Below are 108,752 nucleotides of genomic sequence, written 5' to 3'. Positions count from 1 at the left end.
GAATATGAAAAGTATGCCAGCTAGAAATATATACCACATTAGAGTCCTATTCAAGCAGTGGTCATGAAAGACAGAAGTGAAGTTAAATCTTTGCATTAAACAAAAATTTGGGTGACACATCTGGCTGTCCATCTGGTAGGAAAGATGAGTACCCAGAGATATAAATCTAAATTGACTCATGGTCAGAGGTAAATGGGTTAGGTGACTGGTCAAGAACTCAAAAAGAACAAAATTAGAAAGTCAGTGAGAAAGATATTTGGGTGAGAGGTATGTGTAGGGCTTATTCAGAATGGACACAGATTGTGAAGAAGTTCATTCCCATGTAAATAACCACAATTGATAACCCCAGTTGAGGAGGAGACTCTCAATAAACCAGGTAGACAAAATATGTGCTATAGGCATCAGGAAGCCTCTTTTTCCAGACACTGTGATGTTTGCTCAATGGACCAATACAGAGTGGCCACATAACTGAAAAGGATCCCATGCATGTAATCAACAATGTTGTCTTCTACTACCAAGGATGACCTGGCACTAATGAGTGCCCAATCTGCCAAATACCATGGCCAAATCTGAGTCCTCTATGAGATACCAATTCTGGGAGGGACAGTTGTTTAGCTTGGTGGCAGATTAATTACATTGACACTTCTCCATATTGAAGAGGACAACACTAGGATTTAATAAGGTAGACTCTTAATCCAATAATGAATTTGACTTCCTGCCCACAGATCTTCTGCAGTACCATTATCCATAGACCCATGGACTCATAGCAAGCTGTATCCATCTCTCTTGTATTCAATCTACCATTTCTCTGCACTGATCATCTCTTTAGAGCTACCTCAGACTGTCATAGACAATCCTCTCTCACAAGTTTTGGACAATTATTTAGACTAACTATTACGACACTGATTTAATGCAGGCCTGATATTACCTTTTCTCATACCCTCATTATATGCTCCTCATCGCTGGCCTGTGACTTACCAATTGCCAATGAAATGTGACATTTTCCTCTGTGTGTATGCATGTATAATACCAAAGTGTAGTAAAGATAATACTCTGTAGAGCAAACTTTTTACCAATGCTAGAATAAAGCTGTAGATAGGTTTTCTCCCTTACAAAAAAAAGTTACTTTTTTCAAAATAATTCTGATCTCACTAACTTGAAATTTATTGATCTATTGTTTTCCTGTTTTGCCTCATCAAAGCATTTTTTATCTAGACTTTACTAGTCTGATACGTCCCCAAATAGCAAAATGGTTATTTAAAAAAAAATTTAATGTAAAAGTTTCATCCTTATCTAGCCAGACACTGATTTTGTTTGTTTGGTATTTATTTGTTTTGTTTCATTTTTATCTTACTATAATATAAAATATATGAGGGTAGGAAGTATGTTTGTCTTGTTTACTTTTATGTTCCTAGTACTCTGCACACAAATGATTACTACAGGGTAAGTGCACAATAAATATTTGTTCAAAGAATGGAATAAAACAGCCACCTTTATTTACCTTGCAGCACACAGAATTTTAGCCAGCAATTAATATGTCTATGCATTTTCATTTATCAAAACATCCTGTGTGGTTTTAGACAGCTATACCTGAGTAAATTTTGGCTATTTTTGGATTTCCTTTTGGTCTTTGGTACATTGTGCTAGGAGAAATATCCACGGCTGAAAATATCCTCCATTTTCTTTTTGCTCTTTTCTGGGTAACATCACATGAAAACATTTGAGGAGATGGAAGGTGAAGATGGCTATATGAAGCTGAATTGCAAGAATCATTTCAAATCCAGGCAGAAATCTAAAGGTAGGAATACTGTTTCTCCTCACTCAGACTCCAATTTAAAATTGGATTATTCTCATAGGAAGACAGTTATATTTAAACACTTTTAAAGTGTTAAAGTTAACTATGCTCTGGGATTTTTAAAAATGTTATCTGAGATAGGTTATTTAGATTCATGTAAACATCAAATAAAAAAACAAACAGTATTTTTGCAGCCATGTGGCATGAGAAATGCTAATAGGATAATGTATAATCTCCTCAATGCTGTAGCATAAGAATGAAAAGGTAACTTTCAAGTAAAAGGTCAAAGTTAGCATTTTTGTAACAGAAATTATTCCTCCTACAAAAAACATAAGATTCTTGGAAGCAATTATTTGAGTATGGTATCATATAAAGAAGCCTGTCGTACTCGGAAGATAACGATCTAGTGCTAATGGTAGGAGTAGCAGTGGTCCTCCTACCATCAGCACAGGATTTTACCGTTTAAAAAGCATTTTCATTTACAAATATTGTATTTTTTAAATTGTCTAAAAAGAGCCATGGGATTGGCAAAAGTGTCTATTTGGAATGAGAGAAGAGAAAAATAAAACATTAATCTAAGTCCCCCCACCCAGACCTTTTATATCTACTATAGACAAGTTTAATAAACAAGATACCAAGATTCCAATGTTTAAATTCAGTTGGTCTAAAACAAATTTTTAAAATAATTCTGTTGAAATAGTCAAGCTCTAAGCTGGGATGACATAAGCCAGAAATATAGAACTGCTGGTAAAAACTGCAGTTCTGTCATATGTACTCGGTGAATATCCTTATGTACTATTCTGATTTTCATCTAGTGAATTCAAGATTTTTGTTTTTTCAGAAACATGATACTTTTATCATCATCTAAAAGCTCAGGTCTTTTTCATGACCTAAATATCAGGATACAAACACTTCCTTGTTCATCAGTAACTTATTTTGATGTAGTAAAAACTAGGGCCATTGGAGTTAAATTGGACTTTTAATCTCACAGACTAACTGTATGGCCTTGGGCAAAATATTTTGTTTCTTAATGTCAATACTTTTATTTATAATAAAGCAAATCTATCTTGTAATTTTTTATGTGGATGTTAAACTAAATTACTATTTTTATCTTAAATTTATAAACCACCTTGTAAAAGACAGGTAAGTAAAAAATATATAAAATTTGAGTGTAGGTACATAAACATCCATTTAAATAATAAGTGAAATAAGGATTGCACTAACACGATAAATTAGGCCTGCATTTAAGCAAACATTACGTTACTATAAGTATATTTTCTTGTGCCATAAATTTGTTTCTAAGCTTGTTTGTAATTGATGAGTAAGGGTAACACAACCAGTTATTTGACTTGCATTGTAAGACAATTACACCTATTGTTTAAGATGACTATAATTAATCTTGTTACTAAATCCAGAAAGAAAAGATTTCCCTTCACAAAGTATATAGAAATAATACAATTAGTGTTCTTGCAGTAGTGATAAGCAGTTTCATAGAGCACTTCCTTAATATTGCCCCAGGGATGCCAATGGCATCTAGTCAAGCATTTCTGGAGTGGGCCAATGCAATGCATTCCGGGTAATCAGTTCTCTGGTTATCTGGCTTGATATAGTATGTACAGTGTGGCTTAGATAAAATAATATTAATCTTTAATTTATAGCTATGATATTATTTGGCAATGAGTTTAAAATTTCCCTACCTGGCAAGTATGGAACCAGTTAATTGCATATGCCTAGAATTGGTCTTCCCTCATAACTTGCAGAGATGTATTTTGAGGATTTTCAGCTATGTAGAGGTCTTTCTACTTTTGCTGGAATAAAGAAACCTCCACAAGCAAGAAAAAAATAATAGAAACTTACTTTGGATTTATTTTGTAATACAGACAATAGGGCAGTGAATTTCAAAAGTTTTACTATGTTCAGCACAGTACATTACTGTGTACTATAGCTATAAAGAGTTACTCTAAGTCCATAAATATCAATTGAAATAAAACATCTAAATATTACCCAGATTTGAGAAATAGCACTCTTTTATTGTGACTTACAACATGAATTATTTATGAAATGTACATCCGCGGTTATGGATTTCGGTGCTTGTTTATTTATAAACTAGCAAAAACTGGGGAATAATTTTCTGAGTATCAAATTACCCGATTTATTTTTGGCCATTAGCAAGGCAAATTGGCTACAGTGCTTCTACATTGAGAAAATGCTTCTATCATTTATGCATGTAAAAATATATCTGTCTTTATTTTGCTTGTAGAAAGAGTGTATATATCTAATTCAAAAGTGCTAATATGTGGACAAATATAGCTAAAATTAAAAGAGAATAATAACATATATATCCCTGCCTCTGGAGGCGCCCCATTTATTCCTCTTTAAAGACACCATTTCTGCCAACGCTGATCCAAAGAGTACTATAGCAAAAATTCTATGTAAGCGGTATGAACTGGAGATCGATGCTGCTTCAGCTGACACTGATTCCTGTGCAAAAAGTCAAAGCCAGGGAAATATAATGTATCATATGTAAAAGTGAGATAGCATGTGAATACTCCCAGTATAGTGATTGGTACGTAATTGAACTTCAATAACGTTCCTTTCTTTCATTTATTTCTAACAGTGAATCATTAAAATAAAGAACATACGTGACATAGATGCACTTGGCATTGGAGAATCCAAATATAAAATAAAAACAATTCCATTTACAATAGCATTATATATATACATCATATATGACATATAATTCTATTTTTCTATATGTAATACATATGGGATCTATAGAACATATATATTATTATATATTATTTGATATATGTTTTATATACAATATAAAACATATATTTATATTATATATATGTTATATATAGACTATAAATTATATATTTACATTATACTTTAAATATTAATATATAATACATATACCACTATACATTATAAATTATATATCTATATATAATATAGAGAGAATTTAATAAATCATTTTACATTATCAAAAACATCACCAAATAATTAACAAAGCAAGACAGAAAAATGTTTATAAAATGAATAATCACAAGAGTTCTAAAACTCAATGAAAACCATTTCAACATTTCAGATTTCTCCTTGTATACACATTATTATTGTATTATGCTAATATTTGGATGCATTGGGATTCTTATTTTCATGCTGACGGTGATTGGCCTGAACTTTTGGGGTGAGTACGGAGTTTATTTATTTTTGCACTTTTGAAAGATAAATTGATCTTTAATTCTTCTTAATATTAAGATCAGCTCCACATTCTAATCCAAAAATGGTAAATTAAACTTTCTAACCATATAAGTCATATTACAAAATTATTTAAAACTTAAGAAAAAATAAGAAACACTCAAATGTAAAACTAGTATTTATTCTGCACCCTTTCTTTTGAATAACCTCCACTAAAAGGTTGATTTGTTAATTTTTTTTAACAATTAGTGATATATTTTACAGCATACGTGTTCATTGGTATCACTAAGAGATAATAATTTAAATGTATAAATACGCTAGCTGAAAAAAAAAGACCTATTTGAAAACCATTTTAGATGGACTTTACCTTTTTTTTTCTGAAGTGGTGTTTAATATGTGTATTCTGTACTCATTCTTCTTGGAATAACTAGACAAATTCTTGGTTTCTATAATTTGCTGTTCTGCTGAAACTGATTCTAAAAACCGTAGGACTAAAATGGGTGTTGTCATATATAATATTGACATGGAAACATAAACTCTGGGGGCCTTTGAGATGAGATATCTAAATATAGATGAACCCTAAAGCAACTTGTCTAAGGGAGACAAAGAAGTAAAGGGTCTATTTTGGGGGAGCAATTATATTTGTTTTTTGTTTTTTCTAATACAATAGAAAATGTCATAATTTTCTAAGAGCAAATAAATGTTCTACTTTAGGTGATTCTTCTGTACTTTGCACAGCATTTTGGTAGGGAAACTGTGAATCAATCATATCCCCCAGATGGGTTAAATAAACCCTTATATTGAAGTCAGTTATTGATAATATGAAATTCACCACCTTGTTAACATTTAATATTAGATGACTAATACTAGTTTTCATGAGTTGATCTAAGTAAGCATCATTTAACCAGTAATTCTTGAGATAGATGATAGACAGACAGATAGATAGATAGATAGATAGATAGATAGATAGATACATACATACATACATACATACATACATACATACATACCATACATACATACATAGATAAATCTTCATCATATTTCAGGACACAATCGGTAAAGATGCAATCCTAAAAGTTTACATAAAAAATTAGTTAGAGAACCATGTGATTTCACTGATATGTGGGATATAAAACTGAAAACAACGGAGGAACAAGGCAAACAAATAAATAAAAACTCAGACACAGATAATAGTTTAGTGGTCACCAGAGGGTAAGAGAGGAGGCGGATGGTAGATGGAGGGAAACGAGGTCAAATATATGGTGACAGAAGGACCATTGACTCTGGGTGGTGAACATACAATGTAATATATAGATGGCGTATTACAGAATTGTACACTTGAAACCCAAGTAATATTACTAACCATTGTCACCCCAATAAATTTTAATTAAAAAAAAATAGTTTTCTCCCAAAGCAAAGAGAAACAAATTGACATCCGATTTTTAAATGTATATAAAAATATACCTTTTGTTGTAATGCCTTCAACGTTCTGAACTTGATTTTAATGTAAGTTTAAAACAAGTGTAATTAAGCAAAATAATTTTTCCATGTATTTTTGGAAACAAATAAAGGAGGGGACACTGATATTATAATGAAGTTAGGCCAAGACTATAATGAAAAGACACTGTAGGTTATCAGCTGTTCTGTGTTCCTGGAAAGCAATTAATTCAGTCTACATAAAAACAATCTATAAATATTGCAACTAAGAAGCTGAAGAAACTTGATATTGTGAAAAAAATCTTTGGTTTTTTTTGGAGGGGAGGTTGCTTGGAACAAGAAAAAATGACATCAATTAAAAATCTTAGTGGAAAAAAGAAAATAATATGCAAAAAAGTAATAGGTATGAGGTTTAAGAATACATACAATATTTAGAATTGTGATTAGCACTTAAAGGAATAAAAATAGATATGATAAAAAGTGGTTAATTCTGAGGAAGGAGAGGAGTAGAAGCCAAGTAGAAGGGAGATATTTTGAATTTTTATTTGTATGTCTTTATTTTGTGCTAGTATTTTTATTCTCATATACCTAGATCGCTATTCATTTTTATATGTTACTCATTATATTTTTTCTTTGCACTGAGTACAGATAAAAAAATGGATTTCTCACAGAATGTAAATATCAGCAGTCTAGCAGGTAATGTTCTTTTCTGTCTGTAATGTGTTATTCTATGTTTGAATCAAGAAATTTCACATGAATTTAGGCAAATTAAATATTAGTTAAACTTTCAAATGGGGATATAATAACTACATCACAAAACATTTGGTGTAGATTAAACCAGATGTGATGGCTAACTTTATGTATCAGCTTGACTAGGCCATGCGTGCATGGTCCCTTGATATTTCGGCAAACACTAGTCTAGATGTTGCTGTGCAAGTACTTTTTAGATGAGATTAGCATCGAAGTCAGTAGATTTGAGTAAAGCAGATTATCTTCCATAATGTGACTGGACCTCATCCAATTAGTTGAAGGCCTTAAGAGAAAAAACACTGAGGTTCCTCAAAGGAAGAGGGAATTCATTCTTCAGACTCCAAACTTGAGCCTCAGCATCAGCTCTTCCCTGGGTCTCCAGCCTGCTGTCCTACTCTGCACATTTTGGACTTTCCAGCCCCAATAATTACATGAGCTCATTCCTTGAAATTCTCTCTCTCTCTCTCTCTCTCTCTCTCTCTCTCCTATTTCCCTGACAAATACACCAATTAATATAGTATGGAAACAGTATGATGCAGTGGTTGACAACATGGGCTGTAGAGCCAAACTAAGTGAGTTGGAATTTCACCTCTGATATTTATCTTTTTTATGACTTTCAGAAAATTATACAAATTTATGTTACTCAATTTCTCATCTGTAAATTGGGGGTGATAATAACATCTACTGCATAAAGTTTTATTTTATTATATTCTTAGATTTTTATTATGAAAACTAGAAATAAAACTAGGTACCTTTCAAACCAGGTCAAAAATTGTTAATACATAATCAATATTATTTCATCTATATCTCCACTATCAACACTCTTCCAAACTAAATTATATTAAACCAATTACCAGATATCATGCCATTTAATATTTAAATATTTCAGTACGTGATTCTTACAGTTAAGGGCTGCTTTTGCTTAACACAATCATAACATCATTGTAACTCCTGTGTTAGTTTTCTTTTGACGTTTAACAGATTACCACACATTTAGCAGTTTAAACTAACAATATTTAATATCCAACCTCCATTAGTTGGGAGGCTGGGCTCAGCCTAACGAAGTCTTCTGTTCAGGGTCTCACAGGATATAGTTTAGGTGTTGGCCAGACCACACACCTTTCTGGAGCTGAGATTGCTCCTGCAAGCTCATGTGATTGTTGATATAATTCAGTTACTTGTGGTTGTAGGAATTAGGTCACTGCTTTCTTGCTGGCTTTCATCCAGGGTTGCTCTAAACTCCTAAAGGGTCCCTGCATTTCCTTGCCTTTTGTTATTTTCATACAGCCTCTGAAGACATGGAAGCTTAATTTCTCAACGACAATAAGAGTTCTCTCTGCCTTCACGAAAGGCCCAGTCCCCTTTTTAAGGTCTTGTGCCTGATTACCCTGTTTCCCTGAAAATAAGACCTAGCCAGAACATCAGCTCTAATGCATCTTTTGGAGCAAAAATTAATATAAGACCCAGTCTTATATTGTATTATGTTAGATAAGACTGGGTCTTATAGTAAAATAAGACCGGGTCTTATACTAATTTTTGCTCCAAAAGATGCATTAGAGCTGATGGTCCGGCTAGGTCTTATTTTCGGAAAAACACGGTAAGTCAGGCCCACTTGGGATAATCTCTCTTTTCATTAACTCAAAATCAACTGACTGGGCACTCTTCTGTTGTCTTCAAAAGGCCTTCATCCTGCCATATCATCTAACTTAACCAGGGAAGCGATATACCATTGTATTCGCAGGTATGACAACACTCACGAAGAGGGAATTAAACAGGTCACGTACACTAGGGGGCAGGAATCCTGTGGGCCCGTTTAGAATTTATTTAGAATAATTCCTAACAAAATTAGCAATAACTTCTTAATATTATTTGTTATCTAGTCAGCATTAAAATGCCTTTTCCCCCCACTTTGATTTGTTAGAATCAGAATCAGAAGAAAGATCATAATTGAATTTGGTTAAAATGTCTCAATATCTCTTGAGTCTCTTAATCTTTAGATCCTCTTTACTTCATTTTATTTTTCCTTTGCCGTTTATTTTTTGGAAAAAAATGGGTCATGATTTTGTATAATTTCCATACTCTGGATTTTTCTTTTTATATTTCCATCAGGTCATTTAACATATTCCACTATTTTATAAAGTTATTTTGTTAACTCAATATATGGTATGTGCTTAGAAAGCTGCCTGGCCCCCAGTAGTGGCTATATATGTTTGTTGTTATTATTATGTAAAGCATCTGAGACAGGAATTGATATAAAGTATTGTTAAATAAATGTTTTTCTCCATTCTCATCCCCATATTTCTTCTTCTTATAGAAGACAGCACTTGAAGTTGAGTTAACTATAACAACTCTTTGGACAATCAGTGTCTACATTTTGTATTATGTTTTGATATTTTAACATATTACACTGATCATTTGGACTATTTTTAATGTGTTTTGCAGCTCTAAACTATACTTTATTGACCAGTCTACCAATATCCACCTAATGGAATCACTTGGTCCAAATGATTCCTTCTCATTAATAATAGTGAATAAATAGCCCCTTTCAAATTATAAATTGGAAGGTATATTTGAGGTCACTTAATACCTTTTATTCCATAACTATGTACTTGTACAGCTGGGATTAGAATCCAGTTCTCCTGAGTCTTCAAATATTTTTTTGCAAAATTGTAACTATCTAGGATTGGCAACTCTTGACCTGGTACAAAGTATACTGATAAGGTAAGGATATATATATGAATTTTATATTTTTTAAATTAGTCCATGATAATCTTCGCTATCGGTTGATGTTACTCCCCCTCTCCCACCATCTTAGCTGGACATATTAATTCAATTTCTTAAATTGAATTTAACAAAATTTTAGGCTCATAGACAACAGAGGAAAATATTAACAATGAAAATTATGACATGCTCTAACTTATGGATATTTAATTCAATTATTCAATGATCAACAATTAGACACTATAATCAAAGTTCTACATTGATGGGAAATTCAAAGATGAAAATGACAGTCACTTCAAGAACCTTCCAGTCAGGTAAAAGACATGGAGATGTTCACAAATGACAAGGACATAGACAATTCATCCTTTGTTAAATGATACCTACGTATTATGAGTCCTAGAGGTGGCAGAAATTATGAGTGTGGTTAAAAGCTTCGTTTTTGAAGTGGAAATACGATTGAACATTAAAAGATAAGTATTATTAAGAGGATGAAAAAGTAAGAGAAGCCTATTCAAGGCTAAGGGAACAGTGTGAATGAAAAACACAGGAGGATGAACGTGTCCAATGCAATGAGGTAAGCATTGGTAGTGGTAAGTAATCTCACAGAAATGAAGTGCTGGTTGTAAAAACAACCTCCAGAAAAAGGAGTCAGAATCAGATAGTGGAGGGATTTAGCAACAGGCTTTCATTATTTTTCAGTTAGTAATAAACAGTTAAGAAAAATTATATATCTGTTTCTTCTAATTATGGGGGTCAGAACTCACTCCAACCCATCACCCAAAACCTTTCCCCCATTCTGGGAAATACACAGATTCATGAATTAATCTCATTCTTGTTCTGCTAATAAAGCTGCCTTTTAATCGTGAAAAGCGAGTTGGTAAAAATCTATTTTCCAGTCAATTACATTTGATACTACTCACATTTTATCTTTAACTGTAGGGTTTAATTAAATTTTTTCTTACATTTTCTTTCAGGAAGTAAGTGTATGTGCCCAAATGACTGGCTATTGAACCAAGGGAAGTGTTACAAGTTTTCAACTTCTTCTAAAACTTGGAATGAGAGTCAGCGTGATTGCACAAAACTCCAGGCACATTTGCCAGTGATTAACAATTCTAAGGAGCTGGTGAGGGATCAAAAATAAGATCTAAGTGCTCAAGGAAGAACTGCTAGGTGCAGTTCTAGGAAGCGTGGGTGGTTTATAGTCATTGCTTTTGAACATTAATTAGCCATAATATAATTGCTATTGTTTATGATAAAAAACATATTATTTATTAAAGAAATGATTATTTACCATTTCATCAATGCCTGGCACAGTGCCTTACTCTATAATAGGCATTGACATTTTTTTTTCTCAAAAAATGAATGAATGAATACACAATTTCCTCCTTAGGAATTCATACAGAAGAGTTTAAAACCTGGATGTCCTGGTTGGATTGGATTATATATTATATCCCCAGAAAAACAATGGCAGTGGATAAATGAACATGCTTTTGTGGAACAAAACATGTAAGCAGTTATTTGAGGCAGAGGGATGATGTAGTGATGTTTTATTTATAGAAAAGTGTTTTTAATTAAGCTTCCTTGATGTCCAAGTCTTTTTATCTTTCTTCCTTCTTTTCTCCTTTCTTTTAAATTTTTTTTTATCTTCATTTTTCTTCTCTTTTTCTTCTGTTCTTTCTCCTTTTCTGTTTTGCTTCCTTTCCTTTTTCTTTTTTAACATTCAGTAATGCTGACAAATGGAGTTAGAAAGTATTCAGTATGGTGTCTGGAAATTACTGTCAAAAAATGATAATTAAAAATTTTTAAGCTGACTTGGATCTCATTTAAAATAATTTAAAGCAACTATTTTCTATATAGTAAATTCAAAGATAAGAGTCACTTATACGTAAAAGCATCTGGAATATATAAAAACATCTCTTGAGGTGAAATCAAAAATTGTGAATTTATGAGTAAAGTTTTGCCCTTAGAAAATTCTCCCAATTATTTTGATATCAATTTCTTCATCTGTACAAAAAGAACAATGAAACTTTATTCACAATGTTCTTGTATGAACAACATAAGGTAAGGCATGTAAGAGTGCTTTAAAATTTTTAAGTGTCACATACATTTACACATTCTCCTTTGGGCTCTCATATTCTTTACACGTTATACTCCCATAGCACCTGAGATGTGGCAAGTTTGGAACAAAGACCATGGAGTGATAGTTACTTTCAGTCTGGATATTTATGTGTTGCGTCCTGCACAACACAAGCAGTGGGGAAAGCGAGGGAGGCGGCAAGGGCTAAATTCTATTATAGAAATAAAGAGACAAGAGACACTGAATGCAAAGAAACCACAGAGGACCAAGGGACTCACAGCCTCAAGGGACTGGAGCCCCGAATCGGGTCGTCGTGGGTATTTATTGTTTTTTTACAATAGGCATCACATGATTCTGGGCAGGGTCTGCAAAACTCTCACACCACTGATACAATTAGCATATTTCCAATACCCAATCATATTGTCCCAAAGCAACCTGTGCATGCTGTCCCCACATGATCAAGGTGCGGTGTGTACAACCCCTGGGGGAGTAGGTTTCTCAGAGCAATTACCTCATGAGCTAAGCTGGAAGCGAGATAAGTTCGCTCAGTTAACGTTCCTTAGCACAATAGGGTGCCGGACATCAGAAGCATGCGTCAGCATCTTCCAGAAAGCATTGGAGGAGGGGCATCCCTCCTAGTTTCACATTAACTCATGGGGGTCCCTGGGGTCCCGTCTGGCTTAAGTCGTCCCTCCCTTGAGGAAACTTACTCGTCTTTGACCGCAGACCCAGCATACTGGGACCAAGAGAGGAAACCTATAAACTCAACCCCTAAGAGGGACAACCCCGCAACCCTCTTTCCTTAAGGAAAGGATGGTAGGGACAAACGGTTAGGGTGCTGTGTGACAACATTTATGTACTCTTAGGTACTTCTATTCTCCATTTACCATCATCTTTCATGAATATAAACTAATGTATAAAGTAGTATTCATTTTTGGAACTATTTTGACATGTTTGACAAAAATTAGTAAGAAATGCTTGGGCTCTTTTATTTTATTTGGAAACCAACATATTGTTAGGGAAACATATTTCTTTTTAAAAGCTTTCCTTTAATTATTTAAGAAAAATGATGCGCAGAGGGTTATAGTAGTGTTTGTTTTTTATGTTTTAAACAGTAATCAGTAACTAGAAAGAATAATTAAAAAATAGCTTTCTCCAAAAATATTTTATCCCCACATTTTCCTATCCCTATCATACCATTGAAGTTAAATGAGGAATTTAATAGTCAGCTAAGTGGTTTTTACTTTAACTTTAAAAAGAAATTAATTTTTTCCTAGTAGGTTACTGCTTTGTAACTCCCATTGGTATAACATATTGATCGTCCACGCATTCTTTACCAAAACTTCCATTTTAACATCTAATTACCTTTTAAAGAAAATTATTTGTTCTGCTATGTGGAAAATGAATAGATGGAAAGTGAAACTGAAACTGAAGTTCAGTTAGAAGGCAATGACCAGAGATAAGGGGAGGTATCAGTAGTATGAACTAGAAGAGAATGAATATAAGGATTTATCTGGGGATAGAATACCCAGGACTTGGTGAGCTACGCAAGGTGAGGAATGAGAGGGAAGGAAGAGACAGGATGCTTCCAGTCTTCAGGCTTGAGCTTCTATGGTGATGTTACTCAAATAAGAGTGGCATCACAATGGGGAGGGCTTGGAGGGCAAGCAAATCAAGAGTGCCCAAATACAATCATTGGCAATAATAGAAGCGTCCATTCGAAAACTGCAACATTTGATTGCTGAGGAAAATTTATAGAAGTTTCGCTAGAGAAATCTTTAATAAATACAACTATTATTTTAAGATAAATTCTCTAAAGTCTGTCCTTTGTCTCCTAGTTTTTCAGTAATTGGACCAACTAACATCATGAGCTGTGCTGTCACAACAGGAAATCAAGTGTATTCTGAAGATTGTCACTCCAAATTTAATGGCATTTGTCAGAGAGATGTTGTCTGAACAAGAAAAGCAAATCTGCATTTAAATAAAGAAGTGGAAGAAATGTGTATGGATGTTAACAATGCATATCTATTTTTTAGAGGAATACAAATTTGTTTCTTTTTTATTCAAATATAAAAATTTCAGATATTCTATACAGAAATAAGACTTCAAAATGAGAAGATATAATAATTTATTTTTAAACAAGAAAACATAACTTCCTATTGTTTTAATGTCTGAAAAATAATTATATTTAATCTTCTAAGCCTGCCTGTTCTCTATGTGCATCCTATTCCTTGGGTTCTAATTCCTGAGCATTTGGTGAATAGGCCAGGCATGTAGATATAGATATGCCATTTTTTCCTTTGTGGTGGGCCTTTACACCAAGTTAATTGTTTTCAATTTTTATCAAAAAGAAATCAAACTTTCAACTATAATAACCTATTCAGGTATTGTAAGCATAGGGTGTCTATTTGAATATATAATCTTGTTTTTAATGTAATTCCTCAATTTATTATCTTTTAATAAAATTTATTTTAAACATTACTATATTGAGAATGGTCCTACACCCTTAGTTTTCTAACTGAAATTCTATAAAAAGTTTCTTATTTTCCTCTCATTTATTCAAAACATTCATATTTCAAAATAAATGAAACAGTCTGTGTCCACTTGTGAGGTAGTTATTTCACTTCTTCAAGAAATTGTGTGTAGTTCATTCTAAACCATCTGGAATTTATATCCTACTAACTGTGAATCTAAGAAAAATAAAGATAAATTATTCTAAATTGCTAAGCAATGAACAAAATTAACTTGTAACTAGGAGGCAACAATAAAAGTAAAACCTATATTATGAATCAACTAAAACTTAAATTGAGCCAAAATTTAAAATACCTCTGTGCAATACACAACGGCATCTAAAATTCATCATTTTCAAGTTTTCTTGGTTACAACATGATGCACAGATATGAAATGCCCATACTTGATTACATGCTGATATTTTCCAGGATTACTAAAAGTCATTTGCATTCACATATACTGCCAGGTAGAACATTTATAGGTGGGGCTCACAAAAATCTCCCTATTATTTGTCAGAAAGTTTCATCTGCAGCTAATTAAGGAAGTAAGCCTCCTCCGTTAAAGATATAGGAGAAGGATTTGTTTGTATGTTTTTGCCCTGTAACCTAGATACTCTCTTTCTCCAGCTTCTCTATCCTGTTAAGTTTCTATTTCTTCACTTCCACTGATACTCATTCCTTGTACTCATAGATTACGGTTACCAAGCAGGAAAGTAAACTCAAGCTAATGTAACAAAGGCAGTATTGATATGATTTTTCAAATGCTCTGCAGAATTTGAATTTTATGTACTCAATTTAGAGATGTGCCGTAAGTCCTTCTTACTGTCCTTACTTGTAAAATTAAAATTTTTTCAAAAATCTAGTGTTTGATCACTTATTTTTGCATGTATCAGGTTAGTTCCTCCCCCACTTTTGTTAGAACAACCACCATTTATTTTATTTTATTTTATTTTTACATTTATTTTTTCAATTACAGTTCACATAAAATGTGATATTAGTTTCAGGTGTACAACATAGTGATTAAACATCTTTTTTTTTTTTTTTTTTTTTTAAGATTTTATTGGGGAAGAGGAACAGGACTTTATTGGGGAACAGTGTGTACTTCCAGGCCTTTTTCTTTTTCCCAAGTCAAGTTGTTGTCCTTTCAATCTTAGTTGTGGAGGGTGCCATTCAGCTTCAAGTTGTTGTCCTTTCAGTCTTAGTTGTGGAGGGTGCAGCTCAGCTCCAGGTCCAGTTGCCGTTACTAGTTGCATGGGGCATAGCCCACCATCCCTTGCGGGAGTGGAACTGGCAACCTTGTAATTGAGAGGATGCTCTCCAACCAACTAAGCCATCTGGGAGGCAGCTCAGCTCAAGGTGCCATGTTCAATCTTAGTTGCAGGGGGCAGAGCCCACCATCCCTTGTGGGACTCGAGGCGTTGAACCGGCAACCTTGTGGCTGAGAGCCCACTGGCCCATGTGGGAATCGAACTAGCAGCCTTCAGAGTTAGGAGCATGGAGCTCCAACTGCCTGAGCCACTGGGCCGGCCCTAGACATCTTTATACCTTACAAAATTCCCACCCTCCCAATAAGTCTAGGATACACACATCTGACATCATACATAGTTACTACAATATTAGTGACTATTACTGACACTGTATTTTATACCCCCATAACTATATTTATAACTGGCAATTTGTACTTTATCCCTTTCACCTTTTTCACCAGTCCCCCCAACTCCCCACCCATCCAGTGTCCTTCAATTTGTTCTCTGTATCTATGAATTTCTTTTTTGTTGGTTCATTTATTTTGTTTTTTAGATTCCACATATAAGTGAATTCATGTGATATGTCTTTCTCTGTCTGACTTATTTCACTTAGAATAATATTGTCTAGGTCCATCCATATTGTCCCAAATAGTAAGATTTCATTCCTTTTAATGGCCAAGTAATATTCTATTAAATATATGTACCACTCTTCTTTATGAATTCATCTATTGATGGACACTTAGGTTGGTTTCATATCTTGGCTATTGTAAATAATGCTACAATGAACATAGGGGTACATATATCTTTTTGAATTAGAGTTTTGGATTTTTTCGGATAAATACCCAGAAATGGAATTTCTGGGTCATATGGTAGTAATTTTAATGTATAATTCTGATCATTTATCAGTGACTATTTTTTACAGAGTTAGGGTCCTCCTGGTGGGCTTTCCCTTATTTTAAGGATATTGTTGAAGTAAATGCCTATTCATAAGTAATTCTCTTATTACTGTAAGTCAAAGTCACTATGGTTACTATTTTATAATATTTACACATATAGAGTACATATACTTCTCTAATTTTTAAGCTATAAGTCTTGGCTTGCCTATCAACATAGATCCATTTAAATTTGCTTGTTATAACCATCATTACAGTTACAGGCCATCTAATGATTTATTGCTACTTTCTTTAGAACTATTTAATAGAAGTTTCCTGACTTCTACTCATAATAAGCAGTTAGGTATCTTGAATTGATGTGGTTTTGCCTATAATCATTCATTCATCAATTTTTAGTTCCTTTTTAAATTCTTTTAAAACTCTGCATTCCATACTGTGAGAAGTGAAAAGCGACTTTTTCCTACTTACTCCTTTGCTTGATCTTTGAAGTTTGATTGTCATTTTTCAGGTTTTTGCTCTATTAAAATCTAGGTTTGCTGCAAATCCACTTGATATCAACTAACCCCCTGGAACTAGAGACTCCATCAGCATTCAGAAAAGCAAAGGATCCATCCCCGCTAATTTCAAACCTGAAAAGGAAAACAAAATCAGTTTGGAAGCCACTAATAGGTGTAATCAAAAATAAAATTAAGAATAGAGTGATTTGAAACATTTTATACAAAACACTGAGCTCCATACTCACCCATCAATCACCATATGCTACACAAAAATATCTGGCACATTAAAAGAATATATGGCTGAATGTAGGTATTTAATTATTTAGTTATTAATAGTGTAATCTGTAAACTTATTTACAATAGGTAGAAAAACATATATACATATGTATGTGTATATACATGGATAAGTCAATGATATAGCTATATCTCTGTATTTATCTACATTTACCTGTATCTATTTCTATCTATCATCTATCTGTCAATCTATCTATCTACCGAGAGAGAGAGAGAAAAAGAGAGAGGTGCTAAATCCAAAGATCTCTGGAATTTTTTTAAAAAGCAGTTTCCTTGCATACTTTTAGCTAATGTTCCTTTTTGAAAATAAGTAACAAGATTTACATTCATTTGGTACTTTTGAAACATATTGAAATACAAACCAGAGACTAATTATAATATTGTCTTTATTAATTTGCTTTGTTGACTAAATTTTCCCTTTTTTTGTAATAAATATAATTTGTCCTATCATACATATTTCAATATTTGTTTAATTGGTTCCCTTTTTTTAATCTAGCCCTTAATGAAATATGATGGCAGGAGTACATGGGTAACAAAAAAAAGTAGTATAGTTCTTATAGCTAAAATGGTATATAAATGAAGAAACGACATTCACTCAAGAAATGGTTACATAAAGCAATAATATTGTTTATGATGGACATTTGGAAAGTTAAAGGCAACAATATGGACTCTATTTAAAGAAGAAAGATCTTGTATAAATTTAACTAGTTGGAAAATGATTCAAGTAATATATGTGCTTTGGCTTGGAATTTGCAGAATAGTTGAATTTAAATTAGCAGCAGGAGGGTTGATCAGCTATAGCTTTACAGTGAAAGTAAAATAAAATAGGAAACAAACATAAAAATGAAAAATTGCACTTTCCTATTCTATTGGAAACTCACCAAGCATTAAATGTTGTGCCGTTTGTCCATTTCCAAGACTCTCCTGGTTTTCTGCTCAACCCAATCCAGTACATTTTTGTCTCCGTGTGCTTCTTCAAAAATTCCTTTCACAAAAAGCAGGGCATTATCTATTACTTAATAATTTAGAGCACATTGCTGAACATGCTTCTCACCTCAGCTAGCTTTTAAGATTTAATTCCTGATTTGCATGGCTAATGCTTCTATAGTGACAAACACACAGATATTTAGTTTTACCAGAAAGATTTTCACTTTGCTCTTTTACTTCTTAAATGTCACTAAGGAGTAGAGGGACTCTCATCAAGTCATAGAAACTCTCTGAGCTGCCTTGACTTGAATTATCTTTAAAGGTAACTTCTATTTATGTCTCAAATGGGAAATTAATGAGAAAAATATATTTGATGTCCCTTCCTTCTATTTCTAATGCATAAACTATCAGTATGTTTTACTCACAGAGTGAATAAAAAAGACTATAAACTGATGTGATGTTATATGGATGACAAAATCAAGAGCTAAGCAGTTTTTATAGGAACTAATACATCATGTTCCTTAAAGGTGCCAGAGAACTAATGCTTATATTTTGTTTTGTGTGTTGGTTCACTCTCAAAAATCATAGAAGAGGGATTTTAATGGAAAGTATAAATACTGTTAAAATACAGTAAAACTCAGTGATACACTACTTTGGCTAGATACCAGAATAAGAATCCCATTGCCGTTGTGAGTTTCCTCATAGAATCAGAAACCAAACTAACTTCTGAATATGATTTACTGCAATAGAAGTTATTGAATGATGGGTTTAGTCTCTCCTCTATCGGTTCCTCACCATTAGACCACAGACCTATTAGTCAACTTTTCTTCACAAACTTCTTCCCTCACACTGTGCCCCTGGAGTTCAAGTCCCTATTTCTTTGCCCTCTTTCACTTTTTCCGTTCATTGTCTCACTTACTTCTTACAGCATAGATTTTCCTGACATCCTCATCTCTAAATTCCAAGAGGGGTATCTTTTGTTTGTTAGTTTGTTTCAATTTTCCAAGGCTATTCTTGAGAAGATGCAAATGTAAAGAATCAAAAACTATTTAGTAATCTAAGCATTGAACAAAACATTTAGCTGTATAAACAATATTCATTGTGATTAAGGACATAGCATCATCACTAGCTAACTTACTTGTGTTCGAATCCAGTTCAACAAGTATGATAATGACTGTGTTACATAACATCTCTGTGCTTCACTTTCCTCACCTTTAAAATAGGGATATCTGAATATTTACTTCATAGGTATTGGTTGAAAATTACATGTTTTTATAGTTACAGTGCTTAAAACATTGTGTGGCATACATTATCATTGAATACTAATTTTTGTTATTTTTATTATTTCTTTGTATAAACTTAAGCTCTGAAATGATTGAAAACTTTCTCGTTTTCTTACCATATCCTCTTGTGTATCAATGTGAGCAAGTTCTGATCCCTGTGAACTGCAAACTCTTTCACTGGCTGTCCAATTCCTGGTATCATCAGAAAAATAGAAACACTTCTCTCTTACTCCAATCCATTCTCCTGAACATTGCATAGTTTTGGGATATTTTGAAAATTTTACAACTAATACTGAAAAAAAAAAAGAATTGATCAAATAAAAAATAAATTAAAATGTATTTCTACTCATTCTAGTGAATCAATTTTATTTTTCACTCCCATGGCTTGAGGCCTGTGAAATTAACTTCACTAATGGGATTATGGTTGAATTTAATTCCCTGCTTACAAGGAGGAACTCTTGATTGAGTAGTTTGCACTGGCTATTCCTGGCTTCTGTTTTGAGAAATAGGACTGCTAGCCTCTCATGGTCTATACTGACATACTACCAAAAACAATGCTTAAAATTTAGCAATCGAGAAAGAAGCGTAGAGACCTGAATATCATTTAGGCCTCAAGGTTAGGGTGAGAAATGAAGGCTTACCTTTACTGGGAAGAGAAACGAGAAGGTCATAGACAAGATAGGACATTCAAGTTAGGGAAGTGAAACACACTATAAATGACAACAAATCCTTGAAATATAAGATTTAGTGGAACATTTGTTCTACTTCACCAGTAGTCAGTGCCAAAGGAGCTGGAATAATGATCAATGCAGTTCTACTTGTATGTGTATTGTTTTGAGAATTTACTGTTTCAGGGTTTTAGTTGGGTGCTGGGTAATCAGAATAAAGTAAAGTCCCTGTGCTCCAAATGTTTGAATCAGTTAATGTAACTAGTAAATGTTCAATGTAGGCCAACTCTAAAGCCTTCTCTCCTCACTCTGCTATGATATTATATATATGTATATGTAAATATATATATATATATCTATATATATATATATAGATATAGTTTTTTTGGTAATACTCAGAGTGTATTCAGGCTACTATAGATGAGTAATAAACTATATTGTGTTTCAACACATTTTTAAATCAATTAATTAATGAATGTAAAGACTTCTTATAGAAACACTTCTCTACAATATTTAAATTCCAAGTGTTTAACTATCAATAATGTTGACCACCTAGGACCATATGATGAGGTTGTAAACAAGAATATTCAGTACTCTTGCAAATGACAAAGAAAACAAGAATCAAGAGTGTAAAGTGCTACTTTAATTTAAGTGCTACCTTAAGTGTTAAATTAAGCAAAACATGCATATGGACAATCAAGTACTGAAGAATATTAGGCCCTAGCTCAGGAATTAAAATTTACCTTTGAATTCTTTTCACAAGATGAACCCATAATACACAGAAGAAAAATTAACATCTTCTTTTTTACAAATCTACTCCAACAGAGAAAATCTTGCAACATATTACTTATGCTATTATTTCATTTTTTTTCTTTCAACAAAATATGATAGAATAAATATTTCATAGAACAACTATTAGTAATATTTCTTACTCTTGATCCAAAATAAATTAAAGATATACTGCAATTATAGAGGGAGTGTTGCATGTAAAATATCAAGAATTAGACAAGAGTCTCAATTCTGGCTCTGGAACTCATTATTTGTGAGAGGCAACTTACTCACTTTGGCTCCTATTTCTTTGTATGTAAATGGTTTCATAATTATACATGTTTCATAGTCTTGTGAGAATTAAATATAAATATTAAATATAGGGTATTTAACATTCACTCTTTAACTCACACAAAGTACTCTCAGTTATAAAAATAGTTATTGCTGTTGCTATCTGGTGGTTGTCTGAGAATTTACAATTATATTACTCAAAGATCAAGAACTACTATAAAGTTGAGAAGATGACTGCATTGTGGTACTTAAGAGTATTTTTGAGAAAAGCAAGGAGTATGGTAAAACCTGCTGAGATGGTAGGAACCTGAGGACAATCTCTATACACCCTTTTATTACTCCAGAACTGAGATTCTGGATTAAGCTTAAGTTATAAAATTTTGGGCCAAGTGAGCATAAAGAACTATAGAAAGTTTATGAATTAAGCACTCACCGATTAGTATAATATTAAGCGGGATGAATACAATATGAGACATCATCAAGCATTTTTTCAACTGGTGAACTACAAAATAAACAAATGTTTATAATTAAATTTCCAGAGAAACCCTTATTGGATACTTATTATTCATTTATTCTTTTTTCCATAATAATCAGTCAAGAAACTCTCATTAAAAGCATATATATCTTAAAGTAAAAGAGGATATAATTGAGATAGGACAGGGCAGGGCCTCCAAGAAAAACCACTAACTTCCAGTGGAAGACAAAGGACCAGTAACTCAAGATGAGACAAGGAAACCGGCCAAGATGGCTAAAGATGTCCCTCCAAGTAACCTCCAGCCACATTATATGGTCATTGTAATATATCTCCATGCTAAATGACACACCCACAAGCTCCAGAACACCTCTGGAGGGCACCATTTAGGGACAAAAAAGGAGTGTATCCTTGATTCTTGGAAAAGCCCACTCATTTCCTGAAATTAATAGAACATTCCTCTCCTTCATTTCCATGTAAAATACCTACCAAATGAAAATTACGGAGGGAGGAAAGGCAAGGTCAACTCCAGCGGTGGAAATAGTGAATGGGGGACTGTAATCAAGAGAGTATAAGGGTCATTGAAAGAGCTGTGATCAGAAAAATGGCCATAACAAACAGACAAATTTACAAAAAATCAAAGACAGGGAAGAAAGGAAGATCATAAGGTCATATGAGAGAACTGAAGAGTAAGAAATCACTTTCATTATTTTGTAAGCAATAGGGTTAAAAAGTTTAATGCATTTGAGCAAGAGCATGTCACAATAAAAGCAGTAATTTGTGGTGAACAGAATGAATTAGAGAGGAGAGGGGACTTGGTACTCACCACAGTAATAATTCTATTAATGATTATCTTATCTGACACATTAGTAAAGCAGGGCCTGGTAGAGGCCTCTTCACATCCCCAGCCTCACCACTACTTGACCTACTTATAGGGTAACAACAGATCATCCCCCTGCGGCTTGAGCTAGGAATGTCCCCTGTCCCACCCAGTTCCCTGTTTCAGAAAATCACCCTGAAACTTATGATTAATACCCTTAGGCTTATTGATCACAATCTCTACAGTCTAGCATTCTTTCTAGGCTACTTCCGTCATTATTCCTGTCTTGCTGACTTCACCATAAAATTTCGTGACCAGAGGGAAGACTCCATGCAGATACCTGGAATCTTCACGTAGCCTCTGGAGGAACACCCAGATTTTCCCTTAAAAACCCCAAGCCAGTCTGAGAATGTTAAGGCAGTTTTTGGAGGTGTTAACCCTCTGCCTTAACCACGGTGCTCTGAAATAAATAAGCATTTATTATTTGATACCCAACTCCTGTGTCTATTGGCTGAGTGGAACACGCTGAACGAACCCAGGACTTGTCTTCTGGTTTTCATTTCTGGCGATTCGATAGGGATGGTCTCGGGATTCCTCTGGTAATTCTTTCGGCTTGTGGGTCTCCAGGGCTGCCTGGGACTGGGTGGATTCCTTGACACAGGACCAACCTCTGGAAGCAGCTGCCGAGCAATTTTGTTTACCAAGGTGGGATCTATGCCAGGGCCCGCCCATGACAGACACCTTTTCTGCCCAATTGGGATAAAGCGTTTGCTCTGTTTCCTGCCTCTTAGTTACTGGTTCCAGAAGTGGGGTGACCCTGGTGTGCACAGGATTTTTCACTCACCATCTGGGGCTCCTCTTTGAGGGCCATTTAGGGGTCATACTGACCCATTGGCACCAAAAGGTGAGATTTCAATGTCTAGCAAGGCATAATACCCCCACCAGTAAGGGGCTTTGGTTGCAAGCTTGCTTTGGTTCTGGAAGCACGCTTGTGGTTGGCACTGTGAAAGCCATCACGCTTGGTTTAGGCCTTTGGGCACTGGGTGGTCTTAGGGCCACATTTGGTTTTTGGTATTTGCCTACTGGCCGATTGTCTGACAGTCGATGGACCACGTATATGGAGTAAGATGATGTCGCATGCCAATTTGGTGCTTGGCTAGGTTCAGTTTTGGTTTTGGTATTTGGATCAAAAGTTAGGTTTTTCTGGTTTTGTCTGATTCAGGGAACACTTGGATTTGTGTGTGTGTGTGTGTCATGTGCAGCTATATTTGTTCAAGCTCAAAAGTGGGATCTAAGGGTTTAATGCCGGCCAGGAGCCCATTGGACAAAGTATTAGGACATTGGCAAAACTATGGCTATAAGCCATTGACCAAAAGGAGATTAATGTTCTATTACAGTACTGCTTGGCCCATGTATATATTAGATTCTGGAGGTTGCTGGTCGCTCAATATTTCATTGCAACTGGAATTGTTCTGTTAGAGGTCTGGGAAATAAAATTTCTTTATATAAGCCTTTATGATAGACTCTAAAGAGAGGGGAACTAAACTGACAGTTCAGAAAAAAAAAGGGACTGCAGCCATCTCCTAACCCACTTATAACCAGGGATGCCTGAGGCTGAGGTAACTGAAGGAAAAAAAAGATATACTTTTAAAACCAACAACTAATTCTCAAGCCAGACTCTCCAACCCTTGTCGCAGCCTCTTTGAAATTGTAGGGGCAATTGTAAGATCTTAGGACCTCTCTGCAATTGTTAATAATTTTGTTTATATGTATATGATCTTTGATATCTGCGCTTGTCTGTGTTTTATATATAATGTAGTGTTTTTGCCTCTGGATGGCATTACCAGATTATAGTTGATTAGCTTAAAGAAAAAAAAATTAAGCGCTTATATAAATTTAAATAATAAAAAACTGAAGTGCTTTTCAGGATCACGTGATCTAAGAAAATATTAAATAGATATATATTTTTAAGGTTATTAACATCAAATATGGTATTTTTGTTTTACCTGGGTTTACAAAAATAAATTGATGTTATCTCTGTCACAAAATTTGTCAAAAAAATAGCTTGGGTAATAATTACCTTTGAAATCTCATAGAGCTAAAAACTGATAAAGTGTTAACTAATATAAGGTTTTAGATAAAACTTTTCAGTAATAATTATATAGTGTGGATGCTTGGACGTTTTTTCCCTGCTTCTGTTGGTAACTTAAGATTTCAATTTTACTAAGTTGTGCTAAATGATAAAAATTATTAAGTATCTAGGTGTTTCAAAATAACAAAATGCTGAAATATTAATTATTGGATGAGTCTGAGTTCACTTACTTTTTGGTTTCTTGTCACAGGAAATCTGAAAGATAACTTAAGATCTATCAGTAAACGTGTTTTGTACTTTTAAAAAATATATAATTTTAAAAATTGGTAGATATATTGTTAACAAAAACCTATACTTCTAAAGGTTGTTAAATGTGTTTTTGGATTTGCTAATAGAAATATTGGATACTTGCTTTTAGTTTCAGTAAAAATTAAGGTTCTGAAGGTTATGGATTCTAATTAGTATGAAAGGAAATGATGTGTATTTTCAAGGAAGGCATAAGGTATGGAAATACATTTTTGAAGGAATTGAAAGAAAGTAGTTTGTCCTAAGGATGGTTATTTCTGAATGAGTGAGAGGAGACAACCTAAGAGGGACTAGGAAAGTTGTAGAAGGTCTGTGAAGGAAAATCTTGAAAGAATTTTATATATGGTTAAGCTAAATGTGATTAAGTAAGTTAAATATCAAAAATAAGCTGGTACAAAATTAGTTAAGTTTTCTCTCTCTGCTAAAGAAAACAAAGTTTGTTAGACTATTGGTCTGCTACTGATATTATAAAACAGTTTTCTGTCTGAAAAACAAAGATTATATGTGCCATCAAAATAATTTTCTATGTTTTATACTGTCTTGATTAGATCTTTAGCTACTCAAGAAAATAAATCTAAAAACTAAATTGTACTAATACGGTATTTATGTAAATGTCTGTATTTTAGGACTGCTAAGAGTTCACGTGTCCTCGGTGTTAGATATAGGCCAGTGTACGGAAGCTTATTTTCCCTAACCTTGGCAAGGTATTACAATGGTTCTGGCCCACTGTTATCTCCTGACAAAAATGCTCAGATCCTAAAAGAAGGCCAGGGGATTTGCTTAAATGTCCTTTGCAACTAAGACAGGAAAAAAAAGGAAAGAAAGGAACAGTGAGACTAGATGAGGCCAGAGACAGGCCAGATTTTGGCTGCAGTTAATAGACAGGCCAAGGTCAGCGCCACCTCAGGGCCACCCCAGCAGCCCCAGCAGAAAAGGAACCTGCTTTAGATGTGGAAGCCCAGGCTGCTGGGGCTCCCTGTGCAAACTAAAGGGCACACTGGAAGAGGGATTGTCCCCTTTTCTGAAGGGGGCGGGGACCAATTCCTTCTCTGCAAATGGCTGCAATTGATGGATGGACCTAAAGGCCGAGTCAGAGGCCATGCTCATCACAGGAGAGGGACTAAGGGTGACCCTTGATGTGGTAGGTAAGGCTGTTAATTCCTTGATTGATATGGGAGCCATTTATTCTGTCTTGACTGCTCAATCTGGACCTGTTTCCCCTGAGACCTGCTCAGTTGTTTGGATAAATAAAGCCCCTAAGTTTGGGCTCATACTCAAGCCTGCTCCTTACCATTGGCCTGTACCTTAGAGAAAATGTAAAACTGGCTTTAAAAGTGTTCTGGAAATGTTTTGTCAGGAGACCTCTAAGCCCTGGGTCTAACTGCGGCTCATTACTCTGGATTCTAACCTCAATTCTGCTATGTCCTATGGTGTTAACCTGGAGGAGGTTCAGCAGGCACTTAGAAAATATGGGAAACTGGCACCTCCCCCAGGCCGACCCCTCTATACATTATATCCCGAGAAAGCAAGGAGACCAAGTACTCCTAGAACCCTGGAGGGGGAGGGGGTCTCTCACAAACCAGCAGTTTTTCTGAGCACCCCAACTATTGTTGGGCTTCAGAGAGTCAGTGGCTGGGTCCACTTCCCTCAAATCAAATTTATTTCATTTAAGTCTTCACAGGACTCCCTCAGAAGGAAAAGTGTCACTCCTATTTCTGTGAGCCAACTGAAGACCTGAAGCTCCTCTTCAAACAGAACTGCTGGAGCTGCTCACTATTGTCTCTCTGCCTGTGCCCCACCTGGGATGCCCATTAAATGCCTTTTGTCTCTCCTCTTCCCCGGCTCCTCTAGGGAGAATAAGCTAATATAAGAGCTAGGTTCAGTAGCCTCTCTGACTGCTGGATTTGCCTCCTCTCTGCTGTAAACAAACAGCAAAGAACTCTGGTGCCTATAGGCAGGGACTACACCTACTCTCAGCAGGAAGTAGCAAGAGTGGTCGTCACCTGTATCCCTGGATGTAAAATTTGTCTTAATATAGTTATTTCATTTCCTCTCTAATCTAACCTTACTGATTTTATAGAAATAAAACGAACATAAGACATGGGGGGATTGAAACAGGACCCAGTTGGGACCCCCACAAAAGAGGCCTTGCAATGTCCCTGGCTTGCCTCTCTCTGCCCTAGAGCTTAACAATTGATCAACACCCTCCCTGTGGTTTGAGCTTGGAATGTCTCCTGTCCCAGTCCCCTGCTTTAGATAATTACCCTGAAACTTATGCTTGCTTACTGATCACAATACCCATGCTTATGATCACAATACACATGCTTACTGATCACAATACTCATGATTACTGATCACAATACCCATGATTACTGATCACAATAATGATGCTTACTGATCACAATCTCTATGGCCTGTCATCACTGCTTCTGCATTGATGACCACGCTGGAGAGCCACATCGTCTGAGGGAAGGCTCCATGCAGACCCTCAGAACCATCACGTGGCCACTGGAGCAATGGCTAGATTTTCCTTAACTATCCCAAACTGGGCTGAGAATGTTAAGGCAGTTTTTGGAGCTGTTAACCCGCTGCCTTCTCAGACCACCGGTGCTCTGATAATAAACGTTTATTCTAGGACCCAACTCCTGTGTCAGTCTATTGGCTGAGCAGCATAGGCAGCACATGCCCCTAACTTAGTTGGCCTTCAGTTTCAATATTGTATATTATATGTCAACTGTAATTTTTAAAAATTCAAATGATTGTTTTAAAAAAAAGGAACGTTTTGAAGACAGACTCGCACATAAGCAGAATGCCACACAACATGATGACGACCATCTACAAGCCAAGGAGAGAGGCCTGGACCAGATCCTTTCCTTACAGCCCTCACAAAGAACCAACCTTACCAACACCTTAGCTTCAGACTTTTGGCCCGTGATACAGTAAGTATCTGATGTTTAAGCCACCTAGTTTGCTGTACCTTGTTACGGCAATCCTAGTAAATTAAACCACCAAAGCCTTTATAAGGTTAGGTAAAAAAATATTTTTGCCTCTGAGTCTCACTCTCATAGACGCCAAGCTGCCATGCAGTTGCAATGCTGTGTAGAAGCCGAAGCCAGACCTCCTGCATGGCCTCTCTGGCCAGCCCGGCACCTCAAATGAGATCTGTACTCAGGCCATTGCCAGCATCTCAGTCACCAGCAACAGCTCTACCATCTGTTGTTGGCTCACCTGCTACCGCGCCTCGGGAGCCAGGTTTGATGGCCCAGATGGCAACCACTGCAGCTGGTGTAGCTGTGGGCTCTGCTGTTGGCCATACATTAAGTCATGCCATCACTGGGGGCTACAGTGGAGGAAGTAATCCTGAGCCTGCAAGGCCTGACATCACTTACCAGGAGCCTCGGAACCCAGCGGCATACCAGCAGCAGCAACAGTTTGGCCCATGCCACTATGAGATGAAACAATTTTTGGAGTGTGCCCAGAATCAGAGTGACCTTAAGCTTTGTGACGGTTTCAGCGAGGTGCTGAAACAGTGCAGATTTGCAAATGTAACAAAGAAGTTTAAATTGAAAACATGGAAACTCATCTCTCATGACCAAATTAATTTGGTATAAAAATATAGTTGCTAGTGAAAGTGTAAAGTATAAAACCACCAATTAAACCTCTCCCCTAGCATTAATAGCTTCCTTGCTTCAGAATTGCAATGGTCAGGTTGTTTGTACTGGGTGTTCATTGAGACGGTATTGAGTTTGGAGTTGAGCAAATGTTTGTGTGGCCTCTTTACACCTGCTTTTGTGATGTTATTTTTTTTTTTAAGATCAGTTAGAATAAAGGGATTTTCTTCCAAGAAAGAACATATTTTCAGAAAATATACAATGCCAAATTTATAATGAGCAAAAAGAAATAATTTAAATAAATATTATAGGTACTGAAATGGTAATTAAAATAGAGTGAACACAGCAAACCTTCAAGGAACAGCTAATTCTTATATTATACATCATGTTCCAGAAAAGAGAAAAAAGAGAGTGTGTCATGTGGGGTCTCTGGTCCTGCTCCCCACATAAGAACGCAGCACATGGTGAGGCCAAAAAGGAACACAAATGGAGCCATAGATATGGGAATCATACCACTATATTCTCGCTGGTGGCATCCGCCTCTCTGCAATCCGCTCTTGCCAGCCAGCCACCATCTTCTTGCTAACCCCCATTCTTTCTCCTTCCCTCTGCTAGCATAGCCACAGCAGTTATATTAATGGCCAATGGCTCACTGGTTACAGCTGACGGCCAACTAGCCACAGCTGATGGCCATGCAATCCCAGTTGATGGCCATTTACTACCTGAGCCAGCACCTGTCTATGTGAGGCCGAGAGCCTGGAAACAGGAGGAGCAGCTGCCGGAGAGCTGGACCCCCGTGGAGGGGTGGGAGGACGTGGACGGTTCTCCCACCGGCACAGGAAAAGCCATGCAGCTGCTGGAGAGATGGAGCCCCATGGAGAGGTGGAAAGATGTGGATGGTTCCCCAACCAGCACAGGCCGGAGAAAGCAAAGGTCGTTGCGGCCCTGTGGGCTGGGAAGTTCTTGCTCAGGCAGCCCGGATGCGGGACTTGTCCCAGGAGGAAAGGCTTGCTGAGTCCTCCGTGGGAGATGAGGGTGAGGTCAAGGTCATCCCTCACCCCCAGGACAGCCCTGGTGAATGACTATGGACTATGGGGAATTGCCTTCCATCCCTAATTTAGTGGACAGCTTGACTGTTTAGGAACATACCACCATGTAGTGGAACTGGGGGATATTTGCTTTTGTGTCTTGACTACCCGCCATTGAGAATATGTAAGCACCTTGATTGTGAGTCGCTGTTGTTCCAGCAGGGTACCCTGAGAGGCCAGAGAGAGTGGCAGTGCCCTGAGAGCCCTGGCTGAGTCCAGGAAGTCTGGCTGAGCCCTGAAGATGCCCTGGCTGTGCCCAGGAAGTCAGGCTGTTTCCAGAGAGAGTGGCAGTGCCCTGAGAAACACTGGCTGTGTCCGGGAAGACAGGTGGTACCCTAAGAAGTCCAGGAAGTCTGGCCGTGCCCAGAAGCACTGGTGGTGCCCTGAGAAACCCTGGCTGTGCCCAGAGAGCCTGGCTATGTCCAGGATATTGCATTCACCTCCAGGCTCCTCGCACAGGGCCCCTCACGGAAGACGTTTGTCGCATAGATTGTGAGGCGAGAGCCTGTAGGGGTGGAGTGTGGGGGCAGAGCCTCAGAAAGTAGTTTCCAGGCTCTCGGCCTCACATAGACAGGTGCTGGCTCAGGTAGTAAATGGCCATCAACTGTGATTGCATGGCCATCAGCTGTGGCTAGTTGGCCGTCAGCTGTAACCAGTGAGCCATTGGCCACTAATATAACTGCTGTGGCTATGCTAGCAGAGAGAAGGAGAAAGAATGGGGGTTAGCAAGAAGATGGTGGCTGGCTGGCAAGAGTGGATTGCAGAGAGGCGGATGCCGCCAGCGAGAATATAGTGGTATGACTCCCCTACCTATGGCTCCGTGGGTGTTCCTTTTTGGCCTCACCATATCCTGCGTTCTCTTGTGGGGAGCGGGACCAGAGACCCCGCCGGGTCCCCCGCCTGACAAATGGCGCAGCGAGCAGGGTCTCATGCATGACACTACCCTCGGGCTGTACAGGTTGAGACAGAAAGCAATCTTGGTTATGTAATGGGGCAAAACTGTGGTAAACAACTTTTTTCCTGTAAAAGTATATTTAATCGGTATGTAATGCACATACCATAAAATTCACCACAAATGTCTTCATACACACAAACCTATGCCCTCTCTTGCAGATATAATGCTCTACATATTCTCCCAAATCTTTTATTACTTTACGTAATCTTGTTTTTTCTTTCTTTCTGTTTTGTTTTTGTAAAGGAAGATAGTTTATTAGAGGCAGAAGAAGAGGTTGCAGCTCCCGATCGGGAGGGGCTACCTGAAACTGGGAAGCCCCTGTTTTTTATTTCTTTTCTCTTTATTCTCAGTCACCCAGTGACACTTTCGTGTCTTGTGTATCCAGCTGCCATGCCATACCTGTTATCATCAGGTAGCTCTGGGATGGTCATGGCAAATGTGGTCATTAATCCACATCAGTAGGAGAGAACTAGAAAGTAACTTAGATACATCACTCACAAAATGCATTGAGTTCTCTGTCAAAATGAATGTCAATGCACAAACAAGACAGATTTATATATGATACAGCTAGAAACAGTGAGGAAAGGCTCACATTTGTTTAGATCCAAGATAAAAATAGACAGACTTGTTAGTTCAGGAAAGTGAATGGAAAAATGACTCATCCATAAGAAGAGTACACTGAAATCAGCAAAATATTTTTGTCCTCAGACAAGACAAAAATTTTATGTAACATATTCAATGGTACTCATGGAAAGTAGTATTCATATTATAACAGCACTCCATGCTGTACTTTGGTATTCTTATTTCTCATTTTTATAGAAAACTCATATCCAAATCATAAATAATAATTATATATACACATATTCAGTCTGTATAGATTCAAATGCTTGAGAAAGTTGCCTAAACTCTCTGTTGCTCAGTTTTCTCTTCTATAAAATTGAGAGCAAAATTGTACTTCCCTTGTAGGAATGTTACAATAATCAAATGAGATACTGCATGAAGAATGTTTAGAATGATGATGCCTGGCATTTATGTCAAATATGTATGTATGTATGTATGTATGTATGTATGTATGTATGTATGTATCTATCTATCTATCTATCTATCTATCGTCAATCTTCTACACACACACACACACACACACACAATCAGGTACATTTTTATCACTTTAAAATCTGCTTATAAATTACAGCATATATATGAGCTAAAATAGAACTATATATTCCTTGAGATCATTTTGTGTGTGAAGCTGTACTATGTTTTAAAAATTCTACATCTTTAAGTCATTCATTATTTAGATCATTGATCCACTTTCATGGTTAGAGTCAGTAGTTCTCTCTGGATGCCCAATTATGACCACGCAAAATTTGTGCATACCTCTTGCTTGCTGTGCAGAGTCAGCCTTATGTTCATTTCTGTAAAATTGAGGACCTTATAAATAGGGAATAGTGAACACTCCCTAAGTTTTGCTGAATCATTTTAAAGGCTTGGATACCTTCAGTATGGTTGGTCCTATGCCATGTGGACTTTTGGAATCCGATGATCTGATTCTAGTCTTGGGTCTACAATTTGATAGTTTTATGAACTTCTGGAAAGTTACAGGAACAATCTTTATCCAATATTCTTTATTGCTCTTGTAGAAACACATAACTTTCCCATTCTGTTTGGAATGCTATTAAATGAGATGACCTAAAAAGTATACTGGGCACAGAAAGGGCATTGTATGTATTCAGTGAACTTTAGAAACTTTTCTCCCCTGATACACTTTCTTACAATCTTGTACACACATCTATCTATAAACCACCTCACAATTACTGGGGTGTGTGTGTGTGTGTGTGTGTGTGTGTGTGTGTGTGTGTGTTGTTTCTTGTTTTTCCCCAAGCCTGACAAAGGCAGTCAAATATTCATATTGTATTCCTAGGGCCTGGTGGCCTGTCAGAATGGTGTGAATTACTTGGTTACACTTCAAAATTTTGGGTTATTTGGTCCACTTCAATTTCTGGGGTAACATCAAACCAGCAACTCCCCATTCTGGGGAAAATGGTCATGGAATGTCCAGCAACAAAGATGTTCAGCCTATTTTCTACATTCCAGATTCTCAGTAAGCGTTGACTTAATACATGTATCCAAACTTCTTTGTAAGTACGTTACCTTTTCTTCAATAATACACACACATTTTTGTTTTTACCTGTATCTGTTGAATTTAAACATGTTTAACCTATTTGTGGCCCTTTTGGCTGACTTTGTAGGTATTTTGTTCTGTGCTTTATTATTGGTTAATAAATAACCTGATGCAGTGGTATCTGGGGTGGGCTCATTATTGGAATAGACGTATACCAACCTTTTACCAAAATGCACCAGGAGGGAGACTGCAGTTGATTTATAGGGCATCTAAAAGACTGGTAATTTGTTTTGCTTTATTTTCTGTTTTTGAAAATTTTGTTTCAAAATAGTTGTCAATGAAATAAAATGTTTAAAATAAAATAAAATGTTTAAAATAAAATAAAATTAAAATGAAGACTGAAGTCATGTTGTTGTTCTTAGTTTTTCTGGTGGTTACTACAGTATTTATAAGCAATGTGCTTGTATTATCCTTTATAGATATTACCTGTTAAATTCCTTATTGATAACTGAGGATGAGTAGAAAACACCAGCCCTTCTCCTTATCCAAATCCATATACATTTATATGTATTTTCCAGTGGTCACCTCTATAATTTTAAATAGTACACACTTATTGCTTGTTCTGTATAAGAAGTGTATCTTAATTTCCTGCTTTATATAAAGAAAATATTAGAATAACACATTTCCCTTCATCACTCCTATGCTCTTTTTATATATTTTAAAAATTTGTGGTTATGAAGTTATATATGTTCAAGTAAGATAGAATAGAAAATTATGTTAGCTTGAATTATAATCATGACTACTGAAACACAGGAGATGTGAGCCGCAATTTGTTTTCTGTCCTCAGGCTCTATAAATGTTAGAGAAAGAGATATATAATTATATATATATTTGGGCATATATATATGTTCACATATGAGTGTATATATCTTTATTATACAAATGTTAACGTACCATGCACATTATTCTGTACCTTTTTTTTTGACAATATAGCTTAAAGCTTTTCGAAGGTAGTTTTTGGGGGTGTTAACCCCACTGCCTTCTCAGACCATTGGTGCTCTAATAATAAATGCTTATTCTATGACCCCACCAAAAAAAATATTTTCATATAACTCATATCTAAGAGCTACAAGCTATTCTGTATGGATAAAACATATGTAACTGTCCATTTGGTAGATATTTTCGTTGTTTCTCAACATTTTAAGCACAAATTCATATACACTTATATTGCACACACATATACAAGTGTATCTAAGAGGTGAACTCTTAGCAGTGAAATGGCTGAGTCTAAGAACATATGCACTTTATATTTTGATAGGTCTAGTTAAATTGCTTTCTAAATATTTATACCAATTAGAACTCTCACCAAAAATGTGACATCATATTAATTTAATAAAATTTTTTTTCTACTTTTTTATTAACTTTCATGGAAATTTGTGTTAGCATGTCGGACTGGATGGTATTGAGGTGGTACAAGTGTATGTTACAATCTGATTTTAGTTTGCTTTAAGCTTAGTGGCTTATAAAAACACTGTCGGTGGACCATTTTTTTTCATTTTTTATTTTAAGGCTGTTTTCAAATAGCTTTCCTTTCCCAGGACAATCCTTACTGATTTCAAAAGAGATCCTGACTAACAATCAGCAACATTTGGTCAGTGATCTACAACTTACAAAGCAGTTTTATGTATGTAATTATATTTACATTACAAAGTTACATTTATACAACAAATATTTGTAATGTACTGATGACAAAATTAAATTTCAGGAAAATCAAATGGTTGGCCTATGTTCATTATATAAGCTAAATATAGTCATGTTGGGATTTAAATCCATATGTTCTGACAGCTCTTTCTCATTCCTTCTCTTTCTATTTGCCTTCTGGTATACTTCACCTTTTTCTCCTTTATTAAAACCCCAGGAATACTGTTTAAAATCAGCTACTTCTCTAAACAGATATAATTTTTACATTGAACAAACACTATTTGAGTGATGCAATATGAAGCTTGTTTAATATTGTCTCCTATTCTCTGTTTAAACGTTACCACAGGCCCCGAGATAAAAAAAACTTTTTTTTACTTTTAAAAAAACTTTTTACTTTTCCATAACTTTTATTTTTACTCTTGAGCAACACATGAATGCACATGGAGAGGTCTGTAGTACAACATGTAAAGGACTAAGAAATGATATGGATCCACTCCCAAGTCTACTCTTTATATAGCATTCAAATAAAACAAATTCTAAACCATATAAAGGATTGTAAGTTACAATTTCCCCATAATTAATTTTTCAATACTCTAAAAATCATGTTTATTAAATAGAATTTATATATGATAACATTCACCAATTTTTAGTGTGCAGTTTGGTAAGTTTTAACAAATGTATGCAATCATGCAAACGCCAGCACAACTGTGACTTAAAGCATTTTTATTGCCCCTCAACATCCTTTGTTTCCTTTTGTAGTCACTATCTTCCTTGACCTTAGCCCTTGGTAAGCATTCATTTGCTTTATGTCAATAGAGTTTTGCCTCTCCTATAATTTCATATAAATGGGATCATATAGTATGTAGTGTTTGTATCTGGCTTATTTCACTTATTATAATGCTCTTGAGATTCATCCAAATTGTATAGATAAGTAGTTCATTGTTTTTCTTTCTGAGTAGTAGTCTCATTGTGTGTTTATCTCACAAATTATCTACCAATCAGCAGATGATAGACTTTTGTTTCCTGTGTTTGAATGAAGCTGCTATGCACATTTCATAACAAATCTTTTTAATGGGCATGCTTTATTTATCTTGGATAAATATTTTCAGAAATGGGATTACTACTCTACAAGGTAAGTGTGTGTTTAGTTTCATAGAACAACTGTCACTCTTCCAAAATGGGTGTATGATTTTGAGTTCCCACCAGCAATGTATGAAAGTTTTAGATGCTCCACTACTCAGCAACACTTTTATTGTTAGACTTTCTTTTTTAGCTATTCTAGTGGAGGTGTATTGGTCACTCATATAGTTTTAGTTTACATTCCTCTAATGACTGATTGTGTTGGGCATCCTTTAATGTACGTCTGTGTCACTTAGACATCTTCTTTGATGACATGTTCGTTCAATATTTTGCTAATTTTTCATTGGATTATAGGTATATTATTGAGATGTAAGAGTTCTTTATGTATTTGATACAAATCCCTCATATTATATGTTTTCCAAATGTTGTCTCGCAGCCTATGGCTTAACTTTTCATTTTCATGAAGTTTAGAATGGTGAAAGTATTTCATTTTCATAAAGCCAAATTTACCCTTTTTCCTTCCATATCTCTTTGTTCTTTTACATTTATAGTGTCTAACATGTGCTGGATATTGTTCTGGATGCGTGAGATATTTCCATGAAGAAAACGGACAGAAGACCCTGTCCTCATGGATTTTCTATTCTAGAAAGATTAAAATCTCAGTTTAGTTTCTTGGCTTCTTAGATATGTATGCAAATAAAGATAAAAATCATTTAAATTTCATCAGTCAACTTAAAACATATGTCTGATGGGAAGGAAAATGTATCTATATGAATTTATAATACATAAAAAGTTATCTTTTCATTAATTTATTTCTTTTTTTTGATGTTTATGCTTCAATTAAGTTTATGATTATTGACTGTTAAGGTATAATTTACATATAATGCCATGCATTCATTTAAAGTACACAGTGACCGTTGTACAACATGGGATTAGGACACTGACCTCAGCACAGTTAAAAAATATCTGTGTATAATTTTTGACTCTCTCAAAACTTAACAGTCCTTCATATCCATGGGTTTCTCATCTATTGATTGTATCAACTGCAGATGGGAAACAGTATTTTAATCTGTGGTTGGGAATCAGTAAATGCAGAGGGCTGACTGTACTAACATCTTGCTATTGACTAGAAGCCTCACCGATAACATAAACAACAAACACATATTTTATATGTTATATACATTGTATGCTATATTCTTACAGTAAAGTAAGCTAGAGAAAAGAAAATATTATGAAGAAAATTATAAGGAAGAGAAAATACATTCACTGTATTTATTGAAAAAAATCCATGTTTAAGTGGACCCACACAGTTCAAACCTGTGTTGTTCAGTGTCAACTGTAGTTTAGTGAGTTTTGATAAAGGTGTATATCCATGTCACCACTACTACAATATACATACAGAAGGTTTTTATCACCACACAAGATTCTTCACCACTTTCCAGTCAACTCTCTTCACACCTCAGCCTCTCAACAACCATTGACCTACCTGCCTTTTGTCATTATAGATTTTTCTTTTCTAGGCAAGTAAATGTAACAGTATATATTCTTTTGATTTTGGTTTCTTTCACACTACTTAGTAATTTGAAGAATTATTAATGTTGCATGTATTTGTAGTTTGGTTCTTATTGTTGAATGGTATGCCACTATATATATAGAAATGCCATAATTTGTTCACCCATTTACTTGCTGACAGACATTTGGGTTGTACCCAGTTCGGAGATATTATGAATAAAGTTGCTATGAACATTTGTATGCAAGTCTCTGTGTGGACAGATAGTTTTATTTCTTTTGGGTAAACACCTAGAAGAGGAATGGTTAGATCATATGAGAGGTGTATGTGCAACTGTTAAAGAAACTGCAGAGCCGTGCTGTTTTCCACAGCAGTTGAACCATTTCACATTCCGCCCCACAGCAAAGTTTAACAGTTCCAATTGCTTCACATCCTTGCCAACATTTGGCATAGTCAGTCTTTCTAATAGCTCTCAAACTGCTATTCTTATAGATATAAAGTGGGCACTTATTACAGTTAAATTTTTAATTTTCCTGACGAATGATGAGGTAATCATCTTTACATGTCCTTATTGGCTACTCAAATTTCTTACTTGAAGTGTCAGTTGGAATCTTTTTGTGCTTTTAAATAAGTCATCTGCTAATAAAGATGGAAGATTTCTTCACATATTTTATATACAAGTTCTTTGTTATGTAAGTGCTATGAATATTTTCTCACCGTCTATGGCTTGCCTTTTCTTTTTTTTTTTCAGAATATATTTATTTATTTATTTTTTATGTAACTTAGATTTTTTTTTATTAGTTTCAGGTACACAAGGCAAAGTAATACTTAGACGTTTATCATTTCTATCCTTCACACTGTGTGAACCCCCCTCTCCCCATCTGCTATCCCTCTGACATCGCCCAGAGCTATTACATTTCCACTGTCTCTATTCCTAATACTGTACTCTGCTTCTTGTAAGTGTATACATACATATGTATACATACATACACACACACACACACACACATATATATTTATAATTATACTTGGCATTCATTATTGTTTAGCTTCAGGTGTACACTGCAGTGATCCATTAATTTATTTATTGTATGGGAAAACTCTTTCTCTAAGGACAAACACCTTTCCTGCTGCATATGTATTTTCTTGCATCATCACAATTGGCACTACTTATGCCCTTCTTAAAAATAAAGGCACAATTTCCACTTCCTTCAATAGTGAACCTGAAACAAAACAGAGATTATTTACTGAACCTCATGAAAAATAACGAAGCACAGTCTAAAATATATATAGTGTGAACTTTGTTGACTGTGTTTCAAAAGGTGCAATGTGGAAGGAATAGAGCAAGTGAAATAAGCTGCTTCTCTCCTCTTATCAGTCTTCAGACTTTACTTCAGGATTCTGGTGGTGGGAAGAAATGAACACTAGGGAACTTTACTGCCTTAAACAAAGACAATCCTGGAACTTTATGCTGTTTTATAATGTAGTAAACATTGTAAATAATTTTGTGAAGGATTCGATTCTTTATACTTTAGAATAAAGAAATAATAAATCGATTTATTTAGCCATTTAAAGATTATATAGAGGGAGAGTGTAACTGGTATTCCTTTGACCACCCATCACACATTAAATAAATGGTCTATCTTAAGGCTGAAATAGATGTTCACTTATCCCCTCTGAAACCATCACCATAGTGAAATAAGTATTTTTTATTTGATTGACTATAATACACATAAATAATTCTAAATAAAATATCTACAAATAATTTCTAAATCCCTATTTTAAGTCATATATAAACATGAAACTGAATAGTCAAAATGAAGGAAAGAAAAACAGAATGGTGAGTCATGATGAATTTCTGGTTATATGGTAATTAAAATGCTTTCAGCACTTCCTTTTTGGGGATCTGTGTAGTACAGGTGTACACTTTTTTAACTTCTAGTGTACCTTCAAAGCTTTATCTTGCTTGTTTTCAAAATATATGTGTATTTCTGTGCCTATGCATTCCCTAGCACCAACTGAGAATTCACCAACTCTCATGGGCCTCCAAAATTTGTATGTTGAAGACCTAATCTCTAACAGCTCAGAATGTAACTGTATTAGAAGATGAAGTGTTTACAAAGGTTATTAAGTTAAATGATATCTTTAGAGTGGGCCCTAATCCAATATGACTGGTATCCTTACAAGAAAATTAGACATAGGCATGTGCAGAAGGAAGACCTATGTGAAGACACAGAGGGAAAAGATGGCCATCTTCAAGCCTAGAAGAGAGGCCTTAGAAGAAATCAACCCTACTGTCCCCTTGATCTGGGACTTCTAATCTTCTATTCTCCAGAAATGTTGTTTAAGGCATCTAGTCTGTGGTATTTGTTACAGTATCCTTAATAAACCAATACATCAACTTTAAGCAACTTACAGCTCTTTTACTTTTCCCTCATCTTTTTTTTAAAAAGTGGAACTATATATAATATAATGTTAAGCTGCCAATATTTTCTCTCAAAAAAAAAATAACATAAGTAGTAGGTTTTGTAGTCAGAAATTTTATGTCATACTTTTCCTTACATTCTTCAAAGTTGAAAATGTAATTACTAACTAAATTATTATTCTCAAATCACTGTGTGTGTGTATTTTAACCCCAGATTGGATATAAGTACAATGGTGACATAAGTTTCTCTAAATTTATTCTGTTTTATAATTTAATAAATATCAAAGAACATTTTGCTACTCTCTTTATGCCATATAGTTCATATAACATCTAGCACAGAAAGCCACAGTATGACGGTGCCTACCTTATCGTAAACGTTCCATAAAATGTAAGCTAGTGGCCCCCTCTATGGGGCACTCAATATCCTTCCTATTTCTTTCTCCTCCCTAAAGTTGGAGAAAATCTTAAATGTTTCAAGAACAAAAATGGAGTCTAAGAGTAAAATCTTATGTATCATACCCTTGTATCAAGCCAAGGAGCCTAGAAAAGTTCTAGAATTTTAAATAAAGGCCAAGAGGAGCAAACATTTTCTCTTTCTCACTTATTCTCTTCCATTTCAAGCCTCCAGTTGATGGGGTAAGTGTAGGCTTGAGTATATTTTCTAAGTATATTTCCCGAGTCAGTGAGAGTCCAAACCAACAACAGACAAAAGGCAAAGTCCCAAGTGGAAAGAGGCAAGGATTAAATTACTTAGACTTTAGTTTCGGATAAGAATACTACTTGTGGCTCACATGTGGTATATAGTTCAACTCACCATATAGAAGTAAATATTGGTCTTTGATGCCAAACCCTTACTAAAGACCATTTGTCTGAAGTTTCCCTTTGACATCCATTTGTTGAGGGTCTTTTAGGGGAATGATGTGGAGGAAACTATAGAAGGAGCTCATTATAGACTCAGAAACCTTACCATGCTTAATACATTTAATAACAAGTAAATGTCTTTGAGGCTTACCAGTTACTTAATGCATCTCCATTTGCCCACATCCAGTGTTTGCTTGCATTTTGCTTTTTCAGTCCAATCCAATAGGAAGAAGCCCCCAGATAGTGGGTCAAAATTTCCTTTTACAAAATACAGAGTGCTAGAATGAATCTCTCCTTGTTTTCTCATTCTCACTACCTCCAAAGCTATGGTCCTTCTTTGCTCCCATTATTCTTTTGCTAGGGTTATTGCAACAGCTTCGTAATATGACACTATGCTTGTATATTTGACACTCAGTAGCCCATCAGAGCAAGGAAAATGATTCTTTTAAAACTTAAGTCAGACCATGTCACACTTTTGTTCATAATTCTGCAATATCTCCCTATTTTACTTGGAGGAAAAACTGGTCTTTACAATAACCTACAAGATCTTAATGACCCACATCCCTCACTCACTCTCTCATTCTAGAGACACTGATTGGTTGCCTGTTTTCTGTTCCTTGAATAATCCAGGCATATACCTACCTTAAGTTCTGTGCTGCAGCAGTTTCCTCTTCCTGGGAAGTTTATCCCCCAGATTCCCTTGACTAACTGCCTCATCTATTTTACATTTTTGCTCAAGTGTCATCATCTCAGTGAGAAAAGACTATCTTACTGTAGCCTACCCACTTGGAAAACTCACAATACTCCTTAATTTATATATATATGCATATTTACTGACTTCTGATATACTATATAATTATTTACATATTTATTTTGATTATTTTTTATTCCTTGTCTCTTCCTTTAGGATGTAAACTAAATAAAGGCAAAGATCTTTGTTTTGTTGAATGATGTATCATACCCTTGAATTATACCTGTCATGCAGTAACTCAGTAAATTAAATGAGATTTATATTGCAAAGGAGAAATCTAACCACTTCATTCTGGAAGGTGAATATGACCAGAGATCCATGATAGGCCATACAGTTGGCCTGGCCATCTCTCCAAGTTTTTTCAAGTTCAAATCGAAAGAAGCATTTATTGTGGATTCGGTTCCAGCCTTGTGGACATATTGTTGCATCCCCAGTGCATGTCTTTTCTTTAAAGATCCTTGGACTTATAACTAAAATTAAACACAGTGATAGAGAGAGAGAAAAAAAAAAAGAACAAACTGTAAAAGAAAGAAAGAGTTTAACCTACAGGGCAAAAGATTCTCATATATTTCAGATTGAAATAATTGTATTTTCTTCAGATCAATACCCAGAAGTAGCTGTTCCAATTTGCAATCCCACCAACAGGGCACGAGGGTTCCCTTTTCTCCACATCCACCAGGACTTCTTGTTGATTTATTGATGATAGTCATTCTGACAGGTGTAAGGTGATATTTCATTGTGGTTTTAATTTTCATTTCTGTTATTATTAATGACATTGAGTATCTTTTTATATGTTGATTGGCCATCTGTATGTCCACTTTGGAGAAATGTCTATGCAGGTCCTCTGCCCATTTTTTAATTGGATTGCGTTTTTGGTGTTTAGTTGTATGAATTCTTTATAAATTTTGAATATTAATTTCCTATTGGTATTCAAAGAAATCTAAAACACTAGTTCAAAAAGATATACACACCCCTATGTTCACTGCAGCATTATATATATATATATATATATATATATATATATATATATATATATATATACTTGCCCATAAAAAAGAATGAAATCTTACCATTTACGACAACATGGATAGACCTAGAGGGTATTATGCTAATGAAATAACTCAGGCTGAGAAAGACAAATACCGTATGATCTCATTTATATGTGGAGTCTAAAGAACTAAATAAATGAAGAAGCAAAACAGAAACAGACTCAGGTATAGAGAACAAACTGATGGTCACCGGATAGAAAGGGGGTTGGGGGGGCTGGGTGAAAATTGGGAAGGGATTAAGAAGTACAAATTGATAGTTACAAACTAGCCACAGGGATGTAAAGTACAGGATAAGAAATATAGCCAATAATATTGTGGTAACTATGTATAGTGCCAGGTGGGTACTACACTAATTGGGAGATTACTTTGTAATTGGTATAAATGTCTAACCACTATGCTGTACATCTGAAATTAATATAAAATAATATTGAATGTCAATTGCAATTGAAAAATAAAAATAATAAAAAAGGAAAAATGTATTTTATTTCTATATTCAGTTCAAATGATTTAACTTTAAACATCAAGTCAGAAAAATTAAAGATCAAGAATGGAGTATGAAAGAAATCAGCTTTGAAGAATTCAGATATATGAATAATATAAGATAGCAATAACAAACTAATAAGCAAACTTCTAGGAACTCAATTAAACTTCTCTAGCCATTTTTCCCTCTCAGTTTCTTTCTACTACTGTCATTTTCTTTCCTGTAATTTACTATGGCATCTGGGACATGTCTCAAGGTAAACAAATCAATTCTTTATATTCATAACCTCAGAGGACTGGCTCCCTATTGCTGACTTAACTGAAACTAGATTGTATTTCAAGAACAGCATTTCCCCAGAAGTTGAAATTATTCCTTTGTCCTTAAAAACAAACAATGGAAGGCAAAACAAAAAAAAAAAAAGAAAAAGAAAAAAGCTGAAATTTTACTAGCTTTTTAGTCTCCACCTTACTGAAACTAGATAAATACAGTTACTTGTTAAGGTATAACCCTGACAAAAACAAGGTTTACTAAAAGGACACTTCCTACCCTCAGCTGAAATAAATGACTGTTTCATAGTCAAGCCTATGAGTGGGAAGATCCCAAATGGGACAATAAATCATCAGTGTGGAAAAATTCCACTCTGTCAAATGGAAAAATTATTTAAAAGTATCAATTTCAAAATGATTTTAAAATATCAAATTCAAATAAACAGCCAGCACAAAAATCATGTGTTTGGTTCAGAACTTGAGTCACCAGAAAGCCAAGTTTTTTCATTGATTGATTAATTGATCGATTCATTTATTCATTCAATAACTACCAGTTGAGTTTTTATTATGTGCCAGACACTTTTGTAACTCTAGGAATACAACAGTGTATATAACATACAAAATCTTTGCTCTATGGGACTTTCATGTCTAGTAACTTACATGTGGGGAGCCATGGTTACAGCTAACTCCGAGCCTTAATAGAATGGCTCGGTTTATGCTTAACCTGTTTCCTCCCCTGAGGCATTGTCTCTGCCTGCACCTGGGGGATGCTTACAAGCTACTGAGGAATGTGGGAGCGGCCAGTTCCTGGACACAGAAGACTGATGGCTATCAGGGTAATTGATAGGATAATTACTTTTGGGAGTTTCAGTGATTTTGTATCCTCTACGTAAAAGTTAAAAATTTACATTTGCTAAGGTAATGCATATTTTCTTTGTTAAGTTGCACGTACTCAAACTGCATATATTGGTGAAGAAGAATAAACTCGGGGCTTCAGCATCACTGAAGACCTGCAGCATTAGCATTTGTGTGAGTGTCTTTTATTTCATTCCCACTCCCCCATTTAGGTTCTGATCGACTTGTGGCCGGCTGGCTCGCCACACTTACATAGTCATAAAATATATCAAAGTGAAGGGGATTGGGATTGTTGGTGGAGTTTTAATTTTAATGCAGTAGTCTGGATGGGGTTCAATGAGAAGGTGATATGTACTACAGGCTTGAAGTAGACAAGCTGGTAAGGCATAAATAAGCACATACAGGGGAATATCTTCCCTAGCAAAGATAAGAGATAATGTAAGGACCAAGGTGAATGTTCCTGGCTTGTTCACAAAATAGTAAGGAGGCCTGTATGACTGGAGAAGACTTGAGTGAAGGAGCAAGAGTAGGAGATGAGATCACAAAAGTAATTGCATGACCATATCCAATAGATCCATTGGATCTATTGACAGAATTTTGGCCTTACTCAAAGTGAAAGAAATTAAAATTTCAGTATTTTTAACAGATGTGATTTGTTTTAAAAATGTGTTTAAAAACATACTTTAGAACTGTATTGTCAAGTATGGTAACCACAAGCCACATGTGACTGTTGAGCACTTGAAATATGGCTAGTTCAAATCCAGATGTCCTATAAATATAAACAATATACTGAACATCTAAAACTGTGTACAAAAAAAGTAAAAATCTCACTAATAAACTTTACATTGTTATATGGTGAAATAATATATTGACTGTACTGGGTTAAATAAAAATACAATTAAGACTATTTTCATGAGTTTCTTTTTATTTTTTAAATGTGGTTTCTAAAATATAAATGACATGTGGGTAACATTATATTTTCACTGGACAATGTTGCTCTAGCAGATCTAGGGTAGAAGAGGGAAGAAAGTTTAAAAGGGAGAGTATGTTGGCTAAGAACCGGGTGGTAATATTAGAGGTAATGAAAAGTATTCAAATTCTAGTTATATTTTGAAAGACAAGCAGAATGTTCTGAGTATATTTGTGGCATAAAAGGTGGGGGGGGAGTAAAAACATGACCACAATTTTTTTGGCTTGAAAATTGGAAAGAGAAATTTGCTATTTCCTGAGATGAGGAAGACCACAGGTAGAAGAGGTCATGGGAAAGAGATAAAGATTTCAGCTTGGACAACATTAAATTTGAGATATTTATTTGACAGTCAAATAAGTAGACTTAAAATTTTGGAATTCAGGGAAGAGACTCAGGCTGGAGTCTCTTTTGGATGTCATCAGTGTTTATGTGACATTTAGAGGTGTAAGTCTGGCTCAGATGGCCAAGGACAAGGGTAGATAAAGAAGGAAACTATTCAGGGATTGAGCCATTATTTCATGTTCATATCATCATCACCTAGTACTTCCCTGAAGTTTGGTGGATATTTATTGGGGGGATAAAAAAGATCAATCTAGAAGGCAAAACAAGTGACTAAATTTGAAGAGAAATTAGATGTTCTTGCTGAAGAACACTTTCTGTTCCAAGTGTTCGGTGTACAACAAGGAAAGCCTGGTTTTTGGTATCAGACCAGATCAGTAATAATACCATCAATATGTTTTAGCAGAAATTGTTCACTTACGTTTTCTAGGAAATCCTAACACTGCCCAAAGAAGCAAGGCGATGCCTCCACAAAGCATACTTGAGGCAATTAGCATTTTCTTTGTTACTACACCTAGGGAAAACACATGTCATTGTTTATCTTCTACAGAAAACAAGCAACCAAACAAAAAACCCAAGTAATATGTATCTTTTTCTCTAGCTTCTATATGTTCTACTGGTCACCCAGTAATTAATACATTAGGAGGATGAGAAAGGGTACTAAGATCTAAATTTTTCGCAGCAGCAGTCTCAAAGTACTTTGGCTCCACTTTTTGGAGCCATTTCTGAGAACTATGTTCTCTGCCCTACTTCCAGAACAGAAAACCAAATCTACTCCTGTGACTTTGGGACTTATTAATAAAATTCTGCCTTTACCAAGCCGTGGGTTGGGGGAGGGGTTGTATTTAAGGACCAGATTATGGATTATATATATATATATATATATATATATATATATATATATATATATATATATAATTTGTTTGTTTGTTTTTTAAATGCTGAGGATGCAAGCTGGGATCAAGAAACGATGCCAGGATAATAACACGGGTCTTAGTTCTTGTATCCAAGGCCAAGCTCTGTTTCTGCCCTTACCTGGCTCCTTGGCTTCCTGCTCCACGGCCTCAGTCCCATCCCAGTTCTCAGTCCCTGCACTATCCATCTCCTATGCGCTCACAGAAAAGCTCATCTGTGGTCACAGCTACTGGGATAATCCTGAGGATGAATTGCGAATTGCTAATTATATTGGGTGCACAGTGCAGGAAACCAGTGCACCAGTTTTCTAGGAGGACGGTGTCACAAGACTGAAGTGGGAACAGGGCAACAATCTATCATCCTCTGCTCAGTGCCACAATTTGTGCCAGATCCTCCACCCTGGTCCCCGCCCCTCCCACAGGCAGCGCATGTCAACTGCCTTTTCCTCTGTTGTTTTTTTAAGAGGCTGGGCCAGTAACGGCTACCAAGCAATCAACAACCAGTCCTCTAGCCCCAGTGGCTACGGCTGCGTGGCCCAGGATTGGTTGGAGGACAGTCTGGACTCTGAGAATTCAATCTCTGATTGGCTCCTTACATTTCATCTGCTAACTACTCAAAGCAGAGAATGGACAGGCCCATACTTTCCATTTTTGGCGCCTTTATGTAGTCTCCTTAAAACTGCAAATCTGAGACAATTTTTTACAGCGTATGGGTTGTTGGCCTGTATACCATGCATTCATACTCTCCAGCACCACAAAATGACTCTGCCCATTGCCCCCCACTTTTTTTAAATAATTTTTTTCTCTTTTTCTTAATGTATGAGTTCTAAGTTTATTTGTGAACTGCTTAGGGATATTTGGGGAAGCAAACCCATTATTTTTACACCTTTCCACAGTATTTGAATATAACCTTGTTTCATATACATGGAGTCCTCAGTTTGCACAGTAGAACTGGATCATAAAAATGACCCTGCAGGTTGGAAACATGCCATATTGTTTTACAATTAAAGGGGAAAACTATGATTGTTCCTTGAACTTAAATTATTTTTTGTCAAAATTGAAAACTCTCTTACTCTCCCTTACAAATGTATAGGGAATAAAAATAAAAAAAATCAGTAAAACTAATAATTTTTTAGAACACTGTAATTTAAAAGATTAGAAAAATTGAGAATTCAAGTGCTTTGTTTTATTTTGTAAAAAATAATCTCATCAAGAGTACTTTGAACAGGGTGCCTTCTTCTTGTATAACTTACAATATTGAGCAAGCATCTCTTCTTTGCTGTCTAAAACTTTCACAGTTCTAAATTTGATCGTTTTGCATTGGAAATGTCATAAAATATCTTTGAGAATTCCATTAATGTATTTTTTGGGGGGAGGAGATATAACTTCTCTGGGATATCTCCATCCTTTTCATCACAACCATTTTCCTTATTTTTGTGGATTTTGTTCACTAAATTCCTCTGGCTGCGTATCTAGAGTCTCTCCAAAAGTGAAAGTATCAATATCCCCATTTCAAAAGAGGGAAAAGAGACCAATTCCCTCTTTTGATTATCAATTTTTTGGTAAAATATTATGTAAAATATCACTGTGAGACAAAGAGGTAACACAACTTTACACTTAACTATATGTGTTAAGCGTTAACAGATGCACATTAATCAATCACTGACAGACTTAGAAGGAAGTGATGTGATTAGTTATTGATCATAATGTATTTCTGTTATATATGTAGTGATTTGTAGGCTGAAAAACTAACAGTGAAGTTTGTACTTCATACAATTACAGGAAGTGTACTGTAAATATATGTAAACATACTGTAAAACTGAAAATTTGAAACATAATTGGAGGGTAGTGTTATTTAATTAAATCATGGTAAATAAAATTTGTGCATATCGAATGATACAAAACAATGCACAGTCATCCCTTACATATCACTCATTCTCTTGCAAATGTGTATATATATATATATATATATATATATATATATATATATGTATATGTATGCATATATACCTTATTCTACACATATGTTATGGACTAATTGTTTGCCCCAAAATTCATTTGTTGAAACCCTAACCCTAATGTGATGGTATGAGGAAGTGAGGCCTTCCTCTAATCCAGGGGTGTCCAAACTTTTTTCAATGTTTTTTACCAAGGGCCATATGCGGTAAAATACACAAACAGCCGGACCACTCACTCGAGGTGAAGTACGTATTGCCTCACCTGGTTTATTTAAGTAAACTAAATATATTTTTGGAATTTGCTGCGGGCCAATTAACAATGGATTGCGGACCGCAGTTGGCCCGCGGGCCACAGTTTGGACACCCCTGGTTTAGATGAACTTATGAAGATAGAGCCCCCATGCACTACACTGAGTATTCAGATATCTGGGTTGGTTTTTTCCTTTCCAAAAATCATCTATATAGCCTCACCTTAAGAACATCTATTTTGATAAAAGGAAAGAGAACAGTAGGACATGAATACAGGTAAATGTTCAACTGTGATGCCAGGCTATTGCTAGAGTATTTTCTCTGTGTAAGGAAATACTGAAGTTGTTTATTATAATAATGATGAATGTGTGGATTAGACCAGACAAGAAAACATCTGAAGTCAGTCAAGCAGATAATGGGGGGAAAAAGAGTTGAGTGGCATAGCCTTTTACCCCAGCTTTTTTGAGATATAATGGACAAATAAAAAGTGTATATACTTAAAGCATACAACTTGATGTTTTGATATATATATAATATATATATATATATATATATATATATATATATATATATATATATATATAATATATACATATATATCTGAATAATCACTACAATCAATAATATATCAATCACCTTACATAGATACTATTTTATTTTATTCTACTGTGTTCTATTTTTTTTTTTTTTTTGTGGTGAGAGCATTTAAGATTTACTCTTTTAGCAAATTTCAAGTATACAATGTGGTTTTGTCAACTATACTCACCTTACCATACATTAGATCTCAGGAACTTATTTATCTCGAGTAACTACAAGTTTGTACCCTTTGACCAACATCTCCCCATCTCCTCCTCCCCCTCATCCCGGGTAAGCATTGTTTTACTCTGCTTCTATGAGTCAGACAATTTTAGATTCCACATATAAATGAGATGATACAGTCCCTATCTTTATGTAAATGGATACACAATATAAACAAGAGCAAATTTGGAATAGAAGAACACAAAGTGGTAGGAGAGAAGTAAAAGTGTAGGGTTTCTGTATATAATTGAAGTTAAAATTGATATCTATTATTAAATCCAATCAATCACTATAGATAAAACCAGCCTGTAACCCACAGAAGGGAATATGTACAACACGTACAGCCCACCCCCAAACTAGGACTCTACTTAAAATGTAGAAAGGGAGAATAGATGGGGATATGTAAGCAATAGTGTCTGATACAGTGTTATTACCAAAAGCTTTAAAAAATGTGTGTGTTGGTAGGGGTTATTTACCGATTGCAAGACACAGAGAAAGATGTAGTACCAATACACCTCACACACTATAACAAAGTCTTATAAAGAGAAACCCATTCTGCTCAGTTTTAGCTGAGGTATCAAAGATCAAGAACAATTCAGAAGTACTAAGTATCTTTGTATCCTAAAGCCAAGGGCTTTATCATTTATGCTGGAGTTACTAAAAGAGCGTAAAATCAAACTTACTTCCAAGAAACCATGATTCTCCTGTGACTAGAAAATATTTAAATGAAAAAGTACAAGAGGGAAATGTATTCAGAAATAGTTATCATTATGCTGTGCATCACCTCAGTGATCCATGGTGAGGGAAGGAAACTGTTTCTCACCTCCAAACAAGTGAGAATAGCTCCGAAGTGACCACTCAATAGATACAAATGTGTATCCATTTGTGTATCATGGGGTTTGAATGGAGTAGTGACCATTATCTGACCCTACCAAGGGAAGTCTAAAGACTACTTATGGAGTAACCTGAAGCTGGCAGCTTACTACAAAAAAAGGACTGCAAGGGAGTTCATCTATTTCCACCAATCACAGAGTGGATCAGATGTGTATCCCACCTTGGGAAACTAGGTTAGGGTGACTATAAAATGTATCCAATACAGATTTAATGCAGTCTTTATCAAAATGCCAACAGTGATTTTCTGGGAAATATAAAATTCCATGCTAAATTTCATATGGACACTTAAGAGATTCTGAATAGCCAAAACAACTTTGAAAAAGAATAACAAAGTCGGAAGTTTCACAAATCTCGATTTCAAAACTTATTACAAAGTTACAGTATTCAAACAGTGTGGTACCAGCATCAAGACAGACATACAGGCCAACAGAATAAGACAAGAGTCAATAAACCAGTCTTCACTTATGTCCTCAAGTGATTTTCAACAAGAGGGCCAAGACCTTTCATCAGGCAAAGGATAGTTTTTTCAGTGAATGGTGCTGGGGAAACTGTCTAATAGCATGGCAAATAACAAACTTGAACCCTTACCTTATACTGCATATATAAATTAATTTAAAATAGGTCAAAGACTTAAATGTAAGAGCTAAAACTATAAAACACTTAGGGTTGGAAAGCTTCAGAACACTGGATTTGGCGATGATTTCTTGGATATGACACCAAAAGCACAGGCAACAAAAGTAAATAGTTAAGTTTGGACTACATAAAAGAAAAAACAACAACACACACAAACAAACATCAAAAACAAACAAACAAAAAAACATTTCTGTGCATCAAATGACAAAACCAACAGAGTGAAAAGGCAACCTACAGAATGGGAGAAAATACTTTGCAAATCATATATCTCATAAGGGATTGAAACTCAGAATATATAAAGAACTCCTACATCTCAACAGCAAAAACTGAAAAAAAAACCACGATTTTTAAAAAGTGGGTAAAGGACTGAAACAGATGTTTCCCCAGAGAAGACATAAAAGACACACATGAAACTATGCTTAACATCAGTAATGACTAGGGAAAGCAAATCAAAACCACAATGAGAAAAGATATTATTAAGATAGCTATTAAGATGGCTACTTTCAAAATATAGAAAATAACAACTATTATGAGGATGTGGATAAATTAGAAACCTTCTGTACTGTTGGGGGGCATGAAAAATAGGACAGCTGCTAAGGAAAACAGTATGGTATTTCCTCAAACAATTAAACATTGAATTATTATATGATCTAGCAAATCTACTTTTGAGGATATAACTCATTAAAAGCAGGGTTTTGAAGAAATATTTGTAAACCATGTTCATAACAGCACTATTCACATAGCCAAGAGATGAAAGCCACGCAAATATCCATCAACTGACAAATGAATAAACAAAATGTAATATATATATATATATCTCAGACTTAAAAAGGAAGAACATTCTGACACATGCTACACCATGGATGAACCTTGAGGACATTATGCTAGGTGACATAAACTAGTCACATAAAACAAAACACTGTGATTCCACTTATATGAAGTACCTAAACTAGTTAAATACATAGAAACAGAAAGCAGAATGGAGATTGGCAGGGTTTGGGGAGAGGGGAAAGTGTGAAGTTGTTATTTATTGCATATAAAGTTACAGTTTTACAACATGAAGAGGTCTGGAGGCTGGATGCACAACAATGTCAAAGTACTTAACACTACTATACTGTACACTTAAAAATGATTAAGATAAGACATTTTATGTTATGTATATTTTACCACAATTGAAAAAAAAAAAAGCCAGATCCAAGGGAACCTGTCGGAGCCTGCCGACAAGACGAACGGTTCCTGAAGTGGGGAGTGAGGATTGAGAAAAAAATAGACAAGAGACAAAGATGGGATTGGGAGGGCGAGCAGTTCTAATTAGACTGCAGCACCTGCTTTATTTTCTAGCTTTCTTTTATACACACAGAAACAAGAAGGTTACATAAAGCGGCTGAGGCAGCAAGTACAGATTAGTTATATTTTTTCAAAGTTTGACCCTGACTGTCTTTACCTTTTTGATAATTCCTCATCCCCAGAACAGCTGGTGTCTGTTTGTTCTTTATGCTTATCGGAGTTCCCCTTAGCGATCCTCCCAACCTCTGCTTGTAGTTACATTTTCTTAACCCTTAATGCTCCAGCTCCCTGCAGGAACCCTAGACAATGAAGCCCTAATAGTATTTATAGAATCCCAAAAGCTAAAGACAACCAACTCAAGAGAAGTCTCGCTGACAGGAAGTAAGTAGCAATCAGATGACATAATTTCTGGAAAACCCACAAAATGACTCAGTGATTTCAAAATCTTTTCTTCCTCCAGCTTTCTCTCCCCATGTGAGGTGTTAGAGGATTTGATGAAGCTAAGGAAAAAAAGAGGAAGCAAACAGAACAGAACATCCTCTGAATGCTTCCAAGCCTAACGTCTCGTATAGGCCAGAAGAAACAAGAGGTTTTAAATTTGGAGTTTCAGTTTGAATAGAAGAGCTTGGAATTCTGATATTCTGCTGTACATACGAGTAATAATTTCTGAAATGAGACTGTTTTTGTTACTGAACGAGACCACGAAAGCTATGGGATTCTTCCCAGCCTATTCAGGCGTGAGAACACATAAGTCTCAGAGTGAGTTTAATGGAATGAAAGAATAAAGTTAATTTTTAGGTATATATACAGAGCTACAGCACTTTCAAAACACCAGATTTACCTCTGTTTTCCTATCCTCTGATGCATGTCTATACATTCTTCCCATCTTCATGAATGTGGCTGACAGTTGTGGGTTAATGGTTTTCCTTGACCATAAACTTGGTGATATCAGTCCCTGTTAGGTGGGAGGAAAGGGAGGCAAAACGTTAAGAAATATTCCAGTCATACAAATTACTTTTTAAATAAATACAGTGTTTTCTGGAATCTCATGGTTGTATTGACATTGTCTCCTATTTATATTATTAACTGTTTCATAAGAAAATGTTTCCTCTGATTCTTCAGGATGTGCTGCTTTTTTTTTTTTAAACTTCTAAATCATTACATATGCCTAGACTTTTCTGCCCATTTTGCTCAGGTTTTTCCACTATTGGGTTTTAAGATAAGTTACTGCAGGCTGAGTATTGAATGTTTTAGACTCAAAGTAGAAAATGAAAAAAAAAAAATTGTATGACTGATAGTTATATTTTGTGAAATTTGGAATCCAGCTGCCTTGAAGTTTGGTAATCAAGAAAGAATATGGGAGATAATGGCCAATGGAGCCCGCAGTGTCAAGTGTGCAATGATCTGAAGATGGTCTCAGGTTGAGTTGGTTGCCCGGCAACATTTTCTTGATTCATCTCACCTCCAGTGACTGCTGCACTGAGCTTGTGGGGTACGTGTTTCCCATCAGATCTCCAGTGGCCTTGAGAAATAAGGAAAGGTGGAGAGATGGACCATGCATTCTGGTGTATAAGTACATAGTCTTCAGTTTTGTACTATTTCGTTCCATTTGTGGCAGCCTGGATTTGGAAGTCTGTGCTGTGAAGTTTCTTTTACTATCAAACTGACTTTGCAGAAATCTCAGTAGCTATGCTCGTGCTTCATTCAGTTAGCTTTCTGTGATTCGGGAGGCCAGAGCCTGACATAGTAGGCAGCCATTCCGTAAATAAACACAGCGAACTTTCTGACCCCTTTCAGTCATTTGGAAAATATTAACTGGGCCTTAATACTTAATATATTCTATGAAAAAGCATGGGATTGGATAATGGTTAGGTTGACTGATGTGTATGGGGAGGGATACGAAGAGTATACTTGAGGGTGGATGTTCAGAATAAGACTTTCTTCTCATTAAAATAATTTGTGCTGGCTGCCTATACAAATTTGTCTTCATTTTTCTAGCCAACCCACTCATGTATGTGTAGGGTGGACAGATTTAGCAAATTAAAATACAGAATTTCCAAATAAATTTGAATTTCAGATCAACCAAAAATATTGCAAATGTAACAAATACAAGAACATTGCATGAATACTTACACTAAAAATAAACCATTTTTTTAAATCTGAAATTTAAATTTAACTGGATATTTTACCTGACAAGCCTACTTAGATCACAACAGTTTTTCTTACCTTTTAAATTGTTAAGTGCTCCATGGCTTGGTTTGGGGTTATTCTCTATTCTCTGCTTACACCTCTCTGTGAACCCTCAGGCAATGATACAGCTTGTGGACTGAGGACAGGAAAGGACTAAGGCAATGAAGGAAAAATAGATTGCTGCCCTGCAAGGGTGGGTGGAAAGGACCTGGAGAAAGGGGAATTAGTAAAGGACGACACGAGACGCTTGGAAACAGGACTTGAGGAACCCAGTGAAAGCCGTTTATTTGGACGATGAAAAACCCTGAGGGGAGGAGAATTGAGACAGGGTGCAATAACAAGCAAGTAACCACTGAGAGTAACTAGAGCTGAATTAGCAGAGGACTTCTAGAAGCCAATGTAAGTACTATCACAGTGTTTTCTTGTCTTCTCCCCAGGAGTATAGAGAAGTTTCTATTTCACTTCCAGCTGTAATGAGTCTTCACCAGCGGCCTGATTGCGAGTTTGCTGCTTTACCCCCAGTGGCTTTTGTTCCATAGGGGAGAAATTTCCAGGTGGGACTCTGTGTCTTTTGTACAATAGCTGCTGTTCATCTCCGCCAGGCCTGCAACATAAGCTAAACATTAAAGTCTCCTAACCTGCTCTCAAATTTTCAACATCTGGTGAAGTCTGTAAAGTGCTTTCCAGTGGGTGTGATTTATCATCGTGTCTGCAGGTCTCAGGGGTTCCATGCTCTCATGCAAACCGACACTCTGCCTTTAGCAACTTTTTAAAAACTTTAGCTGAATTCTTTATAACAGCGTATATGAGTTGAGCATCGACCCCAGATAAGCTAGATTTCGTGCCCTGTCTCTCCTTGCATGTGCCCATCTTTCCTTAGTTTTCAGTTTAGCTGAATGCCCTGTGACCTCAGATCTCTGATGGGTTTAAGAAAAATTATGAATTTGCAAATGATCCAGCCTTCCATTGTTGTGTAAAAGCAAGTAAGTAAGTAGTTTTTCTGGGACAATATTTACACGTAAATTAAGATAATATATAAGAAATAGTCAATGGGTATAGTGAAAATATAATGTTTGTTGAACTTGGTGAGACCCATTTTGTTAAATGAAAGAGAAGAATTCAGGTTGGATTAGCTTGGTGAAACCCTAGCTAGAGGGAGATTTTGTGTGTGTGTGTGTGTGTGTGTGTGTGTGAGAGAGAGAGAGAGAGAGAGAGAGAGAGAGAGAGAGAGAGAGAATTTGAAAAACAAGACAAAATTGAGCTTTAAAAAATAATTGAGACACTGATCCAGACACTGATTTATCTTCCTTACTTTCAATGCATCTGACAGCACCATTAGTCATAGATTTACAGGGCAATTCATTAATCTCCATGGCACTCCTTACAAAGAAATTTATTTGAAGGCAAGAGAAGTAGGACAATGGACAATAATTCTCTGGACTTACTATACTACATGCCCACCCCCCCAAAGCAGCTAGGCTAGCTTAGTAGAGCAGAAGAATGACTTGAATGCTTTTTTAAGACTTAATTCTTGTAATCTGAGAGACAGTATTTTAGAGTATTGGAGCATTCCCTTATAACCGATTGTATATGTTTTCAAACAGCTGTGAAGATACGGTGTCAACCCCCTATATCCAGAATGTTATTGTCTGGGAAATGATGTGAACATAAGAGTAGTTGTTCTGTGTATTATATGTGAGAGCCCATGTAATGAATTTTTGCTGCTTGTTTGCCACACTTAGTTTTGGTATGTTTGGAGATCCCAGAACCAACAGTTGTAATGTTTCCACAAAGAACATAATCATGGTTCTGTTCAATTGGCACTTGAAATAGGTCACTACTGGCAATTGTGTGTTCCTTACATCTCTAAAACAATAGGTAGTATTGTTTAAAGTGACAGATTCAAATACTAAGGACAACTTGGGCTGTGCCTGCACAAGGGGCAAGTAGACTATCTGGAACCCAAGGAATTAACTGAGGTATCTCTTTTTAATCCTATTCCCCAAAATATAGGTCAATAGAAAGCAAGAGTAGCCCGATGTAAACAGGACTCAGAAGGACTCAGGACCTATAAGAATGGGCATGTGGGTCAAATTATGGTAAAAAACAAAACAAAAAAAAAGTGCTGGAAGAACATAAGGAAAACATAAAATACGTGGTATGAAAAGAGGGCTCTGGTTCTGGTTTAAGCCACATGGTCAGCTCTATGCGGAGAGACTACACACATAGTTTTAGTAACTGACTTTTCCCACTTTCCCTCTACCCAGCCTTGCTACCTTAAATGAATCACATTGGTGGTAGTTGATATTTTAGGTTCTGTGAAAATGAATTTTATGTGTCAAGTTGACTGGGCTGAGGGATGCCCAGGTCATGGTAAACGTTATTTCTGGGTGTGTTTGTGAGAGTGTCTCCAGACGACATTAGCATTTGAATCAGTAGTCTGAGTAAAGAAGGTTGCTCTCACCAAGGAAGGCAGACATCATCTAATCTGTTATATCCTGAATAGAACAAAAAGGCAGAGGAAAGGCAAATTCTCACTCTCTCTATGCCTGAGGAGCATACATCTTCCCCTATAACATTCACTTAGACATTGGGGCTCTTCGTTCTCTGGCTTTCAGACTCAGGCAAAGATTTACACTGGCCTTCCCCGACCTCCACGCCTTCCTCCCCCTTGGTTTCTCAGGTCTTCTTTCCTTGTTCTTCAACTTGCAGGTAGCAGATCCTGGGATTTCTTGGCCTCCATACCATGTGAGCCAATTCCTAGTGTGTGTGTGTGTGTGTGTGTGTGTGTGTGTGTTTAAATTTACTGGTTCTCTTTCTCTGGAGAACCCTAATACAGGTTTCTTTGGAAGTGTGACTGAATTGAAATTAATCCACAATGCTGTGGGAGCTGATAGGATGATTTCAGAGAGAAGAAGAGATTAGCCTTGTTGGATAGTCTGTCATTCCAGATCTACTCTCCACCATCTCATCCCCTTTGCCAAACCCTAAATAGCTGTCTCCTTTGTATAATTTTACTGGACATTCTTCCTGAAGTTCTAGGTAAATTTGTGCTAACAGGAACAATAGGCAAAATCCAAATTTAGGGGAATATTTCCCTACATTGGTAGGATATGGCAGTGCAATTTTTCTACCTAAGACTGTATCTCCAGGGTGGCCAATTTCTATAGTTACAGGTTTTGCTACTTCAGTCAATTGCTAACAGCTTTGCCCTCTCATGCTCAGTAGTAGTTACGGCTTCCCACAGCAGTTGACAGGATGTTTTGCTTTTTTTTTTGAGCCTATCCACATCCTGCAAATTGTCCTTTTATGTTATTTTCTTCAAACTCCCCTTTTAATGTATATACTTATTTTTCTCTTTGAATCCTGATTGTGGGTCTCCTTTTTGAACTTGAATATATCATTGTCACTGTGGTCTCCCAAGTCTTCAATAACTCTGAAGTTATATGTCTCAGAATTTTTGTCACTGTGCATTTCTAGTCACCTATCTCTATTTCTTTGCCTTGCTTCTATTATAATAACCCACACAAATAATTCAGGCAGTGGATAATTTAGTTACCATTTATGTTTAATTCTGGAAAACATTTGCAATTATATTTAAAGATCACCTCTCAGTATTTTACTAGAATCAAGACTAACATGAGGCTGTGGAGGACAATTCATTAAATCATCCCGGATCTTTTTATTCATGAAAAATACATGTTTTAGCTATATATCTAAATATCTGGGCAGCTCTAAACCAAAAATATTGGTATAAAGTTTTAGTTATTCAAATATTTTCACAATTATGACCACATTGGAAATAAGACTTTTTAATTTCTTTGTTGCCCCTGCTAATTCATTGCATACTCTTCATTCCATACTGATAACTGACTAAACAACTTTCTATAATGTATAACATAAGACCAAAATAACACAGTAATGCACAGCTCTCACCCTCCCCAAAGAAAAATAAACTGTAATTCAATCATCATTTATTTTTTTCATTATATATATTTGGTCAGGTCCTATGTCAGAAGCTAAGATGCTGACTATGTTTTTATATGTCTATTACCTTTAAATGTATTCTTAAGTGTTTTAGAATATAGAGATTTACCAAGTAGAGAGTGATAGGAAGGAAGGCAGGAAGGAGAGAGTGAGGGAGGAACCATATGCACAAGAGTACTCTATGATACATAATAAAAAGTAAAAGCCCTCCTCTTCCATCTCTCTTTGTTCTGCTAAAAATAAATTTTAAGTCATTATAAAATAAGTCTGTCCAAAAGGAGAAATACAAACCTGTCATATCAATGTCAGTTTTCTTATTATTTCTTGTCTCTTTTCTATTGATTTGTATAATCTCTCTGTAAATTTATAAGATTAGCTCTTTGTCCTTTATGATATATATGGAATATATTATATATGTATATACATATTTTTTTTTCAGTTTGCCATGGGCATTTTATTCTGTATTTTGTCATATAAACAAATTTAACTTTTATATTGTAAATTGTGTCCATCTATCAAATGGCTTGTCTTATTTCAAAAGGTCTTTCCCACTCAAAGATAGTAATAAATAAATCCACAAGTGTATATTTTCTCCTAAAATGTTAATGTTTTCTTTCTTTATGTATAAATAGATGATCCACTTAGGAGGAGTAGAAGGGCTAGTCTGTTCCCACTTGAGAAGCATTATTGTCTGTGGATATATATTTGAACAGGCAATGAGTATGCTTGGATCAGGTCTCAATTCTGCCATTTATCACCTGTGTGATGTTAGATCAGGAATTAATATCTTTATTGTTCATTTCGTCATCTGTAGAATAAGAGTGATAATAATGGTACCTAGTTCAAAGAGCTGTAAAGATGAAACTAGCATTAGTAAAGTGCTCAAGATGGACGTAATCATTATATGTTTTGATTATACCTTCCTTTAAATATTGCTGGCATATGTTTACAGTTATATTTTCAAATGAATTTCACTAGCTTTTTTCAAGTACCAGGAAAAAATATATAGTAGTATTTTAAGTTAACATTGAATGTTTAAATAAATTTAGGAGATATAATTATTTTTTTACAATATTGATACTTGTAATCCAAAAGCATGTTTCCCTACTTTTAATTTTTTTTCTTTTTTTCAAGTTTTCTTCATTTTGGTTGTGTATATTTCTACTTATTTTGTATCTGTTATTTTTTTTTTAGTCTTTCATAACTCCTACAAAAGGAACCTATTATTTTATTTTAATTTTATGTCTACTCTAACATATAACAAAGCAGTTAATTTTTTCATTATATACTTTTAAAACTCTTCACACATTCTTTTCAGTAAAAAAAAATAATAATAACACCTATCCATTTTATGGTATTTATATATGGCAATACCAATTAGAATTTCAAGGTAAGATTTATTAATGAAAATTAAGAAGAACTTACTCAAAAATAATTGTTCCCTAACCACCACCTTCACATTGCATACTTGTTCAAGAAATGAGCAAACTGCTGCCTTCTGAGAATCTACATCAAAATTAACAGACACTTAACCTGCATAACCCTGGAGACTCATTTCCTTCCTCCCTTAGGTAGCTTAGCTGAAAACTGACTCAAATTGATTGAGCCAGTCTGCAGAAAGACAATAAGGCTGATCTTAGCTTTCCTGCAAAGCTATTTCCAGGGCCTTTGGTACCAACCTTGGCCATCAGTATGCACAATTCCTAGCATGGTTCCTGGGCCCCAGATTCTTTAATCTATTTTTGTTACTAGAGAAAGTAGTAGGCATTCTCTAGCTCCTCTTAGGCTAACCTCTACTAACAATAGCAGGGTGGCAAGGTGAAACTTGTACTCCCCCTTTTTCTGGGAGTGCTCTCTGTGTATGTGCAATCCCCTGGCTAAGGCAAACCCCTCTATCAGAACTTTTGCCATGACATGTGTAGAGCATCTATTGCAGGCCATTTCTGTAGAGTAGTGAGTGAGGATTGTATAGTTTTTATCTCTCTGCTTGAAAGTTCTCCAATAAATTCTAGGTTATTTCTTCATCATGTTGCCCTAGTGATTTGCATAACACTAATAATGTCCAAACACAATTTAAATAAATACTCTGTAGTTGGTAGAGAATGAGAAAAGGAAGAGATAAGAGGAAGAAAGTTCTTCCTGTAATAGCTTCCTGTTTTTATCTGAAGCCATAGTACAGATTCAGCTCATTTGCAGACCTGTGGGTGGTTTGTACAATAGGTATGAAAACAGAAGTTAAACTTGTAGGTTTAAGCTTCAGTTTATAAACAGAAATTCAAATCACAACTCCGGTTTAACATTCAACTGTTAATTTACCCTCATCTTTTTTTTTTTTTTTTTTTTTAGATTGTCAAGCTTTCTTTTCACAGCCATCAATGTCTGAAGAAGTTACTTATGCAGATCTGAAATTCCAAGACTCCAGTAAGATAGAAAATATCCAGGAATTTGACCAAGTTGGCACAAAAGGTAAGATTTTGAGCTATGGATGTTTTGTAAGATGGTAGAGGTGAAGCATAGAAGGTGGTAGAGTGTAAGGGTAGAAGCCTGCAACTTAGATATTAGTGAATTGACAATGATCCTTCAATTTGAATTTTGGATTAAGCTTCTCGTTTTTACCAAAGCTACCAATAATGTCCATATAAAATGATTATAAAGGTTTTCATTTGTTTGTTTTTTAAAGGCACTGATCAGCGTCTTGAATACTCAGTCTTTTGTAAATTTTCTAGTTTTTAACATCACACTCGATAATTAAGATAGGATAGTATTTTCACATGACTGGATTGTGAAAACTCTTTTTTTATCCCCATGAAAGGAAACCATGGAACAAGGACCATATGCTGTCTGGGAAAGTCATGGTTTTTTATGTTCTTTTTTTATAAGAAAATGCTAGTGTGTGTGTGTGTGTGTGTGTGTGTGTGTGTGTGTGTGTGTGTGTAAAAGAGAGAGACAGACAGGGACACAAAGAGGCAGACAGAGATATCTGTCTTTAGTGGATTACATTTGATTTTCTACCAAATCAAGCATATATTACCGTAATATTTCTCCTACTTCTTTTGGAGATCTTTCCCTGACTTACTGAAAAATAAAAGAGGTTAAGTTGAATAAAGAACACTTCAGGGGGCCAGTGAGCTGAGCCCTCCTTAACTAGAATAAAGACAACAAGCTCCTGCTGGGCTGTCACTTAGCTGCTACTGAGTTCCTGGGTGATCAGGTGATCCAACGGCTAAGTTAGTTAGAGCGTATGCTCTCAACCACAAGGTTGTCAGTTCGACTCCAGCAAAGGATGGTGGAATGTGTCCCCTGCAACTAAGATTGAACAGTGGCAACTGGACTTGGAAATGAGCTGCACCCTCCACAACTAAGATTGAAAGGACAACAACTTAACTTGGAACTGATAGGTCCTGGAAAAAACACACTGTTCCCCAATAAAGTCCTATTCCCCTGCACCAATCTTAAAAAAAAAAAAAAAAAAAGAACACATCAGGGATTAAAGGAAGAAAAGAAATAAAGAAATATTGGAAGATATGGCATTCAAAACCACACTGTATGTGGAAGCTTTGTATTTTTCCGTTCAAATTTAAATAATGATGTAAACGATTACCTGTATTGACATCCAGCTTATACTTCAGTAAAGTATTCTCTAATCTCCATTTTATTTGTAATCCTATATTCCTCCTATTATACGTAGCTCCTACCTCCTGGCTCCTGGCCTTTTGGATGCAATCTGCCCCAGCACATCCATACTTGGATTCATTATGTTTAAGTTAAAAATAACATAAGCAGTAGTTATGGAGAACATAGAAAGTTGATAGAAACAGTGAAATTATGATGAGAGTAATAGAAGAATTCTCAGGTATTAATTAATTGATTCCCCCTCCTCCCATAAAGTATAATATTCTTTGAAATGCTAGCTTTATTATGAACAGAATATTGTTATATCTTGGATTTATTTATCATCAGCACTGTAAATCTTGAAAAGGAAAAACAGCTCAATTCTGTGAGCTTTTCCTTTAATACAAATTTTTTTAAAGAGATGACATTTAAGGATTTTGCAGTATTTTCTATCTTAATTTCCTTGTTTGTATTTCTCTCTCTCTTTTTTTTTTTAGGGTTTTCTTTTATATATATACAAATTTTATTGGGGAATATTAGGGGACAGTGTGTTTCTCCGGGGCCCATCAGCTCCAAGTATTTGTCCTTCAATTTATTGGAGGGCACAGCTCAGCTCCAAGTCCAGTCACTGTTTTCAGTCTTTAGTTGCAGGGGCGCAATCCACCATCCCATGCGGGAATTGAACCAGCAACCTTGCTGTTGAGAGCCTGTTCTCTAATCAACTGAGCCATCTAGCCACTCCTCCAGAAGCTCAGCGGCAGCTCGTTGTCTACAGTCTAGTTGTGGAGGGCGCAGCTCACTGGCCCATGTGGGAATCAAACTGGCAACCCTGTCGTTCAGAGCCCGCACTCTAACCAGTTGAGCCACCCAGTCTCCCCAAGTCTTTAGGGATTTCTATGCATAATATCATATCATCTGCAGATGGTGAGACTTTTATTTATTTATTTCCAATTTGGATGTCTTTTATTTCTTTATCTTGCCTAATTGCTCTGGCTAGGATTTCCAATACTATGTTGAATAAAAGTGGCAAGAGTAGGCATCCTTGTCTTGTTCCTGATTTTAGAGGAAAAGCTTTTATCTTTTCACCATTGAGTATGATATTATAGACTTGTCATATAGCCTATATTATGTTGAGGTAAATTCAATCTATACCCACAACATTGAGTTTTATCATAAATCGATGTTAAATTTTGTAATATGTTTCCATGCATTTATTGAGATGATCATATGATTTTTATCCTTTATTTTGTTGATGTGGTGTATTATATGGACTGATATGTGGAAGTTGAATCATCCTTGCATCCCTGGAATAAATCCCACTTGATCATGGTGTATGATCCTTTCAATGGATTGCTGAATTTGGCTTGCAAATATTTTGTTCAGGATTTGTGTGTGTGTGTGTGTGTGTGTGTGTGTGTGTGTGTGTGTGTGTGTCTATATTCATGAGGAATATTGAGCTGTAACTTTCTTTTCTTGTATCATCCTTGTCTGGTTTTGGTATCAGAGTAATACTGGCTTCCTAACGTGAATTTGGAAGTGTTCCCTTCTCTTTTATTTTTTGGAAGAGTTTGAGAAGGACTGTCATTAATTCTTTGATTGTTTGATAGAATTTACCAGTGAAGTTGTCTAGCCCTGGACCTTTGTTTGTTATGAGGTTTTTGATTACTGATTTAATCTCTTACTAATAATCAGTCTGTTCACATTTATTATTTAATTATGATTAAGCCTTGGCAGGTTGTATGTTTCTAGGAATTTATCCATTTTTCTACATTGTCCAATTTGTTTGCATACAATTGTCCAATTTGTTTGCGTATAATTCATAGTAGTCTTATGATCCTTATATTTCTGTGGTATCAATTGTAATATCACTTTTTTCATTTCTGATTTTACTTATTTAAGTATAATAATTAATTTATAATATAAAGTTCATAATTCCTGTTTGTTCTTTTAATAGAAAAATTGTCTGTTTGGGGCTTTAATGTCACTAAAAAGAAAGCATTCAACAAAAGTTTGTTGCTAAAAAACATGAAAAATTCTAAGAAGAAAATAATATAGATTTGGCCTAGGATCTGGCTGATTCAAGGACACACAGGGACATTACAAGGAGACAGGCTATCATTTGTGTGTTCCACAGCTATGATTTTCTGAAGAAAACATAAATAACTAAAAATGATTTTCTTTGATACCCACAATTGTCCACTCGAGGGACGAATACTCAGATCGATCTCTCTGTTAACTGCTACCTATTCAGTTTCCCCAATTTTTACGGAAAAGATATGTTGTATCCAGATTGATCGGTTTACTCACTTCTCTTTTTTAAAATTCAGTTTTGCCTCTTTGTTTATTGAATCAACCTACCAAATAATAGCCTCTCCTTGGGAAACAGTTTGCATGCAAAACAACTAACAAAATGTTTTTGACTTATTCTTGACATAGTATTTAAAAAGGTATTTTAAACTGTCATTGAGTTTCCAGCAAAGCATATTTCTTTACTGGAGATCTTTTAGGAAAGAAGAAAAAAAAAAAAAAAAACAAAAAAAAACAGGCAAAATGAATGAATGAGTGAATGGTTTAGATTAAGATGTATGCCATTTCCAGGCCTCTTTGCTAATTTTGTTTTCCACAGCACCTCCTGCTCTTTCCCATGTATGGCGTCAAAGAGCCTTGGCTCTGGCTCTCCTGTGCCTTCTGCTACTGATTGGACTGGGAGTCTTAGGAAGCATGTGTATGTATTCCTCACATTTTGATTGAAAGGGAAAATACCTAGAATTGCATGAGTTTTACAAGACAGTTACTCTGAATTGAGGTTTTGAGATGATTATAGGCTACATGTAAACACCAGGGGGACTTGTAACAAAGTCCTTACGACATGATACTTAGCCACTTTCCCTCACTCCTGTAAAATGACTATTTCCCTAGGACTTCAATACTCTTAACACAATTTCAGCAAAAAGGATGTAATGGTTGTATTGAAGGATTACATTTTCTTTATCATTTTCTTTTTGATCTGGAGTTTACACAACTTCGAAGATAGAAATGGAAAAGTTGAAAAAACTACAATATTTCAAAGAAGAACTTCAGAAGAATGTTTCTCTACAACTGATGCATAATATGAATAATTCCAAGAATATCACGAAACTCTCTATCACACTGCAAACAATAGCCACCAAATTATGTTATGAGCTATCTAGAAAAAAACCAGGTAATCCTACTCGTATATTTCTCTCTGAGTTATTTATTAAACAATCAACTAAACCTATAAGTCACTTGAGAGTCAATCTTTCCCTCAGAAGCATTATTTCGGGAAAGGAATTAAATGTGGTTGACAGAGGACTTGATATTTCTAGGTAGTTAGAAGAAAACCAGAAAAAGTAAAAGCAACTTAGGCCCCCAAATTGCACAAGGTGACAGTTACTAAATAAAACATTAAGTAATATACGGTTTCTCTAATCTGACATTCACTAGGTTATTTTGGATACTGAGGCCAATAGAAGATAGGGAGGAAAGAACACCTCCTTATAGGTGACCTCATTCCTAAATTTTAGTAAATGTTTAATGAGAGTCAAGAGAAAAGAAATAAAGTTAGGGCTTACCCTTGGAATTTGGATGAATTGTTCTTTTAATATCTCTAACAATTTTTATAGCTATTATAACTAAAATATGTTCTTTGTGCTCTTATACAATCTCCCAAACATTCAACAAGTCAGAGAGCTCAAAATGCTCTAGTTAGAGAAGGCAGGATTGATGTATGTTTGTGGGGTTGATTCTCATTACACAATGTTGCTTGTGATTAGCTGTTTTCTTTTTTTTCATTTTTTTTTTTTTTTTTACCATGTAGTCATACAAAAATTGACAAAGGGAGAGAAGGAAATTAATTAATTATTATTCAGGGCTCCTGAGGTAGGAAAATATACTGGAATCCAAGTGTTTTATTTGAAATGTGTTGCTCAAATTATGTTTTGGGCACATTGTGGTGGTATATAAGGGCCTGGAACACAAGATTCGTTTTCTTCACCTTTGATGTAAAAAAGAAGAAAGACAAGTAAAGGTGGTTAATTTAACACAGAGGACAATGTAAACAATAAGAATAATGAAGATTATCAACACACACCAAATTAAACTACATTCTTCTTCCAGAGCACCAATGTAATCCTTGCCCAAAGGAATGGATATGGCATGGGAACAGCTGCTATTTACTATCTAAAGATTTTAAGACATGGCAAAACAGTGACAAGATGTGTTCTGCTAACAATGCCAGCCTGTTGAAGATTAAGGACAAAAGTGTAGTGGTAAGGTTCTATGGATCTCTGCTTGTGAGCAAGGAACTCACTTTTCCCATCATCCACTAGGGAGGAGTGAGGCATGTTGGGGAAGATCTATATTAATCTACACATGATTCTGGTTTATTCTAGTTAGGGGATGAGGTGACTGAGACTTTAGTACATTTATCTCACGGTAGTACAGCCAAGGTAGAGCATATAAAACTTTAGCTTAGGACCTTAGCTTCAGTGGAATCTCAGAGGCTGGGCAGATGGGTAGATATGGAACACTCAGAATTTTTCAGTCTATAAGCATTTTCAAACTGAAACTTTAGGATCAACTTTCAGAGCCCAGTCTCTGAGCATTTATCTAAAAATAGAAGATCTGGAAATAATTCTTGATGGTTACCAATTCCATAAAATCTACATAGGAGGAGATTCTTTGTTTCCACCATTTTGCATGCTTTTTTAAGCGAAAAAGCCAGCATGCATTAGAATAAGATTGTTTGGATAAAATATGTATAGAAAAGTAGAATTAAGATGGGGTGGCAAAGGCAAGTGCCAAGCAGATATATTGCACTGAATTTCTGGATCCAAGAATAAGTGAGTTCTTTAGAAGATTTATTTATGTATTGATTTTTTTTTCTAGCATCTAAACAGCATCTCCATATTTTACCTTTTATTTAGCATTTCTTGTCTCTCGGATAGTAATCACATATTTATTTTTTAAGCAAAAGAAGTCATTTTGCCATGAGTCTCAGCTTCCCTACTCTATGCATCTTTGTTTTCCTTTATAGAAGAAGGGGAAATCAGTCTATAGCTCTTCCTCATCTGATCTTTCTCAAATGATCCATTCATAGCTATTTACTAAAAAAAAATAAAGTGTCTGAAATATGAGAAAAAAGCTCCTATTTGGCTACAAAAATCTGGACTGGTTCTAAATTCAATTCTATAACCACTCTCATCTGACTTTGCTACATTTTTCTCCTATTCTTTCTGTTTCCATTAACATGTGTTCATAGTGATTAATCACCTCTTTGCCCACAGACTGAAAATTTATTGCTCAATATTTGAATCCTGAAGTTTGTGAACTTCACTGACCCTAAGTTAAGGTTATGCACAGATTGGTAGATCCTACACCATGTGAGACAGTAACTGGTGTATATATGTTGGAGGCAATCTTATAGTAAAAATTGCTTTGTCTCAATTTTCTTTAATAACATTGAAAAGTAGTAGTATAATGTAAAAACGTTACTTTAAGACAGTAATTTGTAAGAAATTATGTTGTGAGTTAATATATAGAAATGGGAGACAATTATTTTAACAAATCATCTCTGTTTCCTGTAGGAATTTATAAAATCCCAGAATTTACATAATTACTGGCTGGGATTATCTCCCAGAAAAGATCCCACAGATTATGAGAACTTGGAGAAGAAAATTATGTCCCCTGACTGGTAAGTCTTTAGTCTTATTGAATTTATATAGTAGGTTTGAGTAAAGGCATTTTCTTTAGGAGCATTATAGATTACAATCCAAACTGGCTTCCTTAAAAATTCTTTTCCATAGGGCTTCTTTAATATATCTAATAATGTAAGAAGTTGCCACAAATGTCTTCTCATTATCTTGACAAGTCACTAACAAACTTACAGTAGCCAAATAAGGAAGAATTTCTGTGAATAGTGTTTTTATCTAAGAGAACTATAGAAGCCGACAAAGTGCACTGCATTCTAGCATGTACCTAAAAGATGTAATGTTGGGATTCAAAGATGAATGAAAGACTGATTCTGCCCTTAGTTACTTAACCATTAATTGTATGATCAGACTAATTTAAAAAAAATCTACAGATAAAAAGAATAGAATGTTATAATGCTTCAGTAAGACTAACCAAAAATAAATTTTAGCTTTGAAATTTGTGCTATAACTGATATTTGAAATGTCCATTTTTTAATGGAAGATTTAGAGATAGACTAGAACATTTCTGGTAAAGAGAATAAAATGAACTTAGGCATGGTATATTGCATATATGGTATGTATAAAATATTTTGTTGTGTCATATATTTAAAAATATGGTTATAAAGATACCATTATAAATGGATTCATATGTTGTATTTGTTCTGCTTGTAATGGGGAACAAAAAGACTTAAAAGAAATAATGCTAAAATTTCACTTGTATTTTATAATCCTTTAAATTTGGAAAGAGACAGGTTTAGACTAAAGAAAGAAACCAGAGCCTCAACCTGTTGCATTCTGTCGCAAACACATGAGTTTATACGTATATGTTGGTTGAGGACACATCAAGCAAGAGTGAACTCAGGGAAACTGTGTTAGGATGCTGCCACACTGAATCTGAACCCTGAAATTCCTGCATACTCACCACATGGGGCCAGACAGCAAATAGAACCTTTGATTGGTTTTGTTTTGTTTTGTTCTGGTTGCTTTTTCCTTCAGATAGAAATAGTATATGTAGGAATATGCATCAGAAAGACAAGGCAGCTCTACCTGGCAGTTTGCAATGATAGGACAGAATGAGGGATAAGACATGTACTAATGGAGGAGAAAAGGACATATATTTTAAAGATCTCATTTGGAATAAAGGACTAGAGGTAAAGGTAGTGGGTGTATCAGGGGAGAGTATAGATGGAGTCTTGTTTTGAAAAAGTACAATTTCCATGTGTTTATTTGTAATTATTGCTAATGGGAAGATAATCTATAGTGGGATGGAAACACAGTAGATATTTTAAATTATCAGGAGATAATACTGAAATAAAAATTATATATGCATATTACATATGCATATAATTTATAATCATGTATGTAGACATATTTGTATGTATATATTGCCTTTTGTTTTTTGTTCTCAATGTTGTTTTAGGGCTTATTTCTGTTAAGGGGCTATGATCAATTACATCTGTATTATGTCACCTCAAATAGGAATTTTCACTTTTAAAAATTGAATTGATTAACTTATTGATTGATTGATGATCATTATTAATTGACCTAAGTATTGATACTACATTATTATCCAAAGGTAATATTTTTAAATTACAAGATTGTCTTAATATGTAATCCCTGATCAGAAATCTTGTATTAGGGGCTGGTAATTACTCAGAACTTCAGAGTAAAATCTCTGAAAAATGGCTAGAGGGATATGTCCCTTAAAGATGATTGTCGATTTTAAGGTATCATACATTAGGTTAATTCCTGGTTTTGGTGATTATGAAAAACATTTGAGGAGGACAGTGTCAAAGATGTACTACTGAGCCAGTTAGATTAGATAATCTAATGGAATTGCACTATTCTAAATTATATTAGGTATTAGGGAAGGGAGGGGCTATGTCTGAAAGTAAAGACCAGCAAATATTGACAGATGAGAAAAAGAGAATATTACAGATGAGGCAGAGAAGAATAAGGCAGTGTCTGACATTGTGTATCTGTCAATAAAAATGAGTAACCTGGACACTCTTAATATTCTCAATAATAATTGAAATTTATTTTAGACAATGAAGACCCTAGGAGCAACAATATATTGGAAAAGTAATTTTTGTGTATGTGAATATGTTTCAAATGTTTGACTTGCCAAGTGTAGTTCTTTATTTTCTCTTTCAGGTTTACAAGAAATACAAATGACCGAAGTGATAGAATGTATTGCAGAAATATAATAGATAAAATATATATTTATTATGATTACTGCACTACGCCAAAAAAGTATATATGTGAGAAGTTAGCTAATCCCGTGAGGACTGAGAGTATACTAATGAATGAAGTACCAGCTGGAAGAATTTAGTTAGAGAAATTATTTTTCCTTACCTATTATCCTGCAAGTAAAGGCAACTTTGGGGAACATATATCTTGTGGGCCACATAAATGGAATAAAGATGCTGTGAGACTAAATTCCTGCCTCTCTCTTAACAATTTATATTTTCAAACTTTCTTCTTTTTCCTCATTTGCTGAGTGAAAGAAACCTAAAGCCATATCTGAAATCATACTATGTCATTTAGATACAGTCCAGATACTGTTGAGCATAAATTCAGTGTTTGGTGTGAAAATACTGAAAACTGAAACTAATTTTTCTTGTTTTTCCAGACATAAACAATGTAAATACCAACCTTATAGAGAATCAGAGAAAACTGAATCTAGAAATATATAAAGGGTAATACATCATGACCAATTGGGGTTTATCTAGTAATACAAATTGATTTACATTTTGGGGAAAAAAAGAGAAAAAAAATGGAATTGCTTGTCCTGCCCACAGGGCCTTGGCCAGAGCTGATATCCATGTGCTTAGAGAATATTTGATCAACTGGAATGAAAACTTACAAAACATTGTGTCTAACCAAGGGATACACTTTCTAGCATAGAGGTAAGGGAGTGACCATACAATCCACTGGCCATGTCATAAACTGAAGCAACATAAAGCTGAAGGTCAGATGGAGCAATGGAAAGGACTAAGGGCTCCTTGAAGGCACAGCTGGAGCGCCAGCTCAGAGTTAATATTTATGACAACATGATGTCATCTTCCAAGATGCAGTGTATGCTTTAAATCAATAATCTTTATATGGTTCTGTGACCTGAGTACATAGAATACATGAGTGTGTAAACAAAGTGCAGAAGCAGGGGTGACCCGACCCTGCTTACCATCATTTCTATTGACCAACTTGGGAAATGAGTCCCAGTAACTCTGAGTTCTATGGCTTTAGAGAACCTGGTCTCTAAAGAACAAATAGTTCCACCAGGTGTTACAATACCTCTTGTTGGATGAGTCACTGTCTTGGAATGAGCAAATGACTGATCAACAGGAGGAGGTAGGGCTATTGTTAAACAATAGAGATGAAAAAACAAAAAAAACAAAACAAACAAAAACAAAGCAAACAAACAAAACAATAGGAATGAAGAAGCATGTTTGGCATCCAGTTGTCACTCTTGAGTACATCTTTATAATCCATTGCCCATTTTGATGGTAAATAGACAAATTCAGCAGTCACAGCTTAAAAATGGTGTGATGAACAGGGATTCAAATCCCAGGTTGGTGACTAAGGTGAGCAGAGGTACTAACAGAGGGTGAGAGGAATCTAGAATGAATAGTAGAGGGAGATAGTGAGGATTGCTTGTGATTTTGAGCTGAGCTACAGCACCAGGAGCTGTAATTCAGTTTCACTTACCTTCTTCTTACAAGTTCATCCAAAGAAGAAAGACAAACCTTCATCCTGTACTCATTCCACTTCCATGAAGAAGTGGGTCTAGGGTGAGAAAAAGTTAAACTGTGGTGGACTATCGATGTGATATACAGATTTTCCTTTAGGACTGAAGGTCTAATTCTCTCAGTTGCTGGGAGAGCTGTCAACATACAACTACCAAGTGGGAACCATTGCTTCTTTTGAAGAGAATTAACTCATATAAAGGCCTGGCTGCCTTTCTCTAACTGGGGGAAACTCAAAAGGTCTATTCCAGCTTCAGACCTCTGTCTGTAATTGATTGAGGTCTCACTGAGAATGCATCATAGCTCAATTTCCCCTTCTGCTCAATCCTGCTTTTTCCCATTGTCTTCCACAGGTGGTAATATCAAGGGTGTTCCCTAACAAACCTTCTGAATGCTAATCTTGACTTTAGAGTCTGCTTCCTGGGGAACTAAACCTGCAAGCGTTGCTGACATAATTAAAGGAAATCTTAATTAGTGTAGAGATGACCCTATACTTAGATTGGAACACTCTATATTCTTGGGATGTCAAGTTTCCCAAATTTGCCTATAGATTCAATACAATCCCTGAACATTTCAGAGGTTTTTTTTTCTGTTTGAAAGTGATGTGCTAGTTCAAAAACTAACATAGAAATGCATAGGATTTAGAACATCCAAGAAAATATTGAAAAAGAGAAATATTTGAAGAAATGACAGTACTGAATATCAAGACTTACTCTAAAGCCACAATAATGAAACAACTTTGACTTAATACCAGGACAGATATGTATCCACAGGACCTGATCAAATGTCCAAAAAGAGACTCATATGCATACAGTTTTCTTACTTATAAAAGAAGTTGGAAGAAAATGATAGCCTTTTCAATAAATGGAGCTGAATCTATTGGATTTCTCATGAAAAAAATTAAAGTTGATATCTATTTTATACCTTACATAAACATTAATTCAAAATGAATCATAAAACCTCATATGAAAGTTCAAAACATAAGGATTCTATAAAATACAAGATAATATTTTAATGGTTTTACAGTAGATAAAGATTTCATAAACAGGACTAAATAAACACCAATAATAATAAAAAAACCCAGAAAAGTTAGACTAAGTTATAAATAAGAACATCACTAACAGTGAAAATGCAAGTCATAGCCTTGAAAAAGATATGTGGTGGGTTTGTATTAATGTAATACACACATACCCTGTGACGGACCAGCCGCCACGAGTCGATCAGTACCTAAATGGGGGAGTGGGAATGGATAAAAAGACACTCACACAAATGCTGATGAGGCCGGTCTTCAGTGATCCTGAAACCCCGAGTTTATTCTTCTTCACCAATATATACAGTTTGAGTACGTGCAACTTAACAAAGAAAATATGCATTACCTTAGCAAATGTAAATATTTAACTTTTACATAGAGGATACAAAATCACTGAAACTCCCATAAGTAATTATCCTATCAATTACCCTGATAGCCATCAGTCTTCTGTGTCCAGGAACTGGCCGCTCCCACCACATTCCTTAGCAGCTTGTAAGCACCCTCCAGGTGTAGGCAGAGACAATGCCTTAGGGGCAGAAACAGGTGAAGCATAAACCGAGCCATTCTATAAGGCTCAGAGTTAGCTGTAACCATGGCTCCCCACAATACCCATAGTTATATAAAACATAATTAACTTCTAACAAATCAATAATTAAAAATACCCTCTAATGAAAAAAATGGGCAGAAAGATTTAAAAATGCACTTCATAAAAAAGAATATTCAAATGGCCTGAAAATATAAAAGTTGCTCAACATCATTTCTCATCAGAAAAGAATTCAAAATAAAAATATAGTGAGGGACTACTATACCCACCAGAGCGGCTGAAATTAAAGTCTGGCAGTACCAAAGATTGGCAGAAATGTGGAAGGTGCTGGATTTTCTGTGGTCAAATTAGCATCAAAATTCCTAAGTCTGGGAAACATATTTCACAGAATTCCTTTCTTTTTTAAAGTCCTGATCAGAACTGGGCAATGAGAGGAACTCATGGCATAACTGGAAAGCAAAATTGAAGCAGAGATCGTTACTTTTAAAAGGTTGCTATAGGAGTTGATTGGCCTTGTAGAAACTGTTCCCCAATATTCCCCAATAAAAATTTTTGTTTAAAAAGGTTCCTATACTCAAACAGAATGACAGGTGGACGCTGAAGTGCCTGGTAGGCCTCAGATCATCATCTATCTCCTTCTCCACATCCAATTCATCTTGCTGACTTCTTATCCTGCCAACCCACAGTAGCTCCAGGTCTATCAAAGATACATGGCTACAGTCCTGCAGAAACTACTGTATTCTTGTGGAAAAATGTATTAAGTGTTTTTACACATCCCTATGTTGTGAATGAACATATTTTCACTTAGGAATGAGTCACCCAAGTTTTGGGATACTGCATTTTTGTGAAAACAAGTGCCTTTTCCTCCCAAAATGAAATAAAAATGGTTACATAGAAAATAATCGAAGAATAATTTTTTTCTTTGCCTTAATGACAAAGTGACTCTTCATTTATAAGTGAAATCTCTTGGCACTTGTGAGCTATTCTGAAATAAGTGACAGTATGTTGGGAATACTGACAAATTGTGTGGTATTTCCTTCAAATCCTTCGTATTTCTGTGGTGTTGGTTGTCACTTATACTCTTTCATTGCTGATTTGATTTATCTGGGCCCTCTCTCTTTTTTTCTTGATGGATCTGGCTAAAGGTTTATGGCTTATTGATTTTGTTTATCTTTTCAAAGAACAATTCTTGGTTTCATTGATCTTTTCTATGGCTTATTAGATTATTTCATTTATTTCTGCTATGATCTTTATTATTTCCTTTCTTCTACTCACTTTGGGCTGTGTTCTTCTTTTTCTACTTCCTTTAGATGTAAGGATATTTTGTTTATTTAAGATTTTTCTTATTTCTTGAGGCAGTCCTGTATTGCTATAAATTTCCCTCTTGGAGCTGCTTTAGCTGTGTCCCATAGATTTTGGGTAATGTTTTATTTTCATTTGTCTCAAATATCTTTTGATTTCTTCCTTGATCTCACTGGTAACTCATTTATTGTTTAGTAGCATGTTATTTATACTCCATGCTTGTGTATTTTAAGTTTTATTCTTGTAGTTGTTTCTAGTTTCATACCATTGTGATTGGAGAAGAGGCTTGACATGATTTCAATCTTCTTAAATTTATTGAGACTTGTTTTGTGGCCTGACATGTGGTCTAGCCTAGAAAACATTCCATGTGTTCTTGAGAAAAATGTGTATTCTGCTTCTGCTTTTAAGTGAAATGTCCTAAAATATCATTTAAGTCCAGGTGATCTAATGTGTCGTTTAAGACCACTGTTTCTATGGGCAGCAAGTTATTTTTACAATTTTAGTTATTTTCAATAATTTCACAAAAATTGGAAGAGGATTTAATCAGCTTATTAAATAAATAAAAGTAATATTTGCTATTAGATAATTACTATTTTTTGGCATGCAATTCACAAGGAGTTAAAATAATTGAGTGGCATTGCTATAATTGAAAGTTTTTATATTTTAATTTGTTAATTTTTTTTTTTTTTTTAATTTATTGGGGTGACAATTGTTAGTAAAATTACATAGATTTCAGGTGTACAATTCTGTATTACATCATCTATAAATCCCATTGTGTGTTCACCACCCAGAGTCAGTTCTCCTTCCATCACCATATATTTGATCCCCCTTACCCTCATCTCCCACCCCCCACCCCACCGTACCCTCTGGTAACCACTAAACTATTGTCTGTGTCTATGAGTTTTTGTTTCTCATTTGTTTGTCTTGTTCTTTTGTTGTTTTTGGTTTATATACCATACATCAGTGAAATCATATGGTTCTTTGTTTTTCCTGTCTGACTTATTTCGCTTAGCATTATACTCTCAAGATCCATCCATGTTGTCACAAATGTTCCTATATCATCTTTTCTTACTGCCGAATAGTATTCCATTGTGTATATATACCACTACTTCTTTATCCATTCATCTATCGAAGGACATTTTGGTTGTTTCCATGTCTTGGTCACCGTAAACAAAGCTGCAATGAACATTGGAGCACAAGTGTCTTTATGTATAAATGTTTTCAGATTTTTTGGGTAGATACCCAGGAGAAGGATTGCTGGGGCATATGGTAATTCTATTCGTAATTTTTTGAGAATCTCCACACTGCCTTCCATAACAGCTGCACCAGTCTGCATTCCCACCAACAGTGTATGAGGGTTCCTTTTTCTCCACAGCCTCTCCAACACTTGTTACTATTTGTCTTATTGATGATAGTCATTCTGACTGGGGTGAGGTGATATCTCATTGTGGTTTTTATTTGCATTTCTCTGATGATTAGTGATATTGAGCATTTTTTCATATTTCTATTTGCCATTTGTATGTCCTCTTTGGAGAAATGTCTCTTCAGGTCCTCTGCCCATTTTTCAATTGGGTTGTTTGTTTTTTTTTTGTTGAGTTGCATGAGTTCCTTGTATATTCTGGATATTAGCCCCTTATCTGAGGCACTATTTGCAAAAATCTTCTCCCATTCAGTTGGTTGCCTCTTTATTTTGTCGATGGTTTCTTTTGCTGTGCAGAAGCTTTTAAGTTTCATATAGTCCCATTCGTTTATTTTAGCTTTTACTTCCATTGCCTTTGGAGTTAAAGTCATAAAATGCTCTTTGAACCCAAGGTCCATAAGTTTAGTACCTATGTTTTCTTCTATGCAGTTTATTGTGTCAGGTCTTATGCTTAAGTGCCCCGACCAGCGGGGCATTCAACAGGGACCGAAGGGAGACACCCTGAAAAGAGAAAATAGGAGGCGCGAAGAAATGGAGGCAAGACAAAGTTCTGATCAAGCCTCAAATTTTTTATTGCACCTACAAGATTATATGGGTTAGGGTAAACTGGGCGGGGAGTGAATGAGGAAGGAGAGAGCAGAATGAGGAAGGAGCTTTACTTATCAGAGACGTGACCTTTTAAGGGCAAACTGACGGTTCCAGGAATTAGGTCATGTGCTGCCAGATAGCATAGTTTCTCTGAGTCAGGCTCCTACACTTAAGTCTTTCATCCATTTTGAATAAATTTTTGTACATGGTGATAGATAGCAGTCCAGTTTCATTCTTTTGCACGTGACTATCCAATTCTCCCAGCACCATTTATTGAAGAGGCTGTCTTTCCTCCACTGTATGTTTTTAGCTTCTTTGTCAAAAATTATCTGTCCATAGTTATGTGGTTTGTTTCTGGGTTCTCAATTCTATTCCATTGGTGTATGTGTCTGTTTTGCTGCCAATACCATGCTGTTTTGATTATTTTAGCCCTGTAGTACAAGCTAAAGTCAGGGAGTGTGATACCTCCAGTATTATTCTGTTTTCTTAAGATTGTTTTGGCAATTTGGGGTCTTTTGTGGTTCCAAACAAATCTGATGGTGTTTTGTTCTATTTCTTTAAAAAATGCCATTGGGATTTTGATGGGAATTGCATTAAATCTGTATATTGCTTTGGGTAATATGGCCATTTTAACTATGTTGATTCTTCCAATCCATGAGCACGGAATGTCTTTCCATTTCTTTGTGTCTTCTTCAATTTCTTTCAAAAGTGTCTTATAGTTTTCAGCATATAGGTCCTTCACATCCTTGGTTAAGTTTATTCCTAGGTATTTTATTTTTTTTGCTGCAATTGAAAAAGGAATTGTTTTTATTTCTTTTTCTGAGATTTCATTGTTAGTGTATAGGAACACAATGGACTTTTGTACTTTGATTTTGTAGCCAGCAACTTTACTGTATTTGTTGACTGTTTCTAATAGCTTTTTGGTGGATCCTTAGGGTTTTCTATATATAGCATCATGTCATTTGCAAAGAGTGATAATTTAACTTCTTCATTCCCGATTTGGATGCCTTTTATTTCTTTCTCTTGCCTGATTGCTCTGGCAAGGACTTCCAACACTATGTTGAAAAGCAGAGGTGATAGGGGACAGCACTGTCGTGTTCCTGAACGTAGAGCAAAGGGCTCCCATATTTCTCCATTAATTATGAGATTAGCTGAGGGCTTGTCATATATGGCCTTTATTATGTTAAGGTATTTTCCTTCTATACCTATTTTATTAAGTATTTCAATCATAAATGGATGTTGTATCTTGTCAAATGCTTTTTCTGCATCAATTGATATAATCATATGATTTTTGTCCTTTATTTTGTTTATGGTTGATGGATTTGCGGATGTTGAACCATCCTTGTGCCCTGGGGATGAACCCCACTTGGTCGTGATGAATAATCTTTTTAATGCATTGTTGTATTCGATTTGCTACAATTTTGTTCAGGATTTTTGCATCTCTATTCATTAGAGATATTGGTCTGTAGCTTTCTTTTTTTGTGTTGTCCTTACCTGGTTTTGGTATCAGGGTAATGTTGGCCTCATAAAATGAGTTAGGGAGTACTGTCTCTTCTTCAATTTTTTGGAAGAGTTTGAGAAGGATTGGTATTAGATCCTCTTTGAAGGTTTGGTAGAATTCACTAGTGAAGCCATCTGGTCCCCGACTTTTGCTTTTGGAAAGGTTTTGGGTGACTGATTCAATTTCGTTACTGGCGATAGGTCTGTTTAGATTTTCCAGTTCTTCAAGGTTCAGCCTTGGAAGGCTATAAGTTTCTAAGAACTTGTCCATTTCTTCTAGGTTATTGAATTTGGTGGCATATAGTCCTTCATAGTATTCTTGGATGATCCTTTGTATTTCTGTGGTGTCCGTGATAACTTCCCCTTTTTCATTTCTGATTTTGTTAATTAGTGTCTTCTCTCTTTTTATCTTAGTGAGTCTAGCCAAGGGTTTGTCAATTTTGTTAATCTTTTCAAAGAACCAGCTCTTTGTCACATTAATTTTTTCTGTTGTCTTTTTGTTCTCTATTTCATTTAGTTCTGCTCTGATTTTTGTTATTTCCTTTCTTCTGCTGACCTTGGGTTGCACTTCTTCTTTTTCTAGTTCTTTAAGGTGTAACATGAGGTTATTTATTTGGTGTTTTTCTTGTTTCTTGAGATAGGCCTGTAATGATATAAATTTCCCTCTTAAAACTGCTTTCGCTGCATCCCCAAAATTTTGGTAAGATGTATTTTCATTGTCATTTGTTTCTATGTATCTTTTGATCTCTCCTCTAATTTCTTCTTTGACCCAGTCATTCTTTAAAAGTATGTTGTTTAATCTCCATGTGTTTGTGTTTTTTCCTGCTTTCTTTTTGCAGTTGATATCCAATTTCAAAGACTTGTGATCAGAGAATATGCTTGGTATGATTTCAATCTTTAATTTGCTGAGGCTGATTTTATGTCCCAATATATGGTCTGTCCTTGAGAATGTTCCATGTATACTGGAAAAGAATGTGTAGCCTGATGTTTTAGGATGAAGTGCTCTATATATGTCAATTATGTCCATTTAATCTAATGTGTCATTTAGGGCTGCTATTTCGTTATTTATTTTCTGTTTGGATGATCTATCCATAGCTGTCAATGATGTGTTTAAGTCCCCTAGTATAATTGGGTTTTGGTCAATTTCTCCCTTTAGTTCTGCTACTAGTTCCTTGGTAGATTTTGGTGTTTCCTGATTGGGGGCATAAATGTTGATGACTGTTATGTCTTCTTGTTGTATAGTCCCCTTCACCACTATGAAATGTCCATCTTTGTCTCTTGTTATTTTTTCACCCTGAAGTCTGTTTCATCTGATATCATTATGGCTACACCTGATTTTCTCTGGGTACCATTTGCTTGGAGTGTCAATTTCCACCCTTTTACTTTGAGTCTATGCTTGTCCTTGTAGCTGAGATGTGTCTCTTGGAGACAGCATATGGTTGGGTTTAGTTTTTTGATCCAATCTGCTACTCTGTGCCTTTTTATTGGTGAGTTCAGTCCATTTACATTTAGGGTGATTATTGATATGTGAGGATTTCCTGTCATTCTATCTTTAGTTTTCTGGTAAGGCTGTGTCTCCATTGTTTCTTTGCCTTTTTGTTGTTGTCTATTATTTCTGTGTGGTGGTATTCTATGATGTTTCCCTCTGTTTCTTCTTTTATTACAGTATATATTTCAGTTCTGGATTTTTTTTGAGTGGTTACCCTTAAGTTTATGTAAAAGAAAGTTTGATATTTAGAGTATTCCATTTTCTTCAGCACACTTACTTTCTCCATTCCCATATTCTGGTTCAGGCCTTTACTCTCCCCCTCTTTATGTTTTGGTTGCCACAAATTGTCCCTGTTGATGGTGATCAAATCGCCTTGTTTAGTATTTCTTGTAGTGCAGGTCGTGTATTAGAAAATTCCCTCAGCTTCTGTATGTCTGAAAAGGTATTTATTCTTCCTTCATATCTAAAGGATATCTTTGCTGAATATATTATTCTTGGCTCATAATTTCTCTCATTCAATAGTTTGAATATTTGGTTCCACTCCTTCCTGGCTTGTAGAGTTTCTGCTGAAAAATCTGATGATAATCTAATGGGCTTTCCTTTGTAGGTTACCGTCTTCTTTTCCGTGGCTGCCTTGAGGATTCTTTCTTTGTCGTTGATTATAGACAGCTTCAATACAATGTGCCTTGGAAAAGGCCTGTTGGGATTGAGGTAATTAGGTGTTCTATTTGCTCCTTGGATTCAAGGATCCAGTTCTGTCCACAAGTTTGGGAAGTTCTCATGGACAATTTGTTTGAATATATTCTCTGTTCCTTCCTCTCTTTCTTCTCCTTCTGGTATGCCCATTATTCTTATATTGCTCTTTCTGATGGAGTCAGAAAGTTCTTGTAGAGTTCTTTCATTTCTTTTAAGTCTCAAGTCTCTTTCTTCTTCCATCTGTGTAATTTCCAGGTTTCTATCTTCGATGTCACTGATTCTTTCCTCCATCTGGTCAACTCTACTACCTAAGCTGGTTATTTCATTCTTAATTTCTTCTATTGAGTTCTTAATCTCCAGAAATTCTATTTGATTCTTTTTTAAAATTTCAATCTCTTTCGTAAAATGCTCATGTTGTTCTTTGATTGTGTTTCTGAGTTCATTAAACTGCATTTCTGTGTTTTTTTGCATCTCGTTGAATTTTTTCATAACTGCAATCTTGAATTCTCTGTCATAAGTCACATATTTCCATATCTTTAAGTCCTTTTCTGGAGACTTTTCACTTTCTTTCTGAGCTGTCTTGTTGCCTTGGTTATTCATGGCAATTACTGATTTATTATTTCTCTTCCTACACATCTACAGGAGTGGCTTCTGCAACAGGTTGATAGGAAGAGGTCTTTCTTTTGTTTTCCAGTACTTGTTGATACAATGTTTTATTTTCTCTCCGACTGCAACCTTTTTTTTCTCTCTCACACGGTAGTGCTATGTTTTCTCTGCATTATTTGAGCTTCTCACACAATGGGTGGATTCCCTGGGAGACGGGCTTCTCCTCTGTTAATAGTTCGCCTGGGTCACAGGGCACAGTGTCTGTGTGGGTATGCGGAGAGATTTTGAAGTTCCAAAGCTCTTCTTGCACCAGTTTCAGAGCCCATATGTTTCAGCAGTTCTGTTTACTCCTGCAGGGATCCACCCAGATAGGTGGGGCCAGGGGCGGGGTGAGTTGTGAGAGGTGGCCCAGAGCGATGGCAGCGACCACCACCACAGCCGGTTCTGCTTCCACAGCTCTCTCCCCTTTGCCGGAAGTAGTTGGGCTGCGAATCTGTGTCTGCAGTCCACAGTTCTCAGAACAGCAAATATTCAGTTCTTTTGATCTGACACTGCTACTGTTCCGCCTCTAGTACGAGGCACGTGGGGGCGGGTTGAGCTCTGGGAGGGTAGGGAGGGGGCAGCTAGTCTCAGTGCCTAAGGCTTCCATTCTCTGCTCCACTGTGAGGGCTTAAACCACCATTTTCAGCCTTCTTCCCTCAGTCTTTTCTCCTAGGTCTCTGCCGTGAGCATTGGGTTCAGCCGTGTTATATGCTGCCCCCTCAGCCCTGTGGGCCATAAACGGAGCCTTAACAGTCTGAGTTCTTTCCTCTCCCACAGATGCAGTAGTTCCGTGATGCAGCGAGCTCGGAGCACTGAGCTAGGTCTGTGTCCTGTGCCACCGCTGCTCCGTCTCCGCACTTCTCCCTTCCCTCCTCCCCCTCCATGCGATTCGCCCACCTTTAGGTGAATTCAGTAGTGGGCCTCTTGGTCTTGCCTGTCTGCTGTGCAGGGAGTCCTTTGTGGAGTTATTGTTGTTCAATTAATTGTAAATTCCAGGGGAGCTTTACAGAGGCTCACCTCACACCGCCATTTTGATCTTGGAGAGTGTCATTTATTCTTATGATGAGAATTTTCTAAGTTTTTACATGTATAAGCAACAAAAAAATACAAATTGTTGAAAGTTGCCTCAATCATAATTATGTAAATATTCCAGAACTAATTATAAAACAGAGTAGTATTATTATAAGATGTGTTTCCAATTAAATATTATATTTATGCTTAAAATTTATTCAAACAAGTAATACATTTATATTGTTTTTATCAAATGTACGTTAATTATTTTAATTTTAAGTTTCAATACATAGAGCTTCATATATACAGGAATAAAACAAATACAAAATCCATAATTTATATTCATATTTTACTTCAGGAAGTAGAATATACTGATCAGTGTATTTTTCATTGAGGGCAGAATCAATAGTAAAGAAACTAGTTGGGCTAGGGTAAGAATGAAAGCAAATTATGAAATTGGAGAAAGAGACTTGGTTATAGCTATGAATACACACCAATTATTTATGTTTTTTCAATATAATATATTTATGTTCAAAACAAAACAGTACAGAATAGCTCATTAGTTAATAAAAGCATCTCCCCTCAAATGATTGTTTTGCTTTTTAAAGGCAATTTTTATGCTGATTAGCTTCATATGTCTAAATAATGTTTGTACTACCCTATATGAATGTATGAACTTTAGAAATTATCTATTGACTTTCTGTTTTGAAAGATAATTAAAGTCTCTCTCTCTCTCTCTCTCTCTCTCTCTACCCTTCTCTCACACCTTCATATAAATCTTTATTTCTTATTTAAACAACCACAGAATGTATTTCTAAATTCCCCATTCCAAAGGAGGTAGAGATTAGTGTTACTACCCTTTCGCTTCTTCTTCCCTCAACCTCTCTATTCCCATCCTACTGATTCTTAATCTCTGTCATTTTATCCTCTACTTTTACACTGCCAATATTGAAGTATGCATATATTCCACAGCCATAGTTATTTTATGGTTTTACCATTAGCTGATTTTAAGAGTGAATTTTTAAATGCATTTATTTTGTTTTACCATATTATGACTGCATAGTGATTAATTCCAGTGTAGTGATTACAAATCTTTCTCTACATGTCCAATATGCCACTCAAAGGACAATATTCTCAGCATAAAGTTTAAATGGAATTCTCTTACTATGCCTCACTAATTTTTCAAAGCCACCACAAATTTGTATGTCATTTTTGCTCAAAGTCCTGTTTCCTAGAGTCCCCTGTTCTCTTACTCAATTCTGTACCAGCATTTTGCAAGAGCTGTTATTAATACAATATTCATCCTGGGACATTTGTCACTGTATTGTCCACTATTAGCCAGATCTCACATCTGTTAATTTTTTTGTTTATTTGTTTCTTCCTTCTTTTGCTGGATTGCTTTTCATTTTTTTTTAACTGACGCTATGTTTGTGAATTAGTCAGTTTAGATATAGCCACTGATGAAGGGGTTCTGATTCAGGATTTCAGGCCGAAGAATCATTGGGAGTGAAACACACCAAAGAGTCAATGTAACCAAGTTGCTGGGACAGACCAGTGGCTACAGAGGCTGAGAACATCAATTAATACTTACTCAGAAATGATGAGGACACAGTATTTGACATAGTTCTTGCCGTGGTCAGATGTGGCAAGAGATCAGGCTTAGGTCAGTAATTGAAATATGGTGGGAAATATGATGAAATTGATAAGAAATGGGGAAATTTAAAAGTAACTGAAACCTATGAAACTGGAGAGCAAAAACTTACTTTAAAAAGTTATTTTGACTAATGATTTCCGTAACTAAAAGAGGTAGTATGTATTATATCATAGTATTAAATGAGCATATTTTTGTAGGATAATATTTTTGTTGCTGTCATTCTCTGACTGCCGAACAACTCTGCAGAGAGGCCTCTCAAGAGTAACCTATTTAGAACAAGCCTCCTTTCCTTGCTCTGTCACCCTTTCTTCTACCCTGCTTCATTCTTAACCACAGCACTATCACTACTTTATATTATATTACTTATTTATGAATAAATATATAAAGTATTAATACATAAGGATGCATTTACAAATAAAGTAAGAATGTAAACTATATTAAGGAAAATGTTTCTATCATTTGCTCTACAATAATGTATAGCAGAGTAAATATATAATCAATTAATTTGTTGAATAAATGAATAAATAAGTAAATGTTGCTGAATCCCCAAATATACATATTTATTTCCTTTTTCAAATTAAACAGGCAGAATCCACCTATGAAATAAAATGCATTGCATTTATATCTATGGAGACAAAGTTTATTAGGAGTGGATGAGGATAGATGAAAATCTGCATCTCTGAGAAGAAAGCTGAGGCTTTGAAGATTTAGGAGATACACTACTATTCAAAGTTTCAGAGAAAAGATTAGAATATTGAATGACTTTTCTTCAGGTAATTTTCTGCTAATAAAGCACATTTATGAGAATGGTGGGAACATCTATTGCTCCTGAGCAAATTAAAGTCAGTGAAAATTCTGAGCTTCATGGTGAGAGTCTTTCGTCTTTTCCACCCTCAATATTTACATATCAGAATATGGTATATTAGAATATAAAGATATTCTCTTTCCCAACACTAGGTGAAATATTTCTTAACTTCCATCTTTGTAATGTTTTTATTTTACCCCGTTTTTATCCAGACACTCTCCATAATAAACATAATGTTTTCTGTTAAGAAGACAGGAATAAAACATCAACCTGACTTCTGATTTCATTTTCTGAATAGTCTAGAATTTCAATTTTTTCCTTTTGTTTAATATTTACCTCTTTTATCATTTTTCACTCTAATAAGTAATGATTTGATGATGATGCAAGTACATAAATCTTTGTGTATCTCTGTGTCAAGTCCAAACAGTCAGACTACTGGCTTCAAGCAAATGTAGGTTTTAAGACCACAAAGAAGAATTGGATAGATTCATTCTTGGAAGGAGAAGAATTTGAGCATTATATAACTAGAAAAACAGGTTAAAAAGTGTAGGTCAATCCATTTCATTTTTAATAAATAAGTAAAGTGAGGCCTAGCGACTTCCTTAATTTACTTAATATTAGAGAAAACACCGAAGCTCATGTTGCACATATATATTAATGTTTCCTGCCCTTATCTCTGCCTCTACCCTCAATCTCTTGTCATAATACAGTTTCTCCTACCATGAGAAAAAAGTTCACGGTATGTGTACCTGATTGCAATGAGTATTGAATATTCCTTATTGGGTTTTACCTGTTCTGTTTTTAAAATATGTTTCAAACTCTGTGGTGTAAGGTAATGTCTTTTTCATAACACTGTCTTTCCTCAGTTTACTCCTTATAATTCTATTTTTTTTAATTCTGTGAACAGTGGTTCTGTCAGCCTATTGCATACTGCTGCATTATTTCTTGAAAATCAATAAAAGTGTTCTTATTGATAATAATACTTAACAGTTGCTTTACACTGAATAGTACTGTGATTATTTATGAATGAATTCATAATTGATGCATTTAAAGATACTGATTGAACATCTATTAGGTTGTCGTCACTATGGTAGATATTCAGAATACAGTGAGTATGTGCACCACTGACTAGTCTTGTGCTGGACTGTGAGTAAGGCCCTGAATTTAACTCTCCAATCTTTAAAACAGGTTCCTATAAATACAAACTCTACCTTTCTCTCAGAATTTAAGTTATTAGAATTCAGATCCTAACCTGATGAGTACACTCTAAAGAAAGATCTGCCTCTTTGAAAACATATCTCCCTTCTTTTTAGTGGCTGCTTTTGCGTGTGTATGGGGGTTGGGAGGGGGGTTGGGGAGAGTTGAGGGGGGCAGGGGAGGCCCGATATCTATTAGTGAAATTCATAGTGGCTTTCGCACGTCTTCTCCTCTGTCTCTTAGTACTACATTTTCTTGATTTTGTATTTGTCCATTAATATTCTGCTCTTAAGTTCTCAGGACTCTTCAATCCAGAAGAAAAGGAAGTAAAGAGGGAAGGGAAAGGTTTTGGTGAGATTTAACTCACCTGTGGTTTTCTGGGAGTCAGTAGTGGGTTAAGTATCACATGCAATTTTAACACTGTTCTCACAGGCACATGCTGATTAAGAAGTTCATACATGCAGAAACATACTTGTATTTGTATTTTTCACAGGGTAGTAGCAAGTCTGGAGATCCCTATGACTTTCCCACAAACTGGGGAAAAAAAAGAATTGTTTATATTGTATTTAAAACCTACATTTGTTTCTTAAGACCATTTCTTCAATTTGGTGTTTTACTGGAGGAAGTTAGAAAAAAAGAGATAAGACATGCTCAGTCTGAAATTCTCAGTGGACCAGTTCTGTTTTTGTCACCATTTTTTTTGCTTGGTTTTTACAAAGGTAGCTCACTCAGCTAGTTCCTGAGTGCACAGAACACCCCACAGCAGCAGCTTCTGTGAACTTCAGTGTGATAGCACAATACGCAGAGTGACTGAATTGTGCTTTATTTGTTCAGCAATGCCTGAGGAAGTGACTTATGCTACTCTCAATTTTCCAAATACTTCTAAGGCAGAGAAATCCCAGGAGAGCTGCATTCTCAAGAAAACAGGTAAGATCCTCTATGCAGGATCAGACAAACCAGAGAAGAGATTATTCACCTCTACTGGTGGGTTCTCCTGTCTCCAACTCAAGACTGTTGGACTCTTCTAATATTTGATTTTGGAGTGCTATTTCATAATAAAGTCACTATGCCACAGCATAGTTTATCTATCTTATTTAGTTTGTAAGATCATCACAGTGTGTGAAAAGACTGTGGTCTAAACCTCTGGAAATCCAGATGTCTAGTGTCACCAAAATAGCATTTCTTATATATTTTATTTTATTTCAGGCTAGTAGGGGATGGAAAAACAGTAATAGCATGAGCAAAACTTTCCAGGGTTTTTATTTAACTGCTATAAAATATGAAATAGACATATGCTATGAGACTCATAAGACCATGGCACCCTACTCAGTGATGATGTTGTAAACATTTATTTCTTTCTGCGAAGGAATAAGGCTGAAGATTCCTTATCTCAACATAATATAATTCCAATCCACATAATTGCAGCCCAATTTATTCAGCAATTCAATCCCTGGAAAGTTAGAGATAACAATGAAACAGTAGGAAGATAATTTTTGAAAACATCAAAACCATATTTACCGAAATTTCCTTATTGCTATGGGATATATGGTTTCTTCTTTATTCCTGGGATTATTTTTGTTATTTAAATATTTTTATACTTTTGTATGTTTTTTTTTTAATTTGTTTTTAAGTCCTTTTGGTCATAATATAAAATATCTTCTATGTATATGTAGAATTTTTAATTTACCCCAAAATATTTTATATTCAAATGATGAAAAAACAAATAAAAAAAGCACTCCCTATGAACAAATCTGATTATAGAGTTTTAGGCATCAGCTTAATGGATAATGTTTTAGAGGCAAGTTTCCCCAAATAGAGTCATCTTTACGACATCTGATGAAGACATTGTATGTATGCAGGAAGAAGTATTGCATCCTCACCATCCAATTAATATCATAGGCAACTGACTTACGGTGCTTATAAAACTAGAGATGCAATTTATGTTCAGACACATATTTCCTAATAATAATTAACAATTGTTATTAAAATTCTTATGAAAGAATTTTATCCCTTTACATACATCTAGGTAGGTAGTTTGAATTCCATTTTTGTAAAAGGTCACAAAGAGTTTGTCTATTAAAAAATCTATCATCAGAATCAAGCTAGAAACACTGGGAATATCTAGATAGATAGAAAGTAAAAAGAACACTAGGGCAAAGAGTGATTTCTTTTTTAACACTTTCACTTTTCCCCCCTGAAAAGATAATCATGAAGTGCCAGAATTGGAGCTGGATGGTGCAGCTGGAAATGAAACAGGGAGAAATGAGGACACAGCTGAAGTGGCAGGGAGTAGAGCTGTGAGAGGTAAGATCTATTTGAATAAATAGAGCCACTGGGTCAAGGGGAAAATTAAGGACATTGTGGGAGATGTTGGGGCATAAAAATTAAAGATTACTTTTAAAAATGAAAGTTAGAAAAATTTTGAGAAAGGAAGTAAGGAGGATAAATGCAAGGTGATAAACCCATGTCCTGTAGTTATGGGAAACCATCTCTTTTATTATTTTCTTGATGCACCCCTAGAGTTTTCATATCCTTTTCTGGATTTTTCTTATTTTTATAATATTAAATCTCATTGACTAATTCCCTCCCATTTTTTAAAATCAATTTTATTCTTTTGTTATATGTCATGGGTGATTTTCTTAAATTGCCTTTAATTTTCCTGTCAAAAGTGTGTTCCTAGTATCATTTTGTTTTCAACAAATTGTTTTTTCTAAAGGCTTCTATTATAACATTCTATTCTTGTGTGTGGATGCAAAATCGTATCTAATTTCTCTGATAAGTTTAAAAATTTTATTTTAAAGTCAACATTATTGAAATATAATTTAAATACAAAATAGCACACCCACTTTAAATGTATATTTCATTGTACTTAACAAATACATATGTATATACTGCAAAATTAAGATATACAATATTTCTGACACCACTGAGAGACACCTTGTGTGCCTTCCAATTTCTCCCCACCATCATCACCACCAGTCTTAACTGCAGGTAATCACTGATCTACTTTCTGTCATCCTAGACCATTCTGCCTGGTCTAGAATTGTATATAAATACATTCAAATAACATACATTTCATGACTGTCTTTTTTTACCAAGCATAATGTTTTTGAGATTCATCCATGTTGTATGTATCAGTAGTTAATTCTTTTTCATTGCTGACTAGTATTCTGTTACATGGAAACACCACAATATTTATCCATTCATCTATAGATATTTCAGTTGCTATCCTATAGATATAGGATATTTCAGTTGCTTCCAGTTTGGGGCTAGTATAAATATAATTGCTATGATGTGCAAGTCTTTACGTAGACATATTTTTAGAAATTTTATTAGGTAAATATCTACCTAGGAGTAGAATTTTGGGTTGGATGGAGTATGTTTAACTTTATAAGAAACTGTCAAAACTGTTTTCTCAGAACTTTGGAAGTTTTCTCATTGTGTTAAATCTGCTTCTTCTAAATTCCTCTTGTTTGTGTTATATTTTTTTCTTAGTCTTTCATATTGGTAGCTTTCTTCAAATATCTGGTTATCCTGTATTCATTTAAGAGTGTGATACCAAATCCATTTTGTGGGACCCCAGTGTATATGAGATAGGCTTGTTAAATTGTCGCCTTGATGACTGGAGCAATTCACTGAAATAGCCAATTGTTAAACTGTATTTTTTTTTGCCCTCTCTTGGGCCAGTTAATTGCTCTGGAGATGACTCTTCCAATACTCTGCTCAGGCAGAATTTTATGAGAATAGATAAGAGAAGTTAACTCAGTTGTATGAGGTGGGGGAGAATACATAGGGTGAAGGGAGTCTACCTGTATCTTACACAGACTTTCAGGTACTTTTTCAATTTTCAGGCTCTCTCATGGTACCAGGTATCAATTGATGGAGCTTGTGGGGAAGGGTGGGGGAGTGGGGGGGTGGGTTCTTAAGCGAGAATCAGCTTGTTTCTTTTGTTTCCTCAATGCTGACTTTGGTTCAGTTTCTAAGCACACAACGTTACTTGTAGCTTTTGTATCTGCGATCTACCTAGCAATGTTTCATTTTTTTGGTTTCCTTTCATTTTCTTATTGTGAATCTATGCCTTCTTTAACTTCCATTCTAAAGTTTGTTGGAGGTTTTAGAGAAAACCAAGGTAAAGGAATGAAATATATCTATAATGATTAATTTCAGAATTATTTGTAATCACCATTTCAATCAGTCCAAATGCACTTTTAGCCTGCCCTTCTTTCTCATTTCCTACTCTCAAAGAAGTCACCTGAATGAAGCTAGTATAGGCAGGGCATTGAAGGTATGTATATATCCAAAACTCTTACGGGATTCCAATGAGGAGAAAAGGTGATGGATTTGTTTACCTTTGTGCTAGTTAAGAGATTCATAGAAAAGAAAGCTTAGCGGAAGAGACAGGCCTCTGTGGTCCATGAAAAAGGGCCTAGTGTCTTGAGATTACTGGACTCCATAGAGGAAAGGTGGTGTCAAACTTTGTGTGTGTGGTCTTCTAAGGATTTGCTTGCTTTCTAGTCTCAGAGGATTAGCATGCAAACTGAATAGACATGTAAAACAGTTCCTCTGTAATCCAAAATCATAGAGAGTGCTAGACTTTGCATCCAAGAAGATATTGGACCAGGTTTCTTCTTTTATGGGACAGAATTAACAGGTTGTCATCTGGCATGCCAATGACACATCGTGAAAGAAACAAGCTTGCTTTCCATCACTCATAGGTTTAACGCATCTTAAAGTACTCCAAAGCTAGATCTCAAACACAAGAGGAAGTAAAACAAAGGGAAAACCAACAAAAACAGCTACTGATTTTAGGGGTCTCAGAGGCCAGAGGAGGAAGAAAAAGACAAAAACCCCAAAGAGTAAGGGCCTAGTCAAATATAACCCCGGGAAAAGAAAGATAACCAAATTAAACAACCAACATAATAAGATCATTTAAGATGTTAAATTATGGCATCACAAAAATTTAAATTGAAATAACATAACTTTCACTGTAATAACTTTAGTAGATGAGTTGAAAGAGAGTGAAGATCATAAAGGCCCAATTAAATATCCTGGAAGATCATACAAAATAAATTATTCAACGTTAAAGAGATATGAAAATCATGATGGACTTGTATAATAAGGCTAAGTGACTGAGTATGTAAATAATACGATTTCAGAAAAAGGAAAAAGAATGATATAAACAAGGGAATAATTAAAGAACAATTAGGTACCTTCTAATACAGAGGAAATATGGAGAAGAAATAACTGCCATTTACTTATCCCAAATTCAGAAAATATTTGTCATCCATTTTAGCAAACTGAAAAATTATCATACACTCCATCTGAGAAAAATACTGGAGAAAATTTCCAGACACAGAGGAATTAATAAGATCTTAAAATAAGGGAAACTTTAGAGGCAAATAAAAAAGTAATAGCTGATAATGGAATAACTATAATAAAAACTATAATAAAAGTGCTAAATTATTTTTGCAATGAAATAAATATATTGCAAGAGAAAAATCTATGATAGTCTATAACAAATTTTACTAAATTCTCAATGTAAAATGTTAGGGAGAGAAGAGATGAGGGAATAAAGATATAAAAGTTCAGGTTTGACAGTGGGATTGGTAATTATATATCAACACTATATTATTATAACTCAGAAACAGTTAATGATTAGAGCACTTGGTGAAGGGAGTAGAGCTGGTGTCTTATTTCATAACATAGCAGGAAAATATGTGTTTAAGGGCTAGTAATTAGTATAAGGAGAAAGATATACAAGTAAAACTTTTAAATTACCAAGTGAAAAATATAAAATAAATATTAAATCTAGACTAAATCGTGAAAAAAAGTATGTTATATAACGCGCAAATACATGATTTGTGAAGGACATCTAAGAAACATAAACCTGTATGTATCAAAAATATGAGGTAAATATATGAAGCAAAAATTATTATAGAGTCAAGGAGATTTTATTTGAAATAAATTTAACTCAGATTTTAATACATTACTTTGTTACTTTGCTTTGTTACTATACAATACCTAGCAAAATATCCAATAAATATGAAAATGATTCAATACTTAAATTACATATATGTATTCATATATTAAACAAGTGTATTAATTTAAGCATTGAATACATATTGTATATTATATTCTATATATTATAATATACTTTCTATATCTATATCTCTCTATATATATTAGATTAATGAAAGCAAGATTAGGAAAGTAGGAGGGGAAAATAATGACTGGTAAAATATAAACCAAAGAGTGTCCATAAAAATATCCAGAATATGTCATATAATCACCTTTACTTAAAATTAAGCGCTTTCAGTGTTAGATGTGAATGTAGAGATGTATTCACTTTGATTGCATATAAACGATGACTGCTTGACTTTACAAGAAACTTTTTTTCATTACAAACAAAATAAAAAGAAAGAAAATAGAATGAATACTTCTATACAGTGAGGGGCAGGGGATGGAGGGGTTAAGGAAAGAGGAAGCAGCATAAAATGTGTTGCGTCATGTCATCTTCCTGAATCTGTGCTTCCTCATAGGTCATACTACTCCATCAAAAGTGTGGCATCTTGTTGCTTTCATTTTTCTGATGCTGAATTTAGCAGTGCTGGTTGGACTGGGAACCCTGATCTTAATGAGTAAGTTTCCACTTTTCTCTCAGGCTGTCCCTTGGTTTTATTAGGCACATCACAAATGAATCCAAGTCCTGAGAAACATTCATATAAAATTTCAAGATAAATGGAGAGGAAAACAGGTCTCATTTCTGTATGACCATATGACATTAGTCAGTCTCTTGAGGGAATTTTAATATCAGATTCCCTCAATGGTAACTAACGCTAAAGAAAGTATTGTAAAGCCTATTTATCAGTAAAATCAAAGCAACAACAAAAGTTTAATTTATACCCAGAGAGTTTTCATGATTTCATTTGTTTGAAACAAATTCTCCATTTTCATGACATTTTCTCCTTGCCCAACTCATTCTAACTGCAAACATCTTTCAAAATGCCTTTATCATTACTTGTTTTTTTTTTTTCCCTTTCATTAATAGCCAGTTACTTTCTCCTAGGAATCACGAAATTTCAGATGAATGTGACCTGGCTTCATGATGATGTCATTTGAAAGATAATTTCTCCCAAATGATAAATTCTTTTTCTAGATTTTTTTTTATTAAAAAGTTCCTGGCATTAGTATAATAATTGGTGGACAGGATCTGTTTCCTCCAATATATTGCAAGCTTCTTAAGGGCACAGACGTTGGCTTATTCATTCCTTGTCTTTTTTGGTTGAATGGATGTGTGAAGTAAATAAACAAATGAGTGAATAAACAAATAGATGAATAAACGAATGGGAAATAGCAGGCTTTGTAATATCAAAGCTGAAGTTTCTTTATAAGAGAAGTAAATCTCAATTTATCCTTATCAGCAGTTTGTTCCACATTTAAGAAAAAACGGTGTCTTTTTCAATAAAGATCTAATACACCTGCATTGCCCAAACTTCAAAATACACATGTAGACAAGAAGAAAGTAAAAGCAATTAGTAAAAGCAATATACCAATGGTATGTAACAGCTATTATAATATAGAGACATACATTAATATCTTTGGCATCATAAAGTAAATATAATTTTATATCAACATTTCATTTAATAATTTAAATAAATTCTCTGATAACATCATAGTACTTAATATTTTGAGTACTAATGTTTTCCCGTGCATCAGCTCACCTAATCTTTACCCCAAACATAATATCCTATAGTTACATTTTTTTCTCAATTTCCAGGATCAAAGCATCCAAAGTACTTTTTCAGTTCTGTGCAGCTTGAAGTGACCAGTGGAGAATATTTGATCATATATCTATCATTATATTTTGTACTTTATAGTTTTAATACCTTTTGCCTTTCATGTTGCTATCCTTTGCTATATTAATCATGTTTTCTCTTCTTTGAATACCTTCCCAACCCCGGCAATAATTTTTTTCTTTAAATATCCCTTAATTATTTATTTGAGAACTAATGCTTTTTTAAGCACTCCATATTTTGGGAGCATCTCTTCCCAAGCCTGGATACTAGTGGGAAATACTCTCCCAGCTCCATTTCCTCCTACAACAATGAGTACAAAAGCATCCTTAGGAAATAGAAAGAGGATAATTATTACAATAATTGCTAACTTTTCTTGAATGCTTATTCTTTTTGATTTTATCTCATTTAATCCTCAAAAAACTTAAATTAAAAATGAAAGATCCTATTAAGTTGCAGGACTGCCAGGTAAACATCCGTCTATCAAGAAAACCAGATTATATTATAATAATCCACAAAATGGATAAATTATAAAGTTTTCTGAGTGTTCTGAAGTTCTTAGAGACATGATCTCTGTCTTTTGCTTTTTTTAAAATTCTGAGGCTGGTGTTTGTCAATTCTCCATAGTTAAATTATGGTTATATCTGTTCAGGAAACTCAGACTCACAACACATAGGCTCACCAATAGATTCTGGTGCCACCTAGTCTGAAAAGTATGATTTGCATTTTTATAAACTAACTACTGAATTACACTATCTTTTATTTTGAAATCTCTGCTTCACAGGGATCCTTTTTGTTTTGCAATTCAATTTATTTGACCATTTCCTTAAATAAAGAAATTCTCCATTGAGTAACATAAATCATTTTTATTTCAATTAATTTTAATCTTAAAAGTATATAAGGTTAGTGTTTTACATGTATGTAGCTATCATTTTAATATTAGGTCGGTGCAAAAGTAATTGAGGTTTTTGCAATTAAAATCGCAAAAACCTTTTAAATCACAATTAAACCTTTTAAATCGCAATTGCTTTTGCACCAACTTAATATTTTTTTATTAAATTGTTAAGTAATAACTATTGTGATATTAATATAATTTATTGGAAGACTTTGTGTTAAAGTCATTAATCTCTTGCTATGAATTACAGATTACCAGGAACTCTTCTTCAGCAACAGAACATCATATGATGGGCAACGAAGCATAATAGAACAGTTGGAGAGAAATATGACATTGTACATGGATATATATAAAAATGTCTCAAGTGAGCACACCACTTTAAAAAATATGTTAGAAAACACATTAAAAGTGTTGAACAACTTTATCTCAAAATACTCTGAAGACTTAAAACAGAAGGAAAAGGGTGAGTGAAATGACCTATGTTTCTTATCATCTCATCAATAATATAGGGTTCTCCATTTTCCCTGGCCTTTCACTGGGTTGAAAATCTTGAAATATTCCTGGAAAAGCAAAAGATGGAAATATGGTAACCATTTATAAATCTTTCTATAAAAAATACACTTTTTGTCTTTCTTGACTTAGTTTCTTTATATGTTTTGCTGTTACTTTTATCAAACTAAACTCTCTCTTTCTTGGTTTGGATTCAGTTTTCTTGTATCCCTTCTTTCTTCCTTTTTCTTCTTTTACTCTCCCATTTACACTCCTATTTTAATAGACTTTAGCTGAGTTTATAGGAAATAAATATTCTGTATACTTGCATATCTAAGAAGGTCTTTATTTTGGCTAGTTATAAATTTGAGGTTAAAAATTAGTTTCTTAGAGAATATTATTTTAAATACATTGCTTCATTGTCTCTAGCAAACAATGTTATTAATAAGAAGTCTGTTCCCAGTGTAATTTTCATTCCATAAAAATGACCTGACTTTAGCTTTGAAGATATTTTCTTCATTAGGGGGAGCTGAAATTTTAGGATATTCTGGGTGTGAGTGTTTTCTAATCGTTGCTTTGCTGTGCAATCTGTGGGCCTTCTTAGTCTGAAAGTTATGTCTTTCAAATTTAGGGAAAATATGTGGTATTACTAATAAGCTTGTTTTTTTCACTCCATTTCCTCTGTTCTTTTCATGACTTCTCTGCTTTGATTGTTAAGATCTACAGATTGTCATCTCTTCTCTGTGTTTTCTTTTTTTGGTTTTAGGTTATAAGAGATTTCCTAAACTTTATTTTTCAATCATTCTATTGATTATGATTTTGACAATCATATTTTTTTAACCTGATAAAACCTTACGTAATTCTTGAGATTTCTGTTTTTTGTAGCATTCTGTTCTTACTTTATGTATACAAGTATAATATCTTTTGGGGTCATCTAAGTATGTTATTAGAGGAGTCTTCTTTTTCCTAAATTTAGTTTTTTTTTTGGGGGGAGGATACAGGTTTTTTCTTTTATCATGGGAATTCTCTTTTGTCCTGCTGGTGCTCTGATATACCTTATACTTCTTGCTTTTCTGTTCATATTTAAGAAAGAAAGGGATGGCTGGTCAACTCTACTCTTATTATAAAGAGGATACGTTTTCCATTAGATCTCTCTGGAAGTGAGAAATCTGTCTGGATATTTTAAGGGTGAAAGACCAGGGTGGAATGTATGAACAGGCAACTTTCCCTTTCAAATGAAGCTGGATGTAAAGTGTGGCACTAACAATCACAGTAGAAACTTAGCCTTTGCTAGATAGTTCATTCAATTTCTTTAGAGAGGAACCATGTCCTTTCCTCTCCTGAAAATCCTATCACCTCTCACTGATTTGTCTTCCTTCCATTCCTCATTCTTTCCTTTCTTATCTTAAAAAAAAACCAAAACTTCACACTATATGCCAAGCACTCGGGAGACCCTGAGAATATAAAGTTTTTTGCATACCAGTTATAACAATTCCTCATCTTGAGTAACTTATGGTATGATAGGAAAAGCATACAAGTAAACAGAAAATTAAATTTAAGTGTAATAAGTACTCAGAAACATAAATATACAGTGCAAGAAACAATATAGTTGGAGGAAATAGTCCAAACTGGATGAGGGTACAATATTCAATGCTGGGAGTGGAGGCATATTGAAATAAAAGTGATGAGTGATAGCAAGGCACTCTCAGGAAAAATTCAAGGTATTCAAAATAAATGTGGACTAATAAGAGATAAAACTGGAGTGTCATTAAGGTTTCTGTAGATAATGGGGAGAGTTAACCTGAAAGCTATGGAAAAATATTGGCTATTTTAAAGCACAGTTTTATAGAAACATCACTGGAAATAGTGAAGTGATGGGGTTTTTATAGAAAATTTAGCAGAATAGATACGAGCTAGGGTCCTGTTGCAGCAACCCAACTATACTGAAGTTTTCTCTGAATGCTTTGAATAATTTTGTCATCATTTTTCTTGTGTTTATGATTTTTATTCTATTTCAAATTGTTTCAGATCCAAACCCCATTTCATTTCAGATCATATTCTCTTCCTTCTCTCATATTTTAAGCAATTATCTCATCCAATATATAACTTTTGTTAATCATTTCAATATATAATGCAGATGTTTGAAAATTCTGAATATATATCCTTACTGATTGTATATCTGTGCACACATATTAAGCACATATATGTATTAGTGTCATAGATTTTCCTCATTTGTCTTCCAGACCTCACACTTTGCTCATACTCAGTGTCATGTGCATGTCATGGTGACAGCAAAAAGGGTCACTCTTCCTCAATGAATATGAACAGTGGGAAAGCAGCGAATAAAACTCAGGTCTGTGTTATGATTTGTGGTATGTCCACAGAAATTTTTTGGTATTGTTAAGGTACAGGTAAGGAGAATCTGAGTGACAATATTAATCCTTGACTGTTCCTAATAAATGGCCTTAATGCCTTTCATCTTTGCCTCCTCCCTTGCAAGGATATACAATTTTTAGAGTTACCAGTTCATGAGTCATATCACAACAGGTAAGTTATGGAAATATATTTCTTTGGTATTTCTTGTTCCCTGTGATTTCTGGTTCTTGTAGAACCAGAAAGAAGAGAGTAATGATTTATTTGGAGTTGTGATGCATATTTTAATGGATCATTGATGCAAACTAAATCGTGGGATACTCTTCCCCCTTAAAGTTGCTGTACACTGATGAAAAATTATACTCTTGACTATAGTCCAATTGGTACAATTGTATAACTTATCTTATTTTAACATGTTTTGACCCTACTTAGTGTTATTAAAGTTAAAATAGAAAGAAACAAATCAGATAAAGTTACCACAATGCTCTTGATAGTTTTGCTATTATTGATTTTATTAACATTTGAGTGTAGAAAAAAATGTCAAATTCCTATCTGTGAAATGTTAAAAAGATTTTCTATCAAGAACAATCTATTTATTTAATTTACTATAATGTATAGTGGCTCCAACCCAAGAGATTTTTGTCATCAGCGTTAACCTGTATGTTGTTCACGCCTTTGTGATTTTTGCCCTATATGGTTTTATTACCTGAGTTATTATTTTATCCCTTTTGAACTCGATTAATCCAACTCAATTTTCAAGTTTCAACCTCATTCTTTCTTTGAAAATTCTGCTTCCATCATGATAAACCTAATTAGTGGCTTTCTTTTTCATATCCCCACAGCATTATATTTTTAGTTAACAGCTATAAATGTGACTGTTCTGCTAGACTTTTAGTTCCTTGAAGGTAGAAAATGTGTCTTACTCATTATTGTATGCCATTTATGATACTGAGAACACTTTAACCCTGGCTGAAGTACAAGGTTTCTTTAATAGCTTGATTAAAAAAAAAAAAAAATTTTTTTCTGTAGGCAAAGGGAGTACTTAGATATCAAAGAGGAGATTTTTAATTGTTAATGTATTATTTTGATGTTACTATATTAAGGAGAGAAATATGTTAATCAGAGAAACCAATTGAGAAACAGTTAAGAAATTAAGAAAAATTAAGAGATAAAATTGTTTTATGCTACAACTTAATCAGGTATGAGGTATGAAGAAAAGGGAACAGACTGTAATAAGATTTCTGTCTTGAATTTGCACACAAGAAAAAAATATCAGTTATATCTGTGGTATTTTTGTGTTTGGTGTTTGGAACTGATGTTGAGTGTAAATTTTAATATGTCAAATTTATGGCACTTATGAGAATCTCATGGACATAAAATGCAATTGAGCTTGGAGCTGAATGGAAGGTGACTATAATGGAGATTTTATTTTAATTATCCACCCATAATTTTACTAAACATAATTTATTTATCAAAGATTTATTAATGATTGCTATGTTCTTTTAATTGGGAATACAAAATGAATAAAATACTGAGCCCCATCATCAAAGAGAATTTGGTAGGGAAGAATTCTCGTAGGGAAGAGTTGTGGTCAATAATAATAAAAAAAAAAGATCAATAGCTTGGGTGACAACATCCAAAATGAATTGGTAGACTGAGGAAAGGAGAAGCCAAAGGATAGAATCCTACATATTCACACTATAAATGTGGCAGAAAATTTTTTTTAAAAGTTAGCACAATTGTTTAAGAATAAATGATTAAAGAAATAGGGAGCAAAAAGAAGGTATGATGCAGTGGAGCTAATGAAAAAGCACTTCAATAAAATACAATCAACAGTGAAAACAACTCAACAAAAAGGTTAAATAATTCATGAGTGATGAAAAATACTATTTATTATATGCCTATAATGAGCCCCAAACTGGAAAAGACCATTCTATCTAATGTTTTATTTAACCTCAAAATAGTCTATATAAGTATCATTGTCCCTAAATTTCAGATCAGGAAACTGAAGTTAATAGAGGATAAATAAATTTCTTAAGGTCACATGAGTAATAAGCACCAGAATGCAGGCTCAAATACTTGTCTGCGTATCTCCAAAGCCCAAGATACGTTTAAAAATAGAGAGTTCATAAACAATGAAAAGATGACCCTGGTAAGAGTATTATAAATTAAGTAATATGGGTTGAACATTAATAATATTTTATTATTTTTCAAACAAATATTTCTTAAGGGTTTACTAAAGTCTGCAACATAGACTAAGTTCTGGTGATGTAATAATAAACTGTGCCCTCATAAATCTTACAGAAGCTTTTACCTAAGGTGAACCAAAACAATAAATTAAGAATTATGCAAATGTTTATTTTACTGAAATTATGATACATATATAAAAAATGAAAAGTACAGTACTCAGAGGATAGAGATGGCTTGAAGTCTTAATGAGGAAGAAGAAATAAAATCAAGCTTAAACTCTGGGTCTTCGCTTTAGAATCTTGGAAGTTAGTGGAAGACAAGATATCTTTTATATCCCGAAGGAAATTTTATGATACCAGAAAGAGTTTTAAAGACAATGTTACTTAATTTAGGGTAAGACCCAATGAAGAGGAAAAGATTAAAAGAGTAAGATAGAGATAAGAGTAAGATAGATTATAAGCGTAAGATAGAGTAAACTGGAATAGAGTGGGGGTTCTTATTGGAAAGGCTAGTCTTGAATAAATGGGAACCAATTGCACAGTGAATAGAGAAAAGAAAACTAGAAACCCTACAGATATAGATATGGTGGTATTTGGGGTAGTGGGGGCATAGTTCATCTGATGCCTTCTATTTTTGCCTGTCATCAGCTGAATGTTAAAAGTGTAGTGATGGTGTTAAGTAGGAGACCTGACAATAAAGAAGGTTTTAAAATTTCACTCAGGGAAAGAGGACAAAGAACCAGAAAGAAGAGAAATCATTGCCGAGTGGAATTTTGATGACATGAATCTGGTTTTGTTGTACTTGAATTAGCTTCCAGTAGTACAAAGGAGTGGTAACTGATGTTTGTTTTGTATACAGCTGTTAATTGGCTGTCTTCCATCACCTGTCTCCTGGAGGGATCTGCATTGTACTCTCAACAAGAAAAATGAGACAGCAAAGAATGTTTCAGACTTTTGCATTTTGACCTGTGAGTTAATCTGTCCTTTTCATCTTGTCAATAAATAAAGGAGTGTCTGCTATGCTAATTTTGAAGACATTTCTGTGACCAGCATCCACCATATATGGTCAAAGATGTATAAAGAGAAGACAAGATATTCTGAGAGCATTTCTCTGTACCTCAGGCAATTCTTTTTATAGCAAAAACTCTATGCTGTATAAAAGAAGTTCCTTCGAATTAAGAGCACAGGAGGTAGAAATTCAGAAGTTTTGCTATACTTCCTTGTCCTTCCTTTCACCTTGCTACTCCTTGCTTTCCAAAGGCACTGAGAAATGGAAAAAAGGTATAAACACAAAATCAAATCAAGGTCAGGGATATTACTCTGTGCAATATAAAGTGTTCCTTTGGAGCCAAGAAAACTGCTTTGTTTCTACTACTCTATATGTTTTTTTAAGTAAACATAAGCTTACACACTTTATTAAAGGAAGATTACGGTGGTATTTTAAGAGAGTTATAATCAGGGTGACCATATGATTTATTGTCCAAACCAGAGCACTTTTGAGAGTGAAAGAGGGCTCTGTTGATAATTACACCAGTGTCTTGGGCAAGCCAAGATTTCTTAGCGACTTCTTGGGTGAAATTGGGAGCAGAAGGCCCAGAGGTAGTTTTGGGTCTTATATAGTGGAGGGATCTAGTGAATTTTCACAATAATGTAAGGAATCACCATAGTTATTGTCACTTTCTTCTCTTTTAACTAAAATAATCTAAGAAGAAAAGAATAATAAATTTTGGAAATAATGGATTGTATTAATGAGACATTTGTCTCTTTTTCAAGATAAATAAAGCACACAACTCATTTTTATTTATTTTTTTATTACAGGTTTGGCGCCGTGATAAATACTTCAAGTGCTGAAATGGTGAACGAAGAATGCAGTATTCAATAGAAATGAAATAACTGGAAAATCTAATGATTCTAGTAGTTAATATTTGTGAAAACAAAGTAGATAATATCCACATTATTAATGCCAAGTAAATGCAAACGCTCCTAGCTTATTATAATACAGTGGGACATAAAAATTACCATGTAAACTGAAACTATGCAAAAATAATCTCAGAATCAGATTGTTTTGTGACCTTTAAAACTTTTTATCAAAACATTAAAAACTCTATTAATGTTGATTATAAATCTATACGAAAATAAAAAATAGTAAAATTAATATTAGTACATTATAATTTTGAAATATTAGAAACATTGAGAATTAAAGTGGTTTATTTCATTTTTCAAGAGTAGTATGAACAGTGGTACAACTTCTTCTTGTGGTCCAACTTATTATGCAGATTGAACATCTTTTCCATGCTTTAGCAAATAGCCATACTCCTTTGTACGTTGGGGCCAGCATTTAACATTTTATCCTTTGGGGTCTCAGAGACATGTAATGTTTCCAACAGTTCTTTTAATGGGAAGTTTGTGGCTGGCATCACTTCCTTTAGGTGCCTTAATCTTCATTACAACTACTTTTATTATTTATGTCTCTACATTTCCTTCAGTAAGTTCCTCTGACTGCATATCAAGACCCTGAAATGAAGGTAATATCAACATTTCTACAGTCAGCTATTTCTTCTTTCACTGTATTTAGATTAGTATTTGCACAGTATGATTCAAGTTTTTGTCATACTCTACAGTTATTATTCATTGTGCTTCTTGTCAGGATGCTTGAATATTTTCAGCTATTTGCTTGATTTCATATGTTTAAAACTTAAAGAAATTACATGAGTGTAGTATCAATAGCCGTTCCAAATGTCCATCTCAGATAAAAGGTTTTAAAAGTTGAAATAACACCTTGGTCCATTGACTGGATTAATAAAGTTGTGTTTGGTGGTAAAAAGCATATTTTCACTCAAGACCCTAAGAGAATCAGGGTGACTGTTTTGTTTTGTTTGTTTTATGGAGGCAGCAAAATTATGCTCTGGAAACTGATTTTGTCTTTGCCAGAAATTTATTTAGCACCGATTCACTGTGAGAATTATAATAATTTCATAAGCCAAAGCATGTAGGATAATCTCTCTCAATAAGACAAATAGAGAAATAACATACTTCAAACCAATGACAGATTAATCACACTATCAGGCAAGGGGAGATGAGAGGAATGAAGGGGCTTGTTATTCATAACAAGACACCCATTTTACCTTTATGGCTCTACAGCATTTCTTCTTTTAGTTCTACCAGTTTTTGTCTCACATAATTTGATGTTATGTGATAGGTGCTGACATATTTAGATTGTTATATCTTCTTGGAGAATTGACTATCATTATGTAATACCCCTCTTTAACCCTGATAATTTTTCTTGTTCTGATGTCTACTTTGTCTGAAATTAATATAGTTACTCCAACTTTCTTTTGATTGATGTTAGAAAGATGTATCTTTCTCCACCCTTTACATTTAACCAGTGTCTTTATAATTAAAGTGGTTTCTTGTAGACAACATACAGTTGCATCAGCTCCGAAAATCTCTGGCTTTTAATTGGTGTGTTTAGATCATTCACAGTTAAAGTGTTGATATAGTTGAATTAATATCTGCCATGTTTATATCTTCTTTGTATTCTTTTGTCCCCCTTCCCTTTTTTCTGTCTTCTCTGGTCCTATTTGCTCATTTTATATAATTTCACTTCTCTCTTCTGAGCATGTCTATTATATCTCCTTTTAAAATTACGTAGTGGTTTCCTAGAGTTTGCAATGTGTATATATAAGCCTCTGAACATCTATGCTGACTCTCAAAGCCACTTCTCCTTTTAAGTTCCCCACAGATACTCCACATGTTGGTTTCTTGGTTTCCCACAATCCTTGTACTGCTGACTGAGACTGAAAGTCCCCTTTGGTCCCATTTGCAATTTCCAGACCATTATTCCTCACTCCCTCTCTAAAAATTTCTAGCACTGACTCTTGACATCACACTACTACATCCATACACAATACTGACTATTTCAGTCATCTTCCAACCCTTCTCATTTCCCTGATTACTTGAAGATTTTAGCTCTCTGTTAATCTATCACCAATTCTCTGGTGTTGCATCTTTCCTCAAAGTATTGTTATTTTTATTTCCATATTTAGATTTTGATCTATCTGAAGTTTAACTTCATATATATATATATATATATATATATATAATCTGAAACCAGGATCTATTTCTAATTGTACACCTACATTACTGAAATTCTACACATTACACTTTTGAAACAATGCACCAAAAGGTGGAGAAGGAAGTGATATTAATGACAGAATTTCATTTGTATAGTGCTTGAAATATAAATTATCAGGTATTTTCATCTTGTCTCACATGTACTTTGTAATTTGCATGGACTATCATTATCAGTTTCACAGCTAAAAAGAAGAAATTGAGCTTCACGATTTAGGTTTTATGCCTAGGGTTGTATTTAATACATGGTGAAGCCAAGTATATGTCCTATAATTTAATGTTCACTTTATTACATTACTATAGAACTTACAGAATGGGAATAACTGGAACATTATAAATATATGTCATTCCATGATTCCATTTATTTGATAGAAATGGGTATGATAATGAAAGAGAAAAAAATATGTGTTAAAAAATTATTTGATTAAGCTCTAGGACTCATTCAGTTGAGGTCTCTAGTTAGTAAAATGATTTCTTATCTCCTGGTTGTTTTGTAATTGATTACAAACTATCTGTATTGAATGGAAAGAGGGAAATTATGACAATGGAGATTAACATAAGATTAAAATCCTCAGTTATTTAATACAAGTTCATTACATGAGGATGCAAGATGAGTTGCAAGGATATTTCAAATGGAAGGTAGGTAAAGACTTAGAGTCAAGAATTTTGCTCTCTGTTTTTCAATATCATTTCATTTGCACACTATATTTTTTATTAGTTTCAGGTGCACAAAACAATGTAATAGTTAGACATTTATCATTTATATCTCTCACACTATGTCAACCCCCTTCCCCCATCCACTATCCCTCTGACATCGCACACAGCCATTACATTTCCACTGTCTCTATTCCTAATGCTGTACTCCGCTTCTAGTAACTATATACATCTCTATCTATCTATCTATCTATCTATCTATCTATCTATCTATCTATCTATCTATCTATCCACACACACACAAGGAGAAAAATGCATTTGCCAAATTGACAGTTTCATATCAGGTACTAGGGAATGTATTAACTTACTCAAGTGATGAAACCACAGGTGGTACAGCAACTGCACTTGGAATAACCATCTGGTTAGACTTCAGTAACCTACTATCATTCTCCAAGATCCATCTATCTTCTTCACAGACCAAATAAGCAAGTTGAATGGAGATGGGATGGAAATCACCACCACCCCTGCATTTTTCAAGTCCTTGATAGTAGGTGACACTAACCTCCACAGTCCCTGTAGGAAGGTGGTGTTGCTTTTGGTTTAGTATTTCCTAGGTACAGGTAGTTAATAGGCTTTGAGTGGAACCAGAGACAGGACTCATTAAGAAGCAAGAGGTAGGACAACACGATGGCCATGTACCTTATTCTGAGCACCAAGAATCCCAAGGTGGAGGGCTGTACTATCATGATAAGGCCCTTTCCTTCCTCTCACCCCAACAGTTGTAGTCCTTCCCCAACCAGGGAGGTTCAGCCGGAGGTCTATGTCCCCCAACAAAAGGAAACTGTAGAGTCTGCTATTCCCACCTGGCTCTGCAAGACTGATCAGCAAAATAGCTTCCACTTGAACTTTCCCACCATAACAGCACTCAGTCCACAGATCAGGGGACATATGTGAGTATTCTGTCAGCTACAGAGTGTATCTATTTCAATGGTGCATTCCAGAAAAGAAAAATAATCACAGGATGATTTTGGAGACCCCTGGGTCCACTGGGGGAAGGAATTAAAACTGAGGATCTGACCTTCATAAGGCCCTACTCTGACTTGTGGGTCACAATGACATTTTGGTTCTCCTGGAATAAATGTCGGTTCAGAGCCAGTAGTCTCCACGGAGTCAGCTGAGGCCTCCGTTGCCACTGCATTGTACGGATAGATAACTTCTCCCTTCACCCAAAGTTACTTCCCTCATCCTCAAAGCTCTTATTTTCAAGAGCATATACTATTAAAGCTTCTATACAGAAATATCAGCGTTTCAGAGTTTATTGCCTAAGAAATCTTACTTAAAAAAAAAGTGATTATTTTCCTGACCCATTTCATATTTTTTAAGCGAATAAAAACAATTTATCACATCTTGGCTCTAGTTGCCTTCTTCTTAGTTTTTATTATAGCTCCCTATTTTAGTTATTTTTCATCCACTCAATAAATGAGCATGCTCTAATTACAGACACCATTATGCCTGAGATTACACAATAAGTAATGGACTTCTGGTTTTTGGTCTGCTATGTGAGGAGCTTGGAAATTATCACTCCCATCCACACAACAAAAAAAGGAGAACACACATTGTTGGGAAAGATCTGCTTTTTGTCTCATTTGCTGCTGGCGAGAACAGGGGGGAAGCTAAGCGCGGCCAGGGGAGGCTGGGTTCATCTGCCTGTGACAATGGGACTGGATGTTTGAGGAGCACAGTGGCAACTCTGTGCCCCTTTTTAAAATAATAATTCATTACTTTGTTGAAAAAATGCTCATTTTTTCCATTTTAAAATTGTGGTTTATACACACAGAAGATGCATACAAAATATATGTGCATACATGCCCCGACCAGCGGGGCATTCAACAGGGACCGAAGGGAGACACCCTGAAAAGAGAAAATAGGAGGCGCGAAGAAATGGAGGCAAGACAAAGTTCTGATCAAGCCTCAAATTTTTTATTGCAGCTACAAGATTATATGGGTTAGGGTAAACTGGGCGGGGAGTGAATGAGGAAGGAGAGAGCGGAATGAGGAAGGGGCTTTACTTATCAGAGACGTGACCTTCTAAGGGCAAACTGACGGTTCCAGGAATTAGGTCATGTGCTGCCGGATAGCATAGTTTCTCTGAGTCAGGCTCCTACACATACATATGAATCACCATAATATTATAAAGTTGTTTGAGGTGATTGCCATTGAGAATACATTATTCCTCGTTATGGAGCATGTGAACAGAGGGAACCTGTTGCTGCACGATGGAGAATGAGGCCTGAGGCAAATTCTGGCAGCTCCCAGGGGGCATTGTGCACAGGGACTGGAAGCAATGGAACATGCTCTTTGAGGAGGAAATGAACACAAAAATGGCAAACTTCAGCCTCAGTGATGAGTTTACCAGCAATAAGCTGAGCACATTCTGTGGCAGCCCCAGAACTCTTCCTGGTGCCAAAACTATGACTGTCTCTAAGCAGATGTGTGGAGGTTGGGAGTAGTTCTATATAAGATGTTCACTGGGAACATGCCTTTTGTGAGAGAGGACTTTGGCAGGGATACTGAACGGGAAACACCACATCCCATTTTTCATATCTTTCAAAAGTGAAAAGCTGTTGAAAAAATTGATGACTCTTGACTCCTACAACAGTGGAAGGTTAAAAGAAGTTATGAGGGACTAACGGCTAAATATGGGCTGGGAGGAATAACTCAAGCCTTATACTGAGCCACGCTGTGACAACACAGACCCTGCATGACAGAGGTCATGATGAACGTGGGGTTTGAGTGGAATGATGTAGGACTCATTAAGAGGCAAGAGGTACAATGGCCTCATATCTTATCCAAAGCACCAAGAATCCCAAGGTGGAGGTCTGTACTATCACTGTCAGGCCCTTCTCTTCCCCTTACCCCAAAGGCCATAATCCTTTCCCAACCAGGAGGTTCAGCTGGAAGTCTCTGCACCCAGCCCCTACCCCCAATAAAAAGAAACTGTAGTGAGTCTGTTATTCCCACTTGGATCTGCAAGACAGATCAGCAGCCCGAGGAACAGGAGTCAGGGCAGAAGGCCAAAGAGCCTGCCACTTCCCCAGCAAGCCCAGAGTTGAAGACTGACACCCCAGCCCAGACCCCCACCATGGGCTTGGGGGCTCCTCCTCCTCCTCCTACACCAGCAGCAGCAGAGTCCCAGAGGGACCTAACTTTCCCCAGGGTGTGTCCTACAAGGAAAACTCCTTCCACACTGGACAGCTTGATGGTGTGACCCCAGCTTATTATTCTGGTCACAACCAGGGTTGGCAGGGGGTGGCTGGGAAGTTCTTGAACCTTATTTTAAGAAAGTTCTGCTTCAGGTCATCCGAGCAGCATGGCAAATGGGACAGGGTAGAGCCAATTGAAATTGTGGACAGCCAAAGCAGAACCACAAAGATTCTGGGAAGGTCAAGTCAGGCTCCTTGTATCTTAAATGTTGAACTTGAAGATGCTGAACTCTAGGGATCCCAGCCATGTGGTGTGCAAAATTGGCCAAAGGCTGGAGGGAAACCAGGTGGAAATGGTGCAAGGAGTACACAGTGTGTGTGCAAGGACCCCTGGGCAAGAGGATTCGATCCAGCAGATGATGGGGGTGTGCAAACTGCCACGGCGGTCTCTGCACAGGATTAAAATCAGGAGGGTATCTAGCACTTCCATGACCTTCAGAAACATTGTATCCAAACATCTGTTTACCTAGAAGGAGGACCTGGATCCTCCTGGGGTCAAGAGGGCAAGCTGCCCTCCCTGCAGGTATGCCACTCGGTGCCCACCTAGGTGAAACTTCAGAGACTGGACTGTTTTTCCTGGGGCCCTTCTCCCTTTCCCTGCTGTTCTTTTCTTTCATGTTTTACAGAGGAGGAAGTTCTGATTAAAGTACTTGGTTTTTCCAAATCTTGTAATAAACCTGATGTTTCAGAAAGATGTGTCTGATACTGTTTTGCATCATTCCTGCACAGAATTGGGGCTGTACAGCCTCCAGCTTGAGAAGCATATGGTGATGTAGTATTTGGACTTAATCAGAACTTAATCAGAACAATTAAGTTTTAAAAAGAGAATTATCATGGTAACTCCCAACAGCAACAAATGTGGTTCCAAAGGAAAAAGGCTGAGCCACGCTGCAGGTTGGAAATGCAAAATTGTGTGTAAACCTCCTACACTTTTATTACCTAAAATTTGCAGGACAGGGGAGGGGTCCTGTTGTTTGTGTTAACTGTGACCAAGAGGTTCACAATAGGATAACAAAGACCCATGACCCAGCCTGTGTGGGGAGTCAGAGAAGTGACGTGGGTGTGGGGCCCCAAGAGGCTTAGGGATCACTTATTTGTGCAGTTGAGTTTCCTGACTATAATGCAAGAGTCTGGCCTTTCCCTTTTCCCCATCAGGAAGTGACTCTGATGCGGGTGTTTTACCACAGGAAATAAAAAGAGGCATGGGGGGGCAAAAGGAAGCTGGAATGTTAGACACATACAAGACAGGTGGGAAGAGAGGCTGGGGAGTGGGGGGTAAGACCAGCACTCCTTGTTTCTAGGACCACCCCTGCTGGTGCAATTTGCTCTGTATCTCCAAACTTAAACATCCTCCAGTTCAGGGCCTGAAAGCAGTCAGCTCTGATGATAGAACACTCTGCTAAGGAGACTTTCTCCACCTGTGAACTCTGACCTTGTCTGTCTGGGCTAGTGACTGCCTCTGCCCTCCCTTGTTAGTCCAAGTTCAGTTCTACAGGAAGAGCTTTAGGTTTGTTCCAAAGAGCAGGGGATCTGTGAGCAGGGAATGACATGATCCACTTCCACCAGACAAGATGCCACAAGCACAGTGGGCTCTGGGTGGGAGAGACTTTCATTCAGTCAGACCCCCAGCGTTTGCCAGCAAATCTAATGACAAACACACACCAGCCCATGATTTTCAGCTGTTTCTGGAAATATGAATGACTTAGTATAATTTGTCTGATGTACAATCTTTCATATAACATGAAAGAAAACAGTGTAGAGAGTGGTCAAGTGGTAGAATAGAACATTAAAAGGGATATGGCAAAGACGTCCATTTGTCCCAATAAATAGCCTGGTCTACTTCGTTCTCAGAGCAACGAAACACCTAACTTACAGCTGGGCACATACCCACCCAAGATGACAGAGTTCCCAGCCTCCTCTGTAGCTAGGCTGGGAGTGTGACTAAGCTCTCCCTCCATTATCAGAAGGGAAACAACTTGTGCAACA

At 35.3% G+C, this 108,752-nt stretch overlaps 4 protein-coding genes and 1 pseudogene across 13 annotated transcripts; 4 read left to right on the top strand and 1 right to left on the bottom strand.

The window, feature by feature from the left end:
• The first annotated feature begins 1,655 nt into the window (after positions 1-1,655).
• On the top strand, positions 1,656-15,360 carry KLRF2 (killer cell lectin like receptor F2). The gene is made up of 6 exons (XM_019713478.2): positions 1,656-1,798; positions 4,887-4,985; positions 7,085-7,132; positions 10,882-11,030; positions 11,298-11,413; positions 13,823-15,360. The coding sequence occupies exons 1-6, from the start codon at positions 1,711-1,713 to the stop codon at positions 13,938-13,940; spliced, it is 618 nt and encodes a 205-aa protein (XP_019569037.2). The 5' UTR covers positions 1,656-1,710; the 3' UTR covers positions 13,941-15,360.
• Positions 15,361-15,509: 149 nt separating this feature from the next.
• CLEC2A (C-type lectin domain family 2 member A) lies at positions 15,510-54,193 on the bottom strand. 4 transcript variants are annotated; one of them, XM_074326030.1, is made up of 6 exons: positions 54,076-54,193; positions 52,691-52,804; positions 21,796-21,864; positions 19,752-19,927; positions 18,307-18,410; positions 15,510-17,263 (listed from the first exon to the last, which is right to left on the bottom strand). In XM_074326030.1, the coding sequence occupies exons 3-6, from the start codon at positions 21,839-21,841 to the stop codon at positions 17,155-17,157; spliced, it is 435 nt and encodes a 144-aa protein (XP_074182131.1). In that variant the 5' UTR covers positions 21,842-21,864; positions 52,691-52,804; positions 54,076-54,193; the 3' UTR covers positions 15,510-17,154. The 4 variants fall into 4 exon arrangements, 2 of the variants coding, with proteins under 2 accessions (XP_074182131.1, XP_074182130.1); XR_012494045.1 differs by lacking the exons at positions 15,510-17,263; positions 18,307-18,410; positions 19,752-19,927; positions 21,796-21,864 and adding exons at positions 36,539-38,342; positions 40,557-40,663; positions 41,439-41,626; positions 45,538-45,630; XR_012494046.1 differs by lacking the exons at positions 15,510-17,263; positions 18,307-18,410; positions 19,752-19,927; positions 21,796-21,864 and adding exons at positions 36,539-38,342; positions 40,557-40,663; positions 41,439-41,626.
• Positions 28,145-28,663, top strand: LOC109435544 (coiled-coil-helix-coiled-coil-helix domain-containing protein 2; annotated as a pseudogene).
• A 111-nt stretch (positions 54,194-54,304) lies between the features above and the next one.
• LOC109435571 (C-type lectin domain family 12 member A) lies at positions 54,305-69,788 on the top strand. Of its 5 annotated transcripts, none has more exons than XM_019713526.2 (7): positions 54,306-54,438; positions 60,373-60,492; positions 64,265-64,363; positions 64,652-64,840; positions 65,776-65,927; positions 67,245-67,351; positions 69,504-69,788. In XM_019713526.2, exons 2-7 carry the CDS (start codon positions 60,402-60,404, stop codon positions 69,679-69,681), a joined length of 816 nt encoding a protein of 271 aa, XP_019569085.2. In that variant the 5' UTR covers positions 54,306-54,438; positions 60,373-60,401; the 3' UTR covers positions 69,682-69,788. The 5 variants fall into 5 exon arrangements, with proteins under 5 accessions (XP_019569086.2, XP_019569085.2, XP_074182126.1 ...); XM_074326025.1 differs by lacking the exon at positions 54,306-54,438 and adding an exon at positions 60,132-60,246; XM_074326026.1 differs by lacking the exon at positions 54,306-54,438 and adding an exon at positions 60,247-60,269.
• Positions 69,789-77,971: 8,183 nt separating this feature from the next.
• LOC109435541 (uncharacterized) lies at positions 77,972-102,654 on the top strand. 3 transcript variants are annotated; one of them, XM_074326024.1, is made up of 8 exons: positions 77,972-78,179; positions 85,814-85,906; positions 87,182-87,283; positions 91,519-91,617; positions 93,918-94,130; positions 96,400-96,509; positions 99,578-99,686; positions 100,537-102,654. In XM_074326024.1, the coding sequence occupies exons 2-8, from the start codon at positions 85,816-85,818 to the stop codon at positions 100,548-100,550; spliced, it is 738 nt and encodes a 245-aa protein (XP_074182125.1). In that variant the 5' UTR covers positions 77,972-78,179; positions 85,814-85,815; the 3' UTR covers positions 100,551-102,654. The 3 variants fall into 3 exon arrangements, with proteins under 3 accessions (XP_074182125.1, XP_074182123.1, XP_074182124.1); XM_074326022.1 differs by having other exon boundaries at positions 77,977-78,179; positions 85,699-85,906; XM_074326023.1 differs by lacking the exon at positions 77,972-78,179 and adding an exon at positions 82,086-83,750 and having other exon boundaries at positions 85,699-85,906.
• Positions 102,655-108,752: the final 6,098 nt, after the last annotated feature.

Source organism: Rhinolophus sinicus, linkage group LG02 (genome assembly GCF_036562045.2).
Source record: "Rhinolophus sinicus isolate RSC01 linkage group LG02, ASM3656204v1, whole genome shotgun sequence".
NCBI classification, from domain to species: Eukaryota; Metazoa; Chordata; class Mammalia; order Chiroptera; family Rhinolophidae; genus Rhinolophus; species Rhinolophus sinicus.
Note: the sequence above shows the minus strand (reverse complement) of the source record. Positions and strands in the feature narration are given on the sequence as shown.

Coding starts and splice junctions, on each gene's coding strand:
- KLRF2 (XM_019713478.2), top strand. CDS start 1,711: ATGAAAACATTTGAGGAGATGGAAGGTGAAGATGGCTATATGAAGCTG. Junction 4,986..7,084: donor GATTGGCCTGAACTTTTGGG/GTGAGTACGGAG, acceptor CACTGAGTACAG/ATAAAAAAATGGATTTCTCA. Junction 11,031..11,297: donor TTAACAATTCTAAGGAGCTG/GTGAGGGATCAA, acceptor TTTCCTCCTTAG/GAATTCATACAGAAGAGTTT.
- CLEC2A (XM_074326029.1), bottom strand. Junction 41,627..45,537: donor GTTAGGATTTCCTAGAAAAC/GTAAGTGAACAA, acceptor GTTTAATTTTAG/TTATAAGTCCAAGGATCTTT. Junction 38,343..40,556: donor GGAGATGCATTAAGTAACTG/GTAAGCCTCAAA, acceptor GTTTTGTTTCAG/GTTCACTATTGAAGGAAGTG.
- LOC109435571 (XM_019713526.2), top strand. CDS start 60,402: ATGTCTGAAGAAGTTACTTATGCAGATCTGAAATTCCAAGACTCCAGT. Junction 60,493..64,264: donor TGACCAAGTTGGCACAAAAG/GTAAGATTTTGA, acceptor TGTTTTCCACAG/CACCTCCTGCTCTTTCCCAT. Junction 65,928..67,244: donor TTAAGGACAAAAGTGTAGTG/GTAAGGTTCTAT, acceptor TGTTTCCTGTAG/GAATTTATAAAATCCCAGAA.
- LOC109435541 (XM_074326024.1), top strand. CDS start 85,816: ATGCCTGAGGAAGTGACTTATGCTACTCTCAATTTTCCAAATACTTCT. Junction 87,284..91,518: donor AGGGAGTAGAGCTGTGAGAG/GTAAGATCTATT, acceptor GCTTCCTCATAG/GTCATACTACTCCATCAAAA. Junction 96,510..99,577: donor AAGCAGCGAATAAAACTCAG/GTCTGTGTTATG, acceptor TTTTGTATACAG/CTGTTAATTGGCTGTCTTCC.